Genomic DNA, 115,960 nt, shown 5'->3' with positions numbered 1-115,960 from the left:
CAGGTCCTCGGGCTTGACAGCAAGCAGCTTTACGCACTGAGCCATCCCACCACTCCCACAGCTGCTACTTTTTATACCAGAACCACACCCTTGATCTTTCCCTCCCTGCCTTTTCACACACGTGTGGGCGCCCATGCACACACACACACACACAACTAACATACTACATAGTTACACCACAGCTGCACACAACACATGCAACATTCACACGTGCCACTCACGCTACAGATCACCCACCGTGCATTTCGCCACACATACTCAAGCCGTGGCCATAGGCCAAGCTGGACCCACAGAAGAACAGACTGAGCAAGGGTCTCAATCTTTTATTTCTGTAGAGGTGAGTTGTGAGGGGAGACTAGAGAACGGCCCTGTTGGGGGCTTCATGGCAGAAGGAGGTGGCATCTTTACTTCTACCTCTGGGGTGGGCGTGGCAATGGCAGCAACACAGGACAGCCTGGACCAGCCTGGACAGGAAGACTGGATGCCAGGGCTGCCACCTCGGCGAAGACTTGCCCTAAGGGATCTGAGAGCCCTATAGTCTGGACAACAACATGCAGTTACTTTTCTACAGATCTGATCAAAAGACAGTGCAAACGATGCCTGCGGACACAGTCAATTAAGAATCCGCTGGATTTAGCCTCAGCAGGACTGGGGACTCACACAGTGGAGGACTCCTCTGAATAGGGTAGTGTGGCCAGAGACAACTCCTCCTGTGTCACTGACTTAACATCTAGAGTTGAAATAGCTACCTGTCCTGAACTGTACCCTCCAGAATACCAGGAACCCTGAGGACCCTGATTTTACCCTTCTTCTAGAACAAGTTGTCCTGGCAAGGGTCAGCCAATGAAATCTTTCCCTAGGAATCAGTGGCTGGGCCAGACTAGGCAGGGGATGACTTACTTAGTGGAGGCTAAAGGGCCTCTCTACACAGGGAGGTACCAGTGCTGGGGCCCAGTATCCATCTACTGCCCATTGCCACTTGTGGGGGTGCTGGCTGCCGCAGGCTCCCCAGGGGTAGATTGGAGGGCAGGGCTAGGGCTTGAGTGCAGAGGCTTCCTCAAGAATGGAAATGCCCTGGGGACAAGAAAGTGCTTAGGGCACCGCACCAGTCTCCCCCTGCAGGGGCCTCCCAGCTCGGTGGACATAGGCCACTGGCTTGGCTCACCAGCGCTTGGTCTCCAGTGGGATCACAGCTTCCTCCAGCAGGCCTTTGTACAAGTCAGACTTGAGGAACCTTGGATAGGAGTCCTGCAAGAGACAGTGTCCAGTCTCTGACTCTTGGCTTCCTAGCCAAGCATTGCTGGGGCCACCTCCTGTTTACAGACCCTGCAGGACAGGGTGCTGGGGGGCAACTGTCCCACACTAGCCCAAAGCAAGACCTACAGAGACCTGACAGCCATCTGGTGGGGCCACTAGATTGCAAAACATAGGCAAGACACACCGGCTTCACACATAGAGCAATGGGCCAAGCACCTCAGCCAGGCATGAGGAGCAGAGTGCTTCCACCTCTGCAGGAAAGACAGGGAATGTGGCCATTATGATAACCTTGCCAAGAGCCAGGTGCGGCAGTGCACCTCTTTAATCCCATCCCTCAGGAGGCAGAGGAGGGTGGATCGCTGTGAGTTTGAGGCCAGCGTGGTCTACAGAGTGAATCTAGGACAGCAAGAGCTATTACACAGAGAAACCCTGTCTATAAATAAATAAATAACCAAGCCAGGCCTGCCAGCTTGAGCCCAAGTCAGTGAACTCACAGTCAAGCTTAAAGAACAAAGAGAGAACCCAATTTTTTTTTCTTCAGTTTTCCAGACAGGGGTTCTCTGTGTAACCCTGTAGTAGACCAGGCTAGCCTTGAACTCACAGCAATCCACCTACCTCTGCCTCTGAATTTCCTAGGAATGACTTTAAACTTTTTTTTTTAGATTTATTTATTTATTATGTGTACAGTGCTCTGCCTATATGTACACTTGCACACCAGAAGAGGGCATCAGATCATATTATAGATGGTTGTGAGCCACCATATAGTTGCTGGGAACTGAACTCATGACCTCTGGAAGAGCTGTCAATGCTCTTAACCTCTGAGCCATCTCTCCAGTCTGATTTTAAACTTTTTACCCTTCTGTTCCCAACCCCATTGTGCTAGGAATTCAAACATGCATCATCACACTATTTTTAAAAAAAACTCCCTGTGCCTCCCAAAGTGCTGGGATTAAAGGTGTGTGCCACCATGCCTGGCTTTCCTTGTTGTTTGGTTGGTTTTTAGTTTAGTTTTTGTTTTTGTTTTGAGAAAACAATGGTTGTTTGTTTTTTTGGTTTTTTTTTGTTTGTTTGTTTGTTTGTTTTAGAAAATACAAAGCTAGTCTGAATAACAAGAGACTGTCTCTAATGGTGACACTAATAGTGATTAGTTGTTGCGGATTAGAGCTTATTAAATGTGTTGAAATCTATGATTTTGTGTGTGTGTGTTTGTGAGAGAGAGAGAGAGAGAGAGAGAGAGAGAGAGAGAGAGAGAGAGAGAGAGAGAGAGGATCTCATTGTGCACTGTTGGCTAACCTTTTATTCACAGAGATCCATATGCCTCTGCCTCCCTAAAGGCAGGGCTAAAGGTTTTCGTCACCATGCCTTAAGAAATATATGAATTTATTATGGTATTAAACAACAGCAATTGGCTGAAGCAGGAGCATCACCTACAGGTCAAAGGCCAGTCTGGACATTTATACAGAGTGAGACCCTGATTCAGACAAGCTAAGAACCCCCACTATGCACTAAAAACAAACACTAAGGATTTAGCGAATTATCTTAAACAACAGTAGTGTAAAGAGTGGAACTTTGACCCCATCTATATACCACCAGATGACCGGTGAGGTCTGAACACCACCGCACTGTTTAACTGAAACCAGGGCAGCCAGTGACAGAAACTGTGCTCTCTCCTCATGAAGCCAAACAGGCCAAAACCAATAGAACTGAAAGCGGAGCGGGAAAGGCTATGATGGTGGGGACACCAGGATGTGCCCACCTTCTTCATGAGCATGTAGATGTGCAGCTGCGCTGCATCCAGCACATAGCGGTGTGGCTGTCGCAGCCCCTCCAGGGTCCACTCCATCGTCCGGCTGTCAATGTTGATCCAGCGGGCAGCTCCAGGGGCCAGAAACTGCCTGCGATAGTGATGGTGCAGCATTGGGCCATGCTGGGCCCGAGTGAGGGCCAATTGGCTTTCCACTTCCACACACTTACTGATACACAGCATCCACCAAGGCAGGGACCTGGGCCTGTCCGCCAAAGCGCAGCTCCTCACAGGCCTCCCAGAAGCTGAGGTTTTCCGCTGAGGACAGGACAGGGCAGTAGTCAGGGTTAAGGGGTCCGACTGAGCAGGCTAGATAGAGAATATCTGGGGCGAGGTCCCAGGCAGTAGCATCCCTCTCTTCGGGGTGTCTACAGCAGGAAGGTAGGCTTCTCACCACTGAACTCCTTCTGGAGGAAGTCCATGAAGTGGGCACGCCCCACCGGGTCATCCAGGAGCTCCCGGAAGCTGAAGCTCCATCGCTCAACACGGAGCTTTGTAGGAGCAGCCGCGCTGGATGAGGGGAGGTGGAAACAAGAGAGAGTGGGCTGCTGATCCTGCTGCTACCAGTCCGGGAGCTTTTAGCAATGTCGCCCACCCAAACACCCAGGGCTTACTTGGGCGAATTCATGGCCCAGTAGGTGACATCATCTGTGATCCAGGGGTTGCTGGGCAGGCACCCTGACATGATGGGATCATGCGGGCCGTGCTGGCTGCTGAACTTCAGGTACCTGGGGGTTCCAGGGGCCAATGCAGGGTGGCCTCAGGGACAAGAGGCTCTATAAAGGGTCTGGGTTGGGGAGGGTCTCTTGCCCCTCACTCACGCCTCAAGGCAGGCAGAGGACTTCACCCGGTTCCGGCCCAGCGCCTTCCTGAAGCACTCAATCTAGAACACCAAGGCTTGAGTCACGACTTGGGCTGGAGGGTGGGCATCCCCACACCCCATGTCCCTTGTACCTACCTCACACCTATAGAAATCCGAGCTCTAGGTCTGGAAAACAGGGGAAACTTGCGTTATAAAGCAGCCTTCGGGGTTCAGAAAACCTATGCTACCACCCAGGGTTGAGACCTTGCCCCACTGGGAGTAGCAAAGAGCCCCGTCCTCCTAGCCCTAGCTGAGGCCTCTCACAACCTTTAAATGGAGACTTTGAAGATGTCCTACAAAACCCTATGGTTCTCCAGGCTTCTAGAAATTGCCCCACTTATTATTAGCCTGTCATACTTTCAGATTCTCCGGATCGTGGTGGCCTTGAACTCACTATGTAGCTGAGGACACCTTTGTATTAATGATTCTTCTGCCTTTGCCTCCCGAGTACTATGATTAGATGTGCCTGCTACTAAACTTGGAACTAAAGCATTTTTGGTTGGTTGGTTTTGTTTTTCTTGAGGGGGGAAAGTTGAGTTTTTTTGGGGGGAGTTGTTTTTGTTTTTTGGCTTTTCAAGACAGGGTTTCTCTGTGTAGCCTTAGCTGTCCTGGACTTGCTTTATAGACCAGGCTGGCCTGTGAAGGAGAGCTAAACCTGTTTTTAGGATCCCAAGTGCGGGATTGGAACGGATTTATGAGAGAACAGGTGAGGTTAATCCACTAGAAGACCGACCATCTCGTGCGGGAGCTTGATTGTTGCCAGCTGAAAAGATCCTGTGAACAGACTCTGGGAGGAGCTATATAAATGAGCACAGAACTGGAGGCAGGGGCTTTTTGGAGACTTGGGATAGTTTTGGCTGTTCATCGCTCCACTTGAGACAGTCCTAGAGAGAACACTTGAGGGAAGGGTTCTGGGCTCCGGATCCTGCTGAGGTTCTGGGTTCTGGTTACTCTAGGTTCCATCAGAAGAAATCCTGTTGATTGTGCCAAGAGAATCGCTCCTCGGAACTGATATCCTTATGGTTTTGTTATTGTGTTCATTAATCCTCATTTCCTATTGTTTGGTTAGTTGGGTTATAAGTGACGTATGCTCGGTCACTAAGTTGTTAATAAAGTATATTGGTTAAAAACATTGAGCATACAGGCCTGGAACTCAAGAGATCCACCTGCCTCTGTCTCCCAAGTGCTGGCTGGGATTAAAGGTGTAGGCTACCACGCCCAGCTTGGTAGTGCTAGTGGTTTTTGTTGTTTGGTTTTGTTTTACAATTCATGGTTTCTCTGTGGTGTGGCTGTCCTGTTCTTGAACTCACAGAGATCCGCTTGCCTCTGTCTCCCTAGTGCTGGGACCACCAAGCCTGACTGTTTTGAGACAGAATTTCTTTATGTAGCCCTGGCTGTCCTGGGACTTGCTCTGTAGACCTCAAACTGCTTCTCAAGTGCTGGAATTAACAGCATGTGCCATCATGCCATCATGCCTGGCATGGTGTCTTTTATAAAACATGTATACCAGGGGTCTAGAGAGATGGCTCAGCGGTTAAGAGCATTGACTGTTCTTCCAGTTCAATCCCCAGCACCCACATGGTGGCTCACAACCATCTATAATGAGACCTGGTGCCTTCTTCTGGCCTGTGAGTGTATATGCAGGCAGAGCACCGTATATACGTAATAATAAATAAATCTTTTTTTTTTTTTTAAATGTATACTGAGAAATGCTTCTGGGGTGGGCAGGGTCTGGTTTTACTGAGTCACAACCCCTCTAGGCATCTCTGCATGGCTGGAGTACCCAGGAGACTGGCCACACTGGGCACGGGGCTGAGGCCTCTGACTTCCATTGGTCATCTTAGCTCTCTGCTTTTATATACAAAAAAGTTAGGGGCTGAAGTTAGCAAGATGCTGTGTGACAACAGGGTCTGCTGCCTTGGTTAGGGAGGGCCTGTGTGGACTGGGCTTCGCCTTCTCCAGGTTGGAGATTGCCAGGTCCCCCAGGCCATAGCCTTGCTTGTCATCACTCCCACCACCCCGGGAAGGCTGCCCCTGTTTTATCCTGGGGGAAGAGCCCCTCACCCTCCTCCAGGACCACTACTTACTTACACCCAAGGCAGCAAGTGGGAGAAAAGAGGACACGAGTTACAAAGGGAGCCTGAGATTGGGGTGTAGGAGCCGAGACCAGGCACAGCACCAAATAGGGACCTTGGAGTGGGTGCATCAGGTACGTTTAGGTGGCTCAAAGGATAAACGAATGGGTGAGCAGTCCAAAGAAGCCGGAAGTGGCCCGAGTGCAAGGGCATGTGATAGAGTTCAGGTTAAGGCAACGGCAGTGAGGGTGAGGGCCTGACCATGAGGTGCTTACCGCCTGCATGCGGCTGGAGTTGTAAGAGCCTCTCTCAGGACCCTGCTCCAAGACGTTAGGTGCCCCAGGCTGCAGACGGATGATGAGATGGGGGTGCTAAGCCCCCTAGCCAACAGACCTCAATACCCTCTACTCTTTGGTGTGGGGACTGACATTGCAAGGAAGTCAGGAACTGAGCCCTGACCTGCCCTTGAACCCCATCTCTCTGCCCACTCTGACTCAGGGTGAGCCTCTCAGATAGTAAGCAGATCTCAAGCCATGGGCTAGGACCTATGTTTTTAGGCACCAGCCTCCCTAAAGCCAGTCCCTCTGCTGCAGCTGAGCTCGCCACCTCCCCCCCCCCCCCCCTTGCCTCCTGGAAACCTCAGTCCTGCATAGGCTCTGGTATATTTTAGAGTGAAACTGGCTTGTTCTGTGGCCGTGTCACCTCTACATTATCAAAACAAAAACAAATTTCCTGTTACTCACCAAGACCCTGAAATGAGCTTCCCGGAGCTTAAGAAACCAGTTCTCTCTCTCTCTCTCTCTCTCTCTCTCTCTCTCTCTCTCTCTCTCTCTCTCTCTGGTTTTTTGAGATAGGGTCTCTCTGTGTTAGCCTTGGCTGTCCTGGCGCTTTGTAGACCAGGCTGGCCTCGAACTCACAGCGATCTGCCTGCCTCTGCCTCTCCAGTGCTGGGATTACAGGCGTGTGCCACCACGCCCGCCAAGAAAGCAGTTTTGAGAAAACCTTTCAGCAAAGCGCACAGACCCCTTGTTGTGACAGCCAGGGGCAGTCCTCCGCCCTCACCACACAAGGACTCACAGGGGACTTGTTCACCAGCCAGTATGTCTGCTCCTGACACGAAATGACCAGCCTGTCTCCCTTGCGGCGCTGTTTCGCCGCCCTGCGAGAAGTAGGCAGAGATGAGAGGAAGATAATCCTCCCACGCACAGCACATCCCACACTCGGCCATGGGCTGTGGAGCTTGTGGCGTGATGTTCTTGGCCCCAGGGCTGCCAGCGTCCAGCCTGCCATCCTGAATTCAGGGTCCCACTAGCTGTGGTGTGGTGTCTCACCGCAGCTGCTCTCGAGCCTGCATCACTACTAGATCCCACGCATGGTTGATCTTCTTGTTCAGCTGGGCATAGTGTTCCTGGAGGGCAGCAGGGTATCCAGTGGGTAAAGTGGGCAATCCCCACACAGGCCTACCCCTGGAAATATGGACCCCAGTTCCCATGGACACTGCAGTGAGTTAGTGTGTGTGTGTGTGTGTGTGTGTACCTGGTACAGAAACCAGCTTATCCCATGGGGTCTGTTTTTTTAATTTATACAGTATTCTGCCTGCATGTACACTTGCAGGCCAGAAGAGGGCATCAGATTACATTATAGATAGTTGTGAGCCACCATGTGGTTGCTGGGAAATGAACTCTGGAACTCTGGAAGAGCAGTCTTAACCTCTGAGCCATCTGCCCAGCCCATGTTGTTGTGCTTTTTTTTTTTTTTTTTAAGATTTATTTTTATTTATTATGTATACAGTATTCCTCTGCCTGCACACCAGAAGAGGGCACCAAATCCCAGTATAGATGGTTGTGAGCTACCATATGGTTGTTGGGAATTGAACTCAGGACCTTTGGAAGAGCAGTCAGTGCTCTTAACCTCTGAGCCATCTCTCCAGCTCTGCCATGGGGGAGAGGGGTCTTAAATGGGGCTGCCTCCCCTTCTGAGGACCCTAGGCCTCCCCTGTAGGTATGGGGGGGTGGTCCTCTTGGGGAGACTGCAGGGGGTGAACAGGTATATGTGTGTTATGGAGATAGAGGCCTGGGCTGTGTGCTCTGGGCTTAAGGGCTAAGTCCCACCTTCTCATAGTCTGCCAGGGCCCCTTGTTTCTGGATGTTCTTCTTAGCCAGGTAGATGGCTGGAAGGATAGAACAGAGGGGCCATCGCTGTCCAAACCCGGTGACATTGCTCTGGGACCACTAGGTCCCAGCCTGGCCTAACATCCACTCCACTCACCATAGTCTAGCTCAGCAGCTGGCCACAGCGTGCTTGTCCAGAAGTAGGGTGTCTTGTGCCATGCAGAGAAAATGGTGTCCAAGGCTGCCTTATTTCTCTCCCGGTTACCCACCACTATCTCATTAGCTCCCGGCTACGGCTGGTCAGAGGGTCATCATTATCTCTCTCGCTCCAGCTGACCACTGCCTACTCTCTTTTTTTTTTGGGGGGGGGTAGGGAGCGGTGAGTGAGACAAGGTTTCTTTTCTTTTTTTTTTTTTTTTTTGGTTTTTCGAGACAGGGTTTCTCTGTGTAGCCTTGGCTATCCTGGACTCACTTTGTAGACCAGGCTGGCCTCGAACTCACAGCGATCCGCCTGCCTCTGCCTCCTGAGTGCTGGGATTAAAGGCATGCACCACCACGCCCGGCTGAGACAAGGTTTCTATGTGTAGCCCTGGCTCTTCTGGAACTCACTTTGTAACACTGTAGACAGGCTGGCCCCGAATTTATAGAGATCTGCCAGTCACTGCCTCCTGAGTACAGGGATTAAAGGTTTGTGCCACCACTGCCCATTCTTTCCTCCTGGAACGTGGGGTCCTATAAAGGGACAACTTCTCTGACTCTGAATGCCAGGGGCGCCTGATAATCCACGGGTGTGATCACAGTCTGAGTTTGGGGTGGCCGGTCTCACACACTAAGGTGCAGGGATCCTGTCACCACACCCAGCAGATAATCTTTCAGGACTGGGACCTGCTGGGAGCCCAGACACTGCCTTTTCCATGGCTGCTGCAGCACTGGAGAGTTGAAGAAGCTCCCAGACACTGCCTTTTCCATGGCTGCTGCAGCACTGGAGAGTTGAAGAAGCTCCCTTGACTGGTCTCAGTCCAGTCTTTTGGGGGTGGGGTGGGGGTGGGGGTCCGGTCCAGTGACGTCACAACGTCCCGCTCCAACCCCAGTGAGCTCCGCCCTTCCCTAAGTGGGGAGTGCACCCTACAACCCTTGGCCAGACCTGAAACCTGTAGGGTGTCTCATCCTGCCGGAGCATCAGGCCTCCCGACTCACGCAGGGGGTAGATGTAGCCGTGCTGCGCCAGGAGTGTGCCCAGGTGCAGGGCTTCTGAGGAGAACGAAAGTGAGCGCTCTGCCAACCCCCGCCCCAAACCGTGGTGCGCGGGACTCTCACCCTCCTCGGAGATGCAGAACTTCCGGACCAGCCATTCCACGATGTCTCTGCCTGCACAGGAGAAACGAAGTGGGCAGAGACCGCGGCGCCCTGCTCCCCCAGGGTGTCCACGAGCCTCACCCGCTACAGCGTGGGGAATGACGGTGATCAGAAGGCGCTGGCTTCGCATCTTCACGCCCTGGTCCGGGTCCTGCATACTCACGATCACCCGTTCCATCTGAAGCGAGCGCGAGCGAGGGAGGGTGGAGGAACAACTCAGATCGCGCGCACTTGCCCCCAGGCTCCCCAGGTCACTTCGCGGGGATAACAGACTAGGGCAGTAAAGGCCGGGATCCGGGCCACCCAGTGCGGTCATTATGAACTCCAGTGCTTTCCTGGGTGTCCCCAGTGCTGTTCACCCGCTTCACCTACCACGTTCCACGCCCCCTCTCCTGCCTAAACCCTATGCCCACAGGCGGAGGGCCCACCTTGGTGAGATGTGGCCTCTGCTTGCGGGAGCACCCGCGGTGGAGTGTGCAGCCCGTAAAGGTGGCCATGGCGGATGTCCGAGAGAAGACGCCCCGCCCCATGCTGGCCCCGCCCGCCAAGGTTAACCATGTGAGCCTCGGGGTCCAGGTTCCCGCACTACCTGAACCACCTGAGCCATCGAAGGTGTGACTTGGGAGAGCCTGCAGTGGGGGCAGCCTGAAACCTCAGATGCCTGCCAGGCAGAGGAGCCTGACTTAGTCTGATGATTTACTTACTGCTGCAGGGCTTGGTCTTAGAGATGGGATGGATCTGTCATGGAAGCTCTGGAATAGGACAGGTCTCCATCAGAGTGGAGACAGTATAAAAGGATAAAGCCTAGAAGGGATGGAAGACTCCAGCAGAGGAGCCCGAGGCCAGGTGGCTCCCGTTGGGAGCAGTGGTTTAGGATTTTGGTAGCTACTCTACTATCCATGAGCCTGTAAGGAGTGCAGGGACCAGCAGAGTCAAGGATGCAGGGACAAGGCTGTAGTTTGACTGACCGAAGAGTATCCTTTCACATATGTAACACTATGAATGGCTTGTGTGAAGACATAGGGTTTGTACCATGTAGGCCTCACCTGGCAGGGTCACTGATCCATTTATTAAAGGGTCACATGGGCTATTTGTTCTTTCCTGGAGATAGTGTGATCTCCTCTACCTTACCCAAGAAATGCCAGGGGCCAAAGGAGAGGCAATTGGCCTTACTGAGACCAGGAACCTTCAATATGGCACTCGAGTTTATTCCACTGGATCAGAGGAGCCGGAAGGGCGTCCTGCCCAGAGACAGTATATTACGGGTAGACCCCAGCCTTCTCCCCCTCCCCCCCACTTCACCTAAGCACAAGGTCGGGCTGGCTATAGGACAGCTGTCTTCCCCCCCCCCCGGGTGAGTAGGCATCTATGGAGGTTTCAGACTGCTGGCTGCCCCAGCTAAGGACAAGTAACATTACACATTCTCTGAAGGGCAAGGCTGGTCTCCCTGGCATCCTGGTCCTCCTTGCGGGATCTTGCTTTGGAAAGACAGTGGGGAGTGTGGCCACTAGCCCCAACGCCTCAGCCTCAGCGTTGATGATTGGCCTGCTACACACAGAGCAAAGGAGGGTCTGTTCCCTGCGTACACCCAGAAATGCACCACACTGCTCTGCACAACTTCCTTACTCAGATCCAGGCCTTTGGTCCTGTCATTCCCAGCTGAAAGGCCCAGCTCAGCAGCCACCTCCCATGCCTAGGACTCCTCTGGATGTCAAGGTTAAGAAATCCCTCATCACCCACTTTGTTTCTTCACTATCCCCTCCCTTTCCTGTAGTAGGGACCTGCAGAATTGTCTGAGTCCCAGGTCCCCACAAACATATCCCCCCCCCCCCCATCCCACATTTACAGTCGGCACCAATAAGCTTTAAGGGATCCTTGAATCTGTGTGGCCCAGACTGCACTTCAGTATGTGGGTACCCAAAGCCAACAGGGTGTGGCCCAGCTGGAGGCAGATAGGCCCCAGGAGTCCCCTTTGCCCAGACCAGAGGGAGGGAGCAGGTGGAGGGCTGCGGGACTCCAGGTGTGCCCTGCGCCGCCTGCTCATAATGGGAGTCCAGGGACGTGGGGGCGTCGCACCTGTTCCACTTGGCGTCTCTGGCCAGCACGCCTCGCCCAGGGGATCCCGGGGGACCCGATTCCCAGTTGGGGGGTGGGGCGGCCCTGGGTCCCTGGCGACGCGTCCCGGCGCCGGGCGCGGCAGGGACGACCGGGTTCCGGCGCGGTGCGGACGACACGCGCGTCTCTGCGGGCTGCGCGGGGTCCGCGGAACGGCTGGGGGCGCGCGGCGCGGGCGCGGCGCTGGGCGCGGGGGGCGCTCCCGGCCGGGATGAGCTCACCGCAGTCGCGCCGGGGCTGAGCCGAGCGGGCGGCGGCTCCGCGGCGGGCCGCGGCTACCATGCTGGGCCTGGACGCGTGCGAGCTGGGGGCGCAGCTGCTGGAGCTGCTCCGGCTGGCGCTGTGCGCCCGAGGTGAGCGGCCGGGCCGGGCGGCGGCCACGTGCGCCGGGGGCAGCAAGGGAGCGGCGCGGTTGGGGGTCAGTCCCCGCGGCAACTTTGGGGCGCGTGGGGGACCTCGTGGCTTGTATTCTGGCGGGGCGTGAGACTTCAGTCCAGGGAGACCCTTCTGGGGAAATGAGCCAGGAGGAAGGGAGTGTGTCCAGCCGGGAGGCTGCGGCCTCTCCCGTAGGTGGGGCTGGGGCTTCTTCCGGTGAGAGGCAATCCGAAGGTTGGAGGGCAGTGGGCAGCATCTCAGTGAGACCCCTGTCTCAGGACATCCAAAGGGAGTATGGAGACCCCTAGTTTGGGGCACCCTTGGAGGGATCTAGGACATTATGGGAAGAGCAGCAGAGCTAGGGTGCTCCTGGAGTACCCCAGGGCCGAAACTCTTCAGCAGTGGCCTGTAAGCTGACCAGAAACAAATTGGTCTATCCAGGGTCTCTTAGGAACCTCTTTCAGTCACAAGAGCCCCTCCTGAAAAGACCAAGCGTAGGGACTTATAGGATCTGGGGTCGGGTGGGGAGCACTGTGTGTCCATGATCGCTCCTCTGGCTTCTTTAGTTCCAGTGGGCAGTGGGAGGAACAACTGGTGAGCCTGTGGGTCCCAGCTCAGCACTTGAATGTTGGGGTGAGCAGGTAGCAGGTGTTTACAGACTTTCCCCTATACCCAGTCCTCTTAGCTGACAAGGATGGGGAGCCAACCTCATCAGATGAGGTGCTGGATGAAACTGTGCCAGAGTACCAGGCCCCTGGGAAGAAGAGCATGCTGGCAATCTGGCAGCTGGACCCTGAGGACGTGAGCTTGGTCAAGTACAAGCAGGCTCTGCTGGGGCCTCTGCCACCCGTTATGGGTATGGCCTGGAGCCTGGATGTGGAGGGCTGCGAGCAGGGTGGGGGAGGAGGGGAAGGTGGGGTCAGCAGGGCACCCCTTGGATGCTGTTTCTCCTCAGACCCCAGCCTGCCCAACGTGCAGGTGACTAGGCTGACACTGCTGACAGAGCAGGCTCCGGGGCCTGTCATCATGGACCTTACAGGTAACCAACCCCCTCTGCAGACTACAACCCATCTTTGGTTGAAGACAATCCTAGGAACCCTTTGCCGAGTCCTAGTTCGTGTTGGGTGCAATGCCACAGGCCTCATGGGCACCACCAGTCCCTACGTAGATGTTGCTGGGGCAGGATCTTCTACATCCTAGAAATTCAGCGCATACCTATCATTCTCCCTAAACAGGAGACCTAGCTGCACTGAAAAACCAGGTGTTCGTCCTGAAGGAAGGCATTGAATACAAGGTGAAGATCACCTTCAAGGTGAGGGTAGCTGCATGCAGTCAGGGGCAGCCATATCCCAGCCTTCCGGAGAAGGCCCTTAATGTCCGTCCTCCTTCCCCCCAGGTCAACAAGGAGATCGTCAGTGGCCTCAAATGTCTGCATCACACCTATCGTCGGGGACTGCGTGGTGAGGCAGTGTGGAGGGCAGCCTGAGGCTGGGGGAGGTGGACGGAGGGTGGTGGCTCCTGATGACTTCCCTTCCCACAGTGGACAAGGCCATCTTCATGGTGGGCAGCTATGGCCCCAGGGCCCAGGAGTATGAATTTGTGACTACAGTGGAGGAAGCACCGAGGGGCGCATTGGCACGTGGCCTCTACGTGGTCAGGTCTCTCTTCACTGATGACGATAGGCTGAACCACCTGTCCTGGGAGTGGTGCCTTCACGTCTGCCAGGACTGGAAGGACTGAACCCCACTTGGGGAGGGGGCCTGTATTCCCAATCTCTGTCAGTTGCAGAGACCTGCAAGCATTCCCTAGACCTCCCAGTTGGTGACCAGATGTCCCCCACCCTCTGCTGTGTCCTGCCCCCTGCCTGGTGCCTATTAAATGTAACCCCGTCTCGCTGCCCTTGTGTTGCCTCTTTCTGCCTATCTCCGCCCCTGAGGGGCCTTTCAGGCTTTATCTAACCCGAGACCCAGCCAGGTGCCACGTGGCTGTTCCTGCTTGGTCCCCGCTCTCTTTATCTGCTCCAGCCTTCAGGGCCCAGCACACCATGGATGATCGGCTCTTGCCAGTGTTGCTGCTCCTGCTGGGGGTCTCAGGCCCATGGGGACAGGGACAGGAGCCTGAGGGTCCCTCAGAGGCGCTCCCCGAGGAGTCCGTTAGGGAAGAAGTCCCCAAGGAGGATGGGATCTTGGTCTTGAGCAACCGCACCCTGAGCCTGGCATTACAGGAGCATTCAGCCCTGATGGTGGAGTTTTGTGAGTGCTTGGGCCAGCGGGCTGGGAACCATGGTGGTAGAGGGGCTCAGGCCTCTACTTCCTAGACTTGGCCTTCCTTGTGGGCACCCTGGCCCCAGAATTCCAGTATCCCTGAGAGGGTGCCTGGACAGGAAGCCCTGATGTTGAGCTGGGCTTGGTGGTGGCCCAGTCTGAGTGGGAAGAAATGGTGGCAGGTGCAGTGGGCACACTGAGGATATGTAGACATCCATAACCCCCTGCTCTGTCAGCCAAGGCCACACACTCACGTTACTGCCTTTGGGGCCTCTCTTCCAAATGGCTGATCACTGTCCTCCCTTCTGTGCCCCATGCAGGGTCCTGTGGCATATGGGTCTGTGGTTTCTTAAAATCCTTTACAAAAGTCAAAGCATTCTTAGCTGGTAGGCTTCAGGTAACAGCTACATGGGGTCCTGGAGAGAGGAAGCAGAATTCTTTCAAACTCTCCCAAACCTCCCTGTGCCTGGGACTTGAGGGTGTCTGGCACCCAGGTGTGGTTGTGATGGGCGTCTAGTGTGGGCCTGAGGGAGGGTGTGAACAGAGCATGTTCCCCGTTGAGCCTGGGCTGCAGCTGGGTTTGTTGAGGTCTGGTGTACTCACAGCCTCATCCCCCAGATGCCCCATGGTGTGGTCACTGCAAGGCACTAGCTCCTGAGTACAGCAAGGCGGCTGCCCTGCTGGCAGCTGAATCAGCCGCTGTCACCTTGGCCAAGGTGGATGGGCCTGCGGAACCAGAGCTGACCAAGGAGTTTGGCGTGGTAGGGTACCCTACGATCAAGTTCTTCCAAAATGGGAACCGCACGAGCCCAGAAGAATATACAGGTATGAGGTGGGCAAGTACACGAGTGTGGAGTGGGTGTGACCTGGGGATGGGGCAGATGTCCAGTCTGAAATAGGGACCTCTCTACAGGGCCCAAGAAGGCTGAGAGCATTGTTGAGTGGCTGAGGCGGCGAGTGGGGCCCAGTGCCATACGTCTGGAGGATGAGGAAGGTGTCCAGGCACTGATAGCCCAATGGGATGTGGTGGTCATTGGCTTTTTTCAGGTAAAATGGGAGGGGTAGACAGGCTGTGCGAACAGTGCTGGTGGTACCCACCATTCTCATGGGGCTGGGCCTGTAGGATCTACAGGAAGAAGATGTGACAATCTTCCTGGACTTGGCCAAGGATGCCCTAGACATGACCTTTGGCTTAACTGACGAGCCACAGCTTTTTCAGAAGTTTGGCCTCACCAAGAATACTGTGGTTCTTTTCAAGAAGGTGAGTTGGGGCTCAGAAGAGGGTTGGAGTTAGGGTCATACTCTGCTCCTACTAATCTTGCTGGTGTCTAGTTTGATGAGGGTCGAGCCGACTTCCCGGTAGACGAGGAAACTGGCCTGGACATGGGCGACTTGTCCCGCTTCCTCATCACACATAGCATGCACCTGGTCACAGAATTCAACAGCCAGGCAAGTAAAGCTGTGGGTCACAGCGAGGTAGGGTAAAGGGATGCTTAGGAGGTAGGCGGCTTGGTTGGGGTGGAGGGAACTTGGGCTGGAGGCCCTCGGACAGAGAGGCCCATGGAAGTCATAACTTTCCAACCCCTCTAGACATCACCTAAGATCTTTGCAGCAAGGATCCTCAACCACCTGCTGCTGTTTGTGAACCAGACACTAGCTCAGCACAGGGAATTGCTGACGGCCTTCAGGGAGGCAGCTCCCCCATTCCGGGGACAGGTACTGGAGGCTCTGGAGGGACGAATGGTAGGGTGGTAGGACTGAGGGAGACCCCAACTTGGTATGGCTTTCGGCAGGTGTTGTTTGTGATGGTGGATGTGGCTGCTGACAACAGCCACGTGCTGAATTATTTTGGTCTCAAGGCTGAGGAAGCCCCCACCTTGCGCCTCATCAATGTTGAGACCACCAAGAAGTATGCACCTTCAGGGGTGGTACCCATCACTGCAGCTTCTGTGGCTGCCTTCTGCCAGGCAGTCTTCCACGGGGAAATCAAGGTCTGTAACTTATAGGGAGGGAGGAACAGCAGTCCTAGGCCCCTGGCCCCTGGCCCCTGCACATGACTCCATGCTTGCTTCCCCAGCCCTATCTCCTGAGCCAGGAGATACCACCTGACTGGGACCAGCGGCCAGTCAAGATACTTGTGGGCAAGAATTTTGAGCAGGTGGCCTTTGATGAGACCAAGAATGTGTTTGTCAAGTTCTGTGAGTGCTGAAGAGGGGGAAGGCAGGAGGCTGGTGGGAATGGGGGTGTGAGGTTAGCCAAGCTGACGCCTCTTCCAGATGCCCCATGGTGCACCCACTGCAAGGAGATGGCTCCGGCGTGGGAGGCACTGGCAGAGAAGTACAGGGATCGTGAAGACATTGTCATTGCTGAGTTTGATGCTACGGCTAATGAGCTGGAGGCCTTCTCTGTGCATGGCTATCCCACCCTCAAGTTCTTCCCTGCAGGACCTGACCGGAAGGTGAGGGGATGGATGTGGGCGGGGAATGGGCTACTACTCCACGGCTGGCTTGTGCTAGTCAGGCTGGGGCTGGGGAGCATGTCTACAGGTCATCTTCTTTCTCCTCAGGTTATAGACTACAAAAGCACCAGGGACGTAGAGACATTCTCCAAGTTCCTGGACAGTGGAGGCGACCTGCCTGAGGAGGAGCCCAAGAAGCCTGAAGTCTCTGTCCCAGTGGGTACTCCATTCAGGACACCAGCTACTCAACAGGTTCTCTCCTAGCAGAGTGAGCAAAGGCAGGTCTGAGCCAGCTTTTGTGATTCTTTCTAGGAAGCACAAGCCAATTCCACCTTGGGGCCCAAGGAAGAGCTGTAGCCTTCTGGACCATGCATTCCAGGGAGTGGTGTCCTCGGTGCTGGCGGGAACTGTGCGCTATAAATAAAGACATTGTCCCAGACTTTGTATGGTTCATGAACAGGGCTGGCTGCTAGTCTGCGAGCTTGGCCCACGGTTCTGTCTCTAGCTTAGTGTCTCATGGGGCCTTCTGGTATGCTCCTGGCCTTTGGGGCTTGCCTAGGCAAGAATAGGTTAACACATTCAGAGGCCATCTTGCCTCCTTCACTTGGCTTAAGGGCTGCATAGTCACTGGCAGCAGATAGTGTATCACACACCAAAGGGAGGTTCAAAAATGGTTTTATTTCATTATTATCCAAGTACCTTTGAAAAGATAATTGTACAAGTCATCGCATGAAAAATGGGCTCAGGGTACCCCCTGCTGGCCCTGGCCTGAGAAATGTACATATTTACATAGACACTTAGAAGGGACCAGACCCCCACCCCTCTGCTGAACCAAGCTGGTGGCTGGAGGCAGGCAAAGGGGCCCGAGGTACTCAGCCGCCAGATTCACACAGTGGCAGGCAAGAGACAGCTATGTTGAAGGCACTCAGTGACGTGTACAATATACAGAGGCCCCCACAGGATCCCCTGCTTCTGGGCCTGAGCCCAACCAGATGCAGTGGATAGGTTCCAGAGGGAGAAGAGGACACTGGGATACAAGCCCAGGGAGAGGTATCCCTGGGTCAGTCTGCATTCAGAAGCAAGAGCTGCTGAGGGCATGAGATGGCTCCTGGTATTGCTTCAGGGGTGGCGTGGGGGTAGGTGGAGTTTTTCCTTTTGAAAAGCAAAACAGAGAAACCCATGGAACCGTTCAGGAGGACTACCCCACCCACTTTCCCAGACCCAGAGGGACAGAGGTATGGCAGACACCTGAGGCCTCCACCTCCAACCCCAGAAGAGCTTGTGACACAGTCTTGTGCTGCTCCTCACACCAGGCTCCTGAGAACGAGGCTGCCCAGCTGGCTGATGACAGTGCACCTTAGTGTGGTGTGCTCTGGCTGTGTTGCCCAGTCCTCAGTCCACCTTTTCCACCTTGCCGATGATCTTCTCTTCAAAGACGGGCAAGACTGCCTCATCCTCCCGTACTTCCTCAAATACCACACCACAGTCAAACTCATCACTCACTTTCTTAAAGTAGTATCTAGGGACAGAAAATTGTAGAGACAGTGAGAAAAGCCAGCTCCAAAAGACCCTCCAGAAGACCTATTACCCTGGAGTGCAGCTCCCTCAGACAGCGAGCTGGGCTCCTGGCTGATGCCTGCAGCACTTGAGGTAGAGCTGGGACCACTGATAGGCTGAGTTAATAGCATGCTGGGAATTGCTAAACAAACAAGCAAACAACAAAAACAACAACAACAACAAAAACCCGAACAAACAAACACACTCTGGAAGCTCCAATCCTGACAGGCTTTTCCCTATGAAGAGCAGAGAACTTGGGGCCCCAGCTCTGCTATTCACACGGGCTGACTCCAGTAGGGCTGACAGGGTCTCGTATCACTTAGCTATCTTTCTACTGGAGTTTCAGAGCTGGCTGTTATGGAGGGGGAAAGAGGGCTACGGCTAGAACAAAGAGCCAGTCCAGCTCTGAGGCAGTGTCCTGATGCCACCCAACAGAGCAGTGAGTAGAATTCATGGCTGAGAAAAGTGGGGTGAAGAGAGAGATAAAGGAGCAATGGGATGGAAAGCTGTTTTCTTCTATAGCAAAGCAACAGCACACTGGGCAAGTGCACTCATGGCTGTGCCCTCTCTCACCTGTAGCTTCCCTTCTTGGTTAGCAGCTCCTTGAACTGGCCCAAGGTGACAGCACGGCCCCTCACCAGGGTCCGGTAGGGAATAGGCTCCCCACAGAAATAGTAGGCCACAACGATGCTGTCACATGGTGGTGCACTCCCGCCACCTGCCTTTCTCTGAGATTTTGTCCTGGGACAGAAAAACAGCGGTAAGTAGTGGGCTCTGGTAAAGGTCACACAGAGTACCTCAAAGGCACTATCTACCACCAGAGGACAAGACACCCCAGGATTAGCACCTCACTCACCAATGTGGTATTCACAGGCCCTGCCACCCACCTATCCAAAATCTGGGTGCCAGTCCTACTGGACCAGTCACTGGGAAATGAGCTACAGGTTTAACTCTAGAGCAGCAAGTACTTCCTGCTGGACCATGACCAGGCCATGCCCTTGGCACACAAAGTCCTATCTCCAAGATTCCCTTCAAGGATAGACCAGTCAGAGCAGCACAGATCTGGAAGGGAGGTGTTCCTAGAACCAGGATGGCCAGGATCTCCAAAGCTGACTTGAAGCTTGAGCCATTTCTTGCTCAGATTCTCAAAGTGCTGTGTAGCTGCTCTGAGTCTGGATGACAGACAATGCTCCTGTGTTCTGTATCTTTCAATCACCCAGAAGCTTCCACAGCTGGCCTCGTCCATGGCCACAGTGGGCCATTCTGGCTGTGAGACGTCCAGGTTCTTGGAACTTCTCCCTGTGATGGGCTTCTGAATCTCTCTGGGGGCTGATCCTGGGGAGGCATACTTCTCCAGAACTGGAAGCCCACCCACGGAGGCCCCAAGCAGAGCTCACAATACCCTGTCTTATGAATTGGGTGTGATGGAGCCTGGACTGGGTCAGCAGCAAGGCTCATCTTCCTGTCTTGAGTAAATGCACAGGAAGGGCAGAGTCAGCAATGTCTCTGACCTACGTGTGGTCAGGAGGAGGTGACAGCTTCGGTCTTGGCTACAGTCACACCATCCAGATCCTACTATAAAGTTGCCTCAAACTCCTGGTGCTAGCTCAAGGGGACTAGGACTATGGGCCTGACGCTCTGTAGGATGGTGGTGGACCTGCCAGTCACTAAATCTAGCTCAGAAGCTCAGGAGAGCAAAGATAAGATGAAAGGCAAGCTGTGGTGCCTGCATGGACCACCCGTGACCATGTGATCATGTCATTACAATGATCAGGCATGATCTCCTCTATTAGGGGACAGAAGGGAGAAGCCCCAGCAGGCCTGGCGCTCCTGGCTCAGTGACAATCCTATTAAAGTAGTCACCCACTTTGAGGTTTGGCCTGGGCTAGACTGGGCAGGACCAGGAGAACCCACAGGGCGCACGTACTCTGTCTCGGAGAGCTCCAAGTCCGACACGGCTGGTACCACACTCAGCACCGGTGCACATGCTGGCCTGACACAGGTGCGTCCCCGCTGCATGACTGCCTGCACATACCTAGGGAACAACCCGCATCAAAGAGGATGGGGCTCAGCCAGTGTTGTGGACAATGGGCACAGACAGGGCGAGCAGCAGGACCTAGCTGCCAAAACCTCCCACTTACACATTATCAGGGGCCCTGCCGTAAGTGTCTAGGCACAGGGCCAGTGCTAGTCTGTTCTTTGGAATATGCTCTGGAGAACTGCTGATCTAGGTGCTACAGGCTGCCTCTTCATCCCTGCTTGGGTGTCTTCTCCAAACTAACAGTTCTTGGAGAGGGCCTGCCAAGACATCCGGAAATACTGTTTTTCTATACAGTCTTATCATGAACTTCCTAAAGTGGATATGGGTACCAGACAGTGAGCAGTAGCAGTGGCTCTGATGCACTGTTTTTGGGGAGTTCTTGTCTCCATGACTGAGGAATGTCCCAGGTCTCTGCAAAGCAGAGCCTTTTTCTTTTTCTTTTTCGAGACAGGGTTTCTCTGTGGAACCTTGGTTGTCCTGGAACTCTTTGTAGACCAGGCTGGCCTTGAACTCAACGAGATCTTCTGCCTGCCTCTGCCTCCCAAGTGCTGGGATTAAAGGCGTGTGCCACCACCACCCCACTAAAGCAAAGCCTTTCTAAGTGAACCCGTATATCACTGTGGGTTCCTAATAGTGACTTTATTCTGAATTATCTTAATAGGGCCTAGGGCTTTCGCCCCATAAATCTACACTTGCTTACAAAGTTCCAGACAGACAAAACACATTCAGTTTTTTCACACATGAAGATTTTGGAAACACCAGTTAGGACATATGTGTTGTGGTGGTGGTGGTGGTGATGTCATACCCAAAAGCATATACTAGAGGGGTTTAGCTGATGCTACTGACCAAGAGAAAACCACAGCTGCTGCCATCATGTGAGGCTTGCCAGATGCTGGTAGGATGAACAGATATAACCTCTGCATCACAAGAGAATCCTGCCTCCTAGAAACACTTGCTTCTCTGAGAGCACCCTGCCCAGGCCACTGAAAGCATCAGTCCTAGCAGATCCCACATGACACCCTGCTTTCCTGCCTCAGACTCTTGCCAGATGCACACAGTGTTTCAGCACCAGGAGGAACACTCCTGCACAGAACAGGCAGCACAAGGGCATAATGTGGTCCTTGTGTTCAAAGCAGCTGCAACTTTTTTTGCTGATGTTTGTTTTCTGAGACAAGGTTTCTCTGTGTAGCCTTGACTGTCCTGGACTCACTTTGTAGACCAGGCTGGCCTTGAACTCACAGCAATCCGCCTGCCTTTGCCTTCCCAGTGCTGGGATTAAAGGTGCGTGCCATCACGCTCACCCGGCTTGCAACTTCTTTTGGAAGAAAAGCTAACACAGGCTCAGAGCCTGGTGTGGGCCTATGGAGACCTTTACTGACCAGGGACATATTTAAACTTTCAGGGCAACTACAGCTTGACCCTGCTAAAGACCAGAAGTACAGAGCCTGCCATAAACTTTAGTATCCCAAGGTGGCCAGGATACTCAGATTCCATATATCCCAAGCTGAATAAAGAAGCTGATAGTCTTAAAAGGCACTAGTGGCCTTTGTGTAACCATGGTTCCAGGGACTGGGTATGAAACAGATCCTAAGCCTTCATGGAAATTATTACCCATTTTGGAATTGCAGTAAGCCACAATCTCTAGGCAACTGACTCAAAGCCACAATGAAAGGGTCAGAGAAGGCATATTCTGGCTCCAAGAATGCTGCTAACCAAAGGGCAAGCTCTTGAGTTTGGGCAGAACATACCCCACCCCCAAAGGATAAACAGGCTTGCTAAACTGTGGCAGTAACGGGCTGATGTACTTGAGACTAAGGAAGACGGGGCGGGGCGGGGTGAGAGCCATGGTCTTTCCAGACAAGTCCTACAACTGCCTGCGGCTCAGAGCTGTCCATCTTGTGCTTGTGCTTTGCGTGGCTGCTATCAGAGCCATCCACCACTAAGCCAGGCATGCCCAGAAACTGTTGGCCACCTGCCCTCCTACCTGGTGAGAACATTCATCTCCCAGACCTCTGTCCTGCAGCAAGGCTACGGCTGGTTCTCAGTAGAGAAGCAGTCCAGCACGGCCATCTTCCCCCAAGGGCCCTCTTCAGACCTTGGGGCCATAGTGAGATCACCCCATACCACATGAGCCTACCTCTGCTTGGAGGGCAGTTTGTTGGCTCTCTTCTCTTCCTCCTCCAAACGCCTGCGGGCTTCTTCCAGCTGGGTCAGGGGGTTGGGGGCTGGATTGGGTGGCATTGTAGGATCTTGGATGAAAAGATGAGAAGGCTGGACAGAGTTCCGTAGCTGAGCACTGACCCAGGGGTGCACAGCACCAGGCCGCTCAATGGACAAGGGCCTGGAGCTCTCATGGGCCTGCTGCTTCCTCATCCCAGAAGACCTAAGAGAACAAGGACAAGTGACTGCATGAGCAGTGGTAGCTACTAAGTGTGTCCACACCCAACTACAGGAGCCATATGGGCCTCCTCTGATCCCACAGATAAACCCTTCTTGCACACTTTTCTTTTTGTGTAAGAATTGAGGTAGAACCAGGGGATTGCTCATGATGCGCTGTCACTGAGCTACATTCTAGACCTTCCTTTTTGAAAAATTTATTATGTATTTATTTTGTGTATGAATACAAACACTCATGTACCACAGCCTATGTTAAGGATGTCAGAGGACAATGTAAGAATACTTCTACCATGTTGGCCCCAGGAATTAAACTGTGATCATTAGGCTTGGCTTTACCCACTGAGCCATCGTGCTGTCCCCTTTATTTTTGAGAAAGGTCTTGCTAAGCTTCCCAGGATGAGTTGGGTGTGGTGGTACATGACTATAATTTCAGTACTTTGAGGGAGAGGAAGGAGAATCAGAAGTTCAAGGCTAGGCTCATCTATACAACAGACCCATAAGGACCTGTGATTCCAATGACAATCCTTGTGCTTGCAAAACAGGTTCAGGTACCGGGATGCCTACTGCCTTCCTTCTATCCTCCTGCTTCACAGGAGGGCAGCCTCCCAGGCACTGTTGCCCAGTATGGCGAGGGTAGGTAGCGGGCAGGCAGCACATTGGGGTGATCTGGGACTGAGAAAATGGACCTCCTTAGTTCTAGATTCCCCTAATATGCTCAGAAATGGGCCATGTAGAGGATCACAGGAATGGCACTAGCTCCCTGTGGAGCCAGGAATGTGTGCAAACGCACAAGCAATATGAGACAAGATGGATGAGAGATATCCAGAAAGGTCACACTGGGGCTGAGCAGCCTTAAACCCTTAAGAGAAAAGAAAAGTAGGTTATTTTATTTTATTTTTTTTAAGACAAGGTTTCTCTGTGTAGCCTTGGCTGTCTTGCACTTGCTTTGTAGACCAGGCTGGCCTCATACTGATCAGCTTGCCTCTGGGATTAAAGGTGTGTGCCAGCAGGTCCAGCAGAAAAGTAAGTATAAAAGACAGAAAGCTCTCTCACAGCTGCCACTTATGTAAGTTCATAGGTGACAGGGACTTAGGTGCAGTCATCTGACCTTGAAGCCATAAATCAACTCCTAAAAGCAAGGGTACTGGCAACAAGAGGACAGGTGGCCAGCTGCTCTGGGGCAGGCTCCTACTTACCCATGGCCCGCCTTGCGGTGTCTGCTGATCTCTTTCTCGCCCTCAATGATCCACTGCATGATCTTCTGGTTCTTTTCTGCGTCCTCTGTGGTACTGGGTACCTCAGCATTGGCATTCTTCCCAGATTCAGCCTTCTTGGTATTTCTTTTGGAGGGCGCACTAGCTTTACCACTGTGAGAGCAAGACATGAGGTCACTCCAGCTTCCTTGCTGCTTCCTACACCCTCAAGCCCAACAAGAGGGCCTGTAACCCACTGTGAAGACAGTGGTCTCTGTGAAGGTCAGCTGTTTGAGGTTTGTTTTAATATGGTAGGAGAGCCGTGCTGACCAGAGCCCAAGACAAACCCATAGCCCCTCCTTACCCAGTCATAGCAATGCCTGGAGCCTGACTGAACCCCAACCCTGGTGTCGTATGACTATTACTGGAGAGGAACAGGTCACCATAGGGCCGAGCCTCTCTGGACCATGACTTGGATACAAGCACACACTAGAAACATGTGAGAGGGCTGATCAGGACTTACCCAAAGGCCAAGTCCCCAGCACTGGGGTTGGTGCCTGTGCTCTCTGAATAGTTTCGGGGTTTGGCATGACCATGTGTTTCTGGGCCCCACGAGAAGCTGCTCTGGACCCTGCGGGCAGCGTCAGCCTCCATTTGCTCCTTGGGTCTAGCTGAATTATGGTGAACATGGTGGTGAACGTGCCTATGGTGGTGCAGGCCAGCTGTATCCAGCTTCAACCCCAACTTAGGAACATGCTTCCCATGCCCTGAGGTTGCACCCCCCAGCACTGCAGTCTTGGCCACATGCCCACTGTCAGGAGAGCGGTGGCCTGGACCAGGTGACTGGCAACCAGGTGTCCTCATGACTCTTTGCACATGCTCATCCAATATGCTCTCAGGATTTTCCTCATGGGCATCCCGCAGTCCGGAGCAGCCCATATCCACATAGCGGGGTGGGAAATGGTGCCAGGCTGGGACAGAAGGCAGCTTGTGACTTGCCATGGGGCCAGAAGGCATTTCACCATCCTCCCCTTCTTCCTCCTGTGGAGAAATAGCAGCACTGTCAGAACAAGAATGAGATAGACCTGGAAGTGAGCCACAGTCCTGACAGTCAAACCAAAGAGTTTGCTGCCTGCAGTATGCCTAGGTCAAGGAAAGGTGCTGAGTCCTGGATACCCTGTGCTTGAATCTCAAAAGGCCCTAGGAACTTGAACTGATCCCAACTGTGTTCTGTTTTGCTTTTTTGGTTTTTCTAGACAGAGTTTCCTTCTGTAACCTTGGCTGTACTGAAACTAGCTTTGTAGACTAGGCTGGCCTCAAGCTCACAGAGATCACTTGCCTCTGCCTCTCAAGTGCTGAAATTAAAGGTGTGTGTCACCACCCCCTGGCATGTTTTCAGTTATATATTCTCTTTTAGGTTCCTTAAAATTATATTTACTTATTTGTTTATTTATTGTGTGTATGTGTGTGCTGTACCTATAGAGGTCAGAGTTGTATAAATCAGGTCTATCCTTCTACAGAATGAATCTAAAGGACAGAACTCAGGTTGTCAGGCTTGGCAGCAAGCCCTGCTTCAGCTTTTGATGTCATGTTCCCTAAGGTAGGCCTATGTGGACACCCAGCTTGTTCATGGGAACTGGGACCTGAACTCGTGAGCGTGGCTATTTCTTAGAACTTTTATTTCCTCAGTTGTAACATAAAAATAATTATTTTGCTGGGCATGGTGGTGCACACCTTTAATCCCAGCACGAGGAAGGCAGAGGCAGGTGGATCTCTGTGAGTTCGAGGCCAGCCTGATCTACAAAGTGAGTCCAAGACAGCCAAGGCTACACAGAGAGACACTGTCTTGAAAAAATAAAAATAAATAAATAAGTAATTTTGCTGGGCATGGTGGTGCATGCTTTTAATCCCAGCACTCGGGAGGCAGAGGTGGGTGGACCATTTTGAGTTCAAGGTCAACCTGGCCTACACAGTAAGTCTAGGACAGCCAAGGTTACACAGAGAAACACTGTCTCGAAAAACCACTTTGAAAAAAAGGTGTGTGCGTGTGTGTGTGTGTATAAAATTATAGCGAGGTGGTGGTGGTACATGCCTTTAATCCCAGCAATTGGGATGCAGAGACAGTTAAATCTTTGAGTTCAAAGCTAGCATGGTCTACACAGAGTGAGTTCCAGGACAGCCAGGGCTACACAGAGAAATCCTGTCTCAAGAAACATAAAGGGGCAGTATTTTTTTCTGTACAAAAAAGAATTAACATCTCCAGTAAATGTATCAACATATACAAGCCACAAAAGTCCTTTTTTTGTTTGTTTGTTTTTCTTTTGAGACAGGGTTTCTTTCTGTAGCCCAGGCTAGCCATGAGCTCGCAGTGATCGCCTGCGTCTGCCTCCCTGAGTGTGTGCCATTAAAGGTTAAAGTGTGTGCCAGCATGCCAGGGTTAAGCCACGAAATTCTATGTCTGTGGTCATACCTTCATCCACCCAACAGGAGACAGCTCAGAACAGGCGGAACACCAAATAAAGGCTAGAGCTCGGTGGCAGCCCATCCGAGCTGGAGCTCCTCTAGCTCAGAGTGTTTCATGAGCTGTTAGAAAAAGTATCACTCGGAGGTTTTCATTTTAGTGTTCTTCATCAGATTAAAAAACACTGTCACTGTTCTTACTCTTGGCACTAACCTAGTCTCTCTTCTTCAGAGCTGTGGTGCTATCTCCAGACTACTTTATTCCTGTTGCTGTCCTTGCTATCCTACCTGGACACAGCTGGCACTCCACAGAGCTGAGGGAGTTCTAAGGCTCAGACATCAGGAAATCACTTAACACGTGTTCACCTCTGCCTTGAACTAGTGTTAGCTTCTTTGGGACTGGACCAGGTGTACAGGACAGGATGTGCATGCCAGCCTTGGGATAAGCAGGGTTCCTGGAGGACCCAGCTAACAGAATCATCTACGACATCCATAGATGTCGTACCCTCACAGAGAAGGGGAAACACTCTGCTACAGAAATAAAGATGGTGATCTGGATCACATAGACAAATAAATTTGGACTTAGCACCTGAAAAATGTTCAGTGTTTCATGTCAATACAGCTCCGCATTTTATTTATTTTTAAACACTATCAGAATACTAAAACCACATGGGCCAAAAAAACAACTGGCTTCAGTTTGCATAGTTTCACTACCCTGCAGCTGCCTGACTATATACCATGGAGTGCCCTATGCAACAAGGTGCCACTGTAGGTTCCCTTAGGCCCATCATAGGATGTCTCCCTGTAGCCCAACACAGTGGCCAGCAGGTGGATGGCCATTCCAACACAGAAAGGCTACCTGGCAGTCTAATGAACATCTTTCCTGTTACCAGGAGTTAAGAGAATGTTGCTGGTCCCAGTGACAAAACAATTTGTTGCTGCCGGGGTGGGGGTGGGGTGGAGGTGGGGTGGGGGTGGGGTGGAGGAGGGGGAGGAGATGCATAAGAGACTAGTCATCTTAAGATATTTCCACACAAACTCCTTCTCTTTGGAAAGTTTCACTGTCTTCTTTGTGCCAGATAATTGTGAGCCATCAGGTGGGTTCTGAGAATTTATTTATTTACTCTTTGTAAGAGAATAAATTCTCTGAACTGGCCACCAAGTAGATCTCTTGATTCAAGGCCAGCCTGGTCTAGTTCCAGGACAGCAATCCCCGTCCCGAAAACAACAATAAAAACCCACCAAAAACAAAAGCAGTGGTTTCTTAACAAACCAAAATGAGATCTGAGGGGCCCACTACAGCCCCTGCAGTCTGTAGTGCCCCTAAGTGAGTAGGATAGGAGCCTGTACCTGCCCAGTTTACATGACCCCACTGTGCTTTAGCTGCCAAAGCTAGACACACAGGCATTTTGTTAGTTTCCTGTCTTCTTCAAATGTTGGAGGCTTGGGAGGTTCCTCCTAGACATCTCCTGGTGGGAAAAGGGATTGTTGGGAATAAGAAACAAGGACAAAGTGCTGAATATAAAGGCAGAAAAGCCAGAGAAAGGTTGAACAGGCCACCTCAGAATGGAGGCTACCCTAAATGCAGGCCTTCCGAAGCACAGGAAGCCGTCTCCTGGACATGGCTCCAGCATATGGTCCACTCACCATCCGTACACGCTTCAGCCGTTCCTCCAGCTTCTCTTCAGCCTCTCGGGTGCGCTGCACAGCCTCTAAACGATGAATAAGCTCTTCAGCAAATTTCTGTGGCTCTACCCGGATCTCCTTTGGCATTCGGTAAGTGCGCTGTAGAGATGTACAGTATAGTCAGTAGAGGCTGCCTTCACAGGGCAGTCCTGCGTCCTCTATGGAGCAGCACAGTAACAGCCTTCTAGTAATTAACAGAGAAACTTGATCTCATCTTTAAGTTTTTAAAAGTTATTTTACTTTATTTTGTTTTAAAGTTTTTATACATTTCTTTAAGAGTGTGCTTATGAACATGGACATGTGCACACATGTAGAGGTCAGAGGACAACTTGCAGGAGTTGGGTCTATTCTCTCCTTTTACCAAGTAGGCTTCAAAGATAAAACGTAGGTCAGCAAGCTTGAAGGCAGGCATATTTACCCACTATGTAACCTTGCTGGTCACATCTACATTAAAGCAGGTGTATACGGTGCACACTAGCACCCTCACTGACTCCCTTTCCTGTTACTGAGCACTGACCTGAAGATGTAGATTTTTCTCTCGTCACTCACAGGCATACTACTGGAGGCCTGGGCACGGGCTCGGCATGCGCAGGCTGTGGCACTCCTGAGTGAGCATGTTGTACATGCACTAAGACAGGCGGTGGTCAGTGCCTTGGCCAACATGCTCTACACTGAATACTCCAAGCTTGTTGCAAAGAAACAATCATGACATAAACGAGGAATGCCTGCTGCATTGGTCACTAGGAGCTGCTAGGGTGGGTTTCTGATCCTGATGTAGCCTAAGTCCATGGCATTCCCAAGGCTTAGCCTCTTCAAAGAAAATCCTTGAGTAGTGTCTGGCCCTGACGTGCAGCTGAGCCTATTGAAGGTGGACTTGAACTCCAGAGGATTGGACTCTGCTCTGTTACAGCAGAGGGAGACACAGAATTCATGATACACAGAATAAACATTTCTAACCAAAAATGTCTATTTTCAAACTTGAGAATTAAAGATTCCAATTAAAAAATCCTGATGAGCCGAGTGTGGTGGCACACGCCTTTAATCCCAGCACTTGGGAGGTAGAGGGAGGTGGATCACTGTGAGTTCAAGGCCAGCCTGGTCTATAAAGCGAGTCCAGGATAGCCAAGGTTACGTAGAAAGAGACCTTGTCTCGAAACCCCCACCCCAAAAAAACAAACACAAAAACAAAAACAAAACAAAACAAAAACTCTGACGAGGCTGGGTGATAGTGCATACCTTTAATCCCAGCACCCAGGAATCAGAGGCAGAGACAGGTGGATCTCTGAGTTTAAGGCCACTCTGGTCTACACAGTGAGCTCAAGGTCAGCCAGAGCTAAATAACTGCTGTCTCAAAAATAACAACAGTAGAAATGCTGATTATGTGATGCTCTGAAGCACCCATCCTCCCTACACAGGCTCTGTAAACAGTATGCAGAGACAGAGTCATGAGTGGAGGTCACTGCCACAAGCTCCCTAGCCTCTCCTAGAAGTCTTTCTGTCCAAAGTCTGTGTGCCAGGGCGGTGGTGGCGCACGCCTTTAATCCCAGCACTCGGAAGGCAGAGGCAGGTGGATCGATGTAAGTTCGAGGCCAGCCTGGTCTACACAGTGAGTCCAGGACAGTCACGGCTACACGGAGAAACCCTATCTTGAAAAAAACAAAACAAACAAACAAACAAAAAAACCAAACAAAGTCTGTGTGCCAGAAGAAGGAATCACAATTGTTCTGTGTGTCATCAGTGGTCAGCGCAAGTAGAGAGAGCTATGCATACTTGCTCAAGCATGTAGTCAACAAAGCCTTATATTCCAGGCTCAGGCAGGAGAAGCTACTGTTATCACCCAAGAGGCAAAGCTGAGGCAGCTTCTGAGCCAAGATGTTCACACAGCAGGACTCAAAAGGGAACCTCTTGAGTAGATATCTAATGTGTGGATTTCTAACCATACCCTGGGGTTAGGTGACTTGCAATGTCAAAATCCACCATCTCAGGGCTGGAGAGATGGCTCAGCAGTTAAAAGCACTGTCTGTTCTTCCAGGAGTCCCGAGTTCAATTCCCAGCAACCACATGGTAGCTAACAAGCATCTGTAATGAGATCTGGTATCCTCTTCTGATGTGCAGGTGTAAAGGGGGGCAGAACACTGTTTTTGTAATATATATATTTCAAAAAAATCCATCATCTCAGAATTATTCTCCATCAGGGAGAGCATCTCACTTGATAAGGAAACTATGCAGTGAAGGTGAAGGGAAGGTACTACCTGGAGGACTTCCTGTTACTGAGCATAGGAAGCCTTCCATACTTTGGGGGCTATCCTAGGCTATCTACTGGGATGGTTATCTCTCATCCCAACATCCCTGTGCCCAGAAGTAAGCTATGGTCCTTGGAAGCCTACCAGGTGCCACTCAAACTGACTGGTGCCATGGTGGCCAACTCTGAGTAGTTAGGCAACGGGAGGAAAGGCAAGGTGCTGTTGAGTATGTGGTACTTACAGGGATGTGAGGTAGAGGCACCCGCCCATTGACTTGGACACTCTCCTGCATCTCCCTTCGGTGCTGCTTACGGATCCTGTACGGGGGGATTCCATCCCTGCATAGAAAGCAGAAAATAAGGTATACAGCAGACCACCATATATTTCCCAGCCACAATCATTACTGATAGCAATGATATCCACATTGCATCATCCCATATGCATGCATACATGGGACAACATATGTACAGACCCAGACATACTCAGATGCACTGCATGACACACACAATCATATATGGTATGAAAAGCAAAAAGCCCAGGAGCTCAGCCATGGATGTTCTTCTGGACACTACTTACTGAGCATTTCAACAAGGATCAGCTGCCCTTACTTTATGTATCTCTAAGTCTACAAAGTCTAAAAGCTTGATAACTAAGAACTATTTTCACATAAAAAGAGTTTTTGTTATATACACTATCAATATAGATTGTGGTGCATATGGGTGAGTACATGTGCCACAGCCCGTGTGTGAAGGTCAGAGGACAACTTCTACCACGTAGACTATGGGGATTGAACCTAGGTCACTGTGAGCCTTTTAGAAGAGTGCAACAGACATGTAAAGCAATCTATAAACAGCCTTTGGTAGCTATAAATCCAAAGACTAAGGTCACTTTTAGTGACTTTAGGCCAAGCTCTTTCTTGCTCATTCACGACAGATGCTATGTTCAACTTGCAACTGCCTAGCCTCCACCCCATGGTTTTGGAAGCTGCTTTAGGAATCAATCATGGCAGCAAGTGGAACTAGCAACTCAGAAAAGACAGGCTGACTCATGAAAAGTTCTGGGGCTATAGCTCTCCAGTGACAAGAAAGCAGGTGGGTGGGGGACTGCAAGCTCCACGCTGAATAAGATGGGTTTTTTATTATCTTGCTAATTAAAGAATCCACAGGGCAACTGAGGTATGTGAACTGTGTACCCTGTCCCTCTGAAGGAGGTGGGAAGGCATCAAAGACAGTGGAACCCCAACAGTACTACTCTTGGCAGCAGGGAGACATAGCCCAGCCAGGGGAGGGATGCCCTGGCAACCTGCCCAGGTTCTTAGTGTGCCTGTTTAAGGGGATAGTATTACAGTGTTTTTCCTTTTTATAAAGGCAAAGGGGGCATAGAGGATAGAAGAACGAGAGTTTAAAATTCATAAGACTTGGCTTCCCAGGCACTGAGGATAGTAGGCGGCTTAAAGCCAACAGCTGAAACCTGTTTCTTCTATACTTAGACACAACACTTTAAAATCCCCAGCCTCTGGGGCTTAGGCTTATCCTCAAAATCTACATCTAAGGATGGGTGGCATACTAGGAAACACCTTGTTGAACAGTTGTGTGATCCAACTGTTAGAGCAATGTGGGAAACTCGTGAGCTAACCCAGCAGATATGGTGAGATGCACCACTTTACTTATTTGCTTCAGAAATATGTTCAAATATAAGTGCCAATTTTGTATCCCAAATTCTTTTTTTTATTTATTTTTGGTTTTTCCAGACAGGGTTTCTCCATGAAGCCTTGGGTGTACTGGGCTCCATTTGTCTACAAAGAGAGTTCCAGGACATCCAAGGCTATTACACAGAGGAAACCCTGTCTGGGGGGTGGGGAGGGGAAGGAAAGAAAGAAAAAAAATGTCAACATGTAAAGGTTCAAAATTAAAACAGAGCCAAGTGTGGTGGTACACACCTTTAGTCCCAGCACTAAGGAGGCAGAAGCAGTGGGTCTCTGAATTCAAGGCCCACCTGGTCTACACAGTGAATCCCAGGCCAGCAAGGGCTATTAAAATAAGATCCTGCCTCAAAATTACCTAATTAAAAGAGAATGAAATGAGAGCCCTCAGATATAACAAAACCCAAAGAGACAGAGGCCATTTGGGTATTACTACTACATGGTTATTGTAGTAGGAAAATGAAACACCCCAATTTATGCCACATGGCACTGGTCAAACTGGGTTCTGAGCAGGAGATGGCATACTGCTTCTTTGTTGCTTTAACATTTATTTATTATTTATACAGTGTTCTGCTTGCATGTATAGCTGTATACCAGAAGAGGGAACCAGGCTGGGCGTGGTGGCAGATGCCTTTAATCCCAGCACTCAGGAGTCAGAGGCAGGTGGATCCCTGAGTTCGAGGGCAGCCTGGTCTACAAAGCAAGTCCTGGACAGCCAAGGCTACACAGAAAAACCCTGTGTTGAAAAACAGAAAAAAAAGGGTTGGAGAGATGGCTCAGAGGTTAAGGGCACCGACTGCTCCTCCAGAGGTCCTGAGTTCAATTCCTGAGTGCTGGAATTACCAACATGCACCACTGCACAATGGTGTTTTTGTTTGGTTTTTCAAGACAGGACCTGCAGCCCTGGCTGTCCTGGACTAGCTTTGTAGACCAGGCTGGTCTGGAACTCACATAGATCTGCCTGCCTCTGCCTCCTGAGTGCTAAGATTAAAGACATGTGTCACCTCCCCTAGCACAAAAATCATTCTTTAACAAGCTTACTCTTTTGAATATTGTTACTTAATAAATATGGTACTTTCTGGGAGTGATGTCAGGACAACCAGGGCTCTGTTACACAGAGAAAACTCTATCTAAAAAAACAACAGCAACAAAAAATGCTACTTAAAAAGACATTCTAGGGTTTAGTAGCTAGCATTTAATTAGAATGCACCTGTAGAAAGTATTTTGAAAACTACCCCTTATAGCCCTAAGACTTTTATATAATAGGTAATTAGAAACTGGCTCCGATTGTTATCAGTGTTATTCGATATATGTGGACTGTCTAAAATATCCAGAGAACAGACTCCTCCTTTATAATTGAGCCATTAGATTTGGCAAACTGCTAACAGTTGTGTCTTCAGGATACTGTTGTATTTGCTTAAATGGACTTTTTTTTTTTTTTTGAAAAGTGACTGAAGCATCTAGATTAGAACATAAGAATGAAATGATAGCCGGGCGTAGTGGCGCACGCCTTTAATCCCAGCACTCAGGAGGCAGAGGCAGGCGGATCGCTGTGAGTTCGAGACCAGCCTGGTCTACAAAGTGAGTCCAGGATGGCCAAGGCTACACAGAGAGACCCTGTCTCCGAAAAACCAAAAAAAAAAAAAAAAGAATGAAATGATACTGTAACCAGATTATATGACATGTTGTTATGCTACTTACTAATTTCTCCAAGAAATGTTTACTTATATCAATGAAAATAAACAAACTAATAACCACACATATACTCAACAGTGGTTCAGATCCACCAGTGGGAGATGGGAAACTGGGGAGACTGTAAAGTGTTTGCTACACCAACATTATCTCCAGCATCTACTTAAAAAAAAACAAAAGAAGCCAGGCGTGGTGGCACACACCTTTAATCCCAGCACTCAGGAGGCAGAGGCAGGTGGATTGATATGAGTTCGAGGCTAGTCTGGTCAATAAAGCAAGTCCAGGACAGCCAAGATAACATAGATAAACCCTGTCTCAAAAAAACCAAAACCAAACCAAACCAAACCAAACCACCAAACAAACCAAAAACCAAAAAAAAAGAAAAGAAAACTGGGGCTGGAGAGGTGGCTCAGTGGTTAAGAGCATTCATTGCCGGCTCTTCCAGAGGTCCTGAGTTCAATTCCCAGCAACCCCATGGTGGCTCACAACCATCTATAATGTAATCTGATGCCCTCTTCTGGCCTGCGGGTGTACATGCAGGCAGAGCTCTGTATACATAAGAAAGAAAGAAAGAAAAGAAAAGAAAAGAAAGAAAACTGGGCATGGTCGTGTATGCCTGTAGCACTATCATTGAAAGGTTCCTGGTGCTCACTGGTCAGCTAGTTTTACAGAATCAGTGACCTCTAAGTTCAGTGTCAGCAAGATGGCTCAGTGGGTAGAGGTACAGGTTTGATGACCTAAATTCATTCTCTAGATCCCACATGTTAACAGGAGAGAACCAAGTCCCTATAGTTCCCCTCTGACCTCCATATGTGTTATGGCTCACACATGTACCTACATTTTCTTTTCCACACTCACAATAAAATACATTAAAATTTTCTTTTTAGGGACTGTGGAGTCAGCCCTGTATTAAGGCGTAAGAGCACTTGTTGCTCTTCCAACGGACCCAGCATCTACAGGATAGTTATTTGTAACTCCAAGTCCAGGAAATCTGACACTCTCATTTGCCTTCCAGGGTGCCAGACACACACATGGTACAAATACATAGATATAAGCAAAACAACAAAAAATATGTATATTGAAAAAAAAATATGTATATTGAGATGGGTTCTCACTATGTAGCTCTGGCTGTTCTGGAATTCACTCTGTCGTCCAAGCTGAACCTCAAGTCACAGAGATATCTACCTGCTACGACCACCCAGTCGTAGCCTGGCTGAAATAAATTTTTTAAAAACTTAAAACTTTAAGGCCAGGTATGGTGGCCCACGCCTTTGGCAGGCAGATTGTTGTGAGTTCAAAACCAGCCTGGTCTACAAAGTGAGTCTAGGACAGCCAAGGCTACACAGAGAAACCCTGTCTTGAAAAACAAACAAAACAAAACCCTAAAGCTTTAAATAAGGAGAGCGAAGATGGAAGACGTGCAGTATTGGCCCCTGGCTCCTACATGCACTCACATTCACACACATACAGCAGATCTACAAGTGGGAGCTCTTTTTCCTTCCTCTTTTATTTAGACCCAATTTTCCAACATTTCACCAGGGTTCTAAAAAGCCACCTGGAGGTATTGCAGAATATTTGATCCAATTGTGAACCCCGAGATTGTGAACTGTAAAGAACCCCTTTCTTGTTTGGTGTGGTTCAGCCTTAATATACACCTTTAATCCATGAGTTATATGTCATCCCCCATTGTCCCCCATCCCGTCCACATGTCACTGCCTCCCCCTGTGCTGAGATTATAGGTATGTGTCACTGTGCTGGGCCCAAGAGCTTTCTGTACATAGAATTTAATAACATTAGCCAGACATGGTGGCACACGCCTTAAATCCCAGCATTCGGGAAGCAGAGGCAGATGGATCACAGTGAGTTCGAGGCCAGCCTGGTCTACAAAGGGAGTTCAGGACAACCAGAGCTATTACACAGAAAAACTCTGTCTCAAAAAACAAAACAAACAAACAAACAAAAAGAAGAAGAAAGGGGGGGTTGGGGAGGGAGGAGGAAGAAGAAGGAGTAGTAGTAGTAGTAGTAGAAGAAGAAGAAGAAGAAGAAGAAGAAGAAGAAGAAGAAGAAGAAGAAAGTAGTAGTAGTAGTTCATAGAGTTAACCCTAGGTGAAGAGGTGGAGCAAGTAACCAACTGACAGGGATTAAGTAGAAAGGAGGGACATTGAGAGAGAGTATTTAAGACAGTGTGAAGAAGAAGGAGCTCAGCCGGGTGTGGTGGCGCACGCCTTTAATCCCAGCACTCGGGAGGCAGAGGCAGGCGGATCGCTGTGAGTTCGAGGCCAGCCTGGTCTACAAAGTGAGTCCAGGATGGCCAAGGCTACACAGAGAAACCCTGTCTCGAAAAACCAAAAAAAAAAAAAAAAAAAAAAAAAAAAAAAAAAAAGAAGAAGAAGGAGCTCTTTGGCTTCCCCCTCCTGGGATGTTGGCTGAGTAGGAAGGTCAGCTGGGTGCTTTCTCTGCTGTTTGAGCTAATAGGTTTTCACCCCAGCACCTGGCTCCTGAGTCTCTACTAAAATCAGACAATTGAGATTTTATTTCTTTAAAACAACATGCAGTAGGTAGGTCATAGGACTTCTGGGAATGTGACCACACCAGACAAAACCAAATTCTAATTGTGACCATAATATCAGGGACGTGGAGGCCAAGATTTGCCCCTACAGCTTGGAACTTAGGCCCTCAGTGAACTGGTCTTAGCCCAGAACTCAGCTCCTCATCCTCCACCCCACAGGACTACTCATGGTATATCAAGATTCCTTATTACAAAGCTGGGCATGGTGGCACACACCTTCAATCCCAGCACTTGGGAGGCAGAGGCAAGTGGATCTCTGTGAGTTCGAGGCCAGCCTGGTCTACAGAGTGAGTCAAGGACAGCCAGGACTACACAGAGAAACCCTGTCTCGAAAAACCAAAAGGGGTGGGGGGTGGGGAGAAGGAAGCACAGTCATAGGGGAGGGGAATAAGGGGAAAATGGAAGGGAGGGAGGAAACAAGGGATGGATAACCATTGAGATGTAATATGAATAAATTAATAAAATATTAAAAAATACAAAAAAGAAAGAAAGAAAGAAAAGATTAGATTCCGTATTATAGAAAGATTCAGGGAGTTGGACATGGTAGCACACACCTGTAATGCCAGCACTCAGGAGCCAGAAGCAGGTGGAGTTTTGTTGAGTTCAAGGCCAGCCTGGTCTACAGAGTCCAGGACAGCCAAGGTTACACAGAGAAACCCTGTCTCGAAAAAACAAAATAAACAAACAGGTCTAGGGCAGAACAAGATGGACAAGAAACAGTTATGAAGCCTGACGGATGCCAGGGCTGTCTCCTGCACTGCCACCTGAAGAGAAGACTGCCTGTCTGACTGCTCCCTGTGCCTGTCTTCACACTGAAACCCACACTCTGCAGCTAGGAGTTACCTACTCTCAAAAGCTACAGGAGCCTTGGCCTCCAAGACAGGCAGCTAATGCAAACTTCAACTCTAGTTTGGATTCTGTTTCAGGATTTTTAAACATTTTTGTTGTACTGAGGACTGAACCCAGGAACTTCACTGAGTTATACCTTGGCCCTTGAGCTAGGTTTTGACAGGGCAGTCTGTCATCTTTTTTTTAAGGTTTTTGTTCTAACAGTCTCATTTTATAGCCCAGATTCTCCTGGCACTCATGGCAATTCTTCTGCTTCAGTTCCCCAAATGCTGGGATTACAAATACATGCCACCACAGCCAGCTTCATGTCTGTCCTTAGGAATACTTGGTCAAGGTCTAAGAGAATCAATTAGTAAGGACTAGCCAGTTGGATCAACAAAGAACCCTGAAGCACACAGTCAGCAAGCATGGGACTTACACACTACTGTCCGTAAGGGATAAGGTGTCAGCATCACTGGACAGGCTCTGCTGCTCACTGTCATTGGCGCTGGTGGCTGGGGCCAGGGCATAGCCAGAGTTGACATAGTAGGGGTTGACAGGCTCCCTCCAAGATCCATACCTGTGAATAAGAAAGGCATGTGAGTGGCAACATAGCAACAGTCTCCTGTTTTAATATATACTGTTAGAGTTATCTAAATAACAGTGTAGAAGAAATTCAGAGAAAAACAAAGCAGAAAGGCCATGTATCTCCATCTCCTTGCTCCTCCCCTCATTCCATCCTTCCCAATTCAAAGGGAAGAGACGGGTCTAAACTCTGGTATCTTTCCAGATGTTCCCTATTTTTTGAAAGGTATTTAAGTACACATACATAGAGTATAATTTGGGTAGCAGACAATGTTCCATCTTTCTTCTGAGGAGCACAAAGAGAAAGAATCCATTATCTTTATTACAGCAACAAAATAGCCCACTTCTGGCCCAACCCTGTAACTATTTTTTTTTTGTTTTTTGTTTTTTGTTTTTCAAGACAGGGTTTCTCTGTGTAGCCTTGGCTGTCCTAGACTCACTTTGTAGACCAAGCTGGCCTCGAACTCACAGAGATCCGCCTGCCTCTGCCTCCCCAGTGCTGGGATTAAAGGCGTGTGCCACCACCGCCCGGCTTCCAGTAACTATTTCTGGAGCAGCCAGCCAGCCCCACCAGAATTCTAATTCAGGCCCTTGGGCTTCAGGCATCCTGCTGATCTCTGTAAGTTAGAGGCCAGCCTGGTCTACAGAACAAGTTCTAGGAAAGCCAAGGCTATACAGAGAAACTCTCTGTCTCAAAAAAAGCAAACAAGCAGGCGTGGTGGCACACCTCTTTAATCCCAGCACTTGGGAGGCTGTGGCAGGCAGATTGCTGTGAGTTCAAGGCCAGCCTGGTCTACAAAGCGAGTCCAGGACAGCCAAGGCTACACAGAGGAAACCCTGTCTCAAAAACAAAAAACAAAAGAAACCCTGTCTCAAAAAACAATACAAAACAAAAACATTTAAGTGTGTTTGACCTAAATGCATGCCTGGTGCCCATGAAAACCAGAAGAGGGTACTGGATCTCCTGGAGCTGAAGTTACGAACAGTTCTGAGTTGCCATTTAGGTGTTAGGAAACAAAGCAGAGTTCTCTGCAAGAGCAGCTAGTGCTCTTAACCACTGAGCCATGTCCCTAGCCCTCCAAGTATCTATCTAGTATGTAAAATATTTTCTCCCTAAATATACTTTGTTACAATCAAGGCCCTTACTCTGACCCCTTGAATGCATGATCTTGCCTTAGTCTCCTTGAGTACTTGGGATTATAGGGCTGCACCATCACACCTGGTCCCTTGTAAGTGTTTGCATTGTGCACTGAGAAGCCTTTTCATTTTAGGTTATATATATATATATTCTTTTATTATATTTGTTTATTTGTTTATTTATTGTTATATATACAGTGCTCTGCCTGCATGTACACCTGCATGCCAAAAGAGGACATCAAGCGCAGTCAGTGCTCTTAACCTCTGAGTCTCCAGCCCCCTCGTCTGTTATTCTTTTGTTTGTTTGTTTGTTTGTTTTTGTTTTTTGAGACAGGGTCTCTCTGTGTAGCCTTTGTGTCCTGGACTCACTTTGTAGTCCAGGCTGGCCTCGAACTCACAGCAATCTGCCTGCCTCTGCCTCCTGAGTGCTAGGATTAAAGGCGTGCGCCACCAGACCCGGCTCCTGTTATTCTTTTTTTTTTTTTTCCCTCCTGTTATTCTTTAAAATCATTAACAGATATTGTTGATGCAGGGATTTAGCTCTGGCTGACTTTGAACTTGCAGTGCTCTTGCTTCTGCTTTCCCAAGTACATGATCTATCATACCCAACTTGTATTTTGTTTGTTTGTTTGTTTTTGGTTTTTCAAGACAGGGTTTCTTTGTGTAACAGCGCTGGTTGTCCTGGAACTCGCTCTGTAGAACAGGCTGGCTTCGAACTCATGAGGTTTCTGCCTGTCTCTGTCTCCCAAGTGCTGGGATTAGAGACGTGCGTCACCATTGCCTGGCTCTGCTTGTGTTTTAAGAGTCTCACTATGGGGCTGGAGACATGGCTCAGTAGCTAAGAACACTGTCTGTTCTTCCAAAGGTCCTGAGTTCAATTCTCAGCTACCACATGGTGGCTCACAACCATCTACAATGTGATCTGATGGCCTCTTCTGGCGTGCAGGAGTATGAGCAAGAAGAGCACTGTATACATAATAAATAAATCAATCTTTTTTTTTTTTTTTTTTTTTTTTAAAGAGTCTCACTATGTAGTACAGGCTGATTCAATTTACATTACTTCTGCCTCAGCTCTTCAAATGCTGGGATTATATCTATGTATTGCCACCCAAGCTTCTAATACAAGTGAGTGTGTGTGTGTGTGTGTGTGTGTGTGAGAGAGAGAGAGAGAGAGAGAGAGAGAGAGAGAGAGAGAGAGAGAGAGAGAGAGAGAGAACGTTCACACGTTCATACAGGTACAAGTGGAAGTCAGATCAACGTTGGGTATGTTCTTCAGGAGACTATCCATCTTTTGGGGGGGGGGTTGAGATGGGGTTTCTCTGTGTAGCTCTGGCTGTCCTGGAACTCACTCTGTAAACCAGGCTAGCCTTGAACTCAAGAGATCTATCTGCCTGCCTCCACTTCCTCAATGCTGGGTTTAAAGGACTATGCCAACAACACCTGGCTCCATCTTATTCCCCTACCCCCTACTTTTAAGACAGGGTCTCTCACTAAGACCTGGGGCTTGCTGATAAGGCTAGACTAGCTCCCCAGTGACTCCCACGGACCCCATCCCTATCTCCTCAGGACTATTACATCTGGCTTTTTACAGGGGTTCCAGGAATCAAACTCTAGAAATATACATATGTAAAATCTAGCTGATCCTCTGACCGCACAATGGATAGCTAGTTAGCTCTAACAACTACATAACCAGAAATCTAGAGGCTACTACTCTTGGCCACACCCTAACCTCACTTTTGTTTTTGTTTTGTTTTGTTGAGACAGGGTTTCTCTGTGTAATCCTGGCTGTCCTGGACTCACTTTGTAGACTGGCCTCAAACTCACAGAGATCCACCTGCCTCTGCCTCCTGAGTGCTGAGTGGTGTGCGCCACTACATCCAGCCCTAACCTCACTTGTAACACAGGAAACTGGACTCCACACTGCTGTGCTGAGGGACAGCCCGTAGAAGGTATACATTCACAGCAGTGGTTCTCAGCCTGTGGAGTGAGACACACACCCCCCGCCCTGCTAGGGGTATCAAACAACTTTCCATAGGGGTTGCATATTAGATATCTTGCATATCAAATATTTGTGATTCATAACAATAGCAAAATAACAGTTATGAAGTAGCAACAAAAATAACTCTATGTTTGCGGGTCACCAAAATAAGGAACAGCATTAGGAAGGTTGAGAATCACTGATCTATAGGCCTCCTGCCAATTTTCTTCTCTAAAAATGGCTGTGCATGGTGGTGCATCCCTTTGACCTCAGCACTTGGAAGGCAAAGGCAGGTGAGTTCTAGATCTGTCTAGAGCAGTGGTTCTCAACCTTCCTAATGGTGTGACTCTTAAATATAGTTCCTCATGTTGTGGTGACCTAAAAGATAAAATTATTTTCACTGCTACTTCAGAACTGCAACTTTGTTACTGTTACGAATTCTAATGTAAATATTTTTAGAGACAGAGGTTTGCCAAGGGGTTCACGATCCACAGGTTGAAAACCACTGATGTAAGAGTTCCAGGACAGCCAGGGCTACCCAGTGATGGCCTTCAATAAATAGCACTACTCACTGCACCTCAAATCAGTAAATTAGAAAATGACAAGGATGGGGCTGGAGAAATGGTTCAGAGGTTAAGAGCACTGGCTGTTCTCCTAAAGGGCATAAGTTCAATTCTCAGCAACCACATGGTGGCTCATTAAACAACTATAATGAGATACGGTGCCCTCTGGCATACACGCAGAATACTATATAAATAAGATCTTTAAAAGAAAAAAGAAAAAAATAACAAGGATGGGGCCATTTAAAAGGTTGAGCTGTTTGGACCCTGGATCCTAGGGTTAGAGCCTTTCCCATTGAGCAGTAGACCATAGAGTAAGCTTGACTGCCAGGCACGCTGCCATACCCTCAGTGTAGGAGAAGGAAAACACAAATCATTTCTCAGGAAATAGGCCTCCTTTTGGACACCCATGTGCTAGGTGAACAGAAATTTTTAGAAAATTCTAACTCCATCAACAAGATGTGACTGGATAGGTGTGTCAGGATCCCAAACTATTATCCCCTAGAATATATGGGCAATCAGCTGGGCCAGACAGCAATTGGCCTTAAAAGACACAGCTTGACTCTTTGCCTCTGCACTTCAGAAGGCCCAGCACCTAGCCTCAGGAAGAAAGGTGAGATTTTATAACAGCAGTGCATCAAAACACACCTCTTATTCTTGAAGTGCCAAGACTATAAGGGGAAGCCCCAGTGTTGGGAAAATGATGCCGTCTGTCAGAGAGCATTCTGACTACAAACTATAGCCCTAGATTATTTGTACTGGGTACAAATGAGTCATGATTGGACAGGCAAGACTAGCAGCCTCAACCTGGGATATATGTTAACTGCCAAGAGGCTGCCAGATGCTCGAGAAACCAGCTCTTTAGAATCAGCATCAAGTATCTGCCATGATGTCTGTGACAGCCCCCTAACCCCATGTATGCTGTTGGTCAGTCTATGACTTTATGTTCTCAGAAACATGGTTTTCTTTTCTTTCACTGTTTTTTTTTCCCCCCTTTTTTCTTCAAGACAGGATTTCTTTGTGTAACAACCATGGCTGTCCTAGACTAACGTTATAGACCAGGCTGGCTCACAGAGATCCGACTGCCTCCGCCTCCCAACTGCTGGGATTAAAGGTGTGCACCACCACACCAGGTTAGAAACATGTTTTTCAAACACTATTATCCTCTAGTTTAAAATCAGTCACAGTCAACCAACACTGCACTACCATTACACAATCACAAAAGGAAAACTCAGAACTCTACTTAATGCTAAACCATTGTTCAGGTGGTAATATATAGGCAGATGGGTCTCTGAGTTTGAGTTCAAGGCCAGCCTGGCCTACAGAGCAAGTTCCAGGACAGCCAAGGGCTACACACAAAGAAATGCTATCTGGAAAAACTGGGGGAAGGGTGTATGTGTGCCATGTGATGACATATGCCTATAATCCCAGTAAATCAAAAGGAGACAGATACAGGAAAATTACTACAATGTGAAGGATGGCCTGCATGGTCTATATTCAGAGTTTTAGGCCAGCTAGAATTATACAATGAAGACCCTGTCTTTTAAAAAGAAATAAAGCCGGGCGTGGTGGCGCACACCTTTAATTCCAGCACTTGAGAGGCAGAGGCAGGCGGATCACTGTGAGTTCGAGGCCAGCCTGGTCTACAAAGTGAGTCCAGGATGGCCAAGGCTACACAGAGAAACCCTGTCTCGAAAAACCGAAAAAAAAAAAAAAAAAAAGAAGAAGAAGTAAGGGGGGTGGAGAGATGGCTCAGAGGTTAAGAGTACTGTCTGCTCTTCCAAAGGTCCCGAGTTCAATTCCCAGCAACCACATGATGGCTCATAACCATCTATAATAAGATCTGGTGCCCTCTTCTGGCCTGCAGGCATACATGCTGGCAGAATGCTGTATATTAAAATAAATTAAAAATATATATATATATATGAAAAATTTTAAAAAAGGAGGAAATAAGGGAAAGATTAAATTAAAAAAATATTTTATTTAACTTTAATTTCTGTGTGTTGGTGTCAGGGTGTCAGGTCTTGGAGTTATAGACAGTTGTGAGCTGCCATGTGGGTGCTGGGAGTTGAACCTGCGTCCTTTGGAAGAGCAGGCAGTGCTCTTAACCACTGAACCGACTGTTTCTCCAGCCCCAAGATTAAATTTTCTTTTTTTTTCCTTTCTTTCTTTCCTTTTCTGGGCTTTTTGAGACAGGGTTTCTCTGTGCACCACCATGTCCGGCCCTAAGATTAAAAATCTAAAATGTCATCTTTTTGTAATTTCTGATTTGATCTCTGCCCTCCAGACTATTAACACTGACACATCCAACAATCCAGCAGAATGGAGAATTCCTTGAGCACACACCCTACCCACATAGTACCAGGCATATATATTTCACATGTGTGATAAGTCTGTGTTCCACACAATTCAGCGAAGAACAATATCTAATATAAATGTATATAAATATTTATATAACATATACTTATATATAATTATATAAAAATAATATAATTATATAAAAATTATATATATATATATAATCCCTAAGGTCCAGAAGATCGTGTGTGTGTATAAATCTGTGTATATATGTACACTATATATATATACACACATACATATATGTATACTATATATACATAACTTAAGGTCCAAAAGAACAACTCTGATGAGAGAAAACAAAAGGAGGAAAGGAGCTACCAGTTGTTCATACATCTAAAACTCCTATACAATAGCACTGGCTCAGGGGAATCACCTATCAGCCATCCAACTGCTCTACTGAAAACAGACACTATTTCGCAGATAAGATAAAGAATGTCGTGCCAATGGTGTGTAAGAGAAATGTCACAGAGAAGTGGAAGAGAAGCAGAAAGAGGAGGACTGGGTATGCCTGAAAGCAGTATGTATACCTGTGCACCTACACAAAGACACACACGGGTCATGAGGCTCCTCAAGTTTCTGTAGCCTTTTCTCTTCCTATGGTTTTTGAGACAGGATTTTATGTAGCCCAGGCTGGCCTTAAACTTGCTATGTAGCCAAGGATGACTTTTAAACTCCTGATCTACCTGCAAATGTGGAGCAGTGGAGAGGGTATTGTAAGTGTGCATCACCACAGTCAGCTCTCTGTACTTTTTAAAGTTCTCAAAATAAAACCTAATGGAATCTGCAAAATGTCCAACTTATTCTTGACAAAAGTACAAAAGTAAACTGATAGAGAAAAGACAGTCTTTTCAATAAATGGTGCTTTGGCACCTAGACATGCAGTCCCAGAGAACCAACTTTGATCTACATTTCACACTTCAAAGTCAAACTCTGTAGCTCCTGCATGTTTTCAGCGACAGTGATGCTCTAGCACGCCATTCACTTGGCCTCTGCCAACCTTGGCTTAGTAACATGCCCTGGCATGCTACCCTGGTATCCTGGACACTCAGTGCTTCTTTCCCACCCCTTCTAATACTAGCATTTAGGCCTTTGTGAGGTTACTTTGGTTACCTATGGCCAACCCAGAGTGGACACATAATATATACTCATGTATGCATGTGCACCATGTATAAGCCTAGTGCCTAGGAAGCCAGAACAAAGTGTTTTATCTCCTGAAACTGGAGTTATGAACTGCCTGGTGTGGGTGCTGGCACTGCTACAGCATCTCAATCCCTGGTTCATCTAAATGTTCTTCAGGCTTCCCAGGAAATCTTCTAACATAGCTTAATGAAAATACTTATCTCAGGGAGATAGTTCAATTATGCGCGCGCGCGCACACACACACACACACACACACACACACACACACACACACACTCTTTTGGGTTTTCTTTCTTTCTTCAAGACAGTGTTTCTCTTGTAGTCCTGGCTGTCCTGGACTCACTTTGTAGACCAAGCCGGCCTTGAACTTACAGAAACCCACCTGCCTCTGCTTCTCGAGTGTTGGGACTAAAGACATGTGCCACCATGCCTGGCAGCAAATCTCTCTTTAAGCAGGTAGGACATACTGGGTTGAACAGATGGCTCTGGGCTGGAGAAGAAGGTCTGTTTAACTCTTAGGACCACCTCTACCCCAGTCCACCTAAGTCCCAGAGACCCAACTCAAACTGGATGAATTCCTCCAATACTTGTTGGCTCTGCAACATCTCTGGAGCTCAGACAGCAATGGTGAGGACAGAGTCTTAGTATAGTACAAAAGCCAGCCTTAGAGCCAAATAGGGAACAGGCAAGTAGACTGATCATGACCCACTACCTGGAGGTTACTGTCTCCAGATCTGTTCCTAACCTCATCATTTACAGATCTGTAATTTCTGAACCTGATCTGTACTTGACTTTGGTAAGAAACTACCCTCAGCTGCATTCCCACCCTCAATGCCAGTCTGATACTGCCCTGAGAACAGCTAACAGCAAATATAGGTGCACATTCAGGAATTATGAGCACTACCACCCCAGGTGCAGAACCATTAATCTCAGAGCCTCAGTCCGCTCCCAGATGCAATGACAAGAGGCCACCCTGTAATCCATGCAATGACTCAGACAAGCTGTGGCCCCACCACAACAAAGAAATAACACCCAGTCCCAGCATCAAGGGTCCCAGATAGATAGATGACAGCTGACATAAAAGAAGGCATGACAGTTTATTATCAATGTCATAATACTGTCTACTCATAAATGATAGTATGCCACCAATGCTCAGATGCATATCCACTCACAGACAAGAGCATGTTGCATGCCTTTAGCCTTTAATCCCAGCACCTGGGAGGCAGAGGCCGTCTATAGAGCGTGTTCTAGGACTACAGAGAAGCCCTGTCCATGCGCACGCCCCTCCCCCGCCAAAACACCATGTTATTGACATCCTGATGTTGTTCACCCATGAATGGCAACTCATGTTATGATGTATACTCATGGACAGCAGTGATGTGTCTGGATTCTGATTGTGTCCATCTCATTAGATCACCATGACAGTGTCACCAATGTATCTGTCACTACACATTCCATGTGCTATACCCTTTGGAGATAAGAGACTAGTCTCCCAAGATAAGTCCTCTTCCAAGAGTTGTATCTTTTTTTTTTTTTTTTTTTTGAGTTGTATCTTCTTACACCAGGCTTCAGAACTACAAAAGAACAGTGAAGATGGTACTAGAAGGGTAAGAGGGAACATCTGACTCTAAATGACCATCTGTATAAAATGCACAACACTGGCCTACACACAAGATCTTCTTGGGAATAACCCTACTGCGTAAACACAGCTATTTACAGAACAAGCACCTCACCTCTGCACCTAAAGGTAAAAGGGTATCGTATAAAATGAAAGTCATATCAGCCACCAGCACCTGGCACAATCTCATCTTCTCCACCTAAAATCAGGAATCCAGCCTCTTCCTCCACCTATGAGAACCACAATCACCAGCAACCGCCACCAGAACATCAGCCAATCAGCTGTTAGAACCCTTAAGGGGCAGGCACAGGTGACCTTAGAAGCTAAAGCAGCCTACCATTCACTATGGATCCACTTTGCAGCTTCTAATTGAGCTGGGTACCACCTAATGAAGCTCTATGAACCCCATAGGATAGTAAGGTATAAAAAGATGAGAGAAGCCAGGGCAGTGGCATACACCTGTAATCCCAGCACTCATGGAGGCAGAGGCAGGTGGATCTCTGTGAATTCAAGGCCAGCCTGGTCTACAAAGCAAGTCTAGGACAGCCAAGGCTACACAGAGAAACCCTGTCTCAAGAAAACAAAAACAAACAAAAAGGATGAGAAAATAGAAGTCATCAAGTACAAGGATGGATCCTTGTGGTCACCTATGCTTAGGTGGTTGGCCACATGGGCTTACTCCCCATCAGGCATTGTCTTTATTACTATGATTTGCTGTCATACCCACTTTGAGTTGCATAACACATCAAATGTTCTTTATGGTTGAAATCAAGGAATAGGGGTAAAGAGGACACATGGACTCCATACTCTGCATGGATGTATGTGAGATGATTTAAGGAGAATGATATCATCATACTTGTCCTCTAGAGGTGACCTTGAAGACTTCTGGCCAAGCTTCTTGTTACCAAGTCACCATTTCCTCACTGTAAAGCAGAAATGACAATGGTTAGCTAAGTGTGGTGGCGTCCGCCTTTAATCCCAGCACTTAGGAGGCAGAGACAGGATGATCTCTGTAGGCTGCAGGCCAGCCCGATCATCACAGTAAGTTCTTAGGCCAGCTAGAGTTACATGTAAAGACCCTATCTAAAATTTAAAAAGGAAGGAAGGGACAATAGATTCTCTGTAAGGTTTCTGAGCTCTTAGTGAATGGCACTCACTCTAGCATGCCTGGAGAAGGGTTCATCATACAATGCAGAAGAACCTCAACACAGATTATACTGTCTCTGGCCCAGTCTCCCATGCATCAGTTTAGAGAAAAAAAAAAAGGAGAGGCTGGCTACAGGTCACAGCTAAATAACATAAATGTGCAACTAATTCAAGATCCTGAAGTCAGACCAACATCAGACCCACAAGGTCTAAGTACTGTTGATTCTACTATGGTTCTACAGAAGATATGTGGGTAAGTGAGGGCCTCATCTGACATCATGTACTCTCCATCCCAATTTCTACACATTCTAGTGTTATTCCAATCAGCAAATGTTTAAAGTAATAGCTAAAGGACTCAAACAAGATAACTTAGATGGTAAAAGTAACTACTACTAACTCTGACCACCTGAGTTCCATTACTGGACACACATGGCAGGAGGGAACTAACTCCTGCAAGCTGTCCTCTGATGCCACAAAAGACCATGCATGGTATAAATGTGCTTGAACACATGTGCGTGTGCGCACACACAAATAAATAAATAGCTAAAAATACTAGTAGTGGGTATGGATTTAAATCCCACTGTTGAATTTAAAACTAAACTACACATGTACTAAGAAAAATCTACAAGAACCCAGGCCATATAGTGTTGTCTCTGGGTGACAGATAAGACTTTTACTTTACAGCAAATCTATCTATTCTGTTCGTTTGTTTGGTTTGGTTTGGTTTTTCAAGACACAGTTTCTCTGTGGAGCCTTGGCTGTCCTGGTCTTGATCTGAAGACTAAGCTGGCCTCAAACTCACAGAGATCCACCTGCTTCTGCTTCCTAAGGCCTAGGGATTAAAGGCGTGCAGCCACTACCGCCCAGCCTTCCATGTATCTCTAAACATCAAAGTGAAAACTATAGACTAATGTATGCAAAGAGGAATTTGAAATGAAAAGCTTTGTACAACCACACATGGGACTTGCTAGTCATAAGTCAAAAGGAGTGAGGTCCTAAAACTAGAGATCCCTATCTTTTCTGCTTGCACCTGAGTGATTGCACAGCTTCCATCAGATTTCTTTCTTTTATTTTATTATTTATTTATTTATTTTTGGCTTTTTGAGACAGGGTTTCTCTGTGTATCCTTGGCTGTCCTGGACTCACTTTGTAGACCAGGCTGGCCTCAAACTCACAGCAATCCACCTGCCTCTGCCTCCTGAGTGCTGGGATTAAAGGCGTGTGCCACCACGCCAGTTCAGCCCCTCTCTTTTGAAGTGACCTAATAAGCAGGTACTTCAGAGGACTGTCTGTTCTAATGACATCCCAATTCAGCTGGGCATGGTGGCACACACCTGTAATCCCAGCACTCGGGAGGCAGAGGCAGGTGGATTGCTGTGAGTTTGAGGCCAGCCTGGTCTACAAAGTGAGCCCAGGACAGCCAAGGATACACAGAGAAACCCTGTCTTGAACAAAAAGAAAGAAAGACAGACAGACAGACATATCAATTCTCTTTCATAAACTCAAGGTAGTCAAATAAACACTGGTAAGTAGCAAATACTAAAAAACTTCAACTTTGGGACCCATGTAGGTGTTGTGTGCATCTGATTTTCCTTCCCTTTTTCTTGTTTTATTTTTAAGGAAGGGTCTCACTATGTAGACCTAGCTAGCCTGGGACTTACTATGTAGAACAGGCTGGCTTTGAACTCACACAGATCCATCTGTCTTTGACCCCCAACTGCTGGGATTAAAGGTGTGTGCTACCATACCCAGCCTATGTTTTGTCTTATGTTTCTTTGGGATGTACAGGGAGGTCTGTATCTACTACTAACTCAAAGACAGCCATGAAGGACTCTCAGATGTGGTACCTTCATTCAGCACACTTACTTTAAGAGTGTGTGTGTGTGTGTGTGTGTGTGTGTGTGTGTGTGTGTGTAAAACACAACTTATTAAAACTGTAAACACTTTGCGTTTTTTAACTTAGCCAAGGTCAAAATGTATTTATAGGCACTAGGGAGCTGTGAAGTGCTTGCCATTTAAAGAACTGAGTTCAGATCCCCATATAAGAAATAAAAAAAAAAAATAGGGCTCAGTGTTTGTTCTTGAAGAGAACCTGGGTTTGACTTCAGCATCCACATGGCAGCAAAGAACCACTCCAATTTGAGAGAATCTAACATCCTCCTCTGACCACCAAGGGCTCCTGTTCATGTGTGGCATACATACACACACATTCAAAAGTGCCTTGAGCCAGCTTAGTTTCAGATACAGATAAAAGCACTACACTCTTTCTAGTTTCTGCTAACATAGTTCTATTCTTGCATCCAAACCAATAGTTTAGCTCACCCCTCACCTAAACTAGAAGTTTATTTGGGTTATTTATTTATTTCTATGTATATGAGTACTTTATCTGCATGCCAGAAGGAGGCATCAGATCACACTATAGATAGTTGTTAAGCCACCATGTGGTTGCCAGGAACTGAACTCAGGAACTATGGGAAAGCAGACAGTGCTCTTAACTGCTGAGCCATCTCTCCAGCCTAATTATTAAGTTTAAAATGGAAAATTATTAGCTGCACGTGGTGGCACACGCCTTTAATCCCAGCACTCGGGAGGCAGAAGCAAGTGGATCACTGTGGGTTCGAGACCAACCTGGTCTACAAAGTGAGTCCAGGACAGCCAAGGCTACACAGAGAAACCTTGTCTCGAAAAATAAAATAAAAATAAAATAGGATGTAAAAGAGATGAATCCATCCATGATCTCTGTGGAAAACTAGACAAATGTAGGTGGCAGAGGGAAAGAAAAGCGAGAGATGACATTAAGATGTGCTCTTCTGACTACTCAGCCAATGAGGAAAAAGAGGAAGGGACCTCTGTTGAGGGTTATAAAACTCACTCACTCAATCACTCAATCAGCTGGCCCTCAACACTGACCCCTAACTTTGCAAGGTTGTAAAACTGCCCTGTTTTCACTAAGGGGCCTTTGTTTTGTATATCTAACAGCCATGTAAACATCAGATGGATGGGATTTCCCCCTCCCCCGAAATCCTAGTGCTACAGAATCAGCAACCAAGAGGCCGTGCTTCAACATATCTAAAAGAGAGGAAAGACACCCAATAATCTTGTCTCCATAGGCACATCTGCACAAACACAAAATATGCATGCACACGTACTGTACACACATACATACACACAATAAAGAAGCAACACTTTTAAATGAACAACCATATGGGCTCAATGTGCTCTTTCCTATTTTCTGCTTTTGTGAGGCCATGTGTACTGTTTACCTTGGCCTCTGGTGGCCAGAAAATAGTTACTGCCAGAAAAGCAACCAATCTTCTACATTCCTTTCTGAGTTCGCTGAGATGGTTTCATAGCTTTGGCTGGCCTGGAACTTGCTATGTACATCAGGCTAGCCTCAAATTCAGAGATTGGCTGCCTCTATCTCCCCGAGTGGGGGCCTAAATTAGTGTAACGCCATGGCCAGGCCCCATTTTCTTACAATAAGCAAAGTCCTCAAGAGGGTCAGGTAAGAAACTACGTTGTACAAGAATGGGAAGCACGTATATATAAACCAAGACTTCAGCTGCCTCGTGTAGGGACACCTGCTACACAGAAGACTATGTTCCTGAGAAGGGTGCAAACTTCCCTCATAGGTACCTCATAATGAACTTGTATGACAAATGACCTTCCACCACCAAGTTCATGTTAGATGGGAGTCACACCTGACCTTCTCTGATTAGTCCATGCTTCTTCTTCTGAATTCTCATGTTTAAAAAAAATGTTTTAAGACCCAAGTGTTGTAGTGCACACCTATAATCCCAGCATTCAAGAGGCAGAGGGAGGGCAAATGCTCCAAGTTCAAGGCCAGTCTGAGACACATAGTGAGTTTTAGGTCAGCCAGGGCCACTACCCTTCCTCAAGAGGGGTGAGAGGGCATCATTTCATATGGTCCAGGCTCTATAATTCACAGGTGCTCTAAATTAAAAAGAAAGAAAGAAAGAAAGAAAGAAAACAGGTAAACTGGAAAGGAACAAAAGTATCCAAAAAATTGTATCAGAGGGAGAAGAAATTATCAAAACAACCCATAACCGAAAGACAAGTTTCTTCTTTCCCATGAAAGAAGGCTTAGAGGGGAAAATTTGCAATATCTATTATTAGAGAACACTAACAACAAAGAACACAATCAAAGACATCCTAAGGGTAAGGCAGGCATGTAGCTCAGTGGTAGTGTACCTACTTAGCATGAGTAAGGCCCCAAATTCAATACCCAACACCTTAAAGAAAAAAAGAAAGCCAAGTGTGCTAGTTGCCATCTGTAATAGCAAGCAGGAGGATCTCTGTTGAGTCTGAGGTAAGCCTAGACCATATTTCAAATCCTAGGTTAATCTGGGCTACACAACAAGACTTTGTCTCAAATAAAAGCCATCCCAGGAAAGAAGTCATAGCCACAGAATGGGTCACTAGTTTAGATCAACTCCAGCATAAAGACATAACATGCAAAACTTGAGAGGCATGCCACCCAGTTAAATCCTACTCAACTAGGTTCCACAAAGAATGTTTGATAATTTATATACAGGAACAGCAACTAGTATCATATATAATACTAACCCAACACAGCACTCAACTACCACAGCATTGAGCGTAGCACACCATAGCACAGAATCTCAGGAACACTGCACCCAGGGCAACAACACTGAACACCACCCCAAGGCAATACAGTACCTAGAACTGCAGCACTCAGAACCACAGACACCTAAGGGAGCTCTTTCAGCCAGAGCACAAGCACAAAAGGCTTTGGGAAACACATCTTCAGGGAACACTCGTTTGTCAGTCATGTATCACAGCGTATAGTATACTTCAAGGTGGTTAAGTGTGTAACAAGATTCACGACAGGACTGGAGAAATGGCTCAGCAGCAAGAGTACTTGTTTTTGCAAAGAACCTAGATTCAATTCCCAGCACCCACATGGCAACTAAAATCCATCTGTAACTCCAGTTCCAAGGGAATCTGACTCTCTCTGGCTTCCAAAACCACCAGCTGCCATATTGTACATGCATACAGACATGTAGACCAAACACTCATTTACATTAAATTAAATTTAAAAGGGGGAGGGGTCTGAAAAAGATGGCTCAGCAGTTAAGAGCTCTTACTGCTCTGGCAGGGGACCCAAGCCTAGTCCCAGCTCCCATGTCAAGTGGCTCAAAACCTCCTGTAACTCCATCTCTAGAAATCTGACACCTTAGGCCCCCTCAGGTGTTCACGAATACTTACACACACAATTTAAAATAAATAAACAAAATTTTTAAATCTTAGGGCCTGAAGAGATGGCTCAGAGGTGAAAAGCATTATCTGCTCTTTCAGAGACTTTTGGCCAACATCAACATGGCCACCAACAAACATCTAATGTCCTTTTCTAGCCTCTGCAGGCACCAGGCATGCTGCACAAGTATATATGTCGGCAAAATACCCATACACATAAAATAATAATTTCATTTGTTTGTTTATGTTTTTCAAGACAGGTTTTCTCTGTGTAGCCCTGGCTCCCCTGAAACTCACTCTGTAAGCCAGGCAGTCCTCAAACTCACAGAAATCTGCCTGCCTCTCCCTCTCCGAGCTAGGATACTTCAGTGTGCTGAGATTAAACACATGTGCCACCACCATGAGCTAATAATAATTTTTTAATTAAAAAAAAAAAATCTGAAGCCAGGTGTTGGTGGCACACACCTTTAATCCCAGCACTTGAGAGGCAGAGGCAGGCAGATCCATGTGAGTTCAAGGCCAGCCTGGTCTACAAAGCGAGTCCAGGACAGCCAAGGCTACACAGAGAAACCCTGTCTCAAAAAAACAAAACAAAACAAAGCAAACAAAAAATCTGGGGGATGGAGACATGGCTCAGCTCTTCCAAAGGCCCTGAGTTTAATTCCTAACAACCACCTATGAGATCTGGTGCCCTCTCCAGCACGCTGTTAGACATTCATCCCACTGTGCCTAACCCACACACCCTCTTGAATTCCCTTCATCCAGCCTGGACTTGGTACACAGTGCCTGACCTTAAGGATGCCTTCTTCTGCTTGGAATTGGCTCCCCAGAGCCAAGAGATGTTCGCTTTTGAGTGGCAAAATCCTCAAAGAGGGACCACTGGACAACTAACCTAGACCACACTACCACACGGATTTAGGAAGACAGAGCACTCATATATATAATAAATAAATCTAAAATAAAAATCTAAGTGGAAAGATGGGTCAGTGGTTAAAAGCACTGTTTGCTCTTCCAGAGGTCCTGCGTTCAACTCCCAGAAACCACACGGTGGCTTACAACCATCTATACTGGAAGCTGATGTCCTCTTCTGGTGTACAAGCGCACATGAAGACAGAACACTCATATACATAAAGCAAACAAATCTTTGAAAAAAAAATCTAAGACCAGAGGTTGCTTATGCAGTTTCAGAAACAGTGAGAACTCAGTGATCTGACCACTGGGGGATGGGAATGCAGACATAGAGGACTTCTTTCAGACTAACCATGGGCACTACAGAGCATGCCAACCCCAGTCTGAATAAAGAAAGTTACTATGGATTTCAAGTAATGGCAAAAGGACCCACCTGTAGATGGTCAGTGGTGCCCTAACTAAAAATATCATTCAGTGAAGCACAGTAATTAATACTTGAAACAGAAAGGTGGCACTTTCTAACAGAATTTCAGAATAGAATTTGTTAAAGAATATCCAAATAAACATTTACTAGGTTTTGTCCTCCCTGAGACAGAGTTTCTCTGTGTAGCTTTGGCTGTCCTGGACTGGCCTGGATTTGTAGAACAGGCTGGCCTTGAACTCACAGAGGCCCACCTGCCTCTGCCTGCTGAGTCTTGGGATTAAAGGCGTGCATCATTAGGTTCTTATGTAAAATGTCTCATCCAATTGTGTATGACCATGTTTAGGTATTCTTCAGAGTTAATGGAGTCCAACATATATCTTCTATCTTAACTTCAATTCAGCTTCTGATGGATGAACCAAATACCAACAGTCGCGCCAATAGCCAGACAGCACATTTTTACCAAGATAACAAGAACTTCAGAAGTTTTAGCTACTGTTGAACAAAGTTAGAATGATTCATGATAAACAACTGGCCTATTAATCTGCAATACAGTTTACCTTTCATGCTTTTAATCCCAGCACTTGGGAGGCAGAGGCAGGTGGATCACTGTGAGTTTGAGGCCAGCCTGGTCTACAAAGTGAGTCTAGGACAGCCAAGGCTACACAGAGAAACCCTGTTTCAAAAAAATCAAACAACATGGGGGCTGGAGAGATGGCTCAGCGGTTAAGAGCACTGACTGCTCTTCCAGAGGCTCTGAGTTCAATTCCCAGCAACCACATGGTGGCTCACAACCATCTATAATGTCATCTGATGCCCTCTTCTGGCCTGCAGGGGTACAAGCACTGTCTACATAATAAAACAACAACAACAAAAGGCTAGCTGTGTGTGTGTGTGTGTGTGTGTGTGTGTGTGTGTGTGTGTGTGTGTGTGTGTGTGTGTGTGTTTGAGACAGTTTCTGTGTGTAGCCCAGCTGCTCTGGAACTCAATTTGTAGATTTAGACCAGTACAGCCTTAAACTCACAGAAATCCTCCTGCATCTGCCTCCCAAATGCTGGGACCAAAGGTGTATACCACCACTGCCAGACCTCTGGCTAATTCTTATTTATTTATTTATTTATTTAGACTTTTTAGATGGAGTTTCTATGTAGCCTTGGCTGTTCTAGAACTATGTAGATCAGGCTGGCCTCAAGCTCATAGAGATCCGCCTGTCTTGGCCTCCCAAGTACTGGGATTAAAGGCATACACTACAACCATCCAGTTAATTCTTTTAATTTTTAAGTGTAAAAAGATACTTAAGTTTGTTTGTAATGAATATTATGTTAATACTGTTAAAATATCTAACTTTAGTACAGGAAAAACAATCCCTAAAATTATATTAAAAGAAACCACACAAAACTAAAACAAATACATCTGAAAAAATGTTAAGCTGAGCCGGGCCTTTAATCCCAGTGCTTGGGAGGCAGAGGCAGGAGGATCTCTGTGGGTTCCAGGCCAGCCTGGTCTACAAGCAAGTCCAGGATAGTCAGGGCTGTACACAGAGAAACCCTGTCTCAAAACAAGAAACAAAAATGTTAAGCTGGGCTAGAGAGATGGCTCAGTGGTTAAGAGCACTAATTGCTGTTCCAGAGGTCCTGAGTTCAATTTCCAGCAACCACATGGTGACTCACAAACATCTATAATGTGATCTAATGCCCTCTTCTGGCCGGCAGGGGTACAAGCAGGCAGAACACTGTATACATAATAAATAAATAAATCTTTAAAAATCTAAGGAAAAAAAACTTTAAAAGAATAAAAATCTAAAAAAAAAAAAAAAGGTACCCCATTTTTCTGTTTTGTTTTTTTGTGTTTATTACTGAGACAGGGTCTTTCCTCATAGCCCTTGCTGTCCTGGAACTCACTATGTAGATCAGGCAAGCCTCAAATTCTAGGATTTGCCCCAAATTCTAGGATTAAAAGTGCATACCACCAGCCCAGCCTACATTTATTTATTTATTTGGAGGATGGAATGCACAGGTCTTAGCAAGTGAACGGAGGTGAGGGCAACTTGTACAAGTCACATGGGTTGTAGGTATCAAACTCAAGTTGTTAGCAAGTGTCTTTACCAACTGACATATTTAACTGCTCTGCATGCAACTTTTTTAAAGTGTATTTTGGGTTGTTTTTGTATGGGGGCAGAAGAAGGGGGTTGGAGGTTTTGACTTTTCAAGATAGAGTCTTGCTACATAGCTCAGGCCAAACTAGAAGTCACTCTGTAGAATGGTCTCAAACCTGTGATTCTCTTGCTTCAGTCTCTGTGCTATGTTTACTGGCAGGTTTGTTGGATTTTTGTTTGAATTCCTGGGCTCAAGTAATACAGGCACATAGTACCATGCCCAACTCAAAAGAATACCTTTTGAGGCATGGTGACATATGCCTTTAATTCCAGCACTCAGAGGCAGAGGTCAAAGGATCTCTGTAAGTTTGAGGCCAGCCTGACCTACACATGAAATTCCAGGACAGTCAAAATTAAATAAAGAGTCTATCTCAAAAAGCCCAGTGTTGGTGGCACATGCCTTTAATCCTAGCATTTAAGGGCAGAGGTAGGCTAAACTCTGATGTTGAGGACAGCCTGGGCTACAGAGTGAATTCCAGGACAGCCGGGGCTACAGAGTGAATTCTAGGACAGCAGGGGCTACAGAGAAACCCTGTATCCAGGTTGGGGGTTGGGGAAAGCTGCCAAAAATGTAGAGGATCAGTACATGTGCAAACAAAACAAACAAATCAATAAATAATTAAACACAGGCCTTTTGTAAAGTTTTGTCTGGTTATTTTTGCCTTTTTGAGATGGGGTCTCACTTGTTTGACCAAGCTGGTCTCGATCTAGAAGAATTCAGCCTTCCAAGTACTAAGATGGCATTAAAGTTATGAAGCAATGTGGCTAAGTCAAAATGCTTTATTTTATTTCATATACATGGGTATCTTGCCTGCATGTATGTCTGAGCACCACGTGCATGCCAGAGAAATAGAGAAATAAGGAAGAAGCCCACATAGCCAACAGTACAGAAGAGCATCCCTGGGGGACTAACCCTGATAAAGGGTAGCAGAGGGAAACTCAGCGCTCTATAGAGATGCATGAACAACTGCCTCAGAAAACTGTCCAGCAGACTAGAGATGAGCGAGTAACAACCTGGAGAAAATCAATACCACAGGCTGGGCATGGTGGCGCACGCTGTAATCCCAGCACTTCGGAGGCAGAAGCAGGCGGATCTCTGTTAGTTTGAGGCCAGCCAGGTCTACAAAGTGAGCCCAGGACAGCCAGGACTATACGAGAAACCCTGTCTCAAAAATCCAAAAAAGAAAAGAAAAAGAAAACCAATACCACCACCAACCAGAGGGTGAAAAAAGAAAGAGAAAAACATTCATACTACTTAAAAGGGCACAGAGCTCAAAAGAGGTCCACAGTAGTCAGATTTTCCTGTTGGCTGGGATAGCACCCACCCAGATAGAGACATGCAGCATAGAGCTGACTCTACTGCCCAACTAAACAGCTGCATTCTCTTTCTAGACTTATTAATGACCTATAGAAGGCTGGGGTGGGGAAGCTCCACAGGAAGACGTTTAAGTGACAGGAGATGTTTAAAGTCAGATGGCTGCCTGTCCCACAGAAGTGACCAAAGAGACATCCTGAATGTTTCTGCAGATCACACTTTTTAGAATTCATAACTCTGAGAGGGTTATGACTCACAAAGTGGTGTTCTTAGCGGTGATACAGTGGGAAAAGAAAAGCTAATTTCCTCCCCCACAAGGGAACAAAGCCATAGACTGGACAGGGCTAAAGGAAGAACTGTCAGTGTCAGACTAACATGCTCTCTACCAACTCCCACAACTTAGCTATAACAAAAGCTGCATGGTAAACAAAAATATATGAAGCCCAGATTGCAAAAAGATTGGCAGCTGGGCGATGGTGGCGCACGCCTTTAACCCCAGCACTAGGGAGGCAGAAGCAAACAGATTTCTATGAGTTTAAGTTCAGGATAGCCAAGGCTACACCGAAACCCTGTCTCAAAAAATAAAAATTAAAAAAAAAAAAAAAAAAAAAGAAAGAAAGAAAGATTGGCAGAGCCAGAGGGCACAGACCAAATTTGAATTTTTGTGACTGGTTTGAATACTGACACAAGGGCTGGCAATCTCCAGGCATCTGACCTACAGACACAGCCTAATTTCAGAAGAGACCATACTGATGCCACAATGAAATTATACACATGCCAGGAACCTGTGCCAAATACATAAACCTTCCTCTTTTCAAACACTGCTGTGGGTAAGAGCCAATGTAGCATGGTCCACACAGACAGCCTCCATAAAGTGTTCAGTCTGTGTAAGTGCTTCCCATTCATAAACCCTCTGAACCAGTAGCAGGTACCAGCATCACAAGTCCTGAGAGCTCAAGAGTGGACTTGTTTCCAACCCCTTTGTCTGATCCCTATCCATAGTACTTCATGGATGCATGGCGTTCTGTCAGACTGTTAAGCTTTGCCTGGCTAAAGCAGGGAAGTCCACCTCTTGATAGGCATGTACAGATAGCATCGTAGGTACGTTAGGGTACACTGAAAATCTCTGAGCGTTGTTAGAAGGGATGGTATCTCCCTCACACCCCAACAGGGTTTCCCTGTCCTGGAGACTCACAGTAGACCAGGGTATCCTCGAACTCACAGAGATCCACCTGCCTCTGCCTCTTGAGTGCTGGGATTACAGGTATGTGCCACCACGACTGGCTAAGGGATGGTATCTTTAAGAGCACCTCTGGTCTGGATGTGGTGGCGCACGCCTGAAATCCCAGCACTCAGCGGGCCAGAGGCAGGCTGATCTCTGTGAGTTCGAGGCCAACCTGTTCTACAAGCAAGCCCAAGACAGCTAAGGCTAACACAGAGACGCCCTGACTCAAAAAAACAAAACAAAAAGCAAAAAAACAAGAGCCCCTCTGATACTGTAAAGCTGGGAAAACAAGACTTTGTCAGGAGGGTTCTTGTGGTGATCCAACAGGAGAGGAGTGAGAAGGGCAAGTGGAGATACGGATCCAACTCCATTCCACATAGATAGAAGTAGGACCAGGAGTGCTGCTGAACTGACATGGGTGGTTGAGGAGGGTTTGGGCTGCCGCTTCTGATATAAGAAAGCTTAAAGGAACAAGCTGGGAGGCGGGTGTGGTGGTGGACACCTGTAATCCCAGAACCCAGCGGGCCAGACACAGGCTGATCTCTGTGAGTTCGAGGCCAACCTGTTCTACAAAGTGAGTCCAAGACAGCCAAGGCTAACACTGAGAGACTCTGTCTCAAAAAAACAAAAACCAAACCAAAACAACAACAACAAAGCAATAAGAACAAGTTGGGAACTGGGCGTGGTGGTGCATACCTTTAATCCCGGTAACTAGGAAGGCAGAGATGGGGGATCTTTGTGAGTCGAGGACAGCCTGACCTACAGAGCTTGAGTTAGTTCCAGGACAGTCAGGGCTGTTACCCAGAGGGATGTTACACAGAGAATCTTTATCTTAAAAGCAAAACCAAAAAAGTGGGATAGGCTCTCTCTATGTAGACCAGGTTGGCCATAAACTCACAGAGGTCCTTCTGCCTTTGCTAGGATTAAAGATGTAAGTACATCAACACAACTTAAAAGGAAAAGGTAGTTCTTCTATTTACTTAGTTCAGAAATAATCTTTACATTTTTCACTGGATATTCACAAACAAAAAAATATTTCTTGAGGGCTGCTGAGATGACTCAGTGAGTAAACATACTTGTTGAGCAAGCCTGGCACTCTGAACTCAATCCCTGGGATTCACATAAAGCTGAAAGGAAAGAAGGAACTCCAAAGCTGTTCCCTGACATGCACATACATCATGTGATGTGTGCAGTCACACATACAAACAGCAACACATGAAACTGGAGGAGAAGGGGTGAAAAGGCTCAGCAGTTAATAGAATGTACTGCTCTTGAAAAAGACCAAAGTTTGATTCTTAGCATTCATGTTGGGCAAGCAGTTCAACTGCCTGTAATTCCATCTCCCCAGGAATACAAATCTCTGGCCTCAGTAGGTCCCTGAATGTGTGTGTGTGTGTGCACACACACATGTAGGTATACACACACACACTTAAAAACTACCTTTAAGCCGGGCGAGGTGTGGCACACCTTTAATCCCAGCACTCAGGAGGCAAGGCAGGCAGATCACTGTGCGCTGGAGGCCAGCCTGGTCTACAAAGACAGTTCCAGAACAGCCAGGGCTATTATAGAGAGAAACCTTGTCTCGAAAAACAAAACAAACAACAAAAAAGACCTTTAAAAAAAACTTTTTAATTTCTTGAGCTGTATGATTCACACTTGCAACCCCAGTACTTAGGAGACAGAGGCAGGAAAACTGAGGGTTTAAAGTAATCTTCAGCTATAGAACAACTTTGAGGACAGTCTGGGTGACATGAGACAATGGTTTTGTTTTGTTTTTTTAATATTTTGGGTCTGGGGATTGGAGAGATGGCTCAGTGGTTAAAAACTGCTCTTCTAGAAGACCCAGGTTCAGTTCCGAGCACCCACATGGCAGCTCACAACTGTCTTTACTTCCAGGGAATCTGACAACCTCATACCAGTATACATAAAATAAAATTAAATACATTATTTAAAAAAAAGCAACCGCCGGGCATGGTGGCGCACACTTTTAATGCCAGCACTTGGGAGGCAGAGGCAGGTAGGTGGCTGTGAGTTCGAGACCATCCTGGTCTACAAAGTGAGTCCAGGACAGCCAAGGCCACACAGAGAAACCCTGCCTCGGGGAAAAAAACAAAACAAAACAAAAAAGTACATCCCATGGGAACTTAACACCAGGGCTACTCAATGGCCTCTATGCCAGACATTTCTTAATGGGAACAGGGCAGGGGTGGAGGGGTGGGGGGTGTAAGTTCCTAAAGGGCCAGGGAGTTACCCAGCTACCAAGGGTGAGAACGCTCAAGGTTTCTCATTCTGAGGTCATCTACAAAGAGAGTCCAGGACAGCCAGTGTGAAACAGAGAAACCCCGTCTCAAAACAAACAAACAAATAAACAAAAAACTTGTTTTTCTTTTATTTGTTGTTGTTGTTGTTGAGTCTTAAGCCATTACCAGAAATACTCAATAAACTGACAGACAAGTCTAGCAGATCTTCAGGTAAACTCCAAGAGGGCTGGAGAGCAAGGGCTAGTCAGCATGTCTAAAAGATCCTCTTGTTTCTGAGTGGACAGAGCTAAGTGACAGGAACCCAGCCAAACCATCACATTGCTCTTGCTGTGAATAGCATCTGAAGTCCACTCAATGTCAATGGCAGCAGCAAACAAGCTTGACCAGGAGTAAACCACTGGGCTAGCCCCAGAAGGACATTTAAAAAAGATCCAAGAGACTCTATCTATGATGTATAGGGAAGGACACAGCTAGCATGAATGGTTAAGGGTAGCAAACATAGGGCTGGAGAGATGGCTCAGAGGTTAAGAGCACCGTCTGCTCTTCCAGAGGTCCTGAGTTCAATTCCCAGCAACCACATGGTGGCTCACAACCATCTATAATGAGATGTGGTGCCCTCTGCTGGTGTGCAGGCATACATGTAGGCAGAACTCTGTATATGTTATAAATAAAATTAAAAAACAAAAACATAAATGTAAGAGTGCATTTGGGGCCAGGCACAGTGGTACATGCCTTTAATCCCAGCACTCGGGAGGCAGAGGCAGGCAGATAGATCTCTGTTGAGTTCAAGGGCAACCTGGTCTACAAAGCGAGTCTAGGACAGCCAAGGCTACACAGAGAAACCCTGTCTCAAAAAACCAAAAAAAAGAAAAAAAGAGTGCATTTGGGAAGTTAAGAGTTAAAACCAGCAGGCAAAAGGCAAGGTATACTTCAAACATGATCATTAAGATCTGTCAGGAAATGCAGACCAACATCAAATGACACTTGTGGGCCATGATCACCTACCAAGGAGAGCAAAACCCAAGCCTGCCAGTTAGTGTGTCACAATTCCTGGCCTGAGTGCCAAACCATTCAGCAAACTGCCAGGATCCCGCTAATTCATACCTGTTAAAACTGTGGGAGGTAAAGAGAGGGTACACCGGGCTCACAACCAGCTGTAATTCTAGTTCCAAGAAATCCAGCACCCTCTTCTGGCCTCTGAGGACACCCTCCGACATGTAGTACACATGCATACACTTCCAACCATACACAAACACATAAACCAAAATAATATGTCTGAAAAATGAAAATCAGCAACAGAAAAAAACATTGTGGAAATCAATCAAGCCTTAGAAAAACAGATCAAGGGGCTGGAGAGATGGCTCAGAGGTTAAGAGCACCGTCTGCTCTTCCAGAGGTCCTGAGTTCAATTCCCAGCAACCACATGGTGGCTCATAGCCATCTGTAATGTGATCTGATGCCCTCTTCTGTCGATAAAGCACTCATATACAATAAATAAATTAAAAGAAAAAAAGAAAAAGCCAGATCAATGGCTTGGCTGCCAAGCTTGCCAGAGTTCAATCCCCAAGACCCACATGGTAGAAGGACAGAACGGACTCTTGCAATATGTCCTCTGGCCTTCACATGTGATCACTGCTATATGCACATATACACAAAAAGAGACATATAAGTAAAATGTAAAAAAAGACAAACAAACTGTGGGTAGTAGGTGGATATGGAGGCACACTCTTATAATCTCAGGACTTGGGAGGCTGAGAGATAGGACTGCTGATTTCAATACCAGCCTAGGCTAAGAGTAAGACTGTATCTCAAGGGCTGGAGAGGTGGCTCAGAGGTTAAGAGAACAATCTGCTCTTCCAAAGGTCCTGAGTTCAATTTCCAGCAATCACATGGTGGCTCATAACCATCTATAACATGATCTAATACACCCTTCTGGTGTGCAGGTATACACACAGGCAGAACATTGTATAAATAATAAATAAATAAATCTTTTAAAAAAGGGGGGGGGGGCTGGAGAGTTGGCTCAGTGGTTAAGAGCACTGTCTGCTCTTCCAAAGGTCCTGGGTTCAATTCCCAGCACCCACATGGCAGCCTGAAACTCCAAGATCTGACACCTTCACACCAATGCACAAAAATTTAAAAATTAAATAAAAATATTTTTTTTAATTTAATAAATAAATAAATAAATAAATTTTTAAAAGACTATCTCAAAAAGGAAAAAGAGGCCGAAGTGTGGTGGACATACACCTTTAATCCCAGTACTAGGAAGGCAGAGGCAAGTGAATCTTTGTGGTTTTGAAGGTCTACAAAATGAGTTCCAGGTTGGCCAGGTATACAAGGCAAGACCCTGTGAAAAGAAAAGACTGGGGAGATGATTCCAGGATTAAGAACCATGCGTACTGCTCTTACAGAGGACTGAAGTTCAGTTCTCAGCACCCAAGTAAGGTGGCTCATAAAACTCCTTATTACTCCATCTCCAGAGTACCCAGCTCCCTCTTCTGGTTTTGTAGACTTTGCAGACACTGTACCACCACCACCCTAACAAATAAATCTTTAGAAAAAAAATTTTCGGGTTTCTGTGTAGCCTTAGCTATCCTGGAACTTGCTCTGTAGACCAGGCTGGCCTTGAACAAACAGAGATCTGCCTGGGACAACCCCTTCCCACCCCCACCCCACCCCACATCTTTTTTGTTTTGTTTTGTTTTTTGAGATAGGGAATAGGGTTTCTCTATGTAGCCTTGGCTGTCCTGGACTTGCCATTTAGACCAGGCTGGCCTTGAACTCAAAGATCTACCAGCCTCTGCCTCCCGAGTGCTGGGATTAAAGGTGTATGCCAGCATACCCAGATAGTCCGGCCAAATCTTTTTTTTTTTTTTTTTTTTTTTTTTTTTGGTTTTTCGAGACAGGGTTTCTCTGTGTAGCCTTGGCCATCCTGGACTCACTTTGTAGACCAGGCTGGCCTCGAACTCACAGCGATCCGCCCGCCTCTGCCTCCCGAGTGCTGGGATTAAAGGCGTGCGCCACCACGCCCGGCAGTCCGGCCAAATCTTAAAAACTCTAAAAAGCAACAAAACAAAGAACAAGAAAGAGGTCAGGGGGGCTGGAGAGATGGCTCAGTGGTTAAGAGCACTGATTGTTCTTCCAGAGGTCATGAGTTCAATTCCCAACAACCACATGGTGGCTCACAACCATCTATAATGTGATCTGATGCCCACCTCTGGTCTGCAGGTATACATGCAGGCACAGCACTGTACACATACATACATACATACATAAATCTAAGAAAAAAAAGGAAAGAAGAGGTCAAGTGTAATGGCACATACCTAAAATCTCAAGATCTGGAAAGTAGAGACAGAAGAGAAAGACACTCAAGATCAGCCTTGGCTATGTAGCAAGTTCTTGGCCAGCCTAGGCTAGACCCTGAGAGACCTTATTTTCAAAATGACAAAAACGCTGGGCAATGGTGGCACACACCTTTAATCCCAGCACTTGAGAGGCAGAGTGGATCACTGTGAGTTTGAGGCCAACCTGGTCTACAAAGAAAGTCCAGGATAGTCACAGCTACACAGAGAAACCCTGTCTCAAAAATAAATAAATAAATAAATAAATAAATAAATAAATAAAATGACAAAAACAGCCAGTTGGTGGTGGCACACAACCTTTAATCCCAGCATTAGGGAGGCAAAGGCAGGTGAGTTTGAGGCCAGCCTGGTCTACAGAGTTAGCTCTAGGACAGCCAAGGCTACACACACACAAAAACATGTCTCCAAAAAACAGAAACAAAACAGAAAAAGGGGCTGGAGAGATCCAGGTCCTGAGTTCAAGACCTAGCAACTACATGGTGGCTCACAACCATCTATAATGAGATCTAATGCCCTCTCCTGGCATGCAGATATACATGCAGGCAGAGTACTGTATAAATAAATAAATCTTTTTTAAAAGGAAGAAAAAGAAAGAGGGGGGAGGCAGGAAGGGAGGGGAAGGGAGGGGGAGGGAGAGGGAGGGAGGGGAGGGAGGGAGGAGGGGGGAGGGAAGGAGGAAGGGAGGGAGAGGGAGGGAGGAAGAGAGGGAGAGGGTGGGAGGGAGAGGGAGGGAGGAAGGGAGGGAGAGGGAGGGGGAGGGAGGGGAGGGAGAGGGAGGGAAGGGAGGGAGGGAAGGAAGAAGGGAGGGAGAGGGAGAAAGGGAGGCAGAGGCAGGTAGATCCCTATGATTTCGAGGTCTACAAAGTGAGTCCAGGACAGCCAGGGATACACACAGAGAAACCTTGTCTCGAAAAAAAGAAAGACAGACAGACATTCACAAGAAGAAATGATGCACGAGCACAATAAGTGCACAACCCAGTCAAGACTAGTCAGTCTTGTTCTCAGGCAAGAGTGTCATGCCTTCTCAGTTTTGACAGAACCACGCCTCAAATCATCTATATGAAAATCACAAAAAAAAAAAAAAAAAAAGAAAGAAAGAAAATCACCATTGCGCCGGGCGTGGTGGCGCATGCCTTTAATCCCAGCACTCGGGAGGCAGAGGCAGGCGGATTGCTGTGAGTTCGAAGCCAGCCTGGTCTACAAAGTGAGTCCAGGATGGCCAAGGCTACACGGAGAAACCCTGTCTCGAAAAACCAAAAAAAAAAAAAAAAAAAAAAAAAAAAAAAAAAAAAAGAAAATCACCATTGCACATGTAATGACACAAGAGGACAGGAAGGTCAACTCCTGCCAAGGCAGAATGGCTACCAACAACTGAATTAGATTATTAACACCAACAACAAAAAACATGAACAAATACCACAGTCAACAAGACATGTTGGAAAACGAGGTGTGGTGGAGCCTGCCAGTAATCTCAGCACATGGAAGGCAAAGGATAAGCAACTCAAGGTCATCCTCAGCTACACAGTAAGTTGGAGGGCTGAGATCCTGTCTCAAAAAAAAAAAAAAAAAAAAAAAAAAAAATTCTAAGAATGTAGTTCACGGGCTAGAGAGATGGTTCAGCCATTAAAGGCTAGACTCACAATCACAAGTACAAGAACGCAGTACAGGCCAGTAAAGGCATGGTGGCACATGCCTTTAATTCCAGCACTCAGGAGGCAGAGGCAGGTGGATCACTGTGAGTTCAAGGTCTGGTCTACAAAGCGAATCCAGGACAGCCAAGGCTACACAGAGAGACCCTGTCTCAAAAACAACAATAACAACAACAACAACAACAACCAAAAGGGAATGTAGTCAGTTGGTCAAATGTCTGTCAACACCCACAGCCTCGGGTTCAATCTTCACTACTACATACACTGTTGGTCCATGCCTGTAATCCCAGAATTCTAGAGGTGGAGGCAGGAGACTCAGAAGCTCAAGTCATTCTCAGCTACATAGGGAATTTTTGAGGCTAACCTGAGATGTGTGAGGCCTTGTCTCCAAAAACAAAACAAAAAAACTATCCTTTAAAATCTTGCTAAGTAATCCCTGGCAATGGGCAAAGAGACACCTTGTTGGCAATATTGTTCTTATATAAATCAGGAGCAGAGCAGGGCAGTCCTTTGTTTATCCTAGCTTGATGCCTGACATGGTGGCCCAAACTGTTTTATGCCTATGTCTCATAAAGATTAAATCAAACCAAATCCAGGCAGCACAGCATGGGAGAAGAAAGACAGAGACTTGAGAGTGCAGTGCCACACACAGACCTGTCCTCCAGCACACAGTACAGGGGAGCCATAGACACCCACTTGCTGCCAAGTCACATCACGCAGCAAGGATGTTACCCAACCCAGGCACCCACTTGTAAAAGTATCTTGCAACTATAATTGTTGTCTCCAAGGCTTACTGCCTCTACTAACCTAGTCCTAGAAACTTCTAGCCTCCATATAATCTAATCTAGACCTAAAATGTTTTCAGCATCTCAGTCTTAATGCTTAATAAACTCACCCTTTATAGCTCTTTCTGAATTCTGGCTGGCTGGTCCAACTCAGCTGTCTTGCTCAAAACTCCTCTTCAAGCTGACTGATTCAAACTGGCTTCTCTCACTCAGCTTCTGAGTGAATTGATCTGCTTGGCCTCAAACTAACTTTGGTAATCTGTTCTAATCTGGCTCCTTCTCATTCTCTGGCTCGTTTTGTCTTCACCTGTGTCTAGCTTGTTCTCTCTCTCTCTCTGCAACCTGTCTCTGTACAACTGTCCTGGAAAAACTGTCTCTGAATTCCACGAACTCAACTCAACTGCACTGTCTTGCAACTCACGGACTCAACCAAACAGCCTCAACAGAACTGACTAGAACTAAGAGATCTGTATGCCTGTCTCCTGAATGCTGGGATAAAAGGTGCACCACCACACCTTGACCTAAGCTTTTCTTTCCTTGCTCTGTTCTAGACTGGCCTTGAACTCAGAGATCTGCTTGCCTCTGTCTCGTGGGATTAAAAACATATCAATATTCCAGCAGCATCACACAGACCTAGAAGGTCTTTGGATGTGGTCTCTTGCCAGAGCAGCAATATTCTGAATTAAAATTTCTCTACACCCACCTGCAGCAGAAGCTAACACAATGTACAAGTATGTGGTGGTCTGATGGGAGAGAAAGAGAAGTGGAGCAGCTTGAGCATTATGAAGAGAGATGGAGCTGGAGACTCCAGGGTAGGTAGTAGGCTGTTTTGAGTGCCCAGCCCCAACATCTGGGTCTATGGAGAGGTCCTAACCTAAGGTACCACTGAGGGCCATGTCTGTGTCCATGGCTATGCAGTGCCAGGGATTGGGGACTGGTGTCAACGTTCATGGCTCATGTTACCACTAGAGAACATGAGGATGTCCCTGGATGAAGGAGCCACCGCAGACCATGCGACTATCCAGGGCCTATGCATAACTGGCCCTGCCCCTCACTGGATGTGGTACTTTGGAGAGCTGGCTCTACACCTCGCCCAGGCAGCACAGTGGAGCTGGCCCTGGTGGCAGGGGTGTGGGTAAGCCAGCCCAAGGCCATGAGTGTGGGAGAGCTGACACTGCCCTCATCTGCTGTGGGTGGCACAAGGGTAGAGGTGATGTCCACCTCCCTCACCACTTCCAGCAGTAGGGAAAACTGGCCTTAAGGTCATGAGCTCAGGAGAGTTATCCCTGCCCATCACTAGGGGCCTCACTCAGGAAAGTGGGCCCTGCACCTCACCTGGACAATACAGTGGAGCTGGCCCTGATGGCAAAGGCACTGGTGACTTAGCCCCAAGGGTGTGAGACCGGAAGAGTTGGCCCAGCCTCTCACATACTACAATACTTGGAAGAGCAGGCTCAGTACTTTGAGCAGCAAAGTGGAACTGGAGGCATGGTTATGGATGAGCCAGCCCCAAGGACATAAGAGCAGGAGAGCTGACCCTGCCTCCTGCCAATGACAGCACCAAACAGAGGCAGTACTGGAGCGCTCACCCTGGTGGTGCTGACAAGGGAAAGCAAGCAGGCTGACAACCCAAGCCCAGATGCAGAACCCTTAATCGGCCCACCCCAAAATCTATATCATCTTCGAATGGTTGGGACATGTGAAAGGGCCAGTCTCTGTCCCAAAGCTGCAGGATCTCCATGACACAGGGTAACAACAGGATAACCAGGAGGAGTCTCCCTAAGAATCCAATACTGATGCTGTCACAGAAGCCAGAGATCTCGAACAAGACAATGACTCATTGACTTTGCAGGGGAAGATGTATGAGCAGAGGGCTAAACTGTGGGACACAGTGTGACATACTACAGCTTTCACAACATGTTTTCTACACTTTGCTGTTGGTGGTGTGGGAGGCTGCAAGAATAAAGGGCGGATATGAGGGGATGAGGAGATGAGTGGGACTGGGGTGCATGATGTAAAACAAAGAATCACAAAAACGTTAAAAAAGAAATCTTGCAAAAAAAATCTTGCTAAGTAAATAGCCTTGAATAATGACAATGAATAAAAAGTAACTTTGAACAGTCTCTCTCTCTCTCTCTCTCTCTCTCTCTCTCTCTCTCTCTCTCTCTCTCTCTCTCTTTCTCTGTGTATGTAGCCTTGGCTATCCTGGACTCTCTTTGTAGACCAGGCTGGCCTTGAACTCACAGTGATCCACCTGCCTCTGCCTCCCGAGTGCTGGGATTAAAGGAGTGCGCCACCACGCCCAGCTTTGAACTGTCTCTTAAACTAAAGTGTTGCCTTACCTGTCCTGAAACTCACTCTGCCTCAAACTCACATAGATCTGGCTGCCTCTGCCTCCGAGTACTGGGATTAAAAGTGTGCATCACCATAGCTGACTACTGTTTTTCTTTATAGTTCAATGAACCTCCTTTCTTGACAACTCACTTGATTGGATCCCTGAGCCACCACACCCAGCCCAGTCCTTGTTCTAAGCACTCAACCATCTTAGCAACTGGGAAAGGTTTTCAGGTTGGGGTTAATGGTAAGCTACATCTCTAGCAATCAGCTCTGGGAAAATAAACAGGAAACACAAATTCTGACCACAAGCACCAATCTAGCCAAACAAGTCTCCTATATAACTATAAGGATAGTAAAGCTTAGTCTGGCAAGTGAATTCAGCAGGGAAGGGGAGCTGTCACCAAGCCTAATGACTGAGTTCACTCCTAGAACCCATAAGATAAGAACTGACTCCTATTTCCAGGACTGCCAGGGTTTTACACAGAGAAACCCTATCTTGAAACGCCCCCCCCCTCCCGCCCAAAAGAATTGACTCCTACAAGTAATCCTGTTATTACACATGTGCACACACACAAGCCACAATCTGAGAGCAATACCCCCCCACCCCACCATACCTGTGGTGGACATACACACACAAATAAATGTAAAAGGGTTTTTTATAAAGAAAGAAACTAGTTTGAAAGCTATGGTCACTTCTGAAGAGCACAGCTGCTGCTCTTCAAGCTGCACATATCTGAACACACACAAGCAGAGCATGCTTGGACTGACATTCACTAATGACACCACTAAGGAAAAAGGTTCAATTCTGGAACTCCACGCACATCCACCAGGAGTTTCTGAACCCTTTAACAACTAACTACACAGAAACTGCCCCACTACTGTCTCATCCTCCAGAAAGAATCCAAAATACTGATTTAAAAAATAGCAGGTGGGGGCTGGAGAGATGGCCCAGAGGTTAAGAGCACTGTCTGCTCTTCCAAAGGTCATGAGTTCAATTTCCAGCAACCACATAGTGGCTCACAACCATCTATAGTGAGATCTGGTGCCCTCCTCTGGCTTACAGGCAGAATACTGTATATATTATAAATAAATCTTTTTTTAAAAAAAGTTAACAGGTGGGTGGTGCATGCCTATAATCCCAGAACTTGGGAAGCAGAAGCAGGTAAATCTCTAAGTTCGAGGCCACCTTGGTCTACAGAGTGAGTTCCAGGACAGCCCAGGCTACACAGAGAAGCCCTGTCTCAGAAAAACCATAAACAAACAAACTAACAAGGAAGGAAGGTCGAGGAGGAGGGTTTGGAGAGATGGCTTAGAAGAGCACTTGCTGCTCTTCTAGAAGGCCTGGGTTTAGTTCCCAGCACCTACACAATGGCTCACAGCCATCTGTAATGTGATCTGATGCCCTCTTCTGTCGATAAAGCACTCATATACAATAAATAAATTAAAAGAAAAAAAGAAAAAGCCAGATCAATGGCTTGGCTGCCAAGCTTGCCAGAGTTCAATCCCCAAGACCCACATGGTAGAAGGACAGAACGGACTCTTGCAATATGTCCTCTGGCCTTCACATGTGATCACTGCTATATGCACATATACACAAAAAGAGACATATAGGTAAAATGCAAAAAAAGACAAACAAACTGTGGGTAGTAGGTGGATATGGAGGCACACTCTTATAATCTCAGGACTTGGGAGGCTGAGAGATAGGACTGCTGATTTCAATACCAGCCTGGGCTAAGAGTAAGACTGTATCTCAAGGGCTGGAGAGGTGGCTCAGAGGTTAAGAGAATAATCTCCAATCTCAGATCTGATGCCCTCTTCTGACTTCTGTGAGCATCTGGTATCCACATGGTGCACATACATACAGAACACTCATGTACATAAAATAAGTAAGTATAAAATAAAAATAAGTAATTAGAATTCTCTATGCATTGAATGTATTCCCCTCCCATTATTAAGGGTTAGGATCTCTGATCAGGTCCTTATTCTATGCAGGACATTAGTATTGTGCTCAAAAGTGTAAGCATTATGACTTCTAATAATTCACAAAGCCCGATGTTTAGTAGTCCACGTGTTACTAAGAAGGGAACTCTGCTAAACCCCTACACCTTTCCATTTTGAATCTCTACATCGTGCCCAGAGTAACACACTATTTTTGATCCTCCTGCCTCTGCTTCCCAAGTAGGTGGGATTACAACTGGCAAGTATTGTTTGTTGCATCTCAAAGCTGTAAGTATAAAAATGTGTCTAATGACACAAATGAAGGCATCAAAGTAGGAAATAAAACCATAACTCAACAAAAGCAGCAGCAGAGATTTCAGTTGGGTTTGAAAACAAGGCCACCTGTTACCAACACCTTTCCCGTGCTCCTTTGCCAGGTCTCCGAGGTGTGTATAGAAAATGGACACCCTGTGCCAAACTCACCTGAGCTCTCTGCCTTCGCTGTACCGTCTACTTGAGGGGGCCCTCGGGGCAGCAGTCTCCAATAACAGCTTCTGGGTGAGCCTGCTGGGGGGAACAGTGTCTCGGCCATCATCCTCATCTGCATCTTGGTCACATTTCCATTCTTCATCTTCATTCAAAGTGGGCAGGTATCCAGACAAGCCCTTCCCTGTCCCAGACCCTGAGCTCTGGTCACTGCAGACCTTTGGACTCTCTGAGCCTGTCCTTGTGTATTCCAAATAAATGTCAGACTTAAGGAAGGAAGGATAGGTATTCTCCTCCATGGTAGACTGTATTTCTGTCTGTGCCTGGTCAAACATGGCAGGATCAATCTGCTGCTTCATGACACAGTCCTTTATGAAGCTCTTAGTGGCTGGCTTGGTTTGTCTGGACACAATGCCATTGCTATCCAGGATGTACTTTCGGTAGATGGCTCTTGCCAGCTTCAGCCTCTTCTCTTCATTTGAATCACAGGGCTCAAGCTTCCTGAAGCCACTGCAGGCAAACCAGAAGTCCAGCAGGTCAGCACAGCCCTCCTGCTTCAGGAAAGTCCTGAACAGGCTGATCCCATCCTGGTCATCCAGTAAGGAATGCAGTGACTCAGCCCACCTCAAGTATGGTGGGGTGGGGGAGGCACTGCCTTCGGGCTCATATCCAAGATCCAGATCTGAACGTCTTGGGGTAGCTGTTGAGGTCTCACTTTTATGGCTGGTACCTTTCCCAGAGCAGAAACTGTGGTTGACAGGCCTCGTATCAGTAGATACCAGTTCTCCCTCTTCTCCAGGCACTGGGGGCCGGGGGGCATCTTCGGTGAAACTTGCTCCGAGGTCCAAGGGGAAACCCTGCTCCTGGACATTCATTTTGGGACTCTGCGTCAGTGAACAATGAGCGCTGCACCCTAATACCTCAGTACTTACAGCTCCCAAGGGAATCAATCTGTCCTGTTGAAACCATTAAGAGGACAAGGATTAGGAAAGGTGGTCCACGGAAACACCAGAGGTTCTCTTGAGATGTGCAGGGATGCCCTCCCACTCCCACTTGGAGCAGAGACTCAGTGCAGACTTCCAGCAGAGACATATTTTGGCCTCAAGTTTTGCTCTATCAATACAGTTTCTGGAAACTTTTACAAGGATGACTCTCTCACTAAGTGAAAGCCTGGATCATGCATCTCTCCTTCAAGGGATGATGTCTTCAGTGGTGAGGCCTGAAGATCACCCATCCTGGCTAAAGAAATGATTATCTGGAGGACAGGAAAACTAGAAAAAGGAAGGTGCCTCTCTGTCCCCAGTTGCCAGCATCAGTAAGCTGGTCCCTCATACATGAAGAAAATCACCTCACCTGCCCTACTGACACTCAGCAACCAAGAGGCAGGCACACTGCAGATCCTCAGGTGGATAGGGACATGCCAAGTTTAACAGTCTCTGTATTTCTTGTCTGCCCTATCACTTTTCATACTTGGCATGCCACACAGCAAGATGTCCTTCCAACTCTCAACAGCTAAAAGATCAACTGATCACAGGCTACCTTCCGCAACATGGACCAGCGACAGAAGAACACAGTCTACTTTCTCAATAAAGAAGCATACAGGAAATACGATTTAGCTCTACCAAATAAAGGCCGTACCACCTACACTCTTAGAGATTAGGGAACTATAGTTTTTGTTATGTTGTTATACAAAAGGGCCCGAACTAGTTCAGATTTGGATAGGAACTTCTGCTGTCTTTGGTCCTTCCTGCTACATCCCACAGGAGCTCTAGCAGTGCGTCTCAACCTATCCAAAGAGAGAGATAGCAACACAGCCCCAAGTGGTCCCAGCTAAAAATGAGCTGGAGCAAGGCATATGGCAGGGTCAGATACCTAGAACAATAAGTGAGCCAGATGGCACAAAATAAATCCTTAAAACAAAAGCCAGGCATGGTGGTTCATGCCTGTAATCCCCATCACTCAGGAGACTGAGGCAGAAGGATCATCCTGATTCAAGGCTAACCTACAAAATGAGAACCTGTCTCGATAAATAAATAAAGCCAGTGTATTGGCACAAATCTATAATCTCAGCACTTGGGAATGAGAGGAGGAGTTCAAGACCTTGATCAAGAATTCAAGGTCATGGGCTGGGGATGTAACTCAAGAGTGTTGCCTAGCAAGCTTGAGGCCTGGGTTTCATCCCCAGATGCCCAATACTGCATAAAACTGAGAGTAGTGGTGTATACCTTTGTATGAAATTCAAGGTTATTCTTGGCTACATAAGAGTTGAAAGGGGGCTGTAGAGTTGGCTTGGTGGTTGAGAGCACCAGAGGACCCAGGTTCAATCCCCCCAGCACCCACATGGCAGCTCACAACTGTCTATTAACAGTTCCAGGGGATCAAACACCCTCATAGAGTCATACATGCAGGCAAAACACCAATGCACATAAAATAAAAATAAATTACTAAGAAAAAAATAGTTGAAGGCCAGTCTGGGCTACAAGAGACCTTGTCCAAAACAAAAACAGCACAATGCTCATCAACAACCAAAACTAAGGGAGTGGCTCTCCCCGGTCACCACTCCACAGTGCTGAGCCCTGACTTCATGAAATCCATCCTGTGCTCATTCTGACCCAACACACACTTCAGCTGCTAACAATGCTGATGGTTAGATTACTAATGGCTAGAAGGAAGAGGCATGTACAAATAAAAGATGGGTCACAATTATGACATTTCTGCAGCTAATGACTTCTTAGGTAGGCTATAATCTAAGCCTCAGCAGGACCAGCCTGTTTCTTAAGGTCACAGCCCCTATGACTGCTGGATCCTGCTGCTCATAGACCTCCTGCACCTCTCTTTAACCTCAGTCACTTTCTGGGCGTTCTGTGTGTATGCAGCAAGTACCCTGGATGTCTGAAACACCACACCAGCCCATCGTGTCCACTATGCTCTTATCTAGGATATCATCACAGAAAAAAAAGGAACTGTAGTCCAGGCCTCCTGGCCCTGGACATGAACAGTCCCACAAATTACTAACACTGAAAGAGCCCAATTTCCAATAATCCCTGGGCTCCCACAGAGGACACCTAGCATTTAAGGCACACACAGAAATGCCACACATAAAGCAGTTATGAAAATTCTGTTAAGAGTCCAATGCCCATAACACCAAATCTAGCCTCAAATCTGTAACCATCACCTGTAAAGTGACTCCATAAAGGTAATATACAAGTCTGGTATCAAATTTAAAATGCCCTTTGACACTGTCAAAACACACAGCCCTGGGTATATATGTGCATATATTTATTATGCTCAAGGATAACTTCCAAACTTATGATTTAGGTTGAACGAGGAAGTAATAACATGACTAGCGTTTTACTAACTATCCATTGATTATATTCTTAAAAGGTCAGGGCTCCCATATCACATATCTAATCCAGTTCCCCATCACATGAAGTCTTAACGAGCAATATAGAGCCCACTGTGTTTCTCTGAAAGATGTAGGACAAGTCAACACCTGCTGGAAAATCAAACGAAATTCCTGAGCTTCATATACTTTCTCATCCCTGAAATAAAGCTCTAAAACTGAAACTGGCTAGCACTACTGCCTCTCTAAGGTAAAGCTGGACTCCATGTTCTCCAAAACAGCCTGTGAGTAAAGAAACACGTGAGAGTAAGAGGGAGGAGTACACACATAATAAGAACTCTTTGAAAGTTAGCTTGAGGGTGAGCTGAGAAAAATCCCGAGAAAGCTGGTGGATTTTTTTTTTTTTTTTCTTTCCTATTTTCTTCATGCCCCATTGAAAACGTGCGCTCTGGGACTTCGGTTTTAAGGGCTTGTTTTGTTTTGGAGGAAGGTAAATACGGCATTAATTAACCAGACAAGGGATGAACACCAGGACAACTGAGTATCTGGCACGCCGAACCACAGCATTAAACATAGAGTGCCCTCGTTGGGTTGCTCTTCCTAAGCCCTACTTCACTTTTTTCGCAGGGGTTGAGGGATGACTCGAAGGGAGGACACACGCACACCCAGTTGGAAGGACACACACACACACATCATCTAAGCATCAGCAGCTCCTCAGTACCAACTCACCTACATCCTAAACGTGTCCGAGACCCAGTAACAACAACAAACATCCCACCTAGCAGACACACATCCATCTGTAGATCATTCTTAGAATCCCTGGTCTTCCTTACTCCCTTGTCCTGTTCATACAGGCCTTTGCCTTCCCCGTGCCCTACTATCATCCCTTCCCTGGCACACCAGCTCCCCAAAGCCCTGCATCCCATATGCCTAGCATACCATGCAGTCCCCACGCCTCGACTCAGGCTGCGGAGCCTGCACCTCTTCCTGCTCCGCGTCCCCTTGGCGCTCTGGCCTCTCCGCGCGGTGCACAACATCGCACCTCGCGGGCCGCGCTCCGACACGCCTCCCGCCCGCAACTCGCGCGCCCCTCTCTTCCGGGTCCGCGTACGCCGGCCTAGCGAGGCCTACTCCCGCAGCCCCGGGCACCAGGCCTCCGCGCCACAGGAGCGCGCCCGCCGGCTCCCACTACTCACCAGCGCGCGGCGGCTGTGGAGGAGCGGCCCGGGGCCTGGCTCCCGGCCCGGGGAGGCCCATGCGCTCAGCGGCGGCTCAACGGGCGGGCCACGGTGGGGGCGCGGCCCTGGGGGGCCCCCATCGCGGCGGCGGCGACGGCTCAGCGACCGGTGGCCCGGAGGCAGCGCGAGACAGGCCGCAGAGCGCCGCCGAGACCCGCTGCTCACTCCCACCAGCCCTCTTTGGAAGGAGGTTCCAGCCCGACCCCAGCAGGCTCCTGCGGCGCCGGCCGCAACGGCCGCAAGCGCTTCCCTGAGCCGGGAGCCTGAGCCCAGAGCCCTGAAGCCCAGGCCCGAGCGCCCCCGCCGGCGCCGCCCGGAAGTGCGAGGGCGGGGCCACGGTGTGGGGCGGGGCTGCTGTGTGGGCGGGATCTCGGTGTGGAGGCTGGACCACGGAGGGGGCGGGGCTTCTAACATGAGGCGGGGTAGGAGGTCAAAGACATGAAGAAGAGTGAGGGGAGGGAACGGAGTAGGAGGCGGGCCTGCGGCATAGTCAAGGGTTGGAAACAGGAGCCAGGCACTGTGTTGCTGTGGTGGAGGCGGGGCGTGGGCAAGGATCGCCGCTTGGACGTCGTCGCGGAGGACGCCCAATGGGGGCGGTGACTATAGCTGGTCCCGAAAGGTGGCATGGGAAACAGCCCTGGGCGCGCTCAACAACTAAGTCCATCACCAAGCCCGCTGTGCTGAAGGCAGACCGCCCATGGCTGAACCGACAGGCCTGGTCACAAGCGCTTTACTGAGAGGGCTTCTGGGTATCCGGACGCTCCCCCAACGTACACACAAACGCACACACACACTCAGACATACTGTCTCCCAAGACATCTCTTGCTGAGGTTATGAACCTGAGTCTGCAAGCCCAACAGGCCAACTCCATGTTACCCCACCACAGACTTCAGGACACAAGGCCACAGCATCAGCGCATAGATGCCCAGCTCTCTATTTGGCAGCAGCACCTACACCGGTTCTGGGGATACTACCCTGTCAGTACCAATACAACCGCAACCCTCTGTCAGCCACTGCCCAAGAAGAAGGATATGAACACAAGGAATTACTACCATGCAGATCAGGACCCCAGAACACAGGCCCCGACACCTCTGAGGTAATCCATTTTTGCAGACAAGAGGTTGCAACCTAGGCTCAGTGTATACCCACCAGGGCTCGCAGTGGCCAGAGGACTCCTGGTACCCACATTATTTCAGAATCTCTCCTTCTGTTATGGTCCCCTCCCACCCAATCCTGGCTGCATCTGCTTTGCCCACCAGCATGCTTCACTCTAATGCTGCTGCTACTGATGCCACTACCATGCTTTCTCCTACACGGTGTTCGCCCGCGCTGCCTGGCCCCTCATCCTTCATGGCTCCCAGGTAAAAAGCAGTTGTATTGGTTTAGGACTCCTGAACCCACAGACCATCTTCCACCTAACTGTCTGGGGTGATCCTAACCCCGTGCCCTGCCTCTGAGAGCACTTAGCATAGTGCTGATGCCCAAGGTTGCTATGTATAGAGAAGGGACCACTTGAACTATGGCTACTAGGGTGACCTAGCCTGCCAAATTCCCCTCCTAGACCCATCACTGAGCCTCAGGGCTGGGCCTGGGGTACTGGCAGTGCTGTACAGCTAAGCCAACGGAGCCCCACTCAAATCCCAGCACAGGTTTCATGTGCACACATGCCCAACTGAAACAGCCCCACTGCCCTGGGCACTGGAGACGCCATCGCAGAGCCTGTCCCAGACCATTCAGCTTTGTATCATAGGAAGACACAGTAATAGGTAACCTTGGCCTTGGGCTGCCTCCCCACTCCCAAACCAGGGCCCCAAGTGCTTGCCTTGATTCTGTAGAGCTGCTGCAGCGGCCAGGCCAGGCTCTCGGGATCAAGTCCACGTCCATCCTCCTGCTAGCCCACGGTGGTGGGTATCCCCAAGCCCTGGGACCAGAATAGGACCCTCGGGCCTCCAGCTCCTCGGGGCCCCCGCCCTGCAGGGACAGGAAGGGAATCAGGAAGCCTGGAGGAAATTCAACAGCCTGCTAAAGTGGGCTGTGGGGTGGCCAGTGGAGGGAGAATTTGAAATAGTGGGTGGGGCGGGGGAGGGCAGACCAGAGAAGGAAACTCGACCGAGGGCTAAATTATGGAGACCTTGATGGAGTGTCTGCAGAGAGAATGGGGGTGCAGGTGGGGGGACAGCACTTGGGAGCCTTGATTCTGAGAGAGAGGCACCCCCCTATACACAGGGGCCTTAAAATACAAACGCAGGGCTCTTTGCTCCACCCAGAATTGCCACTAGCAGCTTTAACTTAATTTTCATGACATTTGTTCAGGTGTCTTCCCAGGAATCAAGGAGGGTTTTAAAAAACAAACTCATGAGCAGAAATTATTTTCTTCAATGTAGACATAGAAATAACTTTTTTGTTTTGTTTTGTTTTTCGAGATAGGGTTTCTCTATGTAGCCTTGGCTGTCCTGGACTCACTTTGTAGATCAGGCTGCCCCTGCCTCCCCGAGTGCTGGGATTACAGGTGTGCGCCAACATGCCCGACATGACATGGAAATGCTTTTAAATAAAGTGTCTTTGAAGCCTTTAGTATATTTGTCCCTGTGACTGAAGAAGACCATTCATGAAAAGTGATACATGTGTGTTGCAGAGAGTCCAGTCCAGTGATACAGGACAGGAAAATCCCCTGCAGAAGGTCAACTACAGAAATGAACAGCCACTGTCCATGCCCCACCTCAGGAAGAGGGGACAAGAAGGGGCCCTTCTGATCCTCAATTCTGGGCGAAGAAGGGTTTGAGGCTCAGCTGGTTTCTAGCTGTCTGGCCCTTGGCCCTCTCTCTACCCAGTGCAGAGGTGTAGTGGGTAGTGGTGGGTGGCAACTGAGTTCCCAGCAGAGTGAAGACTTGTGATCTTGTCTGGTTTACAATTCTAGAATAAGGCAGCCATGCGAACCCAACATGCCTCAGGATGCTCTGAGGACTTGAGTGGCCCAGTTTCCTCCTCTGTCAGCCAGCTACCTTCCTGCCATAAGCCCAATCCTGGCCTCTGCCTCACCCCACAAATCTTCTTTTTCCATCATTTCTGAGATTGAAGTTGAGGAGGTTGAGGGGTAGGGGTAAGGGAGGTTGGCCAGGGCCTCTGCCTAAAAGAACAAGAAGTTTGAGACACAACAGTGAGGAGAAAAGCCATAGTGCCACAAACACAGATGAGATTAAAATATATATTTGGGGGGAAGGAGGGCTCAAGACAGGGTTTCTCTGTGTAATACCCCAGGCTGTCCTGGGCTCTTTTTTAGACCAGGCTGGTCTTACACTCACAGAGATCTACCTGCCTCTGCCTCTGTACTGGAATTAAAGGCGTGCGCCACCACGCCTGGCCAGAGATGCTAATTTTTGTGTCACAGAACATGGAGTCTATGAAGGCAGGAGGACTAAGAGCCTATCAAAGAGGGTTCACATAGGCCCCTAAAAGGAAGTGGTTATCAAAGGGTTCCTCCCACACCCCCTCCAGAACAGTCTCACTGTATAGCTCAGGCTGCTCTTAAAGTTGTGATCCTCCTGCCCAAGCTTTCCAAGTGCTAGGAATACAGGAAATGTCAGTAAGCCCAGCATGAGTTTTACTTTATTCTTCATGGAAGTGATGCAGTTAAACATTACCCTTATAATGACATGGAAGCCTCAACAACTCTGCAGTGGCTGCCACCTTCCAGTTGACACCAATGTCTAACAAGCCACAGGAACAACATAATGGCAAAGCGAGCCCCTGAAGGATGCAACTGCTCCTGGGTAGCATTAACTTGTGTGTTCCCGTGTTTGCTCCAGGCTTGGGCCTCCGGAGGCCTTAACTCTACCAGCAGTCGCCTTAGTGGTGGCATGACCATGGATTTCATTTATACATGTTTTCTTTAATGTGTAAGGGCAAAAGACAGCCAGGGTCCATATGAAGAAGTCAGAGTACAACTTGTATAAGTTCACCCTCTCCTTCCACATGTGGGTCCCTAGGATTGAACTCAGGCCATCAGGCTCAGCAGCAAACTCCTTTACCTGCCAAGCCATCTTGCTGGCCCCAAGTTCTTCCTCATCTTCTACCCCTCCTGGTAATGTGTGTTCTGAGCTGGCAGGTTGCATTACTCCTGCTGTTTGCATTTCACCCCACAAGTTCCTGACCATCCTAAATTATGTGATTCAATATGGCTGCAGTGTTAACCGCTGTTGACACTGCTAAATACTGGGTTATATGCCAGACAGCATTACAATGGAGAGGTCTGATGGCTCCTGCTTCCGAATGCTGTTTCAGCTGAGTGTCTGCCTTCCCCTCCCAGGTATGAGGCATCCATCCACAGAAGAGTAGGTAATCCATCACTCTGCCTTGCTGGTGTGGCCTCTTCAGAGATGGTCACTGTTTGTGCCCTTGGGGTTATTATGTGTTCCAGGCCCATGCTTATTCCCTGGGTTAGACTCCAGAAGTATTCAGTCATGTCCTCCTCTAGACAGCAGGCCTGACCCAGCATACCATTCCCCTGCTGCCACCTTCCAGGAGTCAAGAATCAGTGAGGCAGGGCAGCAGTGTAAACAGGCATGAAGGGGGTGGGGGTGTGTGCTGGGCTAGTGCCCCACTTGAGTGGACCCCAAGAAGTAAACCCTTCCCAGGATACTGTCAATGCCTTCTTACTGGGACCTGACTCCCTGTTGTCTTAAGGGCAGTCATCCACGCTGCTGTTGGAAAGGGCTCTATTCCCCAGGACTTATTTGGGGGCATCTGGAAGGTGATTGCAGATACTAAGGGAACAGGGAAGTAGATTGAGGTCAGTGGGTAGGCATAGAGGGTGTGAGGTCTAAGATAGCTCTTTTTTGTTTGTTTGTTTTTTGAGACAGGATTTCTACGTAGCCTTGGGCTGTCCTAGACTCACTTTGTAGACCAGGCTGGCTTCGAACTCACAGGGATCCGCCTGCCTCTGACTCCCAAGTGCTGGGATTAAAGGCATGAGCCACTACGCCTGGCAGCTAAATTAGCTCTTTTTGATGTCCTAGAGCCCAGTAAGCAGAAGGTAACCAGCCACCAGGCCCATCACCTCTCCAGATGACAGAACCACTGGAACATAAGGGAACGGCAGCAGCACTCTGGAGGCTTGAATACTGCTGTGTCTGAGTAGAGTGTCCTCCTTGGCAAAATGAGGTCCATGCACAAGTCTGCATGGACAAGACTAGGTAGCAGGATAAAGTCTACTGCTCTGCCTAGTATACGTCTTAGAAAGAGGAAGGAACCTGCTGGCCTCCCTAACCTCAGCACTGTTCTCCCAGGACAGGTAGTGTTCCCCTTTGCGAGTGTGCCAGACCCTGAAGATTCTCTTCGGGTGTCTTTTATACTTCATTGCCCAGCCTCAGGCCACTTCCTCTTCCTATCCTGGGTGCACCTGCCCTCCTGCTGCCCACTGTCACTTCCTCCTTCTGTTCCCTCCCCTTACGTCATTTGTCATCCTCCCCAGCTTCTTATTATACCTTCACAAGCCTTTCTGCGTCCCAAGGTTGCACCCTGTATGTATTGGGTATTGGTTTTCCTTTTGTCTGACTCTGCTCAGTTGCCCCCAGAAAGCTGCAAAGTCCCAATGCCCAACAGCTACCCATCCGGCAGGTGGCCAGGGGACATCCACACAGGTTGAAAAGGTATCACCAAGGGAGGTTAATGGCCCACACCTTCAGCCCACTTAGGCCCCTCCTACCACCTACCCTCTACACTGCTGTCCTGAGATGTCTCTGTCTGCTGCCTAGGAACCCTGTGGGCAGCCGCGGCCAAGTTCTAAGTATGTGATTATGTATGCTGGGGTCTCTCCAGCCCCTTTGTTGCTGCAGAATCTGTCTTGGCAAACAAAAGTGCACTGGATTAGCCACAGTGGATTAAAAGATTTGCTTCTCAGAGTTTACCTAACAACCTACCAATCACATCGACAGCAGCTTTCAACCCCCAGGATGCATTTACCAGGCCAGCTGAGAGCTCACGGCCCACGGGCAGCAGGACCCGACTGCCGTAGTTATGTACCCGGACACCCAGCATTGCCCATGGCCTAGCATGCCTTCCCAGCTCCTACAGGCTCCTTTGGGTAGACTTTGGGGAAGGGACAGGATGAAAGTAAAAAGTGGAGGCCCAGAAATAGTGACTAGGTCTAGCCAGAACTGCCTTACAGTGGATATATTATGGACCAGGCCTCTCTTTTGCCCAGCCTGGCCCCGATGCATCCACGCATGTCATACACAGCAGCAAGGACAGAAGCAACATGGAGGGTGACCACAGGAGGCAGGTGATACACCAGCCTCTTCTGTGCTGTGGCACATGGCCCTCCACTGTCACCCCACAGCATGTGCTCCTACACACACACATATACATGTGAGCACACACACACACACACACACACACACACACACACACACACACACACGCACACTCTCACAGGCATGCCCCTTTGATCTCCGAAGGGGACTCCATTGACAAGCTCTTAATCGCAGCTGCCTGTGCTCTGAAGTCCCGAGTAATGGGATTTGGCGCTTCTGATCTATCTGGGCTGCCTGCTCCCCCTGTTATAGGTGGACATTTTTTTTTCTGTTGCTTCTTTTTTTTTGCCCCCCTTTATTGGGGAAAAAAAATGCTCCTTAAACCATGCTGATTTGAGGCGGCTTGTCGCTGAGCCCAGGCATGGTGGTCAGAACACCAAGGGCTTGGGCTAGTCGGGGGGTCTTTGAAGCCGTCTCTGCATGGAATCTGATGTGAGAGACCAACCAAGGCGGTTTTCAGCCCGTGGTTGTGTAGTGTGGCTCCATTCTGCTCATAAGACTTCCTTTTGTCTCGTCCCTTGACCCTTCCACAGACCATGGGGGGGGGGCAGTGAAGATCCAAGGGTCGGTTCGGTGGGAGAGTGTGTGTGTGTGCTGAGGGTGGGGTGGGCTGAGGGCAGGGCCACAACCACGAGAACAATGGGCTACAAGGACCACCTACATCCACCTGTCCACCCGCCTGGCTTACCTCACCTGCCTGGCTCCAAGTGCCTGGTCGCGCCCCACTGTCCCGCCGTCCGCCATGATGGGCTTGGCTGTCTGTCCGAGCACTTTCAGCCACTCCAGGAAGCGGGTCCCTGCTCTTGGCTACTGTGTGGCTGGGAGGCAGAAGCGTGACTCTAGGCTGCAGCTCGGGCTCCTGCCGCCTATTGGCTGAGGCAGGGACCAGATGACGGGCCTCAGAACCCTATGGTAGCCATGGCAACCAGCCCCTTTAGACACCGCCACCCCCCCAAGCCACTCCTATTTGTGGAGGGAGCAGGCTGTGCTGCCAGTGGCCCCATGCCAGTGTCCCTTCAGAGGGGCAGTTGGGACTGACTACATGGTAACTGTCCCCACACTAGCTGTGAGGCGTTTTTGTTATGTTTCATACATGTCCGATGTGAAGGGGTCTCTGTCCACCTCATGGCCTTTCCTGAGCTGTTCCTTGTCCTGCTTCATTCCCTAGCTGTAGAAACAATCATCTTTTGAGCCCCTACTAAGAAAAGGATTTCAGGTCAGGCTTGCCCCAGGGGCTGAAGGCCAGGCCTATGCTGGTGAGGAAAAAAAACAAAACAAAACAAAACAGTGAATAGGGGGGAATGGTGGGCAATGGGAGGAAAAGTAGGGAGCGACCCCACCCCAACTGCAGGTAGTCTTCGAAGAGCCAAACTTTCAGCCATCCTCAGATGGAACATTGTCTCTACTCACAAAGCACTCCACAGTCTGACTGTAGTGTCACTGCCTGCTGAACACATACACCTGCTGCCAAGAGCCTCCCAAGGTTCTTTGTATGGCTCTGCTCTTTATAGACCTTGGGTCCCTGCCCTGGAATGACTCTGGAACCCTTCTGAAGAACACTGTACCCCAAGAGCATCCCTCCATGGACTGCCCACCCCGGTGACGGACCCTTGAGCAACCTTAAGACCACTGACAGCCCAGTTGTGTGACATTCAGAAACAGCCCCGTCTGGTTAAACAGCCCTGGGAGCAGCGCTGCAAAGGCCTCTCGGGAGCTCTCTCACTGCATCTCACTTCCTAGGTAAAACCGAGAGATACCACACCAGCTCGGCATATCTCACACGACCAGGGGGCTTCCAGGAGCAGGTATGATCCTCTGGCTCCTTAGAGAAAGCCACAGCCTGGCAGGTTCCAGGAACCTAAGCGGCCAATGGAGAGGGTCCTGCCAAAACTAAAGAGACCAAAGAGTGTCAGGCATGGCGGCGCACACCTTTAATCCCAGCACTCAGGAGGCAGCGGCAGGCAGATCATTGTGAGTTCCAGGCCAGCTTGGTCTACAAAGAGAGTCCAGGACAGCTAAGGCTACACAGAAAAACCCTGTCTTGAAAAAACAAAACACAAAACATAACAGAGACCAAAGAGCCAGGAGAGTCTGGAACACAGATCCAGGGGTTCTTGCATCCAAAGAAGCCGGGTCAGAACAAACAAGGCTGGCCTTAGGGAACGAAGCTCGGAATGGTACCTCAATGACCAGTCCCAAGATGGCTCAGGGCTCAACTGCTTCACACTGGTCAGGCCTGGTGGCCCCTGAGCTGACACAGGACAGCACCTGGACTCAAAGGGTCTCCTTACCACGCTGGAGACCACCAGTAGACAAGTCTCATCCACAGGGCAGGTATGGACGGGAATGGCAGCCTGGGACAGCTGGTCGTAAGAAAAGCTCCATTCAGCCAGGTGTGGTGGCACGTGTCTTTAATCCCAACACTTGGGAGGCAGAGGCAGGTGGATCGCTGTGAGTTCGAGGCCAGCCTGGTCTACAAAGAAGAATCTAGGATAGCCAAGGCTACAAAGAGAAACCCTGTCTTAAAAAACCAAAAAGAAAAAAGAAAAAAAAAAAGGCTCCATTCACCAGCACAGTGTGAATTTCGAGAGGTTGGAGTGAGATGCAGCAGGTGAGGTGGGGGGTCGTGTGGAATTCCTCCTACTGGCCTTGCTCTTCCAAGCCCAGGGATCCAGCCTGGGATGGCTCAGAGTGGACAGGAGGAGGCCTGGGAAGCGTACAACCTGACCTGGGTCTGCAAGAAGGGTTCAAGTTGTCAGGAGACCATCCATGGTGGTGGCACACACCAAAGCAGCTAGCTGGCTGTGCACAGGCAGGGTGAAATGAGACCTCCAGTGGGCTCCCTGGGCTCCCAGAGTGGTGACAGGGCACAGAGCAGAGTCAACAGTGCCTAAGAAACAGCGCCCCCACCCCCAGAGCCTATCCATGCTCCCCTGCCAACCTGTAGGAACCAACATATATGTGAGACTCTCAGGCAAGTCATGTACAGAGCTCTGGAGTTCACAGACCACCTCGTGTCATCCCATCTGTGAATGGCAGAGGCTCTTTCTGGCGGTGGTCTCATTTTTAATGGGGCGATGAGGCATGGTTTCTCAGGCCTCCACTCCCCAGCCCAGACGTGCAGGAATGGGAGCAGTGAGGAATCAGTGATGATACAGCTTCCTATCTACCCTTATCAGCACAGCCAGCTGCAGTCCTTTTGACATTTGACCCTGGACTGTTGTCATCAAAACACAGCAGGATCCCCCTCAGTCACAGTCATAGGGGAGGGGAGTAAAGAGAAAATGGGAGGGAGAAAGGAATGGGACGATACAAGGGATGGGATAACAATTGAGATGTAATATGAATAAATTAATAAAATATATTTTTAAAAACACAGCAGGGAGTTATTTCTGCCTTCTGCATGTTGGTCTCAGTACATGCCCCCAGTGCAGGCCCAGAGATACCCAGCAGATGGACAGGTTGGTTCACAGGGCACAGAATAGAACTAGGGAGAGTGGCTGAGGCAGCTGGGGTAGAGGCTTAGGGCTTGTGGCAAGCAAGGAAACAGAGGCAGAGAGCTGCTTCCTGGACAGGTTCCCACAGCTTGCACCTCAGTTCCTATTCCATGTGTGGCATGGATTATGAACACAGGATTGCCTCAGTATGTATGCACATGCGTGTGAGGAGGCGCCTGCCATGCTACCCAGCCCCTACTCTGTAAGTTGGGACCTACCACACCCCTAGAAGGCAGTGCAGTGTACAGATGATCTTTTGGGGACCTACCTCTGACCTGAGTCATTTTACTGGGAAGGAGATAAGCCAATGGTTTCTATGGAGCATCACAGGTTTCTGGTTCAAGGATGCTGGTGAAGTGAGGCACGGCTCACATCTATAATCCCAGAACTCAGAGGGGGAGGCAGTAAATTTGCCTCATGTTCTAGGCCTTCCTGGGTTAAAGCGAGACATTGTCTCAAAAAAAATTTTTTTTCTTTTTTTTGTATGTGAAGATATAATAAGACAAACACCACATTCCACTAGAATGGTGCTATTCTGGGACTCAAGGCTAGGGCCACATCAGAATACTCCTCAATTCTGAAACAAGCCGGGCACGTGGTGCATGCCTGTAATCCCAGCCCTCAGGGAGTCAAAAGCAGGTGGATCTCTGTGAGTTCAAGGCCAGCCTGGTCTACAAAGTGAGTCCAGAACAGCCAAGCCTACAGAGATGAACCCTGTCTCAAAAAAAGGAAAAAAAAAGAAAGGAAGGAAAAAGAAATGGGCTCAGACCTCAGCAGAGGTAACTAGCAGTGACTTGTTGAAGCCACATTCAGCACCTGTTTCTGCATATAGAGGCCAGAGCTTAGAAGATCTTACGTGCAGCCCCTGCCCTGTTCTGACTCTAACCCTCAAGGCAGCCACAGGTCACTTGGGCACCAGGAAACTGACACAAGAAATTCTACAGGACCTAGCCAGGCCTGGGGCAGGGAGAATCCATCCATAATCCAGCACTTGGAACAACAGGGACATAATGAGCACTTGGAGTTCAAGGCTACCATGGGCTACACACGGAGATCTCCTCTCAAAAAGAATAAGCAACAAGGGGGCTGGAGAGATGGCTCAGAGGTTAAGAGTAGTGGGTGCTCTTCCAGAGGTCCTGAGTTCAATTCTCAGCAACTATACAGAGGCTCACAACTATCTATAATGAGATCTGGTGCCCTCTTCTGTCCTGCAGGTATACATGCAGGGAAAATACTGATTATATAATAAATAAATAAGAATAGGCAACAAAACCAGGCACAGTGGTACACACCTTTAATCTCAGCACTCAGGAGGCAGAAGCAGGCAGATCTCTATGAGTTAGAAGCCAGCCTTGCCTACAAAGCAAGTCCAGGACAGCCAAGGCTACACACCAGGAAACCCTGTCTTGAAAACCAAACAAACAAGCTGGGCGTAGTGGCACACGCCTTTAATCCCAGCACTCAGGCGGCAGAGCCAGGTGAATCGCTGTGAGTTCAAGGCCAGCCTAGTCTACAAAGTGAGTCCAAGACAGCCAAGGCTACACAGAGAGACCCTGTCTAGAGAGAGAGAAAAAAAAAAAAGAAAAACAAATGAGTTGGAGAGATGGGTCAGAGATTCCAAGCACTGACTGCTCTTCCAAAGGTCCTAAGTTTAATTCCCAGCAACCACATGATATCTCATAGCCATCTATAATGAGATCTGGTGCCCTCTACTGGCGCATAGGCAGAACATTGTATAAATAATAAATAAATCTTTAAAAAAAAAAAGAAAAAAGAAAAACAAACAAAAGGGGGCTGGAGATGTCTCAGAGGTTAAGAGCTTTGACTGCTCTTACAGACAGAGGTCCGGAGTTCAATTCCCAGAAACCACAAAGGGGCTCACAACCATCTATAATGTGACCTAATGCTCTCTTCTGGCATGCAAGCACACATGCAGGCATAATACCAGAATAAATAAATGAATAAATGAATCTTTTTAAAAAAATGAATAAATGAATCTTTAAAAAAAAAAGAAAAAAGAAAAACAAACAAGCAAACAGAATAAGCAACAAAAAAACTACACAGCTCTTGATGCAGGTCTTGGCAGTGAGAAACGGCAGAGATATTGGGAGAGCTGGGCTAAGGTAACAGTAAGGACACTCTATTACACATCCCAGCAAGGACCTAGCCCTCGCTGCGAGATGCTGGTTTAAATTTAGGGACTCAAATTAAAAGCCAGTGATGTGAGGATAATACTGATGTTTCAAACAAGTAGGTAGAGCCTTGTGGGAACATCAAGGGGATAGGTAGCTGAGTATTGTTTGGTTTAGGTTTAAGAGGACTTGCCATCGAGCCTAATGGCCAGAATGATCCCTGGGATCCACAAGGTAAAAGGAAAGAATCAACTCCCACAAATTGTTCCCTGACCTTCACACGTTCCATGGCAAGCTTCACATGCAAGTGTCCACCCGCGCGTGTGTACACACACACACACACACACAATGTCATTTTAAAGTGTTAACCTAGCTGGGTGTGGTGGCGCATGCCTTTAATCCCAGAACTCATGAGGCAGAGGCAGGTGGATCGCTGTGAGTTCCAGGCCAGCCTGGTCTACAAAGTGAGTCCAGGACAGCCAAGGCTACACAGAGAGACCCTGTCTCAAAAAAACAAAAACAACAAGAAAAAGTTAGCCTAGTAATGATCCACAGAGTAAGAGTACTACGTGATATGCAGGGGCAGAGAGGCCAGCAAGACCTGGGGAACACCCCTTGGCTTCTGACTCCAAAGCCAGCCCTAATCTTTATGTACCTGTGTGGGCCCTCTTACGTGGGTGGAAGGGCTCCATGCCAGCTTTGGATTTGGCATCATGAACACAGCCAAGCACAGGCACTCCTACTGCTCCCCATCAGGGATCCCATTGGCCCACAGTGACCAGACCCAATCAAGCAGCAACCTAATGTTCCCTTTTACATCAGCCAGATGTGGAGCCCTGGGAGCTCCGCTCCCACCACCACCTCATCTTCTCCAACCACAGCTCCGGAGGCTCTCCTTGTTCTTCCCAGAGACAGGAATGGGTTCGGTGCCAATGCCTCTGAGCCCCCAGCTCTCAGGGCAAAAAAAAAAAAAAAAAAAGGCCTCGAGGTCACTGGCCTGGCTTCCTACCTCAAGCCATAGCACTAACCACAAGTAATGGAGTAGTTAAGGATAGGAGTACTGAAGTCATGGCCTTTAAGTCCACGTGGCACCCCTTCCTGTATCATCGCAGGGGAGGAAGCTTCCCCCTTTTAGCTCCTCGGGGCATAATGCAGAGACCCTTCCAGGCCAGAGCCAGACCCCAGCTGGCGTATACTGGGCGTAACCCAACTTGCTGTGTCCTTGATGCCTCATCCACAAGGGACCCTTTCCCTGAGGACAATAAGCCACCAAAGAGGAAATTGGTCTCCACAGCTCAGCGGAGCCAGCAGCAGCAGCAGCTGGTCAGTGCCAACAGTCCAACCTCAGTTTCTGGGACAGAGGAACGACCAGGCCAAGAAAACACAGGATTCCAGACTTCCAAGCGAACTGACGCACTTTACTGTGGCTCAGACTACCTTAGACTTTACTTACTCCATCCCAGGAACCAGAATGCTGCGTGGGCTTGACCAGTGTGCACAGCAATGTGCTCTGTTCCACACTTCCACGAGTCCCGGCACAGAAGGGTTCTCTAAAAAGCCTACTACAGGTGCTGCGTGGTCAGCATATGCCAAGTGGGGTTCCCCCACAGGTGGTCCTTGCGCCCACCCCAACTGTGTCCATAGCGCTAAAAGCCCATAGGGGAGGCTGAGGCCGGTGGTCAGGCACGGTCACCGGCTCTCTTCTGCGCCACTGCAGGCCTGGACAGAACCTGCTCCTGAAGCCGCTGGACCAGCTCCTCTACGTAGACCTTGAACAGGGGTACAGGGTCCTGAAGGGGAGAGGTCACAGTAAGGCTCCACATAGCCCAGGGATGGGGCTCTAAGAAGGGTGCTAGGCAGCTGCCTCTGGCTGAACACAGTCACAGAAGACCCCTTGCCATCCCAAAGGGCAACCTAGCCACAAGAACAGGACTGCTCTCTCATGGACACCAAGGGTCACATGCCTACCCCTGGCTTCCCTGTACTGGAAACCATCACAGCTCTCAACTATTCTGGGAAATAGACACAAAAGGAAGATCCTAAGGGATGCTGGGATGCCAAATAAGTACCCAGGGCCAAAGATCCCTGAGCATTCACGGGAAGAGAGACAAAGCATGCCATGCTTCCTCAAAGAAACAGGAACCAATTGTTCGGCAGGATTTAGGTGTGGCAGTCCCTAAGTGTTAGTCTTTCTTTCCAAAGCGGCCCCCACCCCCACCTCCGACCCAGCACCCATCCTCAGAGACCTGTGGTCAGCCAGTACACCACCAGAGCTCACCTTTTCCTCCAGAAGTCTCTGTTTCTCCACAGCCTCCTCCAGAGTCAGGCCGACCCACTCAGCCTCCTCCTCAGGGATGACAAAACTCTGAGAGAGCAGAAAGAGGGGCTCCGTGAGGCACAGGGCCAGGCCAGAAGCCTGGAGCAGCAGGCAGGATGGGGACACTCACCTTGTACTTGTCATAGATGGCTGCTCTCCGCTCGGGATTATCAGGGTGGAGCTGGGGGTCCTGGCGTGCAAGCCTCAGCAGCATCCCTCGCTTCAAGTCCATCCCAAACTTGGAGCACAGGTCCTCCTTTGGGGTCTGGCAGAAGATTCACATGGGGCCGGGAGCTACAGCAGACTCTCACCCACCCAACCCATCAGCTGGCCCTGCAAGTTCCTCTTTTTGCTGCTGGCAGCCCTAAGCTACACCAAGGCAGAACTGGCTTTGGAATCCAGCATCAGCATCCCAGCCTACATGGGTCAGGCCCAAGGCAACCCCAAGAGAAGGGCAAGAGGTGGCTACGACCATTCAGCTTAGTCAGCAGCTCACAACGAGTGACCTTTCTGAAGGCAGAAAAGTGCCCACTGGGGTTGCTCCAAAGAGGACTCGATTCATGGGGGTTTTGCTAAGGCTTGTAATGGCTACCCTGGGGGCCATGTACTCCCCAACGACCCCATGCAATGCTGCTCTGCACTTCCTTCGAGTCTGACAAGACTCTCCTGCACTAACCCCTGCTTGCCTTGAGGATATAGAAGTCGAATCCGTAGGCCTCGTCAATGAGATCCAAGGTCCTCATGGTCACAGACACGGTGAATGTCTTGTCCAGGATTTCACTGTAGAGCTCCCGAGTGAACAGCTGAGGTTTCCACACTTTCTTCACCCTCGCCGAGAGCTGAGTGTACAAGAGACACCTGTTGACTGTTTCCCTACCGATCGAGTGGGTCCCAAAGCACCTGAGAGCTGGGCTATGTGAGCCCTGCTCTCTCTCTCCCTTCTTCAGAGGCTCCACAGAACCCTTGCTGCTACAAAAGGCTCCTGAGGCGCGGGCCAGATAAGGCTCTGCCCCTTGTAAACTGTCCGGATCCGAGCATCTGTCTGTGATTTTTATGTGGAAGATGAAACGGTGTCCTGTCCCAAGAACTAGGCAAATGCTCATAGAAACTGGCAGGTAACAACCAGATTTCACTTCTCCCGCCTCTTCAGTACTAGCCTCGAATCTATCCTTCATTTTCTCTTCTCTGTGGGGCTGGGAACTTGAACCCAAGATCTTAAGTACACTAGGAAAGCAGGCTACCACCCGGCTCCACCGCAGCCCTACTCTATCCTTTTTCTATTTTATTTTGTTTTTCGAGGCAGGGTTTCTCTGTGCAATAGCCCTCACTGTCCTGGACTCTCTTTGTAGACCAGGCTGGTCGAACTGAAGAGATCCGCCTGCCTCTGGAGTGCTGGGATTAAAAGCGGGCGCCACAACGCGGCCCATCCTTAGTTTTGAAGGGTAGCTGATCAGGACCACACCACTTCAGGATCTCACTAGACGTTGCCACTGGGGTTTTCCAAACCCTCGCCGCTTCACTTGTTAGCATGTTCCGTAAACAGAACGCTTGTTGGCCAGGCTGAGGGTCTGCAGCCCCCAGGGGAGAGCCTGCCCAGCAAAGCATGCAAAGCCGCCAAGATGGCCCGCACCCACCTTGTCGTTGTTGGCGTATCTGTAGCCCAAAATCAAGCCCTCTCCACCCCATAGTCCCTGCTGGGACTCTGGAGGGTAGTGAATTGGGATGGGTACGTCCTCAACGCGCTCGCGCTGCCCATTCTTGGGGTTGATCTTGAACTTAACCCCGTGAGGTTTGTAGTGTACCGGGGTCGGCGTCCGTTCTTCTTCCAGCGAGCGCAAGAAGTGGGCAGGCAAGCGCGCGTAGATGCCTTCCCGCAGTCGCAGCTTCTGCCACAGGTGCACAGGGTACTTGTGCAGAGGCATTGCAAGACCCTTCTACCCCTCTGAGTTACGCGCCCGTTCCTTCCGGAACCGGAATAGCGTCGCCGAACGTGTAGCTTTGCTCACTGCCGATTGGCAGTAACGCCCATCCATCTAAACTAATCCTCCGCCTTCTTTAGGGACCATGGAAAAATATCTGCTGAGAATGCAGTGGTTCAAGGCACCGTCTGCCAAGTGCAGCTCAGGAGTTCTCCGGCAGCTTTGGCAGTCCTGCGGCAAATTGCTACCTTGGGTCCAGCCTCCCTTTCCCTCCAGGGATGCAAGAAAGAAAAAGAAAAAGAAAAACAAACACACAAACAAAAAACCACACACAAGTAAAACACTCATTTGGTTTGAAAAATCATGGTAGACTATTAAATTCACTAATTACAAAAAATATGCCTTCATATCTTAGAACAGTAACATTTTACCCCCTCCCCCCAACAGTATATACATGTCTCCCCCTTTCAGGGGCTGAAGTGTGCTTTGGTGGCCAAATAAATCCCAGCACTCCGAGCAAGTGGGCCTCTCACAGTGGGGCCAGCCTCATAGGGACAGGGCACCACTGCGCTGTCAGCTCAGAGATCCCAGGAGACAACAGAAAGATTGGGCCAAGGCTCCAGAACCCACTCCTCAAGCCTCTGTTGATCCTTCGGATAAGGAGGGCACACCAGTAGGGCTGTGTGTGTCCTCTGGAGCACACACATCATACAGCTGAGCAGCTGGCTCTTCCCCAGCTCCTGGGCTCCAACAGAGAATGAAGGACAGTGCATGGCACCCCAGGGTCCTAGCAGCTCTCTGAGGACCTTACACTCTACCACAGCAACTACAGCAGCAGGGCATCTCCATGCCAAGGCAGGCATTCAGGGGTACATGCTGTCAGATTTAATGGACTCGGTGGACTCAGCCTTTCATCACAGCTTCACAAAGAAATGGGACAACAGGGATCCTTCATCTATATCTCCAGCCGTAAGAGGGTGATCTGCTCACACATGGTACCCGTGGTCTCCAGGTGGAAGCGCCTGGGACCTACAGAGGAGGCAGCAGCAGCCACAAAGATTTGGGGGTAGAGGGGTCCTCGCCTCTGGAGAAAGAAGCCAAGGGTCTCAGGGCAATTTTATTCAGATGGGAACCTGGTTGGGGGCTAGACAGGCACCTCTCTCGCTCCTGTCCTAGCTGAAGAGGTCATTAGAGTGTCATATGTCCACGAGCCAGCCACGTCATGTCACTGTGTACAGCTCATCCCGATCGTTCCGGCAGATCTGGTAGTGACAGGGGAACTTCTGCAAACAGGCCCAGGACTCAGCCTGCTCCTCTCGTGGCGGCAGAAGGAACGCTGCACCACCAGCCAATAGGATATGCCAAATGCTGTGGGTGTAGTAATAGTTCTCACTCGTCATCATCGAGGTGTAGATGGTGATGCCCACACAGGCCATGGAGATGCCAGGCAGGAGGTAGAAGACCCAGCGCTGCCACGAGGTAGGGTAGCACTGATGCCGGTGCCCACAACGGTATATCTGGAGTAGACAGCCACCTGAGTGTCAGTGCAGGCTAAGCGCAGTTACAGTTCCCAGGGGTTATGGGGGCCTACCTAGATCTAGGCAGCAGAACTGCCTATGGACTCATGGCTGGTGGTCCTCAGGCCAAGCCCACAGGCACACAGCCATACTAGGGCTCTATGGGTGGCTGCTACTAGCTCTGAGCAGATGTGGAGTTCTAGAGCCCTCCCAGCAAGAATGGGATTGTAGCCAGATTGAAGGGCCTGGCTCTCTTCTCCCTGAGTCTGAACAAGAGAACCTGTGTGCCCTGTTGCTTACCCACATGGAGGCCATGATCACAAAGGCAAAGAGACAAGGCCCCATCAAGTTCCAGATGCCTCTGCGATCCATCTGCAGGGACATGGCAATGACCAGTATGCCCAGGACAAATAGGACCTAGGAGAGACACAAGGATGGTTTGTGGGGTCATAGGAGACTTTGGGTGAATTCACATATGGCACAGACACAGAAGGTACTGCTGGCCAAGCACGATGGTTACCCTTAATCAGTTTCCCACTATTCTGGCACCTCTGCCAGTGCCTTTTAAATTTTTTTATTTTTTGGTTTTTTTCTTTCTTTCTTTTTTTATTTGTTTGTTTTTTGTTTTTTCAAGACAGCGTTTCTCTATGTAGCTTTGGCTGTCCTGGACTCACTTTGTAAACCAGGCGGGCCTCGAACTCACAGCGATTGCCTGCCTTTACCTACCTGAGTGCTGGGATTAAAGGTGTACAGCACGATGCCCAACTACTGCCAGCTCCTTTGAAGTGTTATTGGCAGATTCTGCCCCAATCCTGATCAGCTACCTGGGAGGGAGGTGCCCTTCCTCTAGCCCCTTTATTGTGTCCAGAAAACCTTTTGAGGAGTGGGTGGTGATGCCCACTGCTAATGGAGTCTTGTACACACTTGCATGATGCTGCACACCAAGCCTTCCAGGGTCTCTCTCATCAGGATGGCCTTATATGATCCCTGGGATGGGACCCCATGCCTAAGTTTCCATCAGCACATCTGCCTACAGCCTGCAAGATCATACCCTCAAGACTCAGCCTACCGGATCCTCATACTTTGGAACTTTCCTTGCCCATTCTTTAAGATGATAAGGGTGCCCCTGATGGGCAGTACCCAGCCTGTACAGAGAGGACACAGTTCACAAGAACCAAAGAGTCATCTCTACTGTCCAGCTGCTGCATAAAGTCCCCAGAGTGGCCTCAGACAAGGAACTCAGGAGATAGCTGAGTCTTTTCAGGGAGGCCTGGCTTGACTCCTCTTCGAGATTAGGGTCCTGGACTTTCACAATCCTTCCGGGAGTGCTCTGATGGCCACACCTCCCTTTCACCGCTTTCTACGACTCCCTCCAAGAGTGGCTAATCATCGTATGTCCTTTCTGTGTTATCCCTCTTTGCGACTTCACATACTGTATGTGAGGGCCTCGGCTTCCCTAGTGCCCAGGCTTGGCATCAGGAGCCACTCACCTGCTTCAGGATTGTCTTCAGACGGGCCATGCAAAGAATGGTGACCCAGGTGGATGCCCCAGAGCCCAAAAAGTCGCAGAACTGTAGAGTGTCATAGCTGAGGATGCATAACACTGCCTCCCCCGGCTGATCACAGGCGTGGTAGAACTGTGAGGAAAGGCAATGAGCAGCAGCCCTGACCTCCTCACCCAAAGTTCCCCCAAGGCGTAGGGCCAGCCCTACCGTGGAGAAGAACATGGTGTAAAAGTAGACAGAGGCCTCAACCAGGAAGGAGCGGTGCACTGACACAGCGATGGGGGCCAGGAACATGAGGTTGCTGAGTGTGAGCAGAAGCGCTGCTGCCCTCTGCTGGGCTACAGTCTGGGCCGTGCTGTTGTCCGTGCAGCTCCACCCGCGCCAACCTAGGGGGCCACACAATACCCAGGTGTGTGCTAGAAGTGGACAGGAGGCTTCTGAACATTAGGGTCCCCTTCCTCAACCAGAGGGCCTAATGGAATCCACGGGTGTGATAGGAAGAAATAGGTACCGATAGAAACTAGCAGAGAAAAGTGTGAGCAGGCTTGGGCAAGTGGGCACAGCTGTGGGCAAGGTGGGACAAGCATATGCAACCACAGAAGGTATGGTCAGGTATGGCCAGGTATGGCCAGGTATGATCAGGTATGATCAGGTATGGTCAGGTGTGACCAGGTAGGGTCAGGTGTGACCAGGTAGGGTCAGGTGTGACCAGGTATGGTCAGGTATGGTCAGGTAGGGTCAGGTATGGTCAGGTAGGGTCAGGTATGGAGAAGTAAGGATAAGCATAGCTGGTACAGGCAGGCATGGACCATGGGAAATAGGTATGGATGACTGTGTGTAGACACAGGTAAGTGTGGCCAAGTATGCCCTGCTGTGAGCATGAAGAAAGATGTGTGAGCAGGTATGTGTAGGTATGGGTGAGTTGGTGGGGACAGATACAGAGATATATGGACATGTATGCACCGGCGTGGCACGCATGCACAGATGGAAACAAGTGTGAATATGTAGAAACTGCCATGAAAAGTGTGGATCAATATGAAGCCACAAAAATGTTTGTTGTTGTTTTGTTTTGTTTTTGTTTTGCAAGACTTTATTTTCAAAACAGAAACAAAACAAAACAAACCAGTTCTGGCCAGGCACGGTAGCATATGCCTGTAATCTCAGCACTCAGGGAGGCAGAGCAGGTGGATCTATGTGAGTTCCCCTGGTCCACAAAGCAAGTCCACCCAGCCAAGGGTACAGAGAGAAACCCTGTCTCTTGGGTGGAGAGATGGCTCAGAGGTTAAGAGCACTGACTGTTCTTCCAGAGGTCCTGAGTTCAATTCCCAGCAACCACATGGTGGCTCACAGCCATCTATAATGAGACCTGGTGCCCTCTTCTGGCCTGCGGGCACAACACTGTACATGTAATAAATAAATCTTTAAAAAAAAAAAAAAAAAAAGAAAAGAAAAAGAATGCTGGGCGTGGTGGTGCACACCTTTAATCCCAGCACTTGGGAGGCAGAGACAGGTGGATCTTTGTGAGTTCGAGGCCAGCCTAGACTACAAAGCAAGCCCAGGGCAGCCAGAGCTACAGGGAGAAAACCTGTCTCAAAAAAACAAAAAAGAAATGTGTGAGTAGTAGGATAAGGCACAGACGAGAGTGGCCAAGGGCAACAGTTGTAGGTACTGTGTGGGTATAGACAGTCAAGGACAGGCAGGACGCAAGCAATGCCAAGGTCGGGAGGCAAAACCTCCCTGCAAATGTCTCAGTGTCCATTACACCTGGACTAGAGGCAGGAGGAATTGGGGGGGGGGGGGCACAGGGGAAAGTGGGAGGGACTTTTGTCTCTGTCTGCAAGATCATTCTCACCTGCTTTGCAGCTGCAGCCTGCATACAGATAGCCGTATCTACGGAGCAGGAGGCACTGGCCATAGGGCCCACAGTCATTCAAACAGGGCACCAGATACAAGACGGTCTCCACACGAGCTGCAGCCCGTTCACAATCCCTGCAAAGAAGCGGCCTGAGAAGGCTGGTTGTGGCGCTCTGCGGGTTATTCCACCACTAGGAGGGCTCCCAAGGCCAGAGCTGAGCCCTCCAGGCTCCAACAGCTGAGGCACCCCCTTTCCCCTGCTAGAGCTGTTGGGAGGGGACAGGTAGGAAAGGAGAACCCCTCTTAACACACAGATGCTTCCCACTCTTTGTTGCTACCAGCCCATGTCATGTTGCCCAGGCCCAGATTCACATACTCAGGACTCTCAGGGCACACAAGCTGCAAGGAGAGGTACCAGTTGTCTGTCTCCGGATAGGGGATGATGAGGTTGGCCATGTGAGATGAGGCACTCAGAAACATGGGATAGCCCTGGAAGAAGGCTGCATGGGGTGGGAGGGCCTGTCAGAGGTGGCTAGAGGGGGCCAGTCGGTCTCTACACCAAAACTGCCTGCCCAGAATACCTGTGGTGCAGTTGAGTGAGCTGTTGAAGCTGAGGAAAGGTGAGGCGGCGTTCACGCAAGCCGCTACCAAGGTGCCATTTGTGACCTCTGTCTGGAAAGGGAAGTAGTGCAGGTTAGCCATGGTCGGGCTCGAAAAAGACATGCTCCATACTTTTTCGCAGGGAGAGCTCCTGGTAACCCAAGGGTCGTTACGGTCCAAATTCTCCTCAATTAGCTCTGGTTCTAGCGATTCCCCTGCCCCTCAGCACAGATCGAATTATGATCACTTCTGACAGGGACAGGGCTGCACCTAGGGGAAATCTTCTCCCCTCAGGTGGCTCCCCTTCTGGCCCATGCTTTTAGTGTCACTCCATGGCCTGACAGGCCACCTCACCCCAGTCTAGATGCTGAAGTCACCCTGTATATATTGTGAGTTAAGCCCAGGCCACAAGCAACTGCAGACAGCTTCAGTAGGCTCTGGAGGGTACCTGGTTAGCCCTCAGGAGGATGATGAAGGAGCCTCCGCTGTCCATGCCCGTGTCAAGACGGAGCTGCATCACAGAAGGCATTCTTGAACGTACAGTCACGAAAGCCCCATTCAGGGGCTGGAAGTGTATAGACACCACGTCCGTGTCCTCCCTCAGGACTGGGTAGTTCAAGAGACAGAAGGGGCCACTGCCTACCCCGCCACTCCTGCCCAGTTCCCAGTGGGCAGAGCTTTGGGACATATAGCCCGCAGAGATGTCATAGCTCTGGTTTGGGTTGCTTTGCACAAGACGATGGACCGTCACACTCCATGGTCTACACGCTGTCAAGAAGACAAGCCAGAAGAAAGCTTGGAGTTTTGTGGGAGGTTGGCAGAGCCAGTTCACCCCTCTGCCCACATGTAGCCCACCTGTAAATTCAGCTTTAGCAGTGAAGATCACTGACACGTGAGATTCTGCCAGGCTCTCAATTGTCACTTGTAGCCACCGGCCCCAGGGTGGTGAGGACAGAAGCAAACGGCAAGATGGAGTGAGGCCAGTGCAAGTCAGCACCTTTTGGAAGTTTCTAGGTAGGGTGGCTGCACCCACCATGAGACGTACTGGGCATCCAGGGCCCACGCTGGACGCACAGCCCTGTAGTTCCAACCGAAGCTCCTGGGTGTATTCAGGGACAAAGATCCTGTGGCAAGGTGGCGACTCAGACTCACTAGCTCATACTGAGCACTTACTTCCTCTAATCTGCTTAGGGAAGGTATCTGGCCCCTCTTCCCAGAATGTCTCTAAGGGACAGCCTTCTCGCCTGCAAGATGAGATGGTGGCACCACCCACTCTAAACCCAGTTGTTGGGGGGAAAGGACAGACTTGGCCTCCCCAGTTCTTTACTCACTTGAGGTAGCTGGGCTGGGAGAGCAGTGTCTGTGGGAGCGGGACATCAGGCTCTAGGATGGAGACGTCAACCACCCTCACGGCCAGCATATCAGGCTGGAAGGTGTAGGCACAGGTAGGAACGAAGTCCTGGGAGAGAACAAGGCAAGGAGTGAAACAGTCAGAGAGCGCAGGAGATGGGCCAAAGGAGGAGATCTCTGTCAGAGAACAGAGTCGAATCTACAGTCATGCAACTAAGAGTAAGGTCTGCCCCAGTGATGGACAAGAGGCTGCTCCTCCATGCATGGGGCAAGGGGGAGTGTGTGTGCGGGTGTTGGCCTCCATCCTGGGGAAGTCAGTCCCCTCACCTTCACCTGGATCTTCTGGGATGAGGGAGGGAGGTGAGCAACCAGGAACCAGTCCCCAGGGGCTGGGTGAGAGATGTTAACAGAGGTGTTGCCTAGCAGCATGGTACTCAGCAACGTCCTGATGTGGAAGGAGGCATGGCTCAAGGTGTTATCAGGGAAGCTGGTGCCCAGCGGGTTGATGACAGGAGGGGCGCCATAGCGGAAGTGCCTGGAAGAGACCAGGTCAAGGGTCAGGGTCGGGCAGGCATTGGCACTAGGGGCAGAATCCTGGGGTACCTACACTGTGATTTCTACGTCGGTGCATGAGGGGCCTCCCTGGGACACATGCAGCAGCCAACGAAGCAGCACAGTGTCTGGGGGCACGCGGAAATGGAAGAGCCGGGCGCTGCCATACCAGCTGTAGAAGGACAGCTTCTGTGGGGCCTGTGAGAAGTGCTCAGATACCAGCCCAGCCTCTACAGGGAAAGAAGGTGATGGTCAGGTAGGTGGGGCCGACAGGAAGAAGGAACTTCAATATCAAGTCTTAGACCCACTCTGAACTTTGTCGCTCAGACTTTGCCCGTAGCCAAGGTAGCAACTGCAAATAGTCTGCAGTGATCAGAAGTTTCTCTTCTGCCTCCTCCCCCTAGATGGCCACTGCCTACTCACCAGGGACTCCGCCTTCTCACACTACAGCGACTTGACTGGCAAACAGTGGAACTGGTAGCCCCCCCCCCCCAGCACCCACCACCTTTGGACGGACACACCCAGGGCCCATCAGCTCTCTTTCAGCACCCTGGTTAGTCAGTTCCACCCTCTGCACGATATCCGGTACACCCAGGCCAAGAGATGGAGACTGAAAGACAGCAGGAGGCACTCTGGAAGGAGATCCCATCCTGCTAACGTCTGCCTTGATCACTGGACCACAGCAAAGGCTTCTCCCACCTCACCCCCTCTGAACTCCCCAGCACGTAGGGAGGCTTAGGTCTCTCCAACCTGTTATGACTTGGGACACAGCCAGATCCCCACCCAGAAGATCATGATAAGGAACTACATTCCAGAAGGTTGGACAGCCATAAGAACCGGTGCCCCCTCTGTTGCAAATGAGTGAGACCTCCAAATGACCTCAGGGCATACACCCATGCACAGTGGTACAAGACAAAGCAGAGGACCAGGCAGATAAACTTCCCAAAGCCCCAGACTAGGGCACCACGTGGCCTCAGGCCCTGCATCAGCTTACAGGCTCCAGCTCAGGCCTTGTGCCTATTTGATCTTAGGTGTCCCTTACCTCTCTAGATCCCTGCATCCCCAAGGCTAGGCTAAGGTAGACTGCTTGTCCCTTTGAAGTTAATGAGTGAAAAAGTGCTTTAAGAGAAACACAGTATTATCTGGCATCCTTCCCACTCAGGAAACCTCCCTTTGCCCCACTGTGAAAGGGGTGCCTGGTTCCCCCAGGAGAGAGAGGAGAGGGAGTCAGGTGAGCAGCTGGCTTTCTTGCCAGTCACGTGATTCCTCCCAACAGAGACACCTGGAGAAAAGTCTGCTGGAAGGAGGCTAAGGGAGTTGCCAGGAAGCCTGGTGTGGGGGCAGGGCAGAGCGACGCGTGCGCGCGCGCGCTCTCTCTCTCTCTCTCTCTCTCTCTCTCTCTCTCTCTCTCTCTCTCTCTCTCTCTCTCAATGAGAATTCCAGGCTCTTTGGTATCTGCAGGGCCCATTCACCAGGTAGAGAGGCCTGAACGCCAGGAGCTGCAACAGGCCCTAAGGTGGTGATATGATAATGAAGCAGAAAAATTGTAAGGCACACTATTGCTCTCTGGACTGAGGCTGGGTAGAGTCCCCACCCCTTAGGTCACCCTACAGTGTGCAGCACTCTTAACCTGCTAAGGAAAAAGCCTTTGGGCACCACAAAGCCTACGTGAGGGAGGAACTTGAAACAGAGCTGACATCGTGATGTGCACTCTGCCCCACACTTTCCAAACCCCAGCAAATGTCAGAGATACGGCCCACCTACAGATCAAAGCGACCATAGCTATAGAGCCACTTGTCCCTAATCTAGCAAGTGACCCTCACTTCGGCCCAGGGATGGAGGAAGAGGAGCAAATAGGATGTAGTACGGAGCAATTTATCACCGTTGCTCTTCATTTCAAGCTGTGCCAAGCTCAGAAACCAGAAGGAACAGCCCTCAAAGAAACAAGAGCTCAGAGGAGCAATATTTCAAAAAGGGGAGGGTTGGAAACGGGGAAGTGGAGTCTGCATCAGGAACAGTCTAATGAATACACAGGCTCTGGGTGGCACAAAGGACCCCCAGAGCCTTATAGGCGACGTTGGACAAGGAAAAGGTACTTATCCTTCCCATTTCTTTCTTTTTTTTTCTTTTTCTTTTCTTTTTCTTTCTTTTTTTTTTTTTTAAGACATGGTTTCTCTATAAAGCCTTGGCTGTCCTGGCCTCACTTTGTAGACCAGGCTGGCCTTGAACTCACAACGCTACGCCTGCCTCTGCCTCCCAAGTGCTGGAATTAAAGGCGTGCGCCACCACTACCCGGCCCATTTCCCATTTCATAGTCTACCCCTATCCTGGCCCAAGCTGAACCCAGAGGGCTAAAGAGCTGACTCCTTAAACTGTAGTCAAGACGCTCCCACTTACACAGCGGAAATGCAAGGCGCAGCAGGAAAGCTCCCTTACAGGAAGGATAGACCCTTTCACTACATCCATTCTGGTCAGCCAGCTTCTTTGGGGCCAGCTGGCAATACAGTCGGTAAGAAGCAAAACCAGCAATCAAGAGTGACCTTCCTGAGACTGGGGTATGAACAGAATGCTGGCTGGACCCCTAGTCCAGGGTCTGTCCAACTTTCTCCAGCTCTACCCTGCTACCACATGACGGCCCTGGCGCTACCACGGTTCGACTATTCTTCGGAGATAGGTTCCTCTACCTCCCAGCACTTAGGTGCCACAGTCGCGCCCCCAAAGCACGGGGGAGACGGACAGTAGGGTACGTTCCAATTGAGCGAACTCAGCGGGCCCGGAACAGAAAAGCGGACTTGAGGGGGGTTTCTGCCCCGGACGCCCCGCAGGGGGCGCAATCCAGAGTGAGAACCTCCTTTTAACGCCGCGGCAGGTGAGCGCACAGGTGCCCTCCGTGAGTCACAATCCGTCCCGCCCCCCCCCCCATCCGCCCCCTGCCCCCGGCCCGCGTCGCCGATGGCGCTGTAGGCCCGCGTGGGCTCACCGCTCCTCTTGCTGTTGCCGGCGGCGGCAGGCGGAGGCCGAGCGAGGAGCAGCAGCAGCAGCAGCAGCAGCCGCAGTAGCGGCCCGGCCGCTGCCTCCCGCGCTGTGCCCCCGGCCCCAGCCCGGCCCATGGCTCCGCGCTCGGCCCGCGCTACCCCGCCCGCGTCCCGCGCCGCTCGCCCCCGCCTGGGCAGCCACCGCCGCCTCTGCGGCTCGCGCCGCTGTCTCTGCCCGGAGGTCCCATGGCTCGGCTAGACCTGCCGCCAGCGCCCGGGGCACTTCCGCCTCCGAGGCCCCGCCCCGCGGGGAGCCGGCCAGCTGTCTGGGTCCCTGAGGATGCAGGACCGACCGCGTCACCTTGGCCAGAGGGGAGGCGTACAGCAGGGGCCCAGGAGGGTCGCATTTGGAGGGGACGCGGATTCACGGTCCGTCACGCAGCTTGAGGGGACGGGCAGCACAGGATGGAGGGTCCTGTGGAACGCTTTGGGGTACAGAGGACAGACGTCACGTGGGAGACAGGGTGAGGTGGAATGCTTGGCAAAGGGGCCACGTAGGACACATGACGGGATGCGGAGCAGAGGGATAACACAGGACCTGGGTAGATTCAGAGCGGAGGGGACAAGCGGAACACGAAGGACACGGGACTGGGGGTTGCGAGGCATTGGAGGTGGGGAAAATGGTCGTAGTGGAGGCATCATGGGACACGCGGATAAAAGTAGTCATGTCGAAGGCATAGGGGCACGCAGAAGTGTTACATGGGACTCATTTGGGGATAGGAGGCAGAAGAATAACTCTAGACTTGGGAACGGAACAGAGGAGCCACGCAAAACGCGAAGGAACACAGGGTAGCGTAGGTGTGAACTGGCATCTGTAGGATGTTCCAGCCGGAGGGCAGTAGTACAGAGCTCAGCAATATGTACAGAATATGTAATACACCAGAATTAGCATCCCAGGAAGATGCGCTCTGACCTTGCCTACAAGAACCGAACCTCCCAGCTGCCCGTAGGACCTTTCACAGAATAACCACACACACACACAGCCGCAATGGTATAAAGGACTAAATGGAAACCGGAAGGTGCTTTTTGCACCTCTGAGAATTGAGTAACTGACTTTCGTGGCAGTGTTAGAGGAACGCCTCTGGGTACCAAAGGGGAATTATTTGACATATTAAAGATACTGTTGCAAACAAAGCCCTACAAGAGATCTTGGGGAAACAGTCATGAGAGACTTTTCTAAAAAGCCATTCGATGCAACAACAGAAGTAAAACAATGCATTACAAAATATATGCAAAAGGAAAAAAAAAAAAAAAGCAGGGCAGGTTGCCGGCAGTCATGTAAAGCTGAGTGTGAAAGAAGAAAATTGAGGCCGGGCGTGGTGGCGCACGCCTTTAATCCCAGCACTCGGGAGGCAGAGGCAGGCGGATCGCTGTGAGTTCGAGGCCAGCCTGGTCTACAAAGTGAGTCCAGGATGGCCAAGGCTACACAGAGAAACCCTGTCTCGAAAAACCAAAAAAAAAAAAAAAAAAAAAGAAAATTGCAATGAGTTTGAGGCCAGCCGGGGCTTCGGATCATGGTAAAGTGCTCCCTGAATCAGTGTTAAGTAACTGAGTAACATTTTCTCATAGAAAGTGATAAAGAAGCCGGGAGGCAGGGGTAGGAGGATCGCTGTGAGTTCGAGGCCAGCCTAGTCTACAAAGTGAGTCCAGACCTGCCAAGATAACAGAGAAACCTTGTCTTGAAAAACAAAAACAAATGGTGATAAAAGGGCCAGAGCGCCGGGGATGAGGCACACACCTTTAATCTCAGCACTTGGGAGGCAGAGGCCTACAGATCTCCGAGACAGCCAGGGCTACTTAAGAGAAACCCTGTCTTGGGGGTGCGGGGGGGGGGGGGCGGCAAGGTCAAGGTGCTAGCTACAGCATTCCTAAAGCATTATGCAAACTAGAACAGGGCTGAGTCCTGTCTTAGAGAATGTTAAGCAGCGAGACCATCTTTATCCTTTTGCCAAACAAAGATCAAAACGCCCAGATTAGGGATGTCACCAGGGAGCCTCTGGACTCTCAAATAATAGCCAAAACCTACAGTCAGACTCTTTCCTCTGTTTATCCTGCCAGTGTTCCGCGAAGGATGGGACTGCGTGGGCCCACTGCTACCCTGATGGGTGCACCTATAAATTGGTCACTAGGGGATGGGCATAGAATCATAAGGTGTTGACACTGAAAGCAAGTGTGCTGGAGCACACCTTTATCCCAGCACTAGGCAGACAGGCAGAGGCAAGGGGTCTCTCAAGGCCAGCCGGATTTACAGAGGGAGTGCCAGGACAGCCTGGAATACCCAGATAAACCCTTGTCTTAACAGGCCTTGAGGGAGGGGAGCAGGTGGCTAGGAATGGACCACTGCACCTTACCTGTTTTGGTTTTGGTTTTGGTTTTTCGAGACAGGGTTTCTCTATGTAGCCCTGGCTGTCCTGGACTGGCTTTGTAGACCAGGCTGGCCTCGAACTCACAGCGATCCGCCTGCCTCTGCCTCTCGAGTGCTGGGATTAAAGGCGTGCCACCACGCCCGGCTCCTTACCTGGTTTTTATCTCTTGAATGTTTTACACTGTAGGGGGAAGGGAGAGCTAAGCTTGCTAGCAACAGGGTATTCAAGACCAAAGAGCAGGTGGAGGGTGTTGGTCACAGAGGAAGGAGGCACCATATGCAAAGCCAAAGGAGACCCTTTGTTGCTCTGGAATCCAGGCAGAGCCCTTCTAACCACAGCTGCAGGGGGCCCCTAGGCAGCTCTCTATTTAAAGGAACAGAGGTCAGTTGGAGTTTTTGCTGAGTTCCGGTTTTTAGTGTACTGCTGGGTGCCTGCTGAAGCTGCCCAGAGTCATGTGCAGTGGGCAGTACTGAGGTTTGTTCTATTGGTTGCCCCAGACTGGCCTCAGAGCCCCTCCTCTCTCTCCGTGAGTGTGTCACTGTGGAGGAGGGCTGTCATGCCTACAGGTGGAACACAGCACTCCCTCCAGCACCCATTTAAGAGCCAGAGCTGAGGGTGGACACTCAGCCATGGACTGAAGTCTAAGAGCCTCTGCCGAGTAACAGCCTAAGAACGAGAGGAACGCTACCAGGAAATGTAGCTCTATTGCCCTTGTGGTTAGGGAACCACTGTAAGTACAAAAATGCACTTTGTCCTATTGGCCTGTCAGGGTGGGCCTCTTGGTCAGCACACACAGCAACAGTTTGCTGCAGGACTGTGAACTGCCTTGTAGCCAGAATTTTGGAGCAAGAGCCCTGGTTCTAGCAGCTTTAAAAGATGAATAATAGGGCTGGAGAGATGGCTCAGAAAAGCATTTCACGATTTTAGAGGGCCTGGGTTCAGGTTTTAGCACCACATGTCAGCTCACAACCATCTGCCATTCCAGTGTCAAAGGATTGCACGTTGCCTTCTGGCTCCCTTGGGCACTGCATACACTTGGTTCACAGACATTCATACACATGAGACATTCATACACATAAGACATTTTTAAAAGGGGGTAAAATAAATAAATAAAGGGCTGGAGAGATGACTCAAAGGTTAAGAGCACTGGCTGAACAGGGCATGGTGGCACATGCCTTTAATCCCAGCACTAGGGAGGCAGAGGCAGGTGGATCGCTGTGAGTTCGAGGCTAGCCTGGTCTACACAGAGGGTCCAGGACAGCCAAGGCTAAACAGAGAAACCCTATCTTGAAAAACAACAAAAAGAGCACTGGCTGCTCTTCCAGAGGTCCTGAGTTCAATTCTAGGCAAACACATGGTGGCTCACAACCGTCTAGAATGAGATCTGGTGCCCTCTCCTGGTCTACAGGCACACATGCAGGCAGAACATTATGTACATAATCTTTTTTTAAAAAGCTGTCATGGTAGTGTACCCCTTTAGCTCTAGCACTCATGAGGCAGAGGCAAGCCCTTCTCAGTGAGTTCAAGGCCAGCACGATTTACAAAGCAAGTTCTAGGCCAGCCGTGGCTACACTGTGAGACATTATATCCATAATAATAAAAATGGTGAAAATTGGAGATAATTTTGTTTGTTTTTTTGAGACAGAGTTTCCCTGTGTAGCCTTGACTGTCATTGACTCACTTTTTAAACCAGGCTGGCCTTGAACTTACAGCGATCCGCCTGCCTCTGTCTCCCAAATGCTCCCAGTTAAAGGTGCGCACACACACCAACCCCCAAGCAGGATCAGAGGTAATTTAATCAGAACAGATGAAGGGTTCCAGTGACCCCAGGGCCACTTTCAGGGTACTAATATGAACCTCGGGAATGAATAGAGGGAGAGTTCTAACTGGAGTCCAAGGGTGGGCCCACCACCATCATCTCACCGTCAGTCCAGAAATGTGTTCTGCAAGTTGTTAATCAAGACTCAGTGTTGAGTATGTCCGGCTCTCCTGAGGACACGATTTCAGTTCCCAGCATCTATATTGGGTGGCTCACCATTGCCGGGAACTCCAGCCAATCCTTCTGGGTCCGAAGGCACTGGTGAGCCACATAAATTAAAAATGGAAATGTGTTTTTCAAAGTTGTTAATTGCTGTCTGATCTGCTAATCACCATCTCCACCTAAAGGAGCTGATCTGATTCCAACAAAATTATCAGCTCAGAATGCAGCTTCTTCGTTATAAAGTACAAATAACTGTCCTGGTCTCAGGACAGCACTCTCATATTCACCTTTAGCAGGTGGCCCTGAATAGACAACAGGAAGAGGGTCCAGAAGAGGTGTCCATCCTACCTGCAAAGCCTTACTGTTTCTGGAATCTAAGGTGACTGCAGGCTTAGGACAACAATTCTTTTGGCATTTGGCCTGGTAGGGGAAAGAACTGGGCGACAGTGACTCCTTCCTGATGACCCTGCGTGCATAAAGCTGGAGCCCAACCCAAGGTCAATGAAACAAAGGCAAAAAGTACCACATTTTCTTTTTTTTTTTTTTTTTTATTATTATTTAAGTTATATTTTGGTTCCAAGTGAATCAATGCTTTTTAGCAAAAACAGCTAAGTGCCTCCTAAAACCTCAGCCCTTGGAAATTAATGTGCTAACACTTAGATGTGGCAGGAGCCCCAGGAGCGGAGGAGGGAAGCACTCAGGGCTGCCTGCTAGTGTAAACGCTAAGAGCTTTCTCAACAGAATAAGGAATAGAGATGCACTCCAAAACCTTATTTCTCTTTCTTTTTAAGACAAGTTGACTATATAGCCCAAATTGTTTTTATTTTTAAAGATTTATTTATTTATTACGTATACAGTGTTTTACCTGCAGTCCAGAAGAGGTAGTCAGATCACATTATAGATGGTTGTGAGGCACCATGTGGTTGCTGGGAATTGAACTCAGGACCTCGGGAAGAGCAGTCAGTGCTCTTAACCATTGAGCCATCTCTCCAGCCTCCCAAACTGTTTTTAAAACCATTCTGTAGGAGCTGGAAAAATGTCTTTAATCCCAGCCCAGCAGAGGCAAGTAGATCTTTGAGTTCAAGGCTAGCCTGGTCTACAAAGTAAGTCCAAGACACCCAAGGCTACACAGAGAAACCCCCAGTATTAAAAAACAAAAACAAAGCCGGGCGTGGTGGTGCATGCCTTTAATCCTAGCACTCGGGAGGCAGAGGCAGGCGGATCGCTCGCTGTAGGTTCAAGGCCAGCCTGGACTACAAAGTGAGTCCAGGACAGTCAAGGCTACACAGAGAAAACCTGTCTTGAAAAACCAAAAAAAAAACAAAAACAAAAACAACAACAACAACAAAACCCTATTATGTAGCCAAGCTTGGTGTCACACGCCTTTAATCCCAGCACTCAGGAGGCAGAGGATCAATGTGAGTTCAAGATTAGCCTGGTCTACAAAGTGAGTCCAGGACAGCCAAGGCTACACAGAGAGACCCTGTCTTGAAAAATTAAAACTAAAACAAAACAAAACAAAAAAACCCTGTATAACAGAAACCCTGTCTTAACACAAAAACAAAAAAACTTGTATATGGGTGCTGGAGAGATGGCTCAGGGTAAGAGCACTGCCTGCTCTTCGAAAGGTCCTGAGTTCAGTTTCCAGCAACTACATGGTAGCTCATGACCATCTCTGATGAGATCTGGGGCCCTCTTCTGATGTGCAGACATACATGCAGGCAAAACACTGTATACTTAATAAATAAATCTTTAAAACAAAACAAACATGTGTAGGAGAAAGCTTTATTTTTTCCAGTATGAGGGTTTCAGGGATATGACTCCAGAGTAAGCTGCTGAGCCATCTCCCAGCCCCCCCTTTTTTTCCCCCTTAGAGACAGGGTTTCTCTGTGTAGCTCTGGTTGTCCTGGACTCACTTTGTAGACCAAGCTGGCCTCCATCTCAGAGATCCACTTGTCTCTGCCTCCCAAGTGCTGGGATCAAAGGTGTGCGCCACCAATGCTCTGCAGATTCATGTCTTTTTATCTCCTTCATCTTGTAAAGTTTTTACGTATATGTTCTTTTTTCTTTCTTTTTTTCTTTTTCTTTCTTTTTTTTGTTTTTGTTTTGTTTTATTTCTGTCTCCCACCACCACCACCCCCACACCCTCCGCCCTGAGACAGGGTTTCTCTGTGTAGCGTTGGCTGTCCAGTCCTGGACTCCCTTTGTAGACCAGGCTGGCCTTAAGCTCACAGCGATCTGCCTGCCTCTGCCTCCAGAGTGCTGGGATTAAAGGCGTGCGCCACCACGCCATGCCTTACACATATGTTCTAATCAACCTCTAATAAGCCCTTTGTTTACATGAGGGTTCTCTGCTGCACTCCAGGGACTTGACAGCCTCAGACAGTGGTCTCTTTCCAGCTTCCTTCATTTGCTGTCACCTGTTCTTTTCCAGCTGTCCTGAAACCTCCTCTGTATACCAGACTGGCCTTGAGTTCACAGAGATCCACTTGCCTCAGCCTCCACCACAAGGATTAAAAGTATGTACCTGTTGCCCTTCCTGATAGGTGGGAAGGTGTCCAGGAAATGCACAACTCCAAGGCCTGGGAAGGTATCCCTGCTCTGAGGCGGGACAGTATCCCCAAGGCAAGGGCATCCTGAAACCACACAGCTCTGGGGTGGGACAGTGTCCTAAGGGAAGGGTACCCTGAGACACAGGAGCCCAGGAACCACACAGCTGAGAGGAGGCCTCCTCAGCAGGGACCTTGCAGCTCCCAGGGGAGGGTTACCCCAACCACTGAGTTGAGCAGCCTGAGCTCTGCTCCCTCTTCCTTTCTCTTCTGGGCTTCTTGGCTTCTTCTGATGTGATGACAAAGTCACACCAGGGAGTAAATCTCTCTTTTTGCTTCTTGTTTTGTTTTGTTGTTGTTTGTTTTGTTTTTTGAGACAGGGTTTCTCTGTGTAGCCTTGGCTGTCCTGAACACACTTTGTAGACCAGGCAAGAGATCCTCTTGCCTCTGCCTCCTCAAGTTCTGGGATTACAGGAGTGCGCCACCACACCCGGCTGGCAATGAATCCAAGAGTGGCTGCCTCTGCCCTCTGGTGAGGACAGTGAAGAACTGGGCAAATATAGCACCCCCCCCATCCTCCCCCTCACCCCTTTCCCCCCATCCTGGCCCTCTCCCCCCGACCCCCCTGAGATTTTCAGAGTGAGGACTGGTGGGATTTCAAGTCCAGAGCTTAGAGATTGGTGGGGTTTTGTTCAGTCTTTTCACCTAAAATTAGCATAAATCCGAATGGGGTCCCACTGAAGGGGCAGAGATGGACATTTTGACAGTTAGAGGCTGGAACTCCCAGTTTGACAGTTAGAGAGGTGTGGGGATGGGTTTAATAGCTCATGCTCTAAAGGGTTTACACAGACGACTTTTGTTTTGTTTTGTTTTGGTTTTGGTTTTTCAAGACAGGGTTTCTCTGTGTTAGCCTTGGCTGTCCTAGACTCTAGACCAGGCTGGCTGAAAACTCATAACGATCCTCCAGCCTTTGCCTCCCAAGTGCTGGGATTAAAGGAATGCGCCACCACGGCCAGCTCAGACTTGAACTTTAAAACAACTTTCCATAATACACCATGAACTTATACTATGGGGTCAGATTTCTAGTTCTGGTCCCTAAACTGCCAGTGTCAGATCATGTAAAGTTCCCTGCCTCAGAGGGATGGCTAGTTTATACATGGCTGCCACAAAGATGGCCCTGGAGCTCACAAACTAGCTCCAGTCGACAGAGCTCCCTGTCAGCAACAGCCACAGCTGAGGCCTCGGGGGCTGCTGCTTTCTCTGTGGCTTCAGCTTCTCAGCTTCTCCACTTTCTCAGGTCCCAGAGCTGTGGAGACTTAGCCGTAGCCGCTCTGGAGCTCTGAGGTGTTGCTACCCAGAGGTGTGGAGGGGCCAGCAGCACAGCCTGCAGATCCAAGCACCACTTTCAGGGGGCACAGTGGGTGGTACCCAGGGGAGCTGAAGAGGGGGCACCCAGGAAAAGATGTAGGGGGAGCCCAGAGGCAAAACATGAAGCTGCCAGCTCTCGCTGCTGGAGTTCCTTCAGGAGGCGACAGGACACTTTTCCTGCAAGGGGTACAAAACAAAAGTATTCAAAGTAAACAGAGGGAGCCTGGCAGGGACTAGCCAACAGGACACCACTGCCAGGCTGGGTGCAATCTTTTTTGTTTTGTTTTGTTGTGCTGTGTTATGTTTTTGTTTCTGGAGACAAGGTTTCTCTGTGTTAACAGCCCTGAATGTCCTGGACCTAAAATTGTAGACCAGGCTGGTCTTGAATACACAGAAATCCACCTGCTTCTGTCTCCGGGGTGCTAGGATTAAAGGCTGTCACACCATGGCTGCCTTCTTTCCTAGGACTTCTGATTATACTCTTCATGGCCCTCATTTTCTGTCATTGTCTCCTCGACTGTGTTACCAGGTTCACCTCTCAGCACACTGAGGCCATTATATCATGGTGGTCTGCAGGGGCCACTGTGACCATGCCCTGGACTTCTTTTTGGTTTTAGTTTTGGTTTTTGAGACAAGGTTTCTCTGTGTAACAGTCCTGACTATCCTGGACTCACTTTGTAGACCAGGCTAGCCTGGAACTCACAGTCATCTGCCTGCCTCCGCCTCCTGAGTGCTGGGATTAAAGGCGTGTCCCACCATGCCCAGCCCATGCCTTACACTTTTATCTACCATCCTCTGACCTCTAAGAGGATGTCTCTCTCTGGACCCCCAATTCCAACACACACAGTATGAAGAAGCCACCTCAGTCACTGTCCTTTTCACCTTCAGACAGTAGTCTAACTACCCTGAGAGAGGGGGATGTGAGGCCTTAGCTGGCAACAGGGAGTTAAGGGAGAGGTTCAAGAGTAGATAGCATCTTTATGTAAAGGTTAGAACTGTTATCAGTCCATGATGCCCCCATCCCGGTGGGGGAAATAAAGCAGTAGGAGAGGGGAGAGGCAAAAAGGGAAGTGGGAATGAAGTAGGGGAATCAGGGAATGGGGGCCTAGGGACCCCTTTTTTCCAGAGACCCCACCCCCCCAGAAAGAGAGTTCACTGCTTCCTGCAACCACCTACTTCTGCTTTTTCTGAGTCTCTGCTTCTTCTGCTCTTAGGTGTCCAGTTGTTTGTTCACGTCTTAGAAGAGCCTGAATCCCTAGACAGTTGACCCTTAGGAAGGAGTCCAGACCCCCGGACAACTGACCCTCAGCTCAAACCCTATCACGTGGTTATGGGTAGGCACTACCACAGCGAGCATGGTTTGAATTTCTCTGCAACTCTTAGGTCTATCTGTGGATCTTCTGGAGGAGTAATTGCTACACTGGGAGGATCTAGTTGCTGAAAAACATGAATTTGTCCTACTTCTAGGCTGAGGGGAGGCTCTGAGCTCCCCCTCCCTAGCACAGTATCCGTTTTCTCAGACAATGCGCTCTTTGGCCCGACTACCCATGCTTTGGGTACAAATTTCAAAAGCTTAACAACAAAAGATGCCTATCTAGAGCTAAGTTATAATATTTCTCCCTTGTGTGCACAAAGCCTCCAGTATCAAAAGAAAAGAAAGGAAAGCAGGGACAAGGGAGGAAAGGAAGGAGGGAGGGTAGAAGAGCCTCTAGGGGTGGGCCTGAACCAAATAACAGGAGGATGAGCTCTAGAACTTTGCCTTTAGGGATGCCTCCGAGCTCCTGAGCCAGCCCAATGGAGGAAAGGAAGTGAAGGCAGGGCCTGCTCCTGTCTACCCCACAAAGGGACCGAGGGATGCTCAAGGCCACCTGCTGTATCCTGTGTGACTTGGAGGGAGGAGGGGAGACAGATAACCTATCTCTCTCCCTCCACAGTACCTTGTTAGTATGAGTTAGAGTTAGACCAGGGCTGCCTAGATGTGTGGGTTTCAGATACAGAAATATTCTCTTTGATGGTGCAGGAATCTTTCTGGAATAAGCACCCGGACGCCGGTGCGCGTGGAAGAGAGCAGATGTCACCCGTGGATGGAAACCAGGACGGCTCCTGAAAGACCTCAGTCCCATATCCACTTTCCATTCTCATTTTATAGGGGGCCAGGCTAGCAGAAACTGCTTCACAGAAGCACACATGGCACTCAACAGGTTAAGAGCAGCAGCCCAGGCCGGGCGTGGTGGCGCACGCCTTTAATCCCAGCACTTGGGAGGCAGAGGCAGGCGGATCTCTGTGAGTTCGAGGCCAGCCTGGTCTACAAAGTGAGTCCAGGACAGCCAAGGCCACACAGAGAAACCCTGTCTCGAAAAACCAAAAAGAAAGAAAAAAAAAAAAAAAAAAAAAAAGAGCAGCAGCCCACACTTCCAGCCACTCCTCCAGGCCACTCTGTTCAGGCAGCAAGACAAGTTAGCAAATGAACAGTACAGACAGAGCTTTAAGTAAATCACTAAACGAGTCAATAAATCAATATCTAACAATTGGTCTTTTTGACCTTATTCTACCAGCATAAGATTTCTAAATATAGCTGGGCGGTGGTGGTGTACACCTTTAATCCCAGCACTTGGAAGGCAGAGGCAGGCGGATCCCTGAGTTCAAGGCCAGCCTGGTCTACAAAGCAAGTCCAGGAAAGCCAGGGCTAACACAGAGAAACCCTGTCTTGAAAAACTAAAAAAGTTTGTTTATATTAAAAGAAACTTCTTTTTTTCAAATTCAACTACCCCCTCCCAAAAGAAAGAAAGAAAGAAAGAAAGAAAGCAAATTCAACTACCCTCTATGAGTTCATAAAGATCACTTTCTGAGAAGAAAATATGAAATGCATACTCTATAATGATAAAGTACCATATTTTTCAGACCATAAGACACACTTGACCATAAGATGGACCCAGTTTTTAGAGCAGTAAAACAAGAAAGACAGTAAAAAAAACAACAATTGGACCATAAGGCGTACCCTAATTCCCTCCCCCCACTTTTGGGGGAAATGAGTGTTATAGTCCAAAAAAAAGGTAGGCTTTAAAAAATATTTTTTAAAAAAAGATTTATTTATTATGTATACAGTGTTCTGCCTGCATGTGTGCCTTCAGGCCAAAAGAGGGCAGCAGATTTCATCGTAGATGGTTGTGAGCCATCATGTGGTTGCTGGGAATTGAACTCATGACCGTTGGAAGAGCAGCCAGTGCTCTTAACCTCCGAGCCATCTCTGCAGCCCCTAAAAATTATTTTTTATGAACTGGAGAAATGCTCAGTGGGTAGGAGCACATACTGCTGTTGTAGAGGACCAGAGTTTGAGTCCCAGAACTCACATTGGGCAGCTCACAACTGCCTATGACTCCAGCTCCAAGGGACTCAGACTCCTGTGGTTTCTGAGGGCACCTGCAATGACATCTACATACCCACGCACACAAATACACATACACACTCAAATAACAAAAATCAATGTAAAAACCATTTCATACTGTGTACATGCATGATGGATGGAGTGTGTCGTAGAGTGTGGAGGACAACTCCTTCCACTTTTTTAAAAAAAAGATTTATTTATTATGTATACAGTCTTTTGCCTGATGTGTGCTTGCAGGACAGAAGAGGGAACCAGATCTCATTATAGATGGTTATGAACCCCCATGTGGTTGCTGGGAATTGAACTCAGGACGTCTGGAAGAGCAACCAGTGCTCTTAACTGTTGTGCCATCTCTCCAACCCAGCTCCTCCTAATTTTATGCAAGGTCACAGGATCAAACTCAGGTCTTGGACTTCCTCCCGTTAACTGTTTGCGTGTTGTACGTGCATGTGTGCAGGTATATGCATGTGTGTGCCGCATGGAGGACCGGGAAGGGGGCCAGTGTTCTCCATTACTCTCTGACCTATTCTGTGGTGGGGGTCTCTACCTGATCCTGTTGCTCTGTTTCTCCACTAGACTGGCTGCTGGCAGGCTTCAGAGAGCACAGGGCTAGAGGCACACATTACATGCCAGCTGGCCTGGGGGCTGGAAAGACGGCTCAGAGGTTAAGAGCACTGTCTGCTCTTCCTTAGTTCAATTCCCAGCAACCACAGGGTGGCTCATAACCATCTATACTGGGATCTGATGCCCTCTTCTGGCATGCAGGTGCACATGCAGATAGAGCACTCATAAATAAAATAAAAAAACCTTTTTAAAAAAACCAACAAAGCTAGGCTGGTATGAGGGTGGCAGGATCTGAAGTCAGGTCCTCCTGGATGCGCAGCCGACGCTTAACCACTGAGCTCTCTCCAGACCCTTTTTTTTTTCCAAACACAAATATTCCACCACAGAGGATGCCCTACTCTGTTGAAACTCTCTTTAATTTAAATTTTTTTTTTTTTAGCCATACATGATGGTCGAGTGCTTTTAATCCTAGCACTCCAGAAGTTAAGGCAGGCAGATCTGGATCTGGCCAGGATATCCAACCTACACAGTGAGACGAAAGAAAGAAAGAAAGAAAGGAAGAAAGAAAGAAAGAAGCCGGGCGTGGTGGCGCACGCCTTTAATCCCAGCACTCGGGAGGCAGAGGCAGGCGGATCGCTGTGAGTTCAAGGCCAGCCTGGTCTACAAAGTGAGTCCAGGATGGCCAAGGCTACATAGAGAAACCCTGTCTCGAAAAAAAAACCAAAAAAAAAAAAAAAACCAAAAAAAAAAAAAAGAAAGAAAGAAAGAAAGCCAGGCATGGTGGCACACACCTTTAATCTCAGCACTCGGGAGGCAGAGGCAGGTGGATTACTGTGAGTTCAAGGCCAGCTTGGTCCACAAAGTGAGTCCAGGAAAGCAAAGGCTACACAGAGAACTCTGTCTCGAAAAACCAAAGGGGGGAAAAG

At 49.0% G+C, this 115,960-nt stretch overlaps 6 protein-coding genes and 1 non-coding gene across 10 annotated transcripts; 3 read left to right on the top strand and 4 right to left on the bottom strand.

Moving 5' to 3' along the window:
- Window positions 1-674: 674 nt before the first annotated feature.
- Window positions 675-9,972, bottom strand: Rgs11 (regulator of G protein signaling 11). The gene is made up of 17 exons (XM_051167990.1): window positions 9,894-9,972; window positions 9,547-9,643; window positions 9,427-9,477; window positions 9,254-9,360; window positions 8,267-8,318; window positions 8,110-8,168; window positions 7,330-7,406; window positions 7,076-7,157; window positions 6,274-6,342; window positions 4,020-4,043; window positions 3,883-3,944; window positions 3,676-3,789; window positions 3,456-3,571; window positions 3,232-3,319; window positions 3,014-3,152; window positions 1,166-1,248; window positions 675-1,074 (listed from the first exon to the last, which is right to left on the bottom strand). The coding sequence occupies exons 1-17, from the start codon at window positions 9,960-9,962 to the stop codon at window positions 963-965; spliced, it is 1,401 nt and encodes a 466-aa protein (XP_051023947.1). The 5' UTR covers window positions 9,963-9,972; the 3' UTR covers window positions 675-962.
- A 1,823-nt stretch (window positions 9,973-11,795) lies between these two features.
- On the top strand, window positions 11,796-13,871 carry Arhgdig (Rho GDP dissociation inhibitor gamma). 2 transcript variants are annotated; one of them, XM_051167993.1, is made up of 6 exons: window positions 11,796-11,933; window positions 12,632-12,811; window positions 12,911-12,994; window positions 13,191-13,249; window positions 13,352-13,415; window positions 13,496-13,871. In XM_051167993.1, exons 1-6 carry the CDS (start codon window positions 11,861-11,863, stop codon window positions 13,693-13,695), a joined length of 660 nt encoding a protein of 219 aa, XP_051023950.1. In that variant the 5' UTR covers window positions 11,796-11,860; the 3' UTR covers window positions 13,696-13,871. The 2 variants fall into 2 exon arrangements, with proteins under 2 accessions (XP_051023950.1, XP_051023949.1); XM_051167992.1 differs by having other exon boundaries at window positions 11,821-11,933; window positions 13,191-13,267; window positions 13,496-13,869.
- Window positions 13,872-13,999: 128 nt separating this feature from the next.
- On the top strand, window positions 14,000-17,116 carry Pdia2 (protein disulfide isomerase family A member 2). The gene is made up of 11 exons (XM_051167994.1): window positions 14,000-14,207; window positions 14,838-15,044; window positions 15,133-15,266; window positions 15,343-15,480; window positions 15,552-15,668; window positions 15,810-15,935; window positions 16,013-16,210; window positions 16,297-16,417; window positions 16,496-16,677; window positions 16,786-16,893; window positions 16,990-17,116. The coding sequence occupies exons 1-11, from the start codon at window positions 14,000-14,002 to the stop codon at window positions 17,032-17,034; spliced, it is 1,584 nt and encodes a 527-aa protein (XP_051023951.1). The 3' UTR covers window positions 17,035-17,116.
- A 203-nt stretch (window positions 17,117-17,319) lies between these two features.
- Window positions 17,320-76,327, bottom strand: Axin1 (axin 1). 3 transcript variants are annotated; one of them, XM_051168432.1, is made up of 11 exons: window positions 76,191-76,327; window positions 71,649-72,607; window positions 37,485-37,625; window positions 30,496-30,592; window positions 27,973-28,110; window positions 24,389-24,906; window positions 23,869-24,039; window positions 22,413-22,658; window positions 20,162-20,269; window positions 18,808-18,975; window positions 17,320-18,196 (listed from the first exon to the last, which is right to left on the bottom strand). In XM_051168432.1, exons 2-11 carry the CDS (start codon window positions 72,524-72,526, stop codon window positions 18,070-18,072), a joined length of 2,592 nt encoding a protein of 863 aa, XP_051024389.1. In that variant the 5' UTR covers window positions 72,527-72,607; window positions 76,191-76,327; the 3' UTR covers window positions 17,320-18,069. The 3 variants fall into 3 exon arrangements, with proteins under 3 accessions (XP_051024389.1, XP_051024387.1, XP_051024388.1); XM_051168430.1 differs by lacking the exon at window positions 76,191-76,327 and adding an exon at window positions 75,934-76,105; XM_051168431.1 differs by lacking the exons at window positions 20,162-20,269; window positions 76,191-76,327 and adding an exon at window positions 75,934-76,101.
- Window positions 66,537-66,678, top strand: LOC127208860 (small nucleolar RNA SNORA48). Its single transcript, XR_007833130.1, has one exon. It is a non-coding gene; the product is annotated as a small nucleolar RNA SNORA48 (small nucleolar RNA).
- Window positions 76,328-89,740: 13,413 nt separating the features above from the next.
- On the bottom strand, window positions 89,741-92,476 carry Mrpl28 (mitochondrial ribosomal protein L28). Its single transcript, XM_051167904.1, has 5 exons — window positions 92,124-92,476; window positions 91,176-91,328; window positions 90,620-90,754; window positions 90,451-90,537; window positions 89,741-89,962 (listed from the first exon to the last, which is right to left on the bottom strand). Exons 1-5 carry the CDS (start codon window positions 92,409-92,411, stop codon window positions 89,852-89,854), a joined length of 774 nt encoding a protein of 257 aa, XP_051023861.1. The 5' UTR covers window positions 92,412-92,476; the 3' UTR covers window positions 89,741-89,851.
- A 660-nt stretch (window positions 92,477-93,136) lies between these two features.
- Window positions 93,137-102,911, bottom strand: Pgap6 (post-GPI attachment to proteins 6). The gene is made up of 13 exons (XM_051167665.1): window positions 102,767-102,911; window positions 99,842-100,016; window positions 99,562-99,769; window positions 99,216-99,343; window positions 98,740-99,008; window positions 98,333-98,652; window positions 97,866-97,956; window positions 97,661-97,784; window positions 97,283-97,419; window positions 95,638-95,816; window positions 95,416-95,562; window positions 94,226-94,342; window positions 93,137-93,925 (listed from the first exon to the last, which is right to left on the bottom strand). The coding sequence occupies exons 1-13, from the start codon at window positions 102,894-102,896 to the stop codon at window positions 93,629-93,631; spliced, it is 2,322 nt and encodes a 773-aa protein (XP_051023622.1). The 5' UTR covers window positions 102,897-102,911; the 3' UTR covers window positions 93,137-93,628.
- Window positions 102,912-115,960: the final 13,049 nt, after the last annotated feature.

The sequence above is a fragment of the Acomys russatus genome, chromosome 25, assembly GCF_903995435.1.
Source record: "Acomys russatus chromosome 25, mAcoRus1.1, whole genome shotgun sequence".
NCBI classification, from domain to species: domain Eukaryota; kingdom Metazoa; phylum Chordata; class Mammalia; order Rodentia; family Muridae; genus Acomys; species Acomys russatus.
Note: the sequence above shows the minus strand (reverse complement) of the source record. Positions and strands in the feature narration are given on the sequence as shown.

What these genes read in the sequence shown, in the direction of transcription:
- Rgs11 (XM_051167990.1), bottom strand. Translation starts at nt 9,962, where the DNA reads ATGGCCACCTTTACGGGCTGCACACTCCACCGCGGGTGCTCCCGCAAG. An exon ending in GGCTGGTGAACAAGTCCCCT is followed by an intron (nt 6,343 to 7,075) that starts GTGAGTCCTTGT and finishes ATCCGTCTGCAG; the next exon opens with CCTGGGGCACCTAACGTCTT. An exon ending in CGGATTTCTATAGGTGTGAG is followed by an intron (nt 3,945 to 4,019) that starts GTAGGTACAAGG and finishes TTGGTGTTCTAG; the next exon opens with ATTGAGTGCTTCAGGAAGGC.
- Arhgdig (XM_051167992.1), top strand. Translation starts at nt 11,861, where the DNA reads ATGCTGGGCCTGGACGCGTGCGAGCTGGGGGCGCAGCTGCTGGAGCTG. An exon ending in GCTGGCGCTGTGCGCCCGAG is followed by an intron (nt 11,934 to 12,631) that starts GTGAGCGGCCGG and finishes CCCTATACCCAG; the next exon opens with TCCTCTTAGCTGACAAGGAT. An exon ending in TGTCATCATGGACCTTACAG is followed by an intron (nt 12,995 to 13,190) that starts GTAACCAACCCC and finishes CTCCCTAAACAG; the next exon opens with GAGACCTAGCTGCACTGAAA.
- Pdia2 (XM_051167994.1), top strand. Translation starts at nt 14,000, where the DNA reads ATGGATGATCGGCTCTTGCCAGTGTTGCTGCTCCTGCTGGGGGTCTCA. An exon ending in CTGTGGTTCTTTTCAAGAAG is followed by an intron (nt 15,481 to 15,551) that starts GTGAGTTGGGGC and finishes GCTGGTGTCTAG; the next exon opens with TTTGATGAGGGTCGAGCCGA. An exon ending in TCACAGAATTCAACAGCCAG is followed by an intron (nt 15,669 to 15,809) that starts GCAAGTAAAGCT and finishes CAACCCCTCTAG; the next exon opens with ACATCACCTAAGATCTTTGC.
- Axin1 (XM_051168430.1), bottom strand. An exon ending in TCCCTTACGGACAGTAGTGT is followed by an intron (nt 30,593 to 37,484) that starts GTAAGTCCCATG and finishes CTTTCTATGCAG; the next exon opens with GGATGGAATCCCCCCGTACA. An exon ending in CACCGCAAGGCGGGCCATGG is followed by an intron (nt 22,659 to 23,868) that starts GTAAGTAGGAGC and finishes TTGTTCTCTTAG; the next exon opens with GTCTTCTGGGATGAGGAAGC.
- Mrpl28 (XM_051167904.1), bottom strand. Translation starts at nt 92,411, where the DNA reads ATGCCTCTGCACAAGTACCCTGTGCACCTGTGGCAGAAGCTGCGACTG. An exon ending in GATACGCCAACAACGACAAG is followed by an intron (nt 91,329 to 92,123) that starts GTGGGTGCGGGC and finishes TTGTACACTCAG; the next exon opens with CTCTCGGCGAGGGTGAAGAA. An exon ending in CCATCTATGACAAGTACAAG is followed by an intron (nt 90,538 to 90,619) that starts GTGAGTGTCCCC and finishes CTGCTCTCTCAG; the next exon opens with AGTTTTGTCATCCCTGAGGA.
- Pgap6 (XM_051167665.1), bottom strand. Translation starts at nt 102,896, where the DNA reads ATGGGCCGGGCTGGGGCCGGGGGCACAGCGCGGGAGGCAGCGGCCGGG. An exon ending in ACCGACGTAGAAATCACAGT is followed by an intron (nt 99,770 to 99,841) that starts GTAGGTACCCCA and finishes GGTCTCTTCCAG; the next exon opens with GCACTTCCGCTATGGCGCCC. An exon ending in TCCCAGCCCAGCTACCTCAA is followed by an intron (nt 99,009 to 99,215) that starts GTGAGTAAAGAA and finishes ACCTTGCCACAG; the next exon opens with GATCTTTGTCCCTGAATACA.